The 115531-nt window shown below is 38.6% G+C and overlaps 1 protein-coding gene across 1 annotated transcript; it reads left to right on the top strand.

Moving 5' to 3' along the window:
- Positions 1-67659: 67659 nt before the first annotated feature.
- Positions 67660-113595, top strand: LOC139115995 (RNA-binding protein 24-like). Its single transcript, XM_070678479.1, has 4 exons — positions 67660-68009; positions 68440-68563; positions 69190-69250; positions 109605-113595. The coding sequence occupies exons 1-4, from the start codon at positions 67830-67832 to the stop codon at positions 109888-109890; spliced, it is 651 nt and encodes a 216-aa protein (XP_070534580.1). The 5' UTR covers positions 67660-67829; the 3' UTR covers positions 109891-113595.
- The last annotated feature ends 1936 nt before the right edge of the window (positions 113596-115531 follow it).

The following is a 115531-nucleotide window of genomic DNA, read 5'->3' as shown; positions in this document are numbered from 1 at the left end:
AATTTCAATACAAAGGCTAATTTGATCAACTGTTTTTAAAGAGGCATGTCCGCAACACAGCATTAATGACGCCATTGGGTTTGATCAGAATTTTGATGGCGGACTTGTCCAAGCATGAAGCCAGTTTCCTTTATCGACTTCCAATGACATCAAATTAAATCACCAGTGTTTTAGTGATCCACCGTTTTCAATGCCCAGTGAGAAATTTTCCAGTGTGTTGAGTCTTTAAAGACAGTTTAAGAGTGCGTCAACTGTCTCTGTCTGTTGCAAAGCTATAAAACTTGTGAGATTTTAGTCAGATGAAGCAGAAATTTGGGATGATCATGAAGTTTACAAATGTTTTTTTTTTCTGGATCGGGTCAGACATGATGGTATTTGGGGATTTTATCAATAGCTGTGAATTGTTAAGGTGTTAGGAATGAAATAAATATGCCACAGCATGTGAGTAGTCCATTGTTTTCTGTCTGCAAAGTGTGAATTGAATGGGCCGGGGGTTAACGGGTCACACGTCGCTTGACGTTTACAGTCGTGGCCTGCAGAACTGCCTTGCTGAACTCTGGCAGCCAGTCTATGTATCAATTGTCGGTGGGTACAAAGATTCTAGTCCGCTTTTTTGGCCGCCCTTGGTAACACCCCCAGCATCGCCAGCTCATATAGTTTGAAGTTTTATAAGGCTTTCCTGTGTTTGTGTCTGATGCTCTTCTGAGGTTTACTCCTGAATTATGTGCCCAGCTGATTTTTTGTCAAAAGATGGACTATTGTAATTTCCTCATGGGTTGTTTGTTGGTTGAAAGAGCACACTTTCTCTTCTATTGTTCAATTAACTTGAAATATAACTTTAACTTGGCTCATGGCATGTGATATCTGATAGTAATTTGACAACAAATATGCCTTGACTAGGTGATGGTATATGAGAAAGTCTGATTGGCTGATGATGTACAAATGTGATTAGGTGACAGAATATCTGATTGGCTGATGGTATAGAGCATCTTATAGGATAACAGAATATGGTGTCTGATTGGATGATAGATGCTGAAATATATTTACATTCCGATGAATGCAAGCCAGGAGATTTAAATATTAAGGTTTCCTGTCAAAGCTTATATCAAATTATTTTCAGGTTGTCTATCATCTCATCTTTAAACCAGTCGCAGTAAACTTTTAGCCACAATCTCAAATAATTGTGAAATTACAATATTTACAGAATTTAGAGTCTATAAGTAATACTGAAAAGTTGCCATTCAATAGAACTGTTTCAAGTGAGAGAACATGTATGTATTACTCATAAGTAACAAAACAGGATACTGTTAGCTTCGGTGGATATTATATCTTACTCTAGGTGATAGGTCCATTTTCAAAAAAATGATAACTGACTTTCTCTGAGAGTTAATTTTCTGTTAGCTTATTTTGTTTCATTCATAATGCTGGTCAAAGCAATTCAAATATAAACTGTACAGTCAAACTACAGCAGACAGCATTACTTCATGTAATATTCATTTGGCCATAAATTTACAAGACATTGTCATGAAATAACGAATCCTCCAGTTTTTGAGATTTCTGTGCTACTGCCTGAGCCTTTGTATAATTTTTCTTGTCCCCAATATCTGTAATTATATTGTTTCAGTAATAATTTGACAATTTTTTATGAATATTAGCTCATTTTCTTCAAAAATTTAAAATTCTCAAAGTATCGACTAAAAATTCACTGTCTGCTCTATAGAAGGGTCTACATTAAAATATGTAACCCTTGTGTAATTTTTAGTTTTGGGATTTTTTTTGAGGATATTTTTTTAGCAGGGGGTGGAGGGGTGGTGGGTGTTCGGTACAGGCTGATGTAAGTTCAGTTATAATGTCTGTGACACAATGCTGACCTCATGTACAAGAAAAATCTAAAAACCATACCATAAGATTTTTCTTTCAGACAATTTGCAGTTACAGTACACTAAGGTAAAGCTATACAGGCAAGCAGGTATGGTCAGAGTACTAATGATGTTTGAAGTTCAACCCCTTTATCATATCAGATCTTAGCTACATCTGGACTGATAACAGCCGGCTGCCCATTAACAGAGAGAGAGAAAAAAAAACAACAACACTCAATCTATTGAGTGGCTGAGCTCAGAACTGCAAAACGCCAAACTGACCCCGTGACCTCTAGGTGTCCCTGTGTACAGAATTCCAACCTTGTCACTTGGAAGCCATTCTGTGGAACTCAAGTGCAGTCGTAAAAAGCCATGATGGGGGAAATTTAAAGTAAATAATTCACATTTAAAGAGAAGCTTCAGTTTATTATGGACCATTAGCATTGATCAGATCAAAACTTCAACAAAATGTGATACAAATTTGATAAAATGTTGACGATTACAGTAGATAGTACGGGCAACGTCTTTTAATGGGTCTGTTTGAGAAAGGTTACTCGTGGTAACGGTGGCTCCATATTGATATTTTGGTATCAGAGGTTTGTGGCACCAAGTGTTGCGAGCAGCACTGTGTTTGTACTCTATTGTATTCTGCAAAGATACTGATCACTTCAGAACATAGATGTAAATAGTAGCCAACTCCTGACCTATACTCCCAGTATCCTTTATCAAATTTGAAATTTCACCCATAGTCGCTCGGTGTCAAATTTACTCGGTGTTCTGTTGAATTTTTAGTCATTGTCATCAGAAAGTAATTTTTTTTTAATCCAGTTTATATGAGGTTTACGAGGTTTGCAGTCAGCTTACAAATATGAGGTTTGCAGTCAGCTTACAAAAATTGCAGTCAGCTCATACAGCTTCAGAGAGTAGAGTATGAGAACACAACTTGGAAGGAAACAAATATAAAAAAAACATGGCACCCACTAGTCCATTTTTTTACTCCTGGAAATATTTTACAGTGTGAATGCACACACAGCTTCCTTCCTTGTCTGATGCAACGACGTCAACCATAAATCTGTCAGAATCTGTGAGCATAATTTCCTGGAATTGCCGACAAAATACACAAAATATTGTAAGTCAGAATTAATACCTCCACTATGAAATGAATTTGCAATATCAAGATGCTCTGATTGTCATTGAACTTCAATATCCTACCAACCTGCATATTTGATTGTGGCAGGAACTCACCTCAACTTTAATATTTTCTCACCTGCTCTTTGCCGCTATAATTTGAAATTTTGACACAACTGTATGAGTACATGACCTCTCATTATGCATTGATAGCCTCCCCAGTTTATGTCCATGAACACCTGTGCTAGCTGAAAGTCAGTCTGGTTCATCACTGATACCAGCAAATTCTATCTGCAAAGTTGCAAAAATCATATAAATGTCATGAAATTGGTGCAGAAGTTATCGAAAGAAATTTGATAATTGACTAAAAAAGACTTCATAAATGTTGTAAGTTTGAAGTCACACAAGTGATAAACTCCAGTCAAAACCCAAATAAATTCAAGGCGTCTTAAAACTTGTAGGGAAAGAATTCCTTGTAACAGTCATGTCACAATGTTGTTGATGAAACAACTCCTTGCCTATGAAACTATGCTTACCTTTGATATTGTAAGGATTAGAAATATTGCCTGACCCTGTGAACAGTATCTTTTTTATTCACCTTCAGTTACCTTTGAATATTACATTAAAATCTACCAGAATTTCTCAATATTAATTTTTTTCATTTGAAAATTGTTTATGTATTTATGATGAGAAATGTTTTGTGATGCAAAATTGAATTTCATTTGATACAACTACAAGTAGAAAACATACAACTGGGTTGTTAAAGCTGTTATACTCCTAGCCATCACAGACTTGGAACAGAGTTTCCGATTATCTTGCAGTAGAAAGCTGAGAACTGTCCATGACTGATTGCCATCAATGTCACTCCATAGACAAATTATACACACGCAAACAAAAATTCTTTTACTTATGAATAAAATACTGGCCTGAATGCACAGGAAATGTAGAGCTATTTCAGATAGGAACATCGCCGACCAATAAGTCAACTTCTGAAGGACATGAGTCGCCCATTATGGGGACTTTAATTTCCTGTGCATACATACAATGATGAAATATTAATGTGGTAGAGCAGGTGTTCTGTGTATTCCGTGATACAGTTCTGATTTCCACAAACCAACAAGGAACTAGTACAGGCACTGAGCATAAATGGCAGAGTAGCAGACGTGTTGGCTTGGCTCTCAGTAAAATTCTATAATACCTGTCACTTCTAATGCCTTCCCATTTTATGTTCTGTCTGTGATATGTCAAGTTTCTTGTATACTCACAAAATTCTGTGGAAATGCCAAGCATTTGATTCGTCCACACAGCCTGTAAATGTCTGACGTTATTGTTGACAACTAAATTTTATTCAGCACTAGAATTCACTTGTCAACAATAACATTGCATATATTGTACAAACGATGTGTCATTTGTTTCAAAATCAACAAGAGCGCTAATCCACAATTTGATATACCCTTTCAAATCCACCAAGTATTTTTCATGCCAGTATTTTACTAAAATTCATAGAAAAAGCAAACAACATCAAATAAATCTGATAGCATGCTAGTAGGGATTTTACATGAAATTGATAGACAGCTACAATAATAATAAATTATATATCAAAAGAAAGCTCTCTTCAAGACCAATTGATTGCATTTTGTTTGATGAAAATCGGTTCAGTACATGCAGAGATATGTCCTGTTGAATTTGAAAAAACTTTCTCCTGTTTAGAAATTATGCCATGGTAGACACCTGTAGTTATCATAACCACCAGGTGACCCCATTTTGAACATTGTTTGAGGAAACTAGAATTGCAATTTCTTGTGCTTTTTGCAATAACTCAAGCATTTCTTATTGAAAATTGATGAAATTTTTTGTGGATATTGCTGACGAAATGTTCAAATCGTTTTTAATTTTTATAAGTGAAAAAGGTTATTTAGAATGCTGTTTACAAGGTAAACAAAAAAACAATACCTGTAAAAAATCAAATGATACCTGTGACATCGATCGCTGTATGCATTATGTATCGTGAACATCTACAGAAATATGATAATCATATTCCATCATATTTACTTTGCATATGTGAAAAAAGTTTAGATTTATATTTACAAGGTAAACAAATAAACAACAATACCTGTAAACAATCAAATGATACCTGTGACATTTTAGAACTTGATTTAAATTTAACAAAGTATTTTTTTAGAATTTTTTTAATTTGAACTTCGAATTTTTTTTTTAAATTTTTTGTGTGATTACAACTTTTATTAAATGATTATGAAATATGTCTGATTAATGTCGATTTTAAGTTAAACCAAAGAACTTTTCCAAAAAGTCAAAAAAACTTCGTTCTCAACCCTTTGTCAATGCCGTAAAACAGCAACACGCATTTATAGAATGAACAACTGCATTAAACTGGATGCAAAGTTAAGCTGCCCCGGAAATAACATAGACCCTCGAACATGTCGAAGTCAGCGGTCCGAAATACAAACCAGTATAATACAACTTTTTCAAAGTCCGGGACACCATCAATGAGGAAAGAACAAATTAATAATCTATGGCCTTGTTCTTCAGAGAGAACCAAAATAGTCCCCTTCTCGGGAACTAAAGATAGAAACTAAAATTTCAGTATAGTATCGGCAAAGTGTGGTGCTCGTGCGTATGCCTACACTGCAGTGCAGTGCTGGCTTGACAACTTCTCACTCAGTGTCTATCGAAAAATATCACCCGGAAGTCAAACTACTTCGAACAAGATAACGTTTGAAAGGGTAAAGTATATTTCTCTAGTTCCTTGCGTTAGATAAGAAATCAGACAAATCTAGCTGCAAAATCATGAACGTCGGAACTCAGCTTAGACCTCCTGACACAGAACATGCGGCGAAGCGCCGATTACTTGTATGTGATTCCTGGAGTGCCCGGATGTAAAGTTGGGGTGAAACCATACTCGCTAAAAAGGGCCTTAAGCATCATTTTTCGCATCGTCAGACTCGTAATTATTGCAGAATTACAATTAATATTTATCATAAAATTAATTTTGGGGCCGAACGTTTAAGGAAATCAAGATTTTCTTTCAAAAAAACACAAACGAAACACAAAGTTTGATCACAGATTGAGTTTTTCTCGGCCGATTTTAACGTTTGCCCCCTCAAAATGAAGCCCATGATCTCTACTTTCGTACCAACCAAAAAAAATAGTGATGCGATCAGAATAAGTCATGCGGAGAGCCTATCAAAGAGGTATATGTTCGATCTCCTTCGCGGGACATTCGAGGTCACGGCACAACGCTCATAATGGACGCCAAAATCGCCGGTACGCGTGAGTTTGTAGTCGTGCTGCTTTGCCATTTATCGTAGTACAAAAGTGAAAATTTCCAAAAATGAAGTTAAAATAATAATCTTCAACACTACAGTTTCATTTTCTCTGATTATTTGGTCTATTTAAGAATTAACGCGAAAGTTCGGACTAGACCTGCATCGAACGCGTGCGTTCAACACAATTGTCACGTGACCTAAAATCCCTAATGCTAGATATAACTATAGACTGCTGTTTAGGGTCTATGATATAACTCGGTCTATTTGATAGCATTATATGGGTATACACCATAACTGACCTAATTCTCAGTGAGAATTCATTGTTTAAGTTTAGTAACACAGATACACAGAAACAACTCTTCCATATAAGTTAATCCCTTCTGTGAATAGTTGACTTTCTCTTCTAAAATTTTCATAATCAAATTTTGGTATAATTTCGCTGTAGTCTGCAGAAAAGATGTACTCCTTTATCTGTTCTATTCCATGGAAAAGTTTGACTTCTTTAGAAGGAAATGGCATGATAAAGGTGTAGGGGTTGTCTTGCAGTGCATAGAGGTTAGAATTCAATTCACAGATCTACAGTACACTACAATAATTGCTCTGGTATGTCAATAGAAACCCTAGTAACTGATCAGGACACCCTAATACAGCATTTATACTGACTTAATAACTACCCTTACATGTCTGATACAGGTATGCGTTGTGCTTCCCTGTGATGTTTTGACAACAATTGTTATAAAAAGTGCCTTCATGGTTGAAAAAATCATCGAAAATTCCTAATTCTGTAAGGTTAATGTTCAACAACCGTTGCAGATTTTACTATAACTTTGTAATTTTTCATTGGCATGCTTATTGCAATAAACAGATCCCTATATATCTTCACTCCTGTTTCATTGATCATTACTAATTATTTGTTATTCATGGCAGTAGCTTAATTAATTCAAGCTCTTTAGAGAATTTGATAATTAAGACCACACATTCTTGAAGTGTGTTGTTTACTCGGTGAGGTTTTGTTCATTGTTTTAGGTAAAGAGTCCAAATGTGTGCTAATTAGTTCATGCTGGGACTACCACAGTGTCAGCAGGGGGGCGGGGGTGTCAACACTACTTGCTATAGCTATGGTAGGTTCTTTCTTTATCAACTCCAGCCATTGTATTAGTTGTTTATGGCCCCCTCAATGTAATTTGCTTGCAGTGAAAATGACTTCACTGTTTCAGGCAGTTGGAGTCAAATGAAGAAAAAAAAGCTAGTTCATCTTGTGGATTGACTTCAGGCAAAGCCGATGTAATCCTGGCTGTCAGGCACACCTTTAACGACACGCTCTCTCACCGTCACTCAATAGTCACCCAACACGGCGGTATAAACACTCAATTAAACTGTCTTAATTTAGACCAAGCATTTACCCTCGGGGTAGGACAGTCGGAGAGACTGAGGAAGAGCTCAGTGTTGTAGATCAGCTGTTCAAAGACACTGCCATCATTCACTCTGGGTGTGTTGACGTCACTGCTAATTGACAAAAGCCATTGACTTAGCCTAAACTGTAAGAATATACATGCATGATCACAACATCACGTAATCAACAACTGTGAGTCCACCACTCCCCAGAATAGTACTGATTCTGTGCACCCAAGCCTATGATAATATGCATATATTCAGTAATATAATTCTAATGAACTGAGAATTCACAGAAAATGTTCACTCCATGAATTTTTTCCAGACAGAGTCCCTTGAATTCAAATTGTTCAAGACAGCTGGTGTGCGTTTTACCACTTTGGCTGGTTCTTTACAGTGGAGAGATGGAGGCAGGTTTATTTACACTGCCACAACTCTAGATCACTTGTTTGCTGGTGGCAAAAGTGATTTTCAAGAGCAATGCAATATCACAAGGAGATTTTTCTGTTTTTACCAAATTCTGCCAATGATTCAAAAATGCTGAGTAAAGCAAACAGACACACTATCTTGAGAGAAACCTACTAATTTACAAAATTCTCATCATTTTCATGATAACATTCTGAATACATCCATATATCCCGACAGAAATTTCAATGTGCTTCCTGAACATAAACAGTTTTATAGTTCCTGTTCATTCAGGGTTTTATCCATGACAACTGAAAACATCAACTCATACCTTTCTGATGAACTCCATACAATTCAGTGACGATACATATCCTATGTTTTTCAAATAAACAGGAAAAACAATAAGGGACTGCAGCTGCAATCTTTGGTGATAGTTGCATTATTTTGATTCAAAAACAATTCTCCCACTCTTGATTCTACAACACAGACCAATGAATTTTTGTCCCTTTTACCTGTGAAATTCAGTTGTCAACAATAAAATTGCACACACACAGACACACAGGCTTGATGCGAAAGTTGAAGAGGATCGGTAATTTTGTGATTACTTTGGGAGTAGAACAAGAAACCCAACTATACAAAGGGAAAACACATCAAAACTTTCAGCAGTGGAGCCTTTAGTATAAACAAAAAATATATATAAACAACATGATTTAGATGCAATGACTGGTATTTTGGTATTTATATATATATATATATATATATATATATATATATATATATATATAATATATATATATATATATATATATATATATATATATATATATATATAAGATAGATAGATAGATAGATAGATAGATAGATAGATAGATAGATAGATAGATAGATAGATAGATAGATAGATAGATAGATATAGATAGATAGATAGATAGATAGATAGATATAGATAGATAGATATATATAGATATATATGCACACACACAAATATCATATTGATACCACACAAGATATAGGCTTCCATGTCAGGATTGAGAATAACACTGTTGAAATTGTACAGAAAATTAAACATCTTGCTGCTCAGCCTGCTGTATGTGTGCAGGAAACTTTTAGTCTCTTCAATCATCTCCAGTCAGTAATTTAGCACTACTATTGTGTGTTATATCCAAACAGTCAAACGAGTCGGTTGTCTTTATCTATAATGTTATCTACAAAACTTGTGTTTTATATATATATATATATATATATATATATATATATATATATATGGCTTCCATGTCAGGATTGAGAATAACACTGTTGAAATTGTACAGAAAATTAAACATCTTGCTGCTCAGCCTGCTGTATGTGAAACTTTTAGTCTCTTCAATCAACTCAGTAATTTAGCACTACTATTGTGTGTTATATCCAAACAGTCAAACGAGTCGGTTGTCTTTATCTATAATGTTATCTACAAAACTTGTGTTGATATATATATATATATAATATATATATATATATATATATATATATATATATATATATAATATATATATATATATATATATATATATATATATATATATATAATATATATATATATATATATATATATATATATATATATATATATATATAGGCTTCCATGTCAGGATTGAGAATAACACTGTTGAAATTGTACAGAAAATTAAACATCTTGCTGCTCAGCCTGCTGTATGTGTGCAGGAAACTTTTAGTCTCTTCAATCAACTCAGTAATTTAACACTACTATTGTGTGTTATATCCAAACAGTCAAACGAGTCGGTTGTCTTATCTATAATGTTATCTACAAAATTTGTGTGTTTGATATAGATATATATATATATATATATATATATATAAATATATATATATATATATATATATATATATATATATATACATATATACATGTATATATATATATATATATATATATATTATATATATATACGTGTATAATATATCAGTTTTGTAGACAAGTTTTATATATATATATGTGTATAATATATCAACAGTTTTGTAGACAAGTTTTGTATATATATATATATATATATATATATATATATATATATATATATATATATATATATATATATATATATATATATATATATATATATGAACACACATGCGCACACTGCTACGCACACATACAAACTCTGTATTAAGAAGTTGAACATAAGTTGTTTATCATATTTGGTATTTGGACAAGAAACTATTTTATACACAGAATGAAACTACTGGAAGGTAAATTGAAAAGTACAGCTAATTGAGTGTGAATTTGGAGCACTGAGACGTTGAAGTTTCATATGAGCACAGTCCTGATAAGTAGATAGGCTGTACTGTGTTGAAAGGAATTCTCTTTCTGTGGCCGTTGATGCATTTTCACCATACTAAAGAGAACCCCCTCCGCAATTGACGGGAATTCAAGTGAAATTCAGAGTGAATAGAACAAACTGGACGAAAATAACACTGTCTGGCAAGTATTGTCCCCATCCCTGAGTGTACTGTTATGCTCTCAGTCACTGTATAGCACATTCAAAAGTTCCACTTTATATAGAAAGGTAGACAAGTTAAGTTTCTCTCTTTCCCTCTCTGGCTAACTTTTCAGTGATAAAACTGTGAAACGTGTTCATTGAGGCTAACATTGATGAGGTGGATGGAATCCATATGATTAGGTGATTAACCTCTTCCTTCAAAAACTACTCAGAAGTAACTTTTACATGAGAAGGCCAACCTCCTTTTAATTTGCCATACAAAAATCTTTGACTTTTCTTCTGATAGCCTTAGAGGGGGTCTTTTACCCCCTTGTTTTATTTTGCTTTTTTTCTTGTCTTGTTTGTGGTCCATTCTCAGAAGCATGGCCTTGAATAACACTTTGATTTCATGGGGTTCTCTATCGGTGTATTTGTATCATGGAACAAATTTCAGTGTTTTGTGGGACTGTGTGGTAAAAGCTGGAGCACAGTCTGCTCTGGAAAGTTGCAGAAAATTGATTTGTATGGCATTGTGTCTGGATTCCGGATCTTACTCAAGCGTAAACGGAAAATGAAGCAGTACATTTGCGCAGTCAGGTGTGTATGTTTTGCTTTTCTAGCCAATTCTAATTACTACTTCATCACGAACCGACTCTTTCTTTTTATTTCTATAAACTTCCATTCCTCTCGTATAAAGCACATAAACTTTCAAGATTTTGCACATTGCGCTGACTGACCCAATGTGAAATACTTCACAAAAATATTTCTGTTTTGAAAAACTTGAAAGTTTTCTCTAGTCTGTGCAGATTTTATACATTTTAAAGGAAAGAATAGAATTACTGACATTTGAAGTTTGTTTTGTTGTTGTAGAGGACATCACTGAGATTTTGTTTACTGATATTGACGGGGCACTACTCTGCATCAACAACTCTATAGAAAAAGTGTCAACGGCTAAGGCTGTAATAATAATTGAAAACAGTCCCTCCCATGACTTTTTTTAATTGAGCAATCAAGTCTTGCAAATTAGTACAAGTGTAATAGTTGTGATATCTCAGCTCAGAAAGAGGCCTGTACAGCGATTACCAACTTTTCAATGAAATTTTTTGACCCACTTTGAGTTTGTAATTCTGTATATACACTGATATTATCAGAACTCTTTTTAATATTTATGTGTCTGCCAAGAAGTATGCCAATATTTTCATTCTTGTGCGAATAATGACAGTATGTATTAGTAAAGATGAGAATTGATTTCTCCAAGATCAAACTGACCTCCCCCGAATCCCTTTAAACAAGTCCACAATAACCATTGATAACAATGGTATTGGACCAAACCATGGTGGTGAAAGGGTTAATTAATCTATCATGAGGTACATGGAAGAATATTACAGCGTTTATCTCCACTTTGACTTTCTAAGTTGAAGTTAATGTAAAACACACGGTGAATTTACTCCTGTATTGAATAGATGCTGGGTATGTGTAAACTTTCAGGGTTTGAGGAACTCCGACTTTTTGACTTGGACATGCACGTTTGCAGTCCTGGTGATATTAATAGACTTCTAATCCAGAAATCGTATGTCAGAAGTAGATTAAGAAAATAGATTTTTTCTCCTTTGGTTCCTGGTACTGTTTCTTTTGTACTCCGTGAATTAGCAAGGTTGTTTGAACGAGGCATGTGTTCCAAAAAAAAAGTGTGTTTGTTTGCTTTTGTATTTAATTCTTTTCTCTGGCGTACTTATGCAATATGCCACCATGTGGGGGCCTGGCAGAATTAACTCCTCAAACACAGGTGGGTCAATGTCCTTCTTGTGTCTATACACTTGCCGCAAATCGATAATGACTCTCGGCCATAGGAAGTGATTATATCTCAGGCATACAATGTGGGAAATAAAATTTTCTTTAAAAAGAAAAATTAAAAAAATAAAAGGGAAGAAATCCTGGCATTCCATGAATAAATTAATCATTTTGTAATAATCAAATGTGCATATGACTGAAATTTTGGAAACAACTGATAATTGTTTCATTTTCCTTATTTTTGATAGCGTGATGTTTCTGTCTGACCATTGTGCTGCAGGGCATCACTGCACTGGGCTTCCAGAATCTTAGCTGCTGTAACTGGTGATAAACCAGTAGGTCCATGTGTGAGTTTAATGGGTAATTCACGAATGTTTTCCCCCTGACTTCACACCATGTTTGAACATTTTAGTGCAAGGGGTGTGAACACACGGCAGACATCTGCATGCCCATTACCAAGAATGGGACTTTGTCGAAAATAATTAAGAGTAGAATTGAGTAAACCGTCTCATAAACTTCATTCAAATTACATAGCAGCAGGAAATCCCGCGGGTTGTTCTTATTGTAAAACACAAAATCAAATCTCTGAAATTTTACAATTTTAGGGGTAATTATTTTGGGGAGAAATTAATAGAAAGATTGACAGAATGAAAATTTAAGAAATCATCTTTTCAAGGTGTAAGGCTGTGATCAAAATATGGTATTTATGCAAAATGCGATAGTTGAACAGAGAATGCATGATCAAAACACTGAACCTTTAGCATGTTGGACATGATAGAGAGCAGCCAATTTTTGCCATTAAGCTTTGTTTGAACAAGCCCCTGTAATTAAATTACATTAGCAAATTTAGAACAGCGGGCAGTGAAGTTGATGTATTTACATTTTGAAACAGACAGGAATTAGTACAACATGGACTGCCTATGGTTTCAGTAATTATACAAGCTGTTTATTGATATTCCAGTTCCTCCACAACAACAAGACACTATATATCACAGCCCATGGCCACTATTAGTGTACATGTGTGTACCAACATATGGCCATTAAATAGCCCGCTCTCTCCTCTGTTGTGTAATACTCAAATAAACTATTATTGTTTTGCCAAATGGTCCCCCTTGACGATATTTATTTTCTTAAAAATTAACCCCAAGAGATAGTCTATTAGGAACAGAGAGTATGCTGGTTTTGTTTATTTCCCAGAGTGCATTGACATTTCATTTCATTGAATATACTGTGTTAGTGCCAGTGATCATGATTGCAGCTTGCTGTTTATACATTGGGGATGTTTTAAAAATTTACCTGAAATTGCTGAAAGTTTACTGATAATTGCAATTATCCAGCTTGTTAGAGTGTTTACATAAAAAATGGAAAATCCCTGATCGCACCTTAGATTAATGAATTTATGTATCATTTATAATTTCTTCAATTTGTTTCTCCTTATTTTGGAGGGGCTGTTGCATATATATCGCAGCATATTTTGCTCAAAAGCACTTTTTTGCAAAGATTCATTCAATTTTTGGTAATGTTTTAACTCAAGATTAAAATATTGGTTCTGTAGAGTAACTTCACCTTTTAGCATGACTAGTAGACATAAGTTGGGTGAGCAAGAAATGTAAATTTATGCTACTTACCCAATTTCCCGGCTTCTTTTTTCTCCCTTGATCAACATTTCAAAAAAAAACTTAAATTCCACTCTGGTTTAGTCAGATTTTGTAAAATTTTCACATTTCACTCTGTGAATACTATACAATAAAACAATTTTGTTTGGTAATAACGTTCTCATATTTGAGGAAAGAGCCATTTCAATTTTGGTTGTCATTATTTTAATCACTTCTTTCAATCCCCGCTATTAAAGAATGAGGATATAAAACACAAAATAAAATAATATTTCAGCATAAACTCTTCTTTCAAATGAGATATTAAATTTCATAAAGTAGTATCAATATTTTACTTAAATTTTATTTTATTATTTTTTACCCCAAATATTTACCCCTTCATCTTTCAAATAAGTTATTGCTCTCATAGTAAATGTTAAACTCCCGGCTTTTTGAAAATATGTAGCATAAGGGTATTTTTCATGCCATCATCTTTGGTGAGAAAATTTGCTTTGAAAAACAGGTATGTTTGGCTAAGTGCAACACTGAAGTAACTTCTGCTGTATTTGCTGTGGATTATGCAATCCCAGAGTTTATACTTTGTGACTTTTTATCAGGTCAGGGTTGTGGATGATTTAGATAGTAAGCATTCATGACTTTTTTATTACTTTCTCACAGTGGCTGATCTCAGTAAGAGCAAGTGTCTGTATGATGTCATTTATGATGTCATAATAGATGATGTCATCAGCCACCAATGACATCATAGTTTGCCCTCTAAGGTCCATCTATTACTGTCAACAATGTTTTAAAATTTTATTATGAACTCAGACACAGTCGTTGCCATCAATTTATTCAAATCTGTGTAAAAACTGACTCTGAGTACATGTAAATAATAATTTCATCTTTAAAGAGAGTCAATTTTGATATAATCCTGTTTATCTAAAGCGAAGTGAGAACACAAGATGTAGAAATGGAAGTGGAGGGTATAATTAATGATCCACTTCTGGACAAATTCTGTGGGAACAGGACTTCTGCCGCACCAACAGTAAACTTGATCAGTAATACGGTATTATGAGCTCACCCACTGAAGAAAGATAACACTGAGGAAAGGAATTCTAATCTATGGCAGTCTGTTCTCACCAGATTAATGCAATGAAGTGATCAGAATCTCATTAAGGAAACAAAATACTTCATGTACTTACCATAATCTCCACATGACCTAATTATTGTAAAAACACAAACACCCATTGTAAAATGAGAAATTTTTATTGCTTCATGAGGCTTGTGTTGACAATGTTGCTCTGAGTATTCTGAATATACAAAAAATGAACAACTGTAGATAAGTATGGTAAATTTTTAGACTTTTGTGTCTGAAATACAATGTTTGACTTGAAGGCAGCTGTCACATTTCTCATTCATTGAAGTTATTCCGACATTCTCACTGATGAGGAGGCGGGCCCACTTGTAATTACGACCACCCTATTGTCTTAATCAGATTTGCTGATTAATCCAGATCACAACAGTGATCGCCTCATCTGAATGAAGTCATCTTTTCCCTGTCCCTGGTTGTCTTCTGGATTGCATTGTGTGTGATTGTGTGCGGCAACTTTGAAAAAAAAAAAAGGCTTTAATTCTAAACAGCCGTGGGGCATTCTGTGGCTTTTTTGGGGCCAACAGAAAACTCCCTCAGTGCATTGGCAAAATTCAATGCCTTCAGGGCTGCTTTGAAGGTCTTAATATGTCCAAACACCGTTGGCTTTCCCTGAGGGTAAAAGTGCATTGCTGGGGTATATATTTCCTATAAGTCTTTGCTTCCCCTCTATCATCATGTTTAAATGGTTTAACCTGATCCTTTTCCATATGTATGACAGACTTGGACAACTTAAAAAGAGAGGGGTGGAGTGGAATAGCACCAGACAGATAATCAACATTTTTATTTGAATAGATTTCACAAAGGCAGAAAGATGCCTACAGGAATTTTTGACCAATTCAGTTCATGGTGTGCGACTCAACTCTGTCAAGAAAAGAAGAGAATGTTTAAATAAGCAAATCAGAATCCTTTTAGTCCAGAAGTACAGAAGATAATAAGCATAGACCAAAATTGGAACACATGTGGCAAATCCACAGGGATAGAAGATGTTCACTATAAATCTCTTTTTTTTTGTGTGAATAATACTGCCTACATTTTTGTCCACTGAGTTAACCCTTTGAGCGCCAAAGTCAATTTTTGTTGCCTTTATAAAATATAGCCCAGTCAAGTTTTCTCAGATTTTTGCCAGATTTTTGATAAAAAATTGTAGCCAATGAAATCTGATGTCAGTTCAGTCCAAAGTTATCAAAATAATTACAGAAAAATTCAGAAAAAGTGGTAAAAAGTTGCACAAAAATTTTGGTGGGAAAAATTACAGCACTCAAAGGGTTAAGTTGCTTTCTAAATCTCTTGACAATTTTAAAACAAGGTAAAGCATGCTAAAAGTTACTAAGAAAAGGGTTAATCGTCAAATATTTACTTTGAGTTTATGGAATTTATGCCAGAGAGGTTGTTTATATTTGCTCAAATGTTAGAGTGACAAAAAAATAAATAAAACGCTATCAGGACTGGAAGTAATTCATTGGATGTGAGAGATTAGAAGAGGCTTGTTGGGACATGATAAGTGGATTAATACATCACTCCAGCTTTGTTTTCTCAGATTGGTTTTGTTTGATTAGATTTGATGTGACATAAGTAACTTGATCTGCAACTATCCAGCTTGTTCCAATAGATAAATTGATTAGCATAAGGTGCAGGGTGAACTCATCGGACGCAGCGCAAAGAGTTGTACTGAGTAAGTGATGAGCTGAAGTTTGTGCTTCATCACGTGTTGTTGGTTAATATCAGGCATTGACACGTCCTTGTGTGCTGAAAGTACAGTCTATTGTATGCTTAAAGCACCCTTGGTTCATCATCTACATATACTTCACAGATCAGCTTCATCTGAGATCCAGACCACCTGTATCGACTCAGCTCCCAACCAGGCCCCATTCACAAACATCCTCAGCATTTCAACATCCAATTTTCACCAGTCGGTCAGTTCAACAGTAGAACCCCCCTCCCCTTTCCAACACAACCACTGTTGACATTGGACATGGTCACCGAAATGACCTGTGTTGCACCCCATGCCACACCGCATTGTTTTTTTCCTCCATTTTGACCACTGCCAATGCAACAACCTTCCATCTTGATTGTGTATATCTTTTCTTGACCAGAAGCCCCCCCCCCACACACACAAAAGAATTTCACATCAGCCACTCTATAAGCTCAAACAGCACTGTAATCCAGCAACCTTATTTATGTTCTGCTGTTCCCCAATCAGCTTAATTTCGCCAATTCTAAACCTATATACCTTTACTTGTCTTAATTCCCTGAGGTCAGCTGTTAGCGTGGTCAACATCTCCCAGTGTACTTATACCTCCCTGCATACTTGAATTGTATCAAAGAATCCATTTCTTTCTGTCTGACTTCTAATCTTCCTTTTTTTTCAGTTTTTCTCATTAAAATATTCATGTTGCACCTGAAGTTGTACGATGGAAAGACAAAATTCGTATGTACATCACAAAGAAAAATTAAAATTCTAATTATGCACATGCAGACATGCATCAGAACCACCTGTTAATTTGCGCAATTTAGAACCACATGCAATTTTCTCTTCACTTTAATGTGTTTGCTCACACCCACTACAGTACACTAGCTTTAATCAGGACAGTACGTTGCATTAATTATTGCTCCTGATGTGACAAAATGTAATAATGCCCTGTGGCCCATCCCTGCCCCTAGGGTACGTCTCTTGTTCATCAATCCTGTCCCCGTGCTAATAGGTCCAAAAGTCAGTCCTGGACATAATGAATTGTGGGTAAACAATGATCAGGCCGAGTTTGTTCAGTGTGTTTTACCGGTATAACCATATTGTCGGCGCGATAAATGTTTCATTGAGAAGGCGTCTTGCATGCCTCAGAGTGCCTTAACAACTTATACAAAATTTACTAAGCTCATTGTGGCCGCAGTAATACCTTGCCGAGCTCTTTTCAGAAACTGGTCAATGCAAAGCTCTAGATTGTGTAACAACGGTAGCTTTTTTGTGACCGCTTTCTCTCCAGACTAAATAATCAACTCTAATCTTTCCAAATTATTTTTGCACCTCTATGAGATCAGTTTCTTGCTTTTTTCTTTTAGTATAGCTCCCATCGTCAGACCACGGAGAGAAGGGAGTGTTCTCACAGTTTAACGGGTAACAAGTACATGTGAAAGAGTCAGCTGATGCTTCATTGTTTTACAGGGCAAAGAAACCCCATTGAAGTCTACTGGTGTGGAAGATACTCAAAGCATCTTTGAGACTCAACTCAACACCCACCCCTTTCATGTCCTAAGCTGATTACATTGATTATCCCCTGAGTGAAAAAGATTATCACTCATTGTTTTTAGGGTCTTTTTTTTCACTCACTCTCTCTTTTCTCCGATTCATCATTTCTAAACCCTAACCTCTGGCAAAGGAAACATATTCAACTATTAGCTTTGCCCTTAAAGAATTCTGGGTCATATGAATAGCGTGATTAATTCATGACCTTTACAGACTCTCCTTAAGCAATTTGTAGATAAGTCTTCCTTGTTTGGGTCAAGTCTGAACAAAAGTAAACCTAGTAAATAAAGTTTACGTCTGGAAGCCAAATTTTGATCTTGATTTTTTCACGTTCAGCATGGTCATACAGAGTTTGGCCTATGTATTTCATGTCATAAGCTAACACCTATGTGCCCCCACAACTTGCATAAATGTATGAAAGTCAGAGTTCAGTTGTCAGTGAGGAAATTCTACAAATTTGTTTTGCATCTGCCCTGTAAGTGTACCACTAGTAGTGTGTGACATTTTCTTGTTTCAAAGAGAACAGTCTTTTAATGAGTGATATTGTGCATCAGTTTAGCTTTAAAGGCAAAGTGAAACCAACACTGACCAGAAAGCTGACCTCCTGATATGCGCAATATTTACCGACAATTTGCATTTGAGAATGTCCCTGTCATTCGGAACACGTTTCAAGGAGATGCCCGGATCCGCGCACATCCAACGGTTGAATCCGTGGCTGCTGCATGCATGGCTTATCCTAATTAGGGTGGAATTCCCTTAATTGGTGCAGCCAGGCATAATGAGATGGTAGAGTGACATCTATTTGTTGTTGTACAACAACAGATAGATGTAAATGATGGCATACACACACAGAGCTTTTTTTGTGAAGTGGTGTGTGTGTGTATGCATTGAATAGACACAGTTGTTGTAAAGAAGGTGATTATCACTGTTTTTGTTTTTGTTTATTGTAATAAACATTTATTGTACATTTAAGTGCATACTTTGTTTTGTCTTTTAGTTTTCACTTCATTGTGTTTTAGAGAGCTTTCAATTCAAGTTTGTTGTATAATCTGTGAATATTTCAAATTACAAAATTCAAATCATATGCATGGATTTGACTGATGTGAACAGATCTGCCATAAACTGTCATATTCAAACCAAAGCTAATTGTTCTCAGTGTTAATAATATATGTTATTTTACGTGTGGGAGTTTATGTGCTGAATGGATTGAGTTTTTGTTGTCTGCGTAATCTGACAGTTAGGTTTGCTTGCGTACTATACATGGTCAAGATAATTAAAACAAATAAGATTAGATACATGTGTTTCGTTTTGACTCCATGCAGCAAGTTATAGCTACAATCGGTCTCCCACAAGTTCTGAAACTCGGTGCTTGTCATACGTAGCAAATTTAAGAGAGTTAAAATCTACAATGGCCAACAAGTGAATGGCATTAATCCAATACTGGCAAACAAACATTTCAGTAAATGGTTTTATTGTGTTTGGTTTTAGCAAGGTACCCGCACGTAAAACCTCAGTCACTCTTTTGTCAAAATGTGGAGAGTTTCTGGGTGTTTATTTTTGCGCTGTTTGCCGATAAGCTATTGGACAAGTGTGGGCGTGACTGGAGTGGATATTTATTTTTTCACAGGTGTAGTAGTGGTTTATACCACAGTAAGTGGCAATGGTGCAATCACGCGTCCTGACGTCTGCTTGCCACCATGTAATTGCAACTCTGTCTCAGTGACCTGCTCAACACTTTACCCATACTGCGAAACTCAATTCAAACAGGTGTCAGAAAGTCTGTCTCCAGATACAAACAATGACTGACGCCAAATATTTGAAAACAGCTTGTAAATTTTCAGGAAAAATGATGAATTCAAATTTTGGATTTAATATATTGGCTTTTAGAGCACCTGTCACATATTTCTCAATCAAAAATATACGTACAGAGCTATTCTTTGACACATAATTACGACGACACTCCTGTTTATGTAGCCCTGTATTCTACATGCAACTACACTTATTTCCAACGGTTTCAACATAATTGAAGATTTCACACAGCGTTTGTTATTTCAAAGCTTTCCATTCTGATCATGAGGGACAATTTTGTGAGATGAAAAAAAACCAAGAAAATAGTAAAAAATTTGAATTCTACCCAATAGCCAAGAATTACTTTATTTCAGTTGACAGTTAATTGGGGTAATTATATTCTCAGATTCAAGCATTCCCAGCGGAAGGGAAAAAAGCTACGGATCAAACACAAATGAGAAACCTTTGCTATTACAGAGGTAATGGATAATGTGAAAATGCAAACACTTGTGTGGTAAGCTAGAGTGCTGTGAAACAACGTCTACGTTATGCCAGTAAAGACGGGAAATGCATTACCGTAAATTTGACATGTTCCATGTCAGTTATTTTCTCAGCGTTTTGAAAGAAGCTTTCACAGTCCACTCTGTTTAAACATTCACCATTGTTTTATTTAGTTTTAAGAACTAATGACTTCTATTTTATTGCTATTCTTTCCTCTAGACCCACTTTATCGACTTTATGTCTTCTGCGATGATTATCTCATTAATATTAATGAGCTGATAATTTATTCATTATGTAAATGAAACAGGAGTTGTAGATCCCCCTTAACAAGACCAGGTACCAGGGGTCATTTGTATCATGAGAGCCGTGGATGGAAAAGTTTTGTGCCTTTTAACTCAGTGAATTTGCATCAAACTGAGATTTTGAATGTAGAAAGTCTCTCATGTCATTGGTTGTTGTATAGAAAAGGGTTTGTTGGCAGTGTTTTTATAACACTTTTGTGACCAATCTACATGCAGTGGCATGCCTCAGAATATCTAATCAGGATAATTATACCGTTCTCACATCTGGTACAAACCTGTTTTTTTAATTAATTTTGCATACAAATTTATCAATGGGAAGCAACTTTGCAAGATTGCTGCCCATCAGCTACTATATTCCCCTTTATATTTGTTCTCAAAGGACAGACTTCATGTCGCTAGACTGCATAATGAGTGAATGTGTCTGTATTTGTGTGTGCAATATTTTGTTCCAAGCTTTAGAGATGCATATACGAGATTAGGTTGGCTGGTTTCATTGACTAACTAAACTCTTCACACATTCCATCTTGTGAGAAACGACACTGTATAAGGCCACAGTCCCTCCATCATTGACTGTGATAAGGCAGACTTTAATAATTGTCTAGCGTACACAAAAGAATCTTGGTTCTCAAGCTTACATGAAAAACCTGAAGTGTGCTCTCTATGATAAGACTGGCCTTGCCATTTGGAATTTTGAAGTTTTGATTTTTCATGTTGGAGTCATTCAGAGTGCTTGAAGCAACTTTTCTCATTCATACAATAGTTGTTTCTGGAATTTTTGATGCATTTTACTGGAGTACAGTTGCTTTTTTCTACTTTGACAATCATGTCGAAATGTCCAGTGTGCAAGTCATCAGTACACAGCCTATACATGTGTTAAATCAAATGTTTTTATCAAGAGCTGAATTCTGGTCTGCAATAGTCAATATATTAGGTTTGAAAGATAGATGTTGTTGATAAAATTCAGGGCAAAAAAGAAGAAAACATTTTTTCTGAACAAAATGATGAAAAAAGCCGACAAAAGATACAGCTTTTATCCCCTTTAATCTTGCCATGAGGGACAACCTCTATCTACAGTACTACATGAAGTCCAGAAATTTCCTAAATTTTATGATAAAACCACCTGCCAAATTGCACTGTTTGCAGAATGACCCTTTTTCAGGAAATACATTTCACTGTGTCAGAACTACAAATGAGTTCTTACATCCCAGGTCCGCGCATTCTCCTTTTCCCGACATGTATTATAGATAACATTGACATTGAAATGGACACGGTTGTAGATTTCATGCTGTTCTCTGGGTCTCATTTTCATGCGAACTAGGAATGAAAAATTCAAAAGCTCAACAGTCACTCAGGATATTATAACCGTTGCGTGCCCTTTTCATGGTTCCACCTGTCCTCCCAAAATCCCCCCAAAAATACACCCCGGTCATTAGTCCTTAATAATTAATAAAATTGATCGGTGTAGCTATTTTTCATTGCGGTCCATGGGGTGTAGTAATTTCTCTGTAAGCCGTCACATAACGTTACCAGACCAAAGAAATCAATTATTTCAGGGGTTAACAAGGTAAAAAACGTAAACCAAAGTCATGAAAAATGTGTTTTGTTTTGCCCTCTAAACTTTTCTTTTATACCCGCATACCGTCATGCAGTCAAAGTGATTTTTAATCCCTAATCATGGCGCACTTTATTAAAAGGCATTTAAATGATATTAAATGTTTTTATCGCTGGGGACCAGACCTCATCACCGAGCCATACACAAAAACGGGCACTGCCCCTCACCACTGGGACAAAAGACTCTATATTTAGTGAGCTAATGTTATCAATGTAAGACAAAAACCTGCTTTGTCGGGTAGCCCTCAATTCTTTTTTAAAAAATGGCCCACTTAAAGTGCAGCTTGCGTAAATATTTTATGGGATTGGAATCAGGCCCCCTAGCTGAAATTAATGCCAGACAAATGGTAATAAATGACTTTGATGAAGAAATGCTTGAAACAGAAAGATTAAAGTATACAAACCATTTTGCACCAAATGTTATTCTTAAAAATCTTTTTATCACTATATTCAGACTGGAACAGGTTTAGACATAAATACCTTATTTTAAATTTGAACAGTGTTAAAATTGTAGGTAACGCTTTCATTCCAAGGGATATCTAAAACAATCCTAACATCCATAATAACACTGGGCCACATCTCCCAATGGTAGAAATCAGTGCTTGTCTGAGGGTGCCGTTAAATAAATAAATATAAACATACCTCTAAGATGTTATTAAATTGTACTACAGCGTAAAATGGACCCAGTGTTTTCCAGTCTTGCCAGATATCTTTTCATGTGTGGAAGGAGTGTGTGACTTTCTGAAGAGAAGTAGCCATTTTTAATCATTTTATCAGTAATGCTGTAATTTTTCCTACCAAAATTTTAGAACAACATTTCACCTATTTTCACAATTTTTTTCTGCATTTTTTGATAATTTTGGACCACATTGACATCACTTTTCATGGGCTACAGTTTTTGATCAAAATTTTGGGAAAATCTGACAAAAATTGTTTGGATCTGAAAAAAATGGCTGGGTAATAATATTTCATAAAGTAAACATTGACTGTGGCATTCAAAGGGTTTATTAAATTTACTTTGTAAGATCTGTGTAAATACAAAAAACTGCAAATTTGAATTCAATACGGTGCATTTGCCGTAAACTTTTCCCATCTTTGCTGTACATTCTACAACTTGGTATATGTAAAGCAATTATGATTGGTGAATATAAAATAAAGCAGAGCATGCACCCATGCTTTGTTTTAATATTTTGAAAGTTAATATTCATTTTTGTCCATAAGTTACAGTGAGAAATGCAATATGTTGAGGCAATTTTGGCTTTTCTCAAATTAAAATAATAGCAATGTTGCAGTAGCTTGCATGGCAATTCAGAGGAACTTTGGACAAGTGGTTGATATTTTTACACATTTCTGAATTTGGACCTCAGAAGACAAATCATGGAAAGTCTAAATGCGAACCCTGTCACCCCATTTGCATCTAAAATGGATTCAACTGTACCACTGAAAACAATAGGAATTTACCAATTATTGATACTGAAGGGGTGTTCTGATGGGGGATTCACTCATTCTTAGCTGTAGAGCATTCTGATACTTGGACCCCCCAGGCTAAAATCTGTAGTATTGACTCACGAAACACACATCTCATTTGGACCATTGCAAGTCATACAGAGTGAAAGAAATGAAATCAAGTGTTTGATTAAGTCGTTGAGATGCCAGACAAAAAAAAATAACAGTAGAGATTTATCGCAGTCACCTGCGTAGCCTCCATTGGTCCAGCACTTTCTTTTTTTAGAGCACAAGACATAGTATTCAGACTATATGCCACCTATGTGACGTGCACAAACACTCCTCCAAATATCTGCTGAAAAAACTCAAGTGTTGGTCCATGCTTTGTGTAATGTGCTTACCCATCACAAGAAGTAGTCCTCATCGAAGAAGATTGTTGCAAACTCAAAGAATCCAGGGTTTTTTTATGCTGACAGTAATGTTAGGCTATTCTTGAAGATGAAACACCAAAAGGTGAAGTTTGGAGTAGGCCATTCAGATCAAAATAACCAAATTCTTTATTTAACAACCTGGGTGGTTGTTGAACCCTTGTAAAAACTCTCAGTGAAACTGTTGCTTATTTGAGATTGCACTCATTAAGTCCCTGTAGACAAATCCCACAGTCACTTGTCTGTTCAAATAGTAAGTGAACAGTGTTTCACACCATTTTGTACAAGCAGAATTGAAGAAGAACAGAAAAGTTGGTGTTTGGGGATGGAAAGTTTTAGTTTGCGTTTTATTCATTATTACAAATTATCACATACTGTGTATATAAAATTCTTACTTTCAATGGGTTAAACAACACTGATTGTTATAATATCATAGCCTAATCCCTAGATGAAGTATTTTTGCCTTCGGAAATTTTTAAGTGTTGACGAAGGCCGAAAGCAAAGTATTGGGTCAAGTCTAATAAAACCATTGCTGTAACCAAAGTTTGACAGAACACCCCACGTGTACCAGCTATTGTCAGTGTTTTACCATAGCTGCTTTTAATGCTTCTACAGTTTAGTTTTCAGTATATTGAAAATATAACAAATGTCATCCTATCTCAAAACCATTTCCTAACATTCTTCAAGATCACAGTCAGTCATTGGACCAACCGTGCATTTTAACATTGACACAGTTAATGACCTTACTGATCAAAATTTGAAGACAATAGGGCAAGCATTTGAGGACATTTAATTTTTCCCAATGGCCTGTGTCATTGACTTTGGTCAAGACTCCTTTAGTGTAGACAGAAAGAAACAGGTAGTTTGTTGTCAATGTGCACATAGTTTGGTAGTTAGTTAACACTCTCAAGGGAATTCCCCACATTTGAACTTTTTCTTGGATATGATAATGGAATAATCACAACAAAAATATTTTGGCACTGTATAAATCCCGCTTTATTCTTCTTTCACGGACTTCTTTCTTCTGTAAGAGCACAAATCGCTGCCGGTATCTGTAACAGTATATCCATGGATTTGACTCGCAGTAGCGTGTATTGCCAGCAACAAAACTTCCACAGGAATTTATTGCACCTTGTTGAATTGTCAATTTGTCAGAAAATTGCAAAGTAAACACGGCACGAGAGAAATGTAAACTAGTAGTGTTTTGAAAATTCATATTAATTCTTTGTGAAAACGTCCGAGTCTTTACAAACACCACACACCATACTTTTTGTGTTAAAAATATTGTAAGCAAGATATTGTTGAAATAAGAGAAGATTAGTAATCTTTTGTGAAGACATTTAAGTCACTTTATTTCCCCTGAAAAGAGTTGTGCAACATTGTGTTTCATCAGCTTTTTGTCGCGGCGATTGTCCGTCATATATTGCATTTTGTACCATTATTGTTTTATTTTTTCAGCCTCCCCTTGTAGCTTTTGCCGGCTGATTATCATAATCCAATGACCCAATTGTCATAGAAACATCAAATTTAATTAAAAGTGATTCTTAAAACTTTAATCGCTAACAGTAGGCTGTTCGGCGGTGTGTGACTGTAACACTTGTCCACAAAGGGGAGGCTACGGTTTCCTGACGGACAATTGAACCGGCATTGTTACGTTGCTGTTATGCGAAGGATACTGCGCCAACACGTCAATAAAATCAACTTCATAAAAAAGTAATAAAGAGTCCATTGTTTTTTTGTACTTGGAGTGGGTTTTTAGTGGATCAAGAGACAATCGAACAACACACTGGAAATATGCTGACTTGACAATGCATAGCTCTGGTTTTTAATGTGCAACATGTTGCAACAGTACATGAATGGTGTGTGTGTGACAATGCACTACTGTACAGATAGTTTGTTACAATGTAACTAGTAATATACGCCTTTTACATCCAACGTTGCAGCCTGTCCTTTTACAGCTCCAAGCTAGTCAGCTGTGAAAGCTTGGAATGCAAAAGAAAGTTGCACTTTAAAAATGCAGAAATTATTGACAAACTTCAGAACTGCTCAAGTCCCCCCAGAGTAACCAACAAAAACTGAACAAATTCAATTCTTGGATTTCTGTTCTGGTGACATCATTGATCTGTTGGCATTTTGCAGCACCAAAGACAAACAAAATCTGCTTCAGTATAACATAAGCAGGTACTTTCAACTGACTCTCACTGCATGTCTTTTTTCTAAATCCTTTCTTTGTATTTTTTTCCTGAAGCCTTTCTGTGATCTATCTATGTTTTTAAGTTTTCTTTGATTACATCAAAGTTGAAAATTATTTATAATATATTGAGTGAATGTAGCAATGGAATATATGTACTGCATATAGTTTTCCCTGGAAATGACTTTCTGGAAAAGTTAATCATCTCCCATTACTCTGCAGTCACCATGCCAGCCAGTTCTCCTCCCAGTTTTTTTCCGGCTTCAACCTTGCATTATCAGGTGTGTTGATTCATCGGATAATACCACCATCGGAATAAATGACGGAATTAATGATCCGGTACTGACGGCTGTGATTAATGGGGAGCAGCTAATGTAGCAGAAATGACAAGATCACAAAACACACAAAGTATATTGTGATGGTCTCAATCAACGCGCAAAGCCTGCAAATTTTTTTGCTCAATCATCAACATGTGTGAATGTAGCAGGCATGGTATGTAAATATGAATTTTGTTGACAGCGGATAAGTTTCAGAAGGATAAAAAAACTGAGATTTCATGGCAATCAAGACCCAATCACTGGTAAAATAATCCACAGGGGACTCAGTCTCTGATGTTTTCTTGCTCTGCAATTGTCCTGGCAATGTTATTTCAAACACAGAGTATGTGCTGTCCTGGCTTTCAATTTTGCATTTTATGTTTTATCTATCGCTGAAGTTCAAACAAACAGACATCTCCACCTTTCAGCTATGTTGTCATTTACTGTGTATTTGTAAACGAACAACAAACAACAAAGGAAACTTCAGAGACTGAGCTCCCTGTGGTGTGCCACGTATGAAGTGAAATTCTTCTTCAAGCTGAGAGAGATTCAGGTGCAGGTTCTGGCCTCAGAAACTGAAGTGTTTGGAATGATTTTGAAATATCACAGTGGCCAGGCATCACAGGGAGAAAAAAAAACATGGATAAAAAAATTAGGTTGGAATTTACGAGGGTGTAAAACCGGTGATAAACTCGCGAGTCAATGTGATCAAAAAAGTTGTAATGACTTGCTAAGCTTTGGATGACTGGCTTGGAGTTAATTGCCTGTGTAATAAGGACGCTGGATCACAATGGCTGCTGTATTGACAAATATTTGGGTGAAACTCAGTAATGGAATGCGACATTAAGGGGGAGTGTGTGCTTCTTGGTCAGCAACTGTATATAGGTGTTCATTAAAGGTGGATATTTGCTCAGGACAGGTGGGCAATGTTTGTTTAGAAGTAACAAAGTCACTGCGCTCCACTAGCTCTCTGGCCGTCTCTGACAATATATTAAGCTTTAAATACAACTTCCAAAGAAAACAGAAAAGCCAGACAAATGAGCTACGTGTATGCTGGCACGACACAACTGCAGTAATTGCCACAAAAAATATAATAATACCTTGACACACAGACATGAACTCAAGGTCAGTTTAACCTCTAGGATCCTAGAATTGACAATGACAGTCTAGCCTGGACCTGCCTTGAACCTGACCTTTGGATTTGGTAACTAAGAAAACCCACACGTTGACTCTTGATTGAAATGTCAATGACTTTCTCAGGTCATCGGAGAATCAGCGGTATATAAACATTTTTTCACACCGATACCTTACTCGGATTTCAACCAGTCTTTCTACCTGATAGAAATGGTGTGGTGCTGAATTAAAAGGAAGAACTTTAATAACAAAAGTCTCATGTAGTGTTGGACACAACCATTTAAAGTATGTTTTTATACTGGAACTCATAACCGAGAAAAAATAAGTGTGTTTCTAGTAACCTGATCTACTCCACTCTTTGCACCTTACCTTTAAACTGTTTTATATTTTCACAAAGAACTTGTTGTTTTTAGTACTCGTATGTTTCTGTTGTCTTTATCTCACAGTGAGCAAAGAGATAAAAAGTTTTGAAAGTTCCTGAGCAAAAATACTCTTGAGTTTTTTTGAGCCATTGTTACAGAAAATACACATAGATTTTTACTTTGGTAAAAAGATGGTAAAATACTACAACATGGTAAAATCAATCAGAGAACTAAACTTGACATTCAACTTATTTCTGGCTTTTTAAACTTGGTATATACAATCAAAACATAAATATTTTTTTGAAACTCTAGCACAGATCAATTGTGCTTTACAGTGAATAAAAGGTTTGCAACATTGAACTTGGAACAATGCACTTTTGTGAAATTTGAACTTGAAATCAAACATGAACTTGTAGATGGAGAGTTTTACTTGCATGAACGTGTATATGCTGTATGCGTCCTTCACCTTGAAGAAAAACATTTTTTGAAACTAAAAACTCTCTTTGAAACGCCGGTATTGAATGCCTTGTAAAAAATGCAGGCATGATTGGCAGTATCTGAAAACTGATAAAACTCTTGACTTTTCGACTTTGAAACCTTGGATTCACTCACTAGTGAGTAGAGTAGTTTCAATCAATATGTGACAAAATCATCTCACAGAGAAAACTTGACAGGAAGAAGACTCTACGGTGAACAACAGTGTGTTGTACGTGACTCGAAAGTTGAACAAGATTAAGGTTTTTCAACTACAGTTTGATGTACAAATTAATTAGCATTATGGAAGAGAGGGAATCAAAACCAGAAAATTCATGCCAGACTTGCATTCTCACAATTAAACCATTTCAGCCCTGAAGTTTGTCAACATACCCAAAGTTGACTTCTTTCATGCGACATTTCCTGACAAAGAGCAAAAGTGGTTAAGAATGCTGGTCCAACACTGAGTTGTGGTACGATACAACGCAATGCTAGAGGGTATCTTTGTATTGATTCACCACTAAAGGCACCCTTAGGCAAGTGTTGATTTCAACCATGAGGGAAGGTATGGACCAGTCTTACCAAGGCTTGCCAAAAAGTTAGTCTTGACTGTAACTTACTGATGGAAGTTCCTTCAAGTGCTTGTGTAAGTTTACCATCGATTAAAAGATTGCATCTATCACACAGTAAATATTCTATCAACTTGAAAACATTTCCATTGCAAGAGTGAGGTTTGGCAATGTGCAGTAGTAATTTTGCATTCCACTAAAACTCAATTCTATTACAATATTAGAATTGCATTGCATTTTTTGAATTCGACTTTTTATGTACATTTTGTATACTTTTCCATTGGCCAATATAAGTTTCCAAAATGTTTCATTAAAGGTACGAAAATTTGATGAGAAAACATTTGCCTGTAATTTTTTAAGATGTCTAGATCAAAACAATCAAATTTTTATGACAAATCTCATTACTTTCTGGCCCAGATTCTTTAGGAGAAAACCAGACAGAACAGTACGGTGACTTGGCATAGCCAGTACAGAAATGCCACGCTCTTTCTCCAGCTATTTTAAATGTAAAATGTTCTCCTGTTACAAAAAAAAATGACAGCCCTGGGGAGTGATTTGTGCCGTGTAATTCAAATTTCATACAACTGCATTTCTTTGCTTGTTTGTTTTTTTGCGGCACATTCGTTTTGTGAATCGACTCATTGCGGTGGTGAGAAGTTTTGACCAAAAGATGTGCCTCATTGGGTTTTAAATACCAAAGTAGCCAGTTAAAAATGGTCCAGTCAAGCATGAGTGCTTATCTTTATACTGAGTTGAAAAAGCATTGGATAACTCAACACACCGGCTTAGTCTGCCTTTAGATTTCTTTCTATACCTGCCGTAGAGACCCAACACCCTCCCCCTCCCTCTTGCAGTCCTTTTTTTCCCTGTTTTTTGTCTCTTTCTAATTCAGTTTGTGTCCCTCTGTGAAATGACATTTAGTTTGTTGTCTCAATCCACACACTTTCTCATTCATTTCACAGATCTTCATTCAAGTTCTTGCAATTGTATCATATTGTTGTGTGAATACAGCAACTCTATATTTAGTTTCTCATTCATTACATCTCACTTTGAAACTTTCTTTTTCTTTTTCTTTTTTTTCTATCTGTCTTTTCTGTAAAACCTGCATTACCGTGTCTGTCTAGCTGTCTGTCTGAGACAATTGCTACACTGATCTTTGTTTCTCACTACAATTGATGTAACATTCTGTCTGTTCCAGTCTATACGGCTAACTTAGGGAGCGTTCATTTTTTACGGCCTGGGGGGGGGGCCGGCAAAATCTTGTCGCCGGTGTTCAAAAAAATATAGACCCCCCCTGCATTTTTTGTGAAAAAAAGATGACCCCCCCTTTGTCAGACGAAAAAAATTGATGACCCCCCCCTGAAAAATAACCAAAACCCATATGTCAAATTTACCCGCATGGTATGGATTTGAACTCCGGTACGCGGCGCACTTTATTCGATGCCAGTGCACAAGCTTCTCAGCCACATCCACTGAAACGTCTGTTAATTAGGACGACCGTACGGCAATTTTTAACTTCATTTCCATAGACAACTCATGTCCATGGACATTGTATAAAGTAAACTTTATTGGAGTGGTTCGCCAAAGGCAGCCCTCCGGTTAAGAGGGTCATGGGCCATTACGTAAAGTCAACTTTATTCTAGTGGGCCACCAAAGGTGGCATGCCGGTAAAGAGGGTCGATCATGGCTATTGCATAAAGTAGACTTTACTGGACAGGGCCGCTGAAGGCGCGCGGCCATTACCATTATTCAGTGCGTGATCCCAGGGGTCCCTCAAAAATGTTTCTAATACAAGCCGCGGCTTCAATTCAGAATTTTACGGTAAGATTGCCGTGGGGTATTACATAAAGTCAATTTATTGTAGTGGGCCGCCGAAGGCGGCCCGCCGGTAAAGAGGGTCGATCATGGCCATGGCATAAAGTGAACTTTATTGTTGGTATTATGTTTTTGGAAATGTGGTGACCCCCCCTTTCCTACCAGTGAAAAAGCGATGACCCCCCCCTTTGCGGATTCCAAAATTATAGTGACCCCCCCCTGGATTTTGCCGCCCCCCCCCCCCCCCCCCCCCCCCCCCCGGCCGTAAAAACTGAACGGTACCTTATACTGTGAATGTTGCTGCGTCATCACTTTTGGCACTTTCTATCTCTTTAGTGAAGTCAGCACATCTTCTCTCTGTGTATTTCGCACCATATCTGTGTCCCTGTCTCTCACCACATCTTTCTCATTACTTCACAGATCATCTGGAAAACGTTAATCAAAACATTTTCTGGGAATTTGCAGGTTATGTTTCTTGAAAACCTTGCAGAAAATAAATGACTGTGACTTGACCATGTTGGCATCACCAGTCAAGAATGCAGCTGGTCATTTTGTGGCCACTTAAATCTTAAAAAACTACTATGAAATGACCTGAGCTACATTCTAGACCAATGCCAGTGACGCCCTACCAACAGCCGTTGAACAATCCTGTGTGTGAGAGCTCGGCGTGCCTGCATATTTGTCCCTCAGTGCAGTATCTCAGTTCTATATCAACACATCTCTGTATAGTGTAACGTTTTCAAGTAACACTCACAAACACAGTCTCATGTTTACCAACAGGGTCCAGTGTTGAACTTCTGCCTTCTCGCCGTGTTTACTCAAGCTGCTGACCGAGCCTATGCAAACCCCCACCTGCACCCGACCCCCCTGGGAGATTTACCCGATAAAATTTCAGTCCAGTAGAGGATATCACCTCTGAATCAATGAGCATTCAATACAGGGTTTTGTTTTCTGTCCAGACACCTTCACCGTGTGCAGATGTTGTGATAGTCTTCAATGATTCTGAAAACATCCCACTGTTTGTTGTTTTATTCCCCCTTTTTGTCACTGTTATAACACTACAAAATCTCAAGTCTAGACTATCAAATGCTGGCATCATTTGCCATTTCATGGCACCCACTCAACCATTTTCTTCTAATGAATGCTTCAAATGAATGAAGTTATCCAGCAAGATGTAACAATGTTGTGTTCATTTGCATGTCAGAACTCAAACCAGACATTTTGGGGAAGAAAACGATTATCATTTACAACTTTTCTGATGAACTCCAGGGTTTTTTCATCATTCTCTCTTCAATTCTTAATCTTCTCATTTAATCTAAACTTTCTTCTTCATCTTTTAACCTTTGTATGAGATTTTTTCTGTCTCGACCTAAACCAGATTTATTCATGTTTTTCTTTCCTTTTTATTTCAGAGCTATTGTTTGTTAGTCCATTAGGTATACCGACCGGTTCTTGCATGTCTGCGTACCACGGCAGGCAGGCACAACGCAAACACCAAACAGACGGTGGCTTCATGCAAACATTCAGACAGACTAGAAGAACAAAAAAATCCAGTGATTATCTTGAAAATCTCGGCACGGTTGGCAGTGTTACTTTTTATCCCCCCACTTCAGTCGGCTACTACTCATATTTGTTAATTGTTTATAAGTCTAGCCACCCACAGTTATCCATCAATATTGTGTTTAATTTCATAACAATTCACATGGTATTATGCGGTGGTCGGGAAAAGGGGAAAAAAATCCTGACGCTGATGCTAGCGATAAAGATTTTAAGCACATACTAGCTATGTCTAGAGACGGCTCCATCAGACAATGGGTTCGCTCTCTCAAGGTCAAACACTCAGTGCAGGATTATACTCGCCTCGCCAATTGTTTTCTGACGGTTTGTTGTTTGTATACTCCAGGTGGTGATATTCTAGACTCATTGCAGCATGACTTGACAGAAACCTGATGACGTTCTCTTCTGAGTGATACACCAAGCTGGCTCCGAGGTTTCTTACACAACCTGAAAAAGTGTTCATGTGTTTTTTGCAGAGCCATGAATGTTCAACAACAGAGTTCTTATAGAAAGAGGGATTTCAACACGGCAGTGAACAGCATGCTTCAGTAACAATCTGGTCTGCAAAAAACTCCCCTCTCCAGATTTCTGATTGTCACCACTGCAACACTCTCATTACTATGTCATTTTATGACTCAAATTCCCTGAAACACACATCTGAAAATTCAAATTACGTGATGTCAGTGTCCATATTTCACAGAAATGATGTGCTCTGTTATATTCTTTTTCTATTGCTCTTTCACAGTGACAAACTTTGCAAGAAGTAAAGAAGTTCTGAAAGCTTTAACCCTTTCACCCTCATTTGTCTGTGTGTAGTTTCACCCACTCTATTGAGAACAGCAAGTGATGTGCCAAAGCTTGGTGCATGTGCCTCAGGGCAGATATTCAGACTCTCAAACTTTTACAATTCTTTTCTGATCCACCACTTGTGGAGGTTCATTTTAAAGCTCTTGGTGTAAGAATACTTCTCAAAGTTTCAATTTTTCAAAAATCGAAAGATTTATTTTTCTCCATAGAGCTAACACAGGGATGGTGGCAATTTTGAATTTCAAATATCAGTAAATCTTGGGTAATTTTTTTCTCTAGTACAAAAATTTGCCCGGTGACCCCCTATTTTTATTCTTGATTTTGAAAGAGAATGGTTGAAATATTCCTTGAGGAAAGTTTGAGCAAAAGTTTAAGCCTTTCACTTTCAAGGCACATACTACCTCAGCCCTTTTAGCATCACATGCAGTCAATTTCTGTCACCTTTATAAAAATTTAACCCGTCAATTTTTTTCAGATTTTTAACGAAATTTTCATAAAAACTGGAGCCAAAAAAATGTGATGTCCATTTTGTCCAAAATTATCAAAAGACTCACAGAAAAATTCATAAAAATTGGTAAAATGTTGCACTAAAATTTAGGTGGGAAAATATACAGCACTCAAAGGGATAAATTCAACACAACATTACTTTCCTTTCTCATCAGACAAAGCACTGAGAAACCAAAGACAAACTTTTCATATCTATTCTTTGGATGTGCAATCCAATAGGTGGTTTTTGTATACAAAGAATGACAAATGCTATGAAACATTAAACATTTTTAATGAATTTAAGCAACACTTTTTCCAGGTGCCATATACTTGTATACGATTATTCTGATCCCATTTTCTCATATTGGAAGTTGTCAATATTATGATATGTAAATGATTTCAATTTTCAACATAATTAAGAAATAGTGTTAATTGTGGTATTAAAGTGTATCAGTGTATTATCACCCTTTTGACACAAATGGAAACATAGATTAGTACAAGTTAATGGGAAAGTGACATGAATATTTATTCGTTATTAATTATTTACATACTAATTTTACCAATTTGTTTGCACTGCATTTGCACTTTGTCATATTTTGATAAGCAGAATCATTTATAGTTTCAAATGCAAACAAAAATTGAGAGGTAAAAGTTGTAATAATATGGATAAGCCCTAATTTCCCACCACATGACATTTGTTCAGAATGCATACAATTGACATAACTTCCAACACAAATATTACCTTTTGTCTGCTAAGTTATCAGTTTTTTTAACGGTTTCTTTACGGCCAGACATTGCCACAGTTAGTAATTATTTCTTTTGACATTTTCTCTATAATATTTTTTGCACTTTCTCGCCTTTCTTGTTCTACTCGCTGAAGCATGGTGAGATACTCAGTATTCAGCTTGTCAACTCAACATGTTCATGTGTAGACTAGCATTTAAATTGTTGACAAGTGAATTTTAGTCCAGACAGACAAAAAAACAAATACAAACAACAGCAGGGCATTTTTCATGATTGACGCTGTGTTGACAATCAAATATTGTCTGTTTTAACATACGTGAGGTGAGGATCCTGCAATTGACATACAAAGCAAAAATTGTAAAAAAAACGAAAGTTACAGCTACTGACCCTAGGATTTCATAAAACTGGTGCGAATAGTAATATGACATTTTGGAGCAAATATTTACATGTAACTGACAACCAAAGACAATCAATGATCAATGCATGGTTAAGTGCTTATCTGACATTCTATAAATTTGCACAGAAAAATATTTAAAATGGAAATTGCAATCCCTCAGATTAAATGCTACTCGAACGACTCAACATCCACAAAATTCAAATGAAACACATTCTGATGAATATTTACAGTGACCAAGAATCGATTTTCACAAAAAGATGTGTTTCATCAGACACTGACGATGTATCAAAAGCTATTTGTTTGTCTTTTCATCGTACTAATCTCCGCCACTGGTCCTCACTCGAGTCAACATCCTCCAAACTGTCTGGCTGTCTCCTGAAATGCCCGCGCCGGGGCAAAACCCACCCGCACGCAGACTTCACTAAAACTGTCAATATGTGAAATGCCATTGCAGGCTTATCTTGTTTTTCTGTCGCCGCAGTAACCGCAGTGACTGATGGCTACCAATGGTGTTTATTGTGCCGGCAAAACTGTCACATATCAACAATTAACTTCACACACTTAGAATTTCAACTCCTATCAATCACGGCCACTTGAATTAATTTTTTGTTTACCAGCATCAAATTTTTTTCCTTCACACAATTTTATCCATGAATAAATATATAGCTTACCTAAGCGACTGAAGTCATTTGATATTATGTGATTTTTGATGTTCATGTAAAAAATAAAAACTATTAACTCACGATTGCAAAGAAAATTTGCATTTATCCTTACAAGCATCCTGCAATGATTTGATTAAATACAACTAATTATCATTGATAGCAGATGGTGACAAATTTCAATATGCAAATTTGCAAAATGTTGTCAACCACATCGTCCTGTGTGCATAAAAAGATGTCATCCAGGCGTTGAGAAAGCATTGCTTTGGCTGTACCAGACAGTTTTACATGTAACTTTGAATTTTGAAGACCTCCTTCTGGCAGAAATTAGGTACATGCAAAATACTTGTTGTTAGCTCAGTGAAAACCATCGTTAACTTGGATTATAATTTCTAAATTGGTGTCCAGTGTCTGTCAAATTTAGCTTCTTTCGCTTTCCAAAACTTTAAAAGGTCAGAGTTGTTCCAATGGATTAATATTTCATATACAAAATTAATTGATAATAGTTCTTTAAAATATATTATTTCCTTGTTCCAAAGTTTCAACACTGATTCTGAGGCCTGGGTAGGGCTTGTTTTCTCTCCAGAAGGCTGAACAGAAACAAAGACTGGAATACGCATGGCCATAGGCACACCCTTTTGAAGGCGACCTCTATAAATATAGGATTCCCACAAGCAGGTCAGACGAACGTTGAAGCCAAATTCGGCCATGTTACCTGTGTCACAAGTGACTGATGAATGACACTGTGGGGTTTTTTTTTCAAACGCTGACAAAACAAGTCAGTGCACTTTGAAGAGCAATACACGATCATAGATAGACACTTGAAAAAATATGTGAAGGACTTGTCAGAGCAGCTGCACGTTTTGGAGTTTGAGCAACATGGAACCTGAAGATGCGTTACCAATTTCAGACAGAGTGTCTGTGACTTGCTGAAAAATTTGGATGATCTGTCCTTAAATACTACCTACCATTTATTATATTTGTGCATTGGTCAAAAAAAAAAACAATGTTGTTATCAATAAAACAAAGAACAACAACCAAACAAGTTAACTTTTCAACAAATTCTAAATGTTTTATCTTATTTTTTTAATTATAAAATCCTGACTGATCTGGCAGGTAACCCTAGCAACTGTGGAGATCGTGTATCTTCTTTCTCCATATTTAATCCCCGGGAGAGCTTTTTTGGATCAAATGTCAAAATTAATATAAACAGCAAGAGCACAAAAACAACATCTCAGATTAAAAGTTATGGGTGGGTTTATCAGTGGACTAGTGCATAGGGTATTTATCATCGGTATTTACCCAATTATTTTGGCGGTCAAAGTTGCCATCTCTTTCATAGACAAGGGAAAATGTATTGAGTTCAATCGTTTGGAGTAAATATGCAGTTTTATAGATATTCCAGTAAAGTTATGTTTAATAAAACAAGGATTTAAAGATCCCTCGCATCCCTACATTCCCCTACAGAGTTCAACCACTCTCATTGAAAACAACTTATTTGTTCAAACTTTGGGTGGTGAGCAGTTAATGATGGCAGAGGCATTCGCAACAAAGTGGTCCGTTGCATTCTGGGAAGGCCGGCTCCCCCTCTCTGGATACAGGTGCAGCTGAAAGAATGCGTCACCATGGCTGCACACTTGACGTCGCCGTGTACTGAGAGGTGGCTTATCCGAGCTCCCCGAAGTTCAATGGTATCTATGAATCGAGCAAATCCAGGTGTGACGGTTGCTGATGGCTGGGTCATTTCTGAACAGACTGACTGTCGGCTTGCTTGTCATAGGTCAGTGTACTGTCGGATTAACGATGGACAGGGTTCGCGCAGCGCGTCGCCTGCATTTGGCAGTTGACTTTGTCGGGCAGTGCACTTGCAAGATGTCACGAAGGAGGGGCAGGGCTCTGAGGAACTAGGACGACACGAAGAAAAGTAGAACGCAAGTGTTCAGAGGGGAAAAGAAAATTGGATGAGAAGGGATCATGTTCAGAATTGAGGGGAAGGGCAGGGCATGGATGCACAAAAATATTTTTGCACATCCATGGGGGGGGGGACTATGAGGCGAGGAGGTAGGCTGGCCTTGAACTGACGAGTTACAACGGGGTGGGGGGGTATATGGTGTGTAACATACAACCGTGAGCGGAAATATTTAAGATTTCGGACAACGACCAGGTCGAGACTGAAATACAATCAATATTCTGCCGAACACTTTGATAAAGTGATGTGATTAAACATGAGTGGCCAGACGTTCTAAATCCCACCCTGCCACTCATTTGGTGGCTGTCCAAAATTACACATGATGTCGCCGAAAAGAAAGGTTGCGTTGTTTCAGTGTTGTTTGTACTGTGTCAAGTTGACTTCCATTATCAAAATGACAAATCGTGTATATTTTGAAATAATCAATCCATCTAAGACGATGAAGCTGTTGTTGGGGGACTTTGGGTTCGTACAGTTTGAGGTTCCGCCTCGGAATGGAGGATCCATGACCCTAGGTGTTACGGAAAGAGTTCATCTGAGACTGGATAAATGCGATTATGATCAGACCCTAAAGGCAGATCGGGAACGGTCAATTACGTCAGCGTCCGCAGTACTTTGACACAATAACTGTGTAGAAAATACAAGCACACGGTGAGAAAATATTCCTATCATACAACCCTTAAAATCTTACTTGTTTTTGGAGAGGTTTCAAAGATGTTGGTTATTTGAATTGGCCTTTGACCCCGGAGAAAGATAGATCATACTGGTACCATGTGGAGTTAGTGTCAGAGGTGAGCATGGCGAAGGCCCTCATGAGGGGTTGTAGGTTTTAGGGGCTTTTGTTGATATTGTGTAATATAGGTATCACCAAGGATTTATAACCGTGCAGGTGTTATGGCGAAGATGGTTTCCATGGGGACCGAGCTCCCTGACCAATGCCTGTATGCCGATGCGATGTGAAGTGTTGTGTTGGTGTTCGTATGTGCGTGCCTGTGCTAGCGGTGTTTATTTCCTTATGTTTTGTCGTGCCGATTCAGATTTTCCGGGGACTATCTAGCTTGTTCTCGACGCTCAACCGAGTTTCTGTATAGGGTGACGACTTCCCAGAGCCCCATCACACAGTGTGGTGTGGTCCAATTTCTCATCCTTATGAATGTAAAAGTTTTCAATGATATTGCGATTAAAGTACTTTAGAATAATTTGAAATCAGCGAAATTGTCTTATGGTGTGTTTTGATTTGTGTGCTATGTGTTTGCGGCTTTAACAATTGACATGTTGGAACTATATTCTCTGAAATCAAGAAGGTAGCAAGTTGTTCTTTAAAACTGTGTGGTCCATCAACCACCTGTTGATTCAGTCCACGCTAAAAGCGCGCCAAACAAAATAGCCTTCTGCAACGCGCTTTTAAACATGTGTCCGCCTACAACACCCTCTCTGCCCTCTGGTTCCCGACCCCAAAAAAGTGACTTTTTCAAACAAAAGAGGAGGAAAATTGCAAAACCAATGTTTGCCTAAACGTTTGAAAAAGCTGCTATGCATCGCGTGCGCTGGACGGATAATTCAGAAAACTTCCCCGAAGAAATAATCCTTGTTTGTTTGTTTTGAGTCCGGCTGGCTCGAAAAAAACGCGAGTTCGTCTAAAGAGCGATCACTCTTGTGAAATGGGGTAGCCAAATATTTTCAGTTTGAGAGATTTTCTCCCTCAAGCCGAAAACAATCCATTTAAACTTCTTGTTTTTTTGCTTTGACGATGGACAATAGAAGGCGTGGGATGAAAGAAAGAAGAACGAGAATCTGATATTAGGCTCGGAGAGAAGTGAATGTCAGGGGATTGAAAAAAAACGCTGCAGTGCTTTCAGTGGTTGCCGCGGGGTGGGTTTTCAGTTCTGGCGTACCTCAGTCAAAGCAGTGTTAGGTGGTAAAAGTAGATATCGGTTACTCAAGGCCTTTAATGAGAATCGCAAAGAACAACATGGTAAATTAATCACGCGTGACCGCTGACATTGACCCTGAAATGAGCGACCGGGAGGTCGATTATTTGCGCACATTGCCAAAACAATGTACGATGGAGCCTTAATTGGAAGCTTTCGAAACAATATCGGTGTAATTACGCATGCTGGAATGATTGCGATGTCGATGTTAGTGCGGATGTTGCAACATCTACAATGATGGAGTGATGGTGTCGGTGTTTTCAGTTGTATCCAGTGATTGCTCGCATCAAATCGAGACAGGCTCGCAAACGTTTAAGCCCCTAATGATGTCGGCATCGGCACCTAATGTCGCCGAGTCTCGGCTTAATTACCCCCTTGCTTGCGGTGTCTGACACGGTTCTTCCATTGACTAAGGTGCTCCCACGAGAGCAGTGCGCAAGGCGGCTTGTCTTTCAACCTCGCGTCGCGAGACTCGTTGCGCTCGTCGGTTACGATCGCCCTTTGTACGTTCAAATGGGTACAAGTTGTTTGTGAGCTACCCCTGGGACAACGCGAATTCCTCAACTTCGCTTTTCGCATGACGGTGTCGATGCCGTTTGCATGAAATACGAAGTATGACTTTTTTCTATATTTTACGCCGAACAAATACTTTGTCCAAATTGTAGGGTTTCTCTCTCGATTTATCGTCTATAAACCCGTGTGTCATAATGCGTTTTTCATAATTTTTTGTTCTGTTTGTGACATACAGTTTATTTTTCTAATCCCTAAAACGTCAAAATACCCAGTCAACACAGATATTTGCATGGATGTAAGTAATAAACAAAGTTATTGTTAACAACTATAAACTTTAGTCCCGACTTGAATTCATTTGTCGATAAGAACATAGCATAATGTACACGCTGTTGTGTTCAAAGGGCGGTATTTTGTATTTGAACGTATTGAAAGAACATGGTTTCGTTTCTAGATCAAAATTGATGAAAATATTATCAAAAGTTGATGCTGTTGTCCCTTCACGCAAATCTCTATCTCTCGTGAATGCGTCACTGATGAAGTTGGCCACCGTACAAGTGTTCAGACTCAGAGGTGCAGGCATTGTTATTCCTATCTGTCAATACTTGACTTCTCATAAACTTAAGACGTTTCGCAAAACCGGGTCATTTCCCTTCTCTGAAAACTTTGGTTTATTTTTTCCTGTAGACTTTTCAAGTGTAGACGGAACACGTTCAGAACATTGAGTGCCCCCCCCCCCCGATTATTTAGCAATCTTATCACTGCGACACTGTCCTTACTTCATCTGATACCAAACAGTTGAACTGCAATCAATCGCTCTACACTTTTTTCTGTAATGAAAACATGTGCATCATGACATTTATAGCTGTATAATTTCAGTGCATTCAGCAAATTGCTATTTAGACTGATCATTAAAATTGTAAACAAAATCGGATCCTGTACTGTTTTAAAAGAATTTTTCTCTGCGGCCGTACAACTCAGAACTGGTCTCCTCGCGGTAATGAGTTGCCCTCGCGGGTCCACGTCTCCGAAAAAAGTACGCGTGAAAGGCGGGCGTACCTACACACGACCAGTCCGACCTAGGTCTTCGGGTCTTGTATTATGCGGACAGGTTACGGAGATTTGATAGCGTGTAGTACCCCCAGTGGTCGACTTAAGTTTCCGCTGGTAAACCGAGTCGCTCTTAAACACTTATCGCGGTGTTTAATATGTCATTGTTTACGTAGTGTAGCATGTCCGTGTGATTTTTCAATGCCTTCGGAGGCTCGAAAACTTTCATTCTCCGAATTTCCGATTGTCGGCAGCTCGCAAGTGCGAACTTCCAGATGTTAGCATATCATTTCAATCCAAAACTGTTGTTATTGGGGAATTGCTTGCCGTGATTTAATACTTGTTGAAATTCAGCTGCGCGAAAATCTGCACTTTTTTCGAGTTTGGCGATTAGCTACAGGGCTTTCCAACCCATTGAGTGCGGTCATAGTCGGTTTGCAAATTAGCTCGTACAGTCCGTGCGACACATGGACAATAAAAGTTTTGGCAAGAACGCATTCATAGTGAGGCATGGAGGAGAGGGACTGATCGAATATGCCCTACACACAATCAGAAACGACTGTCACAGCAATCATCGCCTTCCCACTTCAGTTCTCTTACACTTTCCAAATATTCAATTTCCCGTACCTTTCCTTTTTTGTTTTGTTTATTAAACATTGAAATGATTACTGTGTGGTCACTTGTTACATAGTTGAGTGGCCACATCGCGTCGCGTCTTTGGTGGCCAGGGTTGGCACTCAACAGACATCGCTGTTTAAAGTGTGGCTTTATTATAATCCATAACGTACCAAGTCCCCATAAAATTCATAACTTTCCATGATCGTTTTTGCTCGGTCGATTTTTGGGATACTGCCACACAGAGGCTACAATTTGTCGAACAAATTTTCCCTGGGTCTTCTCCGTATGTCTGTACATCTGTGGCGTTTTCAATTGCCTTCGTTGTTCGTCGGAATGGTCTTCGCCCCAAGCCCGTGAGCGAAGGTATTCGACATCGAGCGTCGTGACCATTCTTTGGCAGCCGGGTACAAAGATCAACGCGGCAATCCCCGGCGCAATTTTTCATCACGAAAAGGCAAGAAATCGTTTAATTTTGAACGCAAAGCCGGAAATTTCAAATAGTTTATCGGTTGAGCCTGTCGGCGATTCATGCTAGGGATTACGATAGTACCCGCAAACGGCTTTCTATGGCAGCGATGATTTGTGCCAAATATGTTACATTGTCAGGAGTGTCAGAATTCCCGCCGAGACGTTCGGCTGCTATCCCAACAAAACTGTTTACTTCGCCGAGCGAGGTGATGATGATTTAAAAAAAGGGGGGGGGGGGGGTAAGACGACCCGTTAACAGGTGGTATTTGATGGTTTGTGTATGTGTACGGGGTTGATCCGATTACACCGTCTGTTTTGGCAAGGCGCACTCCGTCTGAGACCGCAACAAAAGCGTGTCGTCGGATCGGTTGAAATGAATCCTACTCTGAAAAGCACTTGTCAAGCAGCTACACGACGGCCTAATGCATTTAAGGGATTAATTGAGGCAATCTTGCAGAGTTTGGCCCACTCAAGTTCAAAGGTCAAAATTGTCAACTATGCGGAATACTGTTGGTAGTATACATTTAAACAACAAGATTCCCCTAGTGTTGTTAAACATGCTGCCCCTAGCTCGTGTCTTGTTTCTTCGTCAACGAAACTGGATGGTTGCCCGAAAACAGGGGCTCCACGCGTCTTTGCGATTGTTGTCCATCCATTGACTGATGTCTATCATGCTCTTAGAGCCCTTTCTACCCAAAGAATCCGCAAGTTTTTTGTTTTGAATTTCACTGTGAGTTTACCGGTAAATTGGCTGATAGGGTTACACAGTAAATTACTTTGATACCAATTAATAGACATCAGTATTACATGCTTAAACCCTAGTTCCCGAGCATATACATTGATTCTTTTTGTTGAGTGTCTCGTATGGTGTCTATGAGTATATGTGGATGTTTATTACAATATATATCATTGCAGTTGCGAATATGGTTGTAAATGTCTATGGTCATTATATACATACAAATATATATATATATATATATATATATATATATATATATATATATATATTCTCTCTCTCTCTCTCTCTCTCTCTCTCTCTCTCTCTCTCTCTCTCTCTCTCCTCTCTCTCTCTCTCTCTCTCTCTCTCTCTCTCTCTCTCTCTCTCTCTCTGGTACAACCAAAAAGGCCATGGTTTGTAATAGAAAAGGGACTAAAGACAAATTGCTAATCAGAAGTACAGTTCTACCATGGTATCTCTGAACGATGGGCACAATGGCACAATGGGCGGCGGCAGAGAGTTGCGATGTTCATTTCAGTTAATGATTGACATTCACGTGTCTACTTCGATGATCTCTTGAAAGACGCAGTGAAGATCGGAGAGAACTAAGAAATCGTCCTCTTAAAAAGTTGGTTTATTAGAGCCATTTAAGTGTTTGTAGCAAGGCCAGTGATGAGGCGATTCACTGCGTACTTGTCTTTGTCCCTTCCCTGGGGAGAAAGCCCTATTGTTTTAAGCCTTTCAAGGTCGCTGGTGACAAGGTCTTTGTCACAGCGGAACGATCGCTCTATGTGGCATGAAGAATCCCGTAGAAAAGATCCAAACCTAGAGTGCGTCAAGCAAGTCCTGTTTACACCACTAAAGGTTCCTGCGATCGAGGAGCCTAAACCGTGGATAAGCGTGAACGCGGTCACCATGGCTACAACGCCGACGCTCGAGAATGTCGTTTATAATCTCGTTTCCCTCGTGTACACGATTGGGCGACAAAGGACAATTATCGTGCAACCATTACTGCCGTTGTCATTGATGGCTTCACACTTAACTTTCTGGCAATATACACCTTCAGTGGGGTCCAACTGTTACTGCAGTACCCCTGAGCTATGGCTTTAAGGCTGGAGGGTGGCTAGCCATCTGTCGCAACGCCTTATGGGCAATGTGTTGGAACTTGCAGAAAGCAATTAAGCTCAGCCTCAGAAATTAAAACAAAGGAAGAGTGACCGCTCGACCACCAACAGACATGCTACTGCGTGTTTTGGTGCCTATACCATAGTTATACCCTCCTCCAATATCTTCAACGACCCCCCCCCCTTCCTCCTCTCACTTATGTTGTTGTTTATTCCTCTTGCCCATACCTTGCCGTGCTCCAAAGTGTTCGCACCCATTCATCTAACCCGTTGATGGGTTTCCTCCTACCGACATGACGGTGTTCGGTAGCCTTTGATATTTGATAAAACCCACTGATTCTGCTTTAAGGTAGAATTCGCCTCGGGGACAGACATTCGGACTCTCAAACTTGTTCAATGCTTTTCTGATCTACCAGTTATGGGGGTTCATTTTAAAGCTCTTGGTGTAAGAAACCTTTTCACCGGCTTAGTTTTTAGAAAATCGAAAATTTTACTTTTTCTCCATAGAGTTAACACAGGGATGGTGGCGATTTTGAACTTCAAATATCGGTAAATCTTGAGTAATTTCTGTAGTACCCGATTTTTATTCTTGATTTTGAAAGAGAATGATTGAACTATTCCTTGAGGAAAGTTTGAGCAAAAGTTTAAGTCTTTCACTTTCGAGGCGCATACTACCTTAAACAACTGGAAAATACGCGTCCCCGTGCCGGCGTTCGATTCCTAAACACCCAACCCAGCTGACATTTTGGATTAGCTGGTAAAAAACTGTTACTGGGCCGGAACAAGAGCTATTGATAATGAAATGTTTTGTTCAAGAAAGCAAGTAGACCATCTTTTTTCCTGATTTCTTCTTCCTACAGTGTATTAAAGTACAAAATGTTTGCCTAGTCAACATAACGCATCGCACACAACATGTTATGTCACTGTTGAAAAAGGTCCGGGTGAAAATTCAGTAGTGAACAATGACATTAGACATCAGGCCAAATAAAAATGTATGAGTGTTTTGAGGTAACCCGACCAACTCTAGTCAAACCCGCCGACCCTAGACATGGTCTTCTCCTTTTCAAAAAAATCGAGTAAATTTATAAATTTTATCGATTTTTTTGGGTCTCAGCAAACAAAAGAAAACAAAAAAAATCCTCCGACCTACATATCCTAATTCCAGGACACATGTTACCAGAAAAACACATTGTTAAAAACATGGCCTTTCACAGATGCTGGCTGTATTGGCATGCTGAACACCAGGGCTTCCAATATGAATTTTGAGATAGAAAACTGTTTTGCAAACAGAACAGTCAGGTGGGAATTAATAACAAATTACGCCTAATTAAGGTTTTATTGTAACGTCATGTGGATTTGTTCATATTGGTCACATGGCGTTCAAAACCGGTCAGATCCTCATCTGCCGTCACGTGAACGTCCAACTCACAACTACGTGTCTTTTCAAGTCAATAAAGACAGTCTCGGTTGTGTAACAAACATTAACGTCAGAAACAATGCCCTAATAAACGTTGAAAAAGTCTATACCGGGTTTATCAACCTGGCCAAAGCATCGCCTGCATTGTCTCTTAAGTAACTCATTGTGCCGCGCAAAATAGAGCGGTTGATAATAAAACGGAGCGATTCCGTGGAATAATGTTCTAGAGAGGTTTTAGAGACCGATGAATTGGTGTTGCTTTGTCTAGAGGTACTATCCGTACTTAAATGTTACAACGTGACAATTTTATGCAAGATGGCTTCTCTGCGCGGAAAGGTGGTTTCTGAATAGCCAGTGTGAGCTTCCTAAAAGGCAGTGGGGTCAACTTAATGTGTGTATCGCGATAAACAGTTTCCACGATTCTGCGCTAAAATAATGCGTTTTAACAACATAGCTGAACCCCCGTGGTTATGCCCCCCCCCTCCCTTCGGTCGGACGTCAGAGCTAGGTTCAAACGTCAGGAGATGCGTTTGATATCCGTAACCGCACTCCATGGTTGCAAAGAGCGACTGATGACGGTGCGAAAAACACGTTAGTGTATCTTTTGCACAAACCATCATGGCACGAAATTTTCGAACGCGCTGATCGGTATCATAGTGTAAAATGTCATAGCGATATTAATTTCGCATCTTTTTTCCCTTCCCATTCCATAATAAAAGCTGAGATAAAATGTACACATGATAATGTCAATATAGACTACAGAATTGTTTCAAAATCGCTTTTCCCGGTTTAATAAGCATAGATTTATCATCTATTCTCTGGTCGTAATGATTTCTCTCTGACCATACTACATCTACATGGAGCTATGACTTTCCCGGAGTATTCAACTTCTGCCTTGTTAATAATTGGAGAGTATCGTACCTGCATCACTATGGAATAATTTACTTAAAGTTATCGATTCTTATTTACCAACTGAGCGATATCTGTATTGGACATACGGTGTTTGGAAATTCGTGTTCTCTCTCCAATTTATGATGAAAAATTCATTTTTTTTGGTGCAAAGTTGGTCTCATTTTCGATCACATCATCAACAATGTACTTTTTCTAACGAATGGATTATATAAGTAACAGTTTCGGTCCTTTTGACGGAATTGCGATAACATCACATAATGTTGTCGGGTCAGAAGCGGGATTGGAAGGTCCAAAACGACGTAGTTGATCTATATGAATTTGTAAACGAAAAAACCCAGCTTTGATCCACTACAGGTTGTGTGAATTTGAAGGTAAACATTTTGCCCCTGTGACATGAATATTAACGAACAGTCGTCCTGTCTGTGAAACAGGTACCTGTCGGTTCGGTTTTAAGCAGTCGCTTTGCTCTGCCAATAACCTCGCACGTTAAACTATGGTATTGTTCGAATTTGAGACGCCTTGCTGGCATTAAAGCTAACTCAATGGTAATGTCTTTTAATTAGCACCGTATGTCCTTTGATCGGAGGGGCTTGAGCGTGGTCAAATCGCGCACAAAGACCCCGCGGTCATTGAACTCCATGTTTGCATCCGTGATGAAGCTGAGACATCAGATGAGATGTACTGAGTGTCATCCTAACTTACAAGTGAATAGACCAAGTTAATACAAGGAGAAAAATAAAACTTTTTTGTTGAGTATAGTGTCGATGTTTTTAAGAGTGTATAAGCCTATACTTGTCATCCCTATATTTCTGGGCAGCAAGAATTACCAGTAAGTTTTACGAGACGCTACCGAGGCAAGCTCCACGGTCACTTCGGCGCACTTTTAATATGTTTTACGTTGAATTAAATCTCAGTTTCGTGGCCTTCTTGATCACACCCGACGAAAAGTAAAACGCGCGAGACTCTTGCTCATATAAATTTAGCTTACGGGTTGACATCCGCGATCCGTCTTATTGATGCCATATGGATGTGCCTGTTTGTTTGTCTGCCTGTCTGTTTATCGGTGCGTCTGTTGGCATAATTTACCAGGGGTGGAAAAAAACAGTCGAAATAGAATTGGCGCCCATATGCAAATAACGAGACAACTTGAGGTTTCGGTAGATTCTTTGCAGTGCCATTTTTGAGGGAACTTTCCATCATACACAAAGTGTGAGAGCGTGTGAAATTAAACAACTTCATTAGATATTGAACAAACTTTTGATTTGACAATGTGCGAATTCAAAATAGATTAACGTGGTGAAAGAATTTAATCACAGTTTGATACACAGAACGTTTAGGCTGAGATTTAATCTGATGGCGTATAAGCTTATATCTATCTGGAATAATAAGAGTATAGATGAAACGAGAAGTGATCCATTCATTTGATCGACGATCTAACCTTGAATAAACGAATGGAAAATTTTCTAGAGTTGCTCTTTTACATCGTTAAGAATGCCAATATCCAATGCAGTTCGAGTTTACCCATACACTTTTTGAACGCGCCTCGGGGACAGAAATTCGGGCTTTCAAATTTTATCAATTCTCTGCTGATCTGCTACTTGTGGGGGCTCATTTTAAAGCTCTTGATGAAAGAAAAGTTTCCACTCTGTTAGTTTTTCGAAAGTCTAAAATTTTATTTATTCTCCATAGAGTTAACACAGGGATGGCGGCCATTTTGAATTTCAAATATCGTTAGGTAATTTTTCTCTCTAGTACCAAATTTTATATGGTAACCCCGATTTTTATTCTTGCTTTATGTAAGAGAATAGTCGAAAGTTTCAAGGGAAGTTTGAGCAAAGTTTAAGTCTTTCACTTTGGAGACGCATACTACCTTAATACAGGAATGCATGTGAGCATATATACTGGCGCTCAAGTGGATGCAGTCAAACGCTTATTGGATAGGTCGTCATAATTAAGCCCCAATCCTCATATTGGATTCTAATATCATCAAGTATAATACACATATGTGTTGATAATAACTTCACATAGGTGTGCAGAGAGAGAGTGTGTGGGGGACAAAAGCATGCCGTGTATGCAGTGAAACGGAGGTCATGTGAAGATAACTACGGAGAAGCCCTCATCGTTTTCCGTACCGATGATATCCTTGTCACCGTTCCGTAAAGTTAGATATCTCATGGATGCCCCTCCTTCGCTGCACAAAACTTATCCCCCCCCCCCCCCTGTTTAAGATCTGGTGGGCGTTTGCTTTGCCCCAAGTTCCGTGCTAGGCCGGGGCACTATCGAAGGCATTAAGAGTGAATTTACTACCCTTTCCGGCAAAACGTACGCTCGTCAAAGCGCTGACACAGGTTGTAAAATGTGCGAATCAATTCAGTTCTCCTTTATTTGGCTGACGAGGTTGTTGGGATTTATGTTCTTACGTATCTTCTCAACCGTTGGAGTTTGTGAGAGATGTTTAACTCTGAACAATGCAACTTGCGTCATGCAAAGTTTAGAGGCATAGAAAGTTGCTCTTTGTCATCACTGAACGGCCCATTGCACCGTCCCCTAAATTCCCAGCCAGTGATAGCGACATGAGAACTTCTCTTTGTACAGTTAAACTCTTTTGCGCGCGTGGTTTATTTCACTCTTCGACGTGTAGGGTACAGCCTATTTTTGTTGATTTTTGTCTTTCTTTCTCGGCTTGCGATCCAAAAACACGGAACAATCGACGAGATATCAAAAGCTCACATGGGATGAGAACAAGAGAGATGTGTTTGCTTGGAAAGTCTTTGCGAAGAGTTTGTATTAAAATAAAAGTCGTTTCATAAAGTGGGGGCGACTTGCTTGACTTCTACCGGGGGATCATCGAAATTAAGGCACTGCTGGTTGAAATCTGCCCACCGTGACAATGAAAATCGAATGTACGCTCTTTCACTTTGACATTTCTCTCTTCACATGATCGCTCTCTTGTCATTTAGCAGCTCGTCTTGGCATGCAGTCAAGACGAAAACATACAGGTGTGCGTCATCGGTTTATGATCTCGTCTACAATACCGTGAAATATAGCCAAATTACATAGCCCTAAAGCACCCAACTGACGAAGATGGCCCAAACGAATCAAGTATCGGCATGTTCTAGGAATACATAAACTGTTAAAATGAGCAGGGATCTCCAAAGATATACATCCGCATTCCAAGATAAACTCGGCAATTGATGTTTTCTGAAACAAGACACCAAGAATACAAATAACAAAACGTATCATGGAAATTTTCCCAAACGCCTTGGGTCAACTGTATAGTAATGTACGATTTTGCCATGCATGGGTTTCAAAAGCATATATTGTCGCACTTGTTTTTATAGTCATGCATGGTTTTATCAACGCCATTTTCTGATAACAAAATAGGGTGATAAATTAAGGAAAGCAGCCAATTGAATACAATGGAAAGTTGGATGCAGTGAAGTTTTGGTACAACTTTGCCCTAGCTAAACAATACTGATTTCAAATGCGTTTCCCGAGCACCTGGCCAAATATCGTATTGGTTTTGTATAGTTTATACCATGTCTCGTTTGCAACTCTTCTAAATTCCGAGCGAATTCTCTGTCCCCATCGGGAAAAGTGTCTCATTCTACCGTTTAAGTGTCTGGCGAGGAGATCTATTCTGTCGTTTGTATTTTTCACCCAGATTCCCGCTGCGCACTTCGTTTTAATACGCAAGTAGCCTGCGGGGAAATAGAACAACGCTTTGAGCTGAATGTCTGCCCTGACCAGGGTTACAGTATTTGCCCCAGTAGCCCCAGTCATGGGTCTGTTTGAGTCACCTTTTCCTGTTGTTAAAACAGCCCAACGTTTTCTCTGATTGTCCTTGTCATTGTGTGCTGGATTCCACACACGAATAAAACAAAATAAGAAGGCGGGAAGAAAACGTGCCTGGTCGATGAACTGCGCGAAAACGCTGCAGCGGCAACCCAGATTCTTCAGAGAAAAAAGTGCGCCACGTCTAAATCATTGTTTGTCTGTCAGAAGGCGTCTTCGGTTCGATAAACTCATCTAGCCTTGGGGCATTCATGCCTTGCCGGCGACCCAACCCATCATTTCTAATGTATAACACACGATCAGCCCGATCAACCTCGATTGACTCCACTTCAAGCTCAAGCTAGCGCATCAGAGCCAGTCGACTCAATGAAGTTCGCATTTATGTCAGGTGCTTTACTCGACTTGTTTATCAGAGTGCGTGCTACACCACCGCCTCTTCCTGTTTTTCCCCCCGAAAAGCCTACATAAATAGGTAATGAACCCATCCTTGGCGAGCAAGAACGAACAAACTTTCAGAAAGACAGCAGGTGCATCCATTGAAACGCTCACAAAACACCGTCCACGGGCATGTGCCGACACGACCTTTTTTACGGCTGGCTGATCGAGCATGCTGGATCACACGTACGAAGAAAGGTATCACATACCTTTTATTTTGAAAACTGCTCTTTTATAAGAAAGGAAGGACAAAATTGAAGACGTGCGCACCAAGGTTGACATTTTAATGAACTCAAATTGCTCACCAAAGAAGATAATCGCTGGGAAAGAGGCAGTTGTAACATGATAGACTTGCCCTGTTTAGGGTACGGTGTCTGGTCGTTTCTTGACGTCGCTGAAAATTCCGCCTCCGGGTGTAGGCAGAGGTACTACTACTCTCCTCTGCTAATTGTGGAGCAATAAAGGGATTGTTTAAAAGAAACAAACAGTCCATGTATTTTGCCATCACTTGCCCCTTGTCAAATGGCGATACTTTTGGACTGCCCTGTAGTGTTTGCTTCCATTGTAATGAAGCTGCTCGACCCACCCTCAACACACACCCTGAGAAAGAAACGCGTTCGGTATAGGCGGTGTTCCATCTCATTGAACATCGCACATGTCATGACAAAAACTCCCATCGTCCCTGCTTCGCTGTCGTGACAGTATATTCAGCCCACTGCACTCGAGGTGTGGTTGGCCACCCAGTCAAGAAGAAACCGCTGAAGTCTCTCAACGAGGGAGGAGGAGTCCCATCCGTCGAGCTGATCAGCTTCGCCTTTACAATATCGATAAAACAACTCAAATCAAGGCAACAGAGAGCGACATGCGTCGGTAGACGTTTACTAGATAACCAAGAAAGGAAGTGCAATGCATATGCTACAGTTGCCTTATCTCTCTTTGATCAATAGTTTATCAAGCTTGATCAAAGCATAGACCCTGGAAAAACTAGGGTCTATGATCAAAGCTACACTAATATTATATCACTTTGGTTTAAAACGATTAATAATGTCCATTAAGTCTAATTAAAGTTCTCATCAATATCTAGCCAATGCATTTCGCCCATTGGAAACATCCAAACATCAAAATACTACACCTGGCTAGGCAACAATTTGTACTTCTTGACATACAAAACCTAATAGCAAAAGTCCATTCAACTTGCGAACTACAAATTATGTGTCATGGCGCTGCCCAATGTCTGAAAAGGGCATCCACACCTTTGTATGATCAATATCAGCAAGTTTCGTAAACTCTACAGTGTATTTATGAGATGCAAACGATTGTGCAAAGGTCGATTATGCAAATTGGTCAAATTATGCACGCCGACCCTATCCATATTACTTCCATGTATGACACTCATGAAAATCATTTGGCGTGCCTTTTTTGCTCCATATTCGGCTCATCACATTTTGGGGGATATACCACTCACACAACAAAAGGGCAGATATTTGTCAAATGTGCTTATTAATTAGTATGGTACCATAAGTACAACCGCCAGCTACCTGATACTTCTATCGTTACTTTGAAAAACAAAACAAACCATACTTCTACTGGATTTCAATGATTTTTGAACAGCGCATAATGGGAAAGGCTGTTTCCTGAAATCTATAATTTTGAAATTAACACAGACCAACCACACCCGCCAAAAAACTAAGCACATCCGGATCTTTGTGTGAATACACTGTACACCGATTTTTTATAGAACAGGGGTGCTGTTCAGCGAGAAAACTTTTGTCGTGGCCACAAACACATAGACATTGCACAAAAAACCGCACGTACCGTACCGGCATGACAGACTCAAGACATCGGCCAACTTATATATCACATGAAGTCCAAAGCAATAAACGTGTTTAGTTCTTCTCAGGGTGTTAAATTTTGAGGATGGGTGTGCTGTCGTTTAACTTTAAAAAAACGCTCTTGAAACTAGAACCCTCCTTTTAAATAAGCGTCCTTGGTAGACTCGCCGAAATGCAGTTTCAAATTGGTTTCGTTACGTATAAGTCAGTAGGTTATCGTGTGATACCCGCATCGTGCCTCGGACCTTCCTGGCATTAACAACCAATTAGACAATTCCCCTTTGGTCTAGTGCTGCACACATAACCTGTACCTCCGGTCTCTCTTTGAAAAGTTCTCGACTGAAAAAAAACGCCGCATCGCCGATGTTTCCGACCACCTGTTGATTCTCGAGGCCACATTGTGGCGTGGTGTCCGATAGCCGAGTACAGACCAGTCTTCTTTCTACTTGTGACCTCTCAGAAAATTGGTGAAGCACTTTGAGGAATCATAGTGGTCAAATGCTTTTTTGAAAAGATGTTTATTAAGGTAAAGCGCCTCGGGGACAGATAGTCGGACTCAAATTTCTACGATTCTTTTCTGATCTACCACTTGTGGGGACTCATGTTAAAGCTCTTGGAGAAAGAAAAACTTTCACTGTCTTGGTTTTTTGAAAATCTAAAATTTAATGTTTTCCCCATAGAGTTAACAGGGCAATGGCGACCATTTAGCATTTCAAATATCGCGAAATGTTAGGTAATTTGTTTCGCTAGTTCCAAACTCTGCACGGTGACCCCTGAATCTTATGGTTGTTTTGGTAAGAGAATGGTTGAAAGTTTGATTCAGGAAAGTTTGAGCAAAAGTTTAAGTCTTTCACTTTCGAGGCGCATACTACCATAAGGTATACCGCTTGAAAATTTTATCAATTCTCTTCTGATTTACCGCTCATGGGGGCTCATTTTAAAGCTCTTGATGAAAGAAAAGTTTTAACCGTCTTAGTTTTTCGAAAATAAAAAAAAAATTATTTTTCCCTATAGAGTTAACACAGGAATTGCGGCCATTTTGAATGTTAAATATCGGGAAAATTTAGGTAATTTGTCTCTCTAGTACCAAAGTTTGGGCGTTGACCCCTGATTTTTAATCTTGCTTTGGTAAGAGAATGGTCGAAAGTTTCATTGAGGAAAGTTTGAGCAAAAGTTTAAATCTTTCATTTTCGAGGCGCATGTTACCTTAACCTGGCCAAGTTTCTGTATCACACGACAATTTTTCAATAGTGAAAATTCCAAACAATAAGCTTAGCAAGTACGATTACTGTTTTGTGAGTTAGCAATTGCTCAACTTAAGGAGAAGGCTAAATAAAATATTTCGGACACGTCGAGTAAAAGACTGCATAACAAATGGTTTCTATCCCCTGTGACCTCCCTTTAACCGCATGTTTGCCTCTACTGATACATAGATAACACTAATTTCTGCGATAAAGGAAAGGTGCGTTTTTATGTGTCTAATTGCGCCATGCAACACGATGAAGAACGAGGCAAAGTTCCCAGAGTCTCACGGGTCACGAGACATATTGAAATGTTGCCAGTAATTCCGCGGTGATGACGTCATGAGAATCTGACCACCGAACGTATGCCTTCTATTCCAAAAAAATCAAATTGCGCCAAAGAAATGCATGTGACCCAATATCCTTTCTTTATTCGATGTTGTCTGATTCGACAAGCTCCAGTGAATAACCTTCGGTTTTCATAACTTTGAAATCTTCTTGGTTTGCCAAAATTATGCCATGTATCTGTTTCTCTCTCCCTTTTGATCTATCTAGTAGCCCTATCTGACTCCCTGTGTCTATCTGTCTCTGTCTCTGTCTCTCTCTCTCTCTCTCTCTGTCTCTCTGTGTCTCTGTCTCTATCTGTCTGTCTGTCTGTCTGTCTGTCTGTCTGTCTGTCTGTCTGTCTGTCTGTCTGTCTCTCTCTCTCTCTCTCTCTCTCTCTCTCTCTCTCTCTCTCTCTCTCTCTCTCTCTCTCTCTCTCTCTCTCTCTCTCTCTCTCTCTCTCTCTCTCTCTCTCTCTCTCTCTCTCTCTCTCTCTCTCTCTCTCTCTCTCTCTCCAGTCTTCAAGTACCGAATTCCCCAATCAAAGTGACTACTCTGTATGTCACCAATCAGCTCCAGTGCGATACAAAGTGAATCGTCATTCCAGCACGTGGATCTCAGGTGCTTTCATAATCACCCTCTTCAATGACAGCCTCCATTAGATAAGTGCGTGAGAGAAATTGCAGAATCAGAAAGAAACAATCATATCGTATATTCGTCGAATTGAACTTAAATGCCCTTGACATGTGGATTTGCATCACTTCACCGGATAATCGTCGGCATGGGAACAGGAAGATACTGTGCTATCGATATCATATCGATGGTATCATTATCTCGGCCGTGACTGTGTCGTCCTCCATCGTATGTACACATTGTCACCTTATGCCCCTTTGATGTCATTTTTCTGTTTCCATCCTCCCCTGAAAAGCTTGTTTGCCAGGTGGCAAATTTAAAGAAGCTCGTTGTCCTATGCTGTATAGGCAGTGCGTGAACCCACACGAGTTGGGGAACAATTGGGTGAAAGAGGAGTCTGATACAGGGTCGGTGTTTGTTGTTGGCATTAGAGCAGCGATATATTACAAAACAAACATGTTTGATTATTACCCGACACTGGAGTAACTTTCGACACCTCGCAACAGATATCGATTGTTGGGCGAATTCTAAAAAAACCAACGCCAGGTTCTCCGGACATTCGTCAAATATTTGCAATCGTTGTGCGGCATGGTGGAATCGCAGTGGTCGAAAAATGTTCTGGAAATGTTCAGAGTGCTGTAGTGTACATTTGCACTTAAGGTAGTATGCGCCTCGAAAGTGAAAAACTTTCGCTCAAATTTCCTGAATGAAACTTTTCAGCCATACTCTTATAAAATCTACGATAAAAATCGGTATCACCAATTTTTGGAACTAGAGAAACAATTTACCCCCCAAATTTTGTGATATTTGAAATTCAAAATGGCCACCATCCGTGTGTTAGCTCTGTGGGAAAAACAATTAAATTTTGATTTTCGAAATAGTAAGGCAGTGATTATTTTTCCCAAAGACCTTTAAACTGAGCCCTCACAAGCGGTACATCAGAAAAGAGTTAGAGAAATTTGAGAGTCCGAATATCTGTCCCCGAAGCGTGTAGTACCTCAAAATCTCGCAAGTTGGCAATGTAGACTGTGAAAGGTTCCGTCCCAACCACTCGTTTGAGGGTTGGCTTTTTAATCCAAACTTGCAGCAATAGTCAGTGACTTCTCCAAAGCCTTTAAGTCGCCTGATTTACCGAACTTAATATGCTTGTTTTAATATTTGGTCTTTGAATATGACAATCTGGTAAGGAGGACGCTGAAGTAGCTTTCATTGTTAGGGGAAACCCAGGAGGGAAAAGCCCGAGTAAATGAGATCAAGCGCCTTTTCCTGTCGCTCTCCAACCGACGCCAGACAAATAACACAAATTAATGTATTTCCATTTATAGATTATGACGCTAATTCGCCGAGTCCCCCCGAATGGCCAATAATGACGTCATAATGGTTCAGCCGCGCGCTGACGTTGCGCTAAGAGTCGATTCTACATGCATCGGCGGTCTCTACGGCTGTGCGCACCGCTTTCGGATAATACAGAGATTTCGAGTTGCCTAAGTAACAAGGAATCCCATTCGAGTAGTTAAGTCAGGTATTGTCCGCCATGACGATTAATAAAAGGGAGGAAAATCGCTCAATGTCGGATGGAAATTTCTTGCAGCTGTTCATATTGTCCACAAAATCGGCCCACTAGCATCCCCTCTCCTAAGTTCGAAATCTTTCAAACAAAATTATATAATCCACGTGTGAACCGACAAATCTTGTTTCGGGATACCCGCCAACTTCAAAGATCATGTCCTTTGGTCACGAATGTCGATAACTGCTACTTTCACACCCCTCCTTGACGGTTCCGCCTTATCTCTAGCTCACGTGTTTTTCACTTTCAATAGATGATTTCTGTGTCTGCCTTCTTCATATATTGATATGAACACGAACGACGACGACAAGTAACGTCTTAAACTGGCTAAATCACAGACCTTCGGGTTCTGAAAACATTTTCGACTGTATGGGGGATTTTTATACGACTTTTTGCGAGCGATCAACTAACATAAGCGACCTGCTTCTTAGACGGGATTTTGCTGGACGTGACATGTGTCTGGCAATACCTTTGTTCTAGGGGTGCAATAACTGCCCCCGCCGCGACAATCCCGTCTGGAGGTGATGTCCTGGCTCATGGCTAGTTTTAGACGGTAGTCAATGCTTCAAATAAGCCGCCAAGTCGTTGCCGAGCGGATCAGTCATGGTTCCAGGGTTTCCACACTTGTCGCCACAAAAATCATCGCAGTTGCCCATTTTCTTTGACCTGCCGAATGGATGACTTAAATATCTCTTTTCGCAGGAGGCGGATTATAGGCGGTGGTGCTGATAGCCGATTGAGTATGCGATAACGCGAAATATTAAACCCCCATTTCAAAGATCATTTTAAAAAATTCATCCGCAATATACCTGTCTCTTCCACACTTAAAATAATGCGAGCATGGCGATGATTTTCCTTTACATGGAAATGTCATTTGTGGCTTTTCGGATTAACGACGTCACCTTCCAAATGCCCCTTCCCGCGACCTTAAAGATCATGTATGAATCCAAAAACATATAGATTAAACGCCTTGCATTGCGCTTAAAAAGTAAAACCTATTCTTTCGAGGACAATGACAAAGCACCCACTGGCTGACTTCACTTAAAAAACAGAGTATGCCGAAGAAAAATCTTCTGAAGGCCACTCTCAGTTGTACACGTTCAGCGTGACTATTGAACTCTTTGCGATTAGCACCTCCCCCCCCCCCAAAAAAAAAGATGAAATATTTTGATTATATTGAAAGTTGCCGACATTCAAATTGTACAATACATATAAGAAAGCACTTACGGCCATAAGACCATCGGTGGCCCTGGATTAGCACATGTATTTAACTTTTAACACGGGGCCGATTTAGCTTCCTTCGCCATGAGATTCAGCTGAAAATTTGTTTCATGCATGCTCACTTCTGGACGGTTTGTTACCATCCGGAGTAGGCCTAACTGTCAGATCTATGCAATAACCCTACTTTCCTCCCTTTTTGCTCGTCTTTCATCTATACCATCCTATTACATACAATGTTATGCTATGCTATGGCATGCTATGTATGTATGTATGTATGTATGTATGTATGTATGTATGTATGTATGTATGTATGTATGTATGTATGTATGTATGTATGCATCCCTATGTCACTCATTTGTAATTGTCCCTATGGGAATGACATTTTCCTACTTTCATCAAACTAGTACAAGATCTCAAATCACGATTGGATGTTTGATCAACAATCAGTTCCATTCTACAGTCAATCATTTGTAAAAATGCTTTGAGTAAATAAGGATACATTTTAACCAGACATGCCAGGTACTGCCTCTGGACTGACATTTCCCTGTGGGAAATGTTGCGGCTAGACAGTGAAGTTGTGAAGTTACGTAAACATGCATTTGCAAATATCTTGATAATTGTATGAATCGACCTGTCCAAGGCAGTTATCCTTCGGCATCGATCTCACCAGATGACCATCTCGCCTTGAACCGCGTAGTTGGCTTTGCATACTCGGTGTTGAAATTGGGGGTGGGGGGAGGGGTTAAATTAATTCAGACGCACACTTGGACAAGTTGCCAACAGTTTCTTGGTAAACTATAAAAGCAGTGTGAAATCTCTTACAGTTGAGAAATGTGTACAATTGATTAAAATGTGTGTAAAGACCGACAGGGTGTACCACCTTAACGAGGAAAGCCGTCTCTCATGGTAAAAACCGCAATCTCTGATGACCCATAAATATATACCATATTCGATCCAAACATGGATGTCTCACCAAACACTAAACCCATCCCTTTGCCCGTATCGCTGAATCAAACAACGCCTGTTCCCTGAAATAATGTATCAGTAACCCTCCCCCCCCCCGACATTTCAGGAAAACAGCGACTTTTATACGTGAATGACTTCCCATCGTTTCGCCCATGTTCCTTGTAACTGTATAGCCAGCTTCTAATATCAGTGGAAAGACTTTCAATTACTCAATGAGCGTTCACTTGGAGATACATTAAATCGGACCCTGAGAGCAAAGCTCAGTTCTAATTGCCAACTTTTTTTTGACAAAAAAATATATTACGAAATTGAGATCGCAGACTCTGCAAGGTTCACTGGGTAATTCTTTCTGCTGGGCTGAAAATACAACCAATTATGCTCAGAATCGTTTACAGTGCGCGAGTCGTCCGTTCATATTGAGTGCGTTCAGATATTTCTTCCCATAGCTTTATGAGCAAGCCCGGTAGACAGTTCCCAATTAAAGGATAATATATGGTCCTATTTAGCCATATGCATTAGCCTAATGGAAGGGTTATTTTTTGCAATTTCCATTTTCTCAGAGAAAGTAGTCGATCACCAGCTGTTATAGCTCGACATTACACTACAACTTGCAACTTGGCCGGCTCGTGGTTTATCCAGTGTCATTTTTATGCATTCTCTTGACTTTTTTCTTTGTTTTGTTCTAGTATCGCTGTCCCTGCAATCACGGACCGTAGTTGTATCTTTTTTTTTGTATGTTACCGTGATTTTCACAAACCAAACATTGTGAGTTCAGGCGCTTGAAACATCAGTTAAACTGCATGCCTGTTGTTTGAGTTTTACAAAGCTAGAATGCAATGTGAATCGGTGTAACATGAGAATGAATTTACATATTCGCAGCAAATACTCAAGCGGTGTTCAAAAACATACAGTCGTTTCAACACGGAGTAGCGTCCTTTGAGTGTACAGAAACATTGATGAAATGAACAAAAATGTGAAGATATCATTCATAAAAGAAAGGAAAAAATACTGCGAAAAACCTTCCGCCTTGTTCATGTCGATTTCTTAGCACAACACGAAACCAGAGTAACTGTTTTGTTTCATCATGTAAAGCGTAGAGTGAAAAAAAAAAATAGAGTTCGGTTCTGACTGTAGTGTTATTGCGATGATCCGGCGCGAATGACACAAATGCAACAGAATGACGTCACTGAGGGAGAAATAGGGAAGAATTTAAACTTGGCTGGTGAAGGGCTATGAATGTGTCCTTGTAGTTATTTTGCTGTTTTACACAATCACCCTGAATATGTCGGCGGAGAATGGAACCATTTGTTCTCGATTTTGTTTTAAGGTGTACACCGTTGGGACAGCTGGAAATTATCGATGCGTCGTTGCGTGCAAATAGTTTGAAACACGGTCAATATTTGCCCGCCAAATTTCACATGCCCTACAAGAAGTCGCCTAACGTTTTATCAATTCCCAGTCGTGAGCCAGGACTGCACAGCGGCATTCGCCTCATGGTAAGTATGCGTCAACTTCACCGACAAAGCGACAGTGATTGAAATCATTCGACCCGTTTTCTCTCACAGCCAGGTTCATATAAATGTGGGTCGAACAATGACTTAGGCACATGACCCAGAAAAGATGTCAAGAGTTAGCGAGACAATTCTGAAGGACGGTCTGAATAAACTAATATGAGATTTGCCACTTTGATTTATTATTCATTATCTCTCATGTCTGTCTAATGACGACTGGTGTTGTGATGGGAGTTCAACATTGAGTTCAAAGAAACCGTCAGCTCGAGAGTTTTGTTACTGTTTGTAAGACGGGCGGTAAATCTGCCAGTTTTTATCAAACTCTGTGCTCGGTGTTGTATTCGCAATATTTCATTAGTCGGACGACATGAAGCCATGATTGATAAGCTAAATCCCGCTCGGCGATGAAAAACTGCCAGCCACGCAAAATAACACCAGAATTGTTCACGTTTCTGGGACGACCGTGGTTGTTTTGAACTGAATTGAAACCACAGGATTACTGCACGTCCGAAGTGGGGTGACGTTTACAGGTAACAAAGGTCCAAAATGCGGTGTTGAAAATTATGAGATACGTACGTAACTCCAACACAAGAGCCACAGATTGTTTGTCATTTTTATTTTTTTTTGACATATTCCACGACAAACTTTTACTGAAAATATTAACTCTTTGATCTGTGTAAGCATCCTCGGTGCGAATATCTGTTTTTTATTTGAATTGTCAATTAAATATCGCTCGCTCTTATCGAAACAGCTATATAATAACCATTGACTGTACGCCATCGCTGACGGCACAATAGTCTGCCATAGTTACACGTCACGAGATCGCACGAGAAAGTGCGTGACTCGAGTGCACTCTGACGCCTAAGGGCCGAAGGACGTGTTAATTTGATCGATTAAATGTAATAAGTTTGGAAATAAATAACCACAATTAATATTTCGATGTGGATGATAAATTTCTTAACCGAGTCAGGGGTTTAGACAAGTATTTTATTGCATTGCTGGAACTTTCAAGTGTCAATTGATAAGACGATATCACAGAGGGGGGAATATGTTTCTTGCCCCCTCCGCCCCTCCTCTTGTGACCGACCTTCTATTTGCAATCTGTAAATTATCGGCAAAATTATGTCAACGACGTTATCATATATTTGAATTAACACTAAGAAATCACTTAAAAGTACAAGACCCTCCTTCGACTAAGGTCACTGGAAATTTGTTTCTGGCACGGGACGATACGCACTCTTGACCGTCAACTTCCAAAATTACATCGACAGAATGTATCGACGGAGTTAAACATTTTTCGACAGACACTACACAAAAACAGGCAGTTGCTGCCACTGTAAACCCCGCCAAATCCGGGTTTTGGGTTCACCAAAATTAGGGTGCACCTTGCCAAGGCCTTCACACCTCTCGTCGATGAGGTGATGAATCATCGACTGTTGCGGCTCAGACGCCCGACAAGATAACCTCAAGTCCGAACCTTTTGATTTATTCTCGCGCCTTTGTTGGTTTGTTTAATCATAACACCTATTCAGTCGATAATTATTTACCTTCAAGTGGTCGGCGCTGTAAACTATATCGCCTTAATCCGATCATAATTACATCAAAATACTGGCACTATATACAATGCTGACCAACACCTTGCCGCCTCATTCCGGCCTCATTTTATATCCAATTCATATACCTGAACTTGGGACTCTGTCGACGAACCATGCTTCTCTTTTAGCTCGAGGCAAAGACACCCTCATTTCTATTGTTAGCGCTTTTATGGGGGTGTTTGATTTGAACAGCTCTATCTGTCGAATAGTTGATAACCTCGCGCCAAAACTGCTCGATACCGAAGCCAATCAGATCTCAAGAACACTCAAGTCGCTGCATTCCAAGCACGCAAAACAAATGTAACAAACATGACAAAAATGCCATCCCTATGACAACGGTGTCTTGCACGTCCTAGCTGCAGTACATTCATTTATCGATAACGTGGCGTTTATCGATCATTGCCGTATATATATACTCTACTTTACTTTAATGAAATCCAGGTTAATAAACAGAAGTCGTAAGGTCTCCTGGTATCTGTATTTCCATCATCGTTTATACAACAGAGTAGTCTTGACACGATAAGAGAAGATCCAATCTGTAGCTTCTGATTCATGAATATTGGATCCTCGAAGAGTAATGAGAGACAACCTGAAATTAATTTACCAAGGATAGAAATTGAATGAACTCGAAATTTTATGTCCAATGATGCAGACTCTCTCTCTCTCTCTCTTCTCTCTCTCTCTCTCTCTCTCTTCTCTCTCTCTGGCGGAATCTTTCATTGTATTAATGATATGATTTGACATATTGGCACCTTTTTTGACTTATCGATCACCGAACACGGCAGACTAGCGACCGAGATTCGTGGAAGACTTTTTGAGCATTTTGCCTTTTCGATGAGCTGTCTCTGCGGATACTTTTTCGTTGCACGCTGTAGAAAAAAAATGAACTAAAATATGTCCGGCGCCAAATTTCCCTTTCGAAAAAAACTTCGATGGGTGAGCTCATTAGAGGAACTACAGGATTGCTCAAACAGACATGGGAATACATAAATACCCGGATGTGCAGATTTGACGTCGCATGAACTGTGCAATTTACTTAGTCTAGACAAATGATACATTTTTTTTATTCGTCGCTCGCTTTCCTGCGATATATAACGATTTCACACAATGGAATCTTCTTAACGTGTCCTACAACTTCTGTTATATTGTATTGCTGTCCTTTCCATTGCGCCACAAAACCTACCGATAAATTATGTTTGGCGAGGCCATTTGTTATGAAGGCTGCCCAAGATTCACTGTTTAATGGGACGCAGTACTCTGATTTCGCAATAACATTATATATATATCGTAAATTCGTGTTCTCTTCTCTCCAGGTGGTGCATCCCGTTGAGCCGCTTCCCGCAGTCCCTGGAAAGTAAAAGTAGGTCATTTAGGTCACGTGGGAAGACAGTGAATGCGACGCGTAGGTCATGTCGGTCATCTGCGCTAGAGGTGTCCGGTAGCGGTTTGGCTGTCGGCTAAATAGGCAAGAGTAAACATGTCATATTTCAAGTGCACTTTGAAAAGTAATGAAGATGATCGATTTTTCGGCCCTCATTTACCTCAATTCCCTCCCTCCCATTTGTGCTGTGTGTGGGTGACCGTGATGATACAGCAGAGTTCAGCCAGCCAGCGTGTCCAATTCAATGGTCCAGCTCATTCTTCAGCGCCACTTCTTTTGCTCGTACGTCTGCATGCAAAGCTTTTCGTCAAACCACAAACCAGTGCTCCCTTTAAAAGAACACTGTCATATTCTCTCTCTCTCTCTCTCTCTCTCTCTCTCTCTCTCTCTCTCTCTCTCTCTCTCTCTCTCACACACACACACACACACAATGTTACAAAGAAATATCAACAGCGTTTAATTCTGAATTTTTTACTGAGACCCCACAACTCTGCGATGCCGAGAAAAAAACACCTGTCCTGTTTGCCTGCATAGAAGCCCCTATGGCAAACCTTTGCTGTGGCAATGCCTATACTACTAGTAGGTATTTGTGCCAATCAAGAGTATAGAATATCAAGCTATACGCACTTACGAGATATCCTACACCAACGAGACTTTATTTTGCAAACAATTGAAAGAGTTACACATCTTTTTCACGTTTTATTCCTTTACCTTTCAACGTCAGACTTTGGTCCAATCCTATTGTATTTCGATAGGGTGGTCCTGCCTATAAACAGGTAAATGGGGAGGCAAGGGTTAAGATTTCACAGGTGAAGGTCGAAACGACCTGTGAAACAATAACCTCACCGCCATGAATTTTCAGCCGTGACCTACTGCTGACCATTAAATTTGATGATGAATGTCTGCATGTCTATCATCTGTGACCAGCTTTGGTTGGATGTCGAGATATCTGAGGTGATTCGTTGCACAACGTGCCTTAATTTTGGGTTTATGTTGCGGTTCTGACTGAAATACTGGCGGAAAACTGACTTGTATGCCATTCCGAGCTGTGCTTGAGCGCTCGTCACAGTGAAATGAGCCTTTCAAGTTCAGTGTACGATGTGCCGTCGTGCCCCTGATGACAAATTCTAGAATATCGGCCGATTTAAGAAAACGATGACCGTCGGTACGAAATAGGACCATGCGTGTACAAAGGCCGGTTATTGGTACCGTATCGGGGTCCATAACATTTAATCCAAACTCGTGACTTGATTTAATCGTACCCACTCAACGCCGTACCTGCTAAGGACACCGGTCTTTTCAGATTGCTATTTGAATGCAAAGATTGTTTAACCAATAAATTGAAAAACCATTATTCATCTTTAAGTTTTTTTCGCGTTTATCTTACCAGTAGTCGATATTGTTCCACATCGACTATTGATGATAAGCTTATATCATAATATATTATTAACTTTAAACGATTATTTTAAGTTTTGCAAATGCATGAGTTGAAATTTGAAAGAGAACGATTATTCGGGATGGCGCATTTTTGGTAAATTTAGACGACTGAAAAAGTACAGTAAGAGACTCATATTATGAAAAGAGGGAAAATATGCTATACACTTTGGCTGAACGTATATAGTGCGCACTTGCTTGACCAAACCCCGTGTTACTTTGACAATTACAGAAATTTCCGAATGCAAGTCGATTTGGATTGAACCAGGCAATGGGGCAAGTTTCACACACAACGGCGATATGCCTAGATAACGCCCTGGGTATAGGTAGAAGTCTTCGCAATGTGATAAAATCCCTGCAGCTTTAAACTTTACACCAGATTTTAATAATCCTTGCTGTCTCGAATGAGACCATTCCACTGAGCACACGGTGTCACTGTGTTATGAGTCAACTTGACCCTACCGACTGATATGAAAGGATAGACGAAATGTAGAGATGCATGAGCAGAGGGTACTTTTTTCTGTTGAAAGGTTAGAGAGAGAGAGAGAGAGAGAGAGAGAGAGAGAGAGAGAGAGAGAGAGAGAGGGAGAGAGAGAGAGAGAGAGATGGTGGTGCGCTGATCGACTGCGGCTACTCAACCGGCGACGCGTAGATTCCCTGACAAACTCGATATGGTGTGGCCACAGTATGTCCCCAACGTCTGGGGATTTTTCAATCTTAAGCAAACGTTAGGAAACGGAAAGAAACACAAATCGAAAGGGCAAGCTATAGCTGGGATGTAATTACGATGGATTTGAGTCCCGGTAACAGCTGTATGAAGTTTTACCATAACTCTTGAAGCGAGGTGGCGGTCCCACATGGCGAGCGGGACACGCTTTTTATTCACGTGGCGTGCTAATGCGCCCACTGAGGCGATCGTTATGTCAACATTAGACGAGTCATCCACTTCCAAGCCCGAGGTCAACTCTGGGTCAAAGCTACTGTAAATCAATTTGTGCCACAAACAGAAGTTTGGAGGTTTCGATTTGGGCGGAAACCTGGCGCAAACTCCTGTCTCGCGAGCCGGATGTTCCTAACCAGCAGTTTTCACTAAATGCCCAAACACATAAAGTGTTTACAGATTGCACAACAATCTGCGCGTTGAAATTGTTTGGATATCGCACGCACTCATTAGCTATTTCTCAAACATAACGGTTCCTCGGGAAAAAATCAAATTTCCTTACAAGCTGTGTATCGACTTCTTGTAAAGCCTGTCAATTTGTTTAGAATAAGTATCAATCCCCTGATTAGAGATAAGTGTAAGTACGTTTAGTCGGACTGAGCGCCGCTCTGTATCAAAGTAGCTGGCCCATGCATGAAAAACCGAATGCCCATACCATGACTATAAGAAATAGTTTTAAATACTGAAAATTCTTCAATATTGTGACCGGCCACGGGCCCTCGTCAATAATAACACTTCAGTCTTCATGATATGTGGTACAAAACTCGGATTAACACTCTAGACACAAGTGTTGCTAAAGCCACTCACTCTGGGCCATCGGTGGCCCTTTTCCTACTGAACACGCGTGCCTAAGATGTAAATTGTGTGTGCGTTCCTTGATAAAAATGTGTCAGTCTAGGGAAATTTGCACCTACATGAAACCAATAAAAGTCTTCTGTTTGCTTAAATGCTGCAATTACCCACAAACTTAATGTGTGAAAGATCACCTAATTGTCACGATTTTCAAGATACATCGCAGTCCTGTGATTTATATATATCGGCACAACTACCATGGTGGTTCATTTTTTTACCAGCGAAAATCCTTCAGCTCCTCGCCCGATGAACAAAGTCCTCGTATAACTCGATAATTATGTGAAATCTTGCTTCTTTCGGGTTTTGAAAATGAGAGATATACATTTTGTTGAGTGACAACACTAGATCATGTGTAAACATTTCTAATGTTAAGTTGAATGGTAACTGTGATTGCATCAATACATTGCAAAATTCTGTTGAAGTTCAGACTTGTGTATTAACGTAACAGTGCACACGGCAAGCAGTAGGCCAAAGACTCTGTGCCACAGACAAGCTCGACTGGGCCCGTGTTCATATTCGTGCGTGTGGTTTCTATCACTCTCCATCACACTATAGAATCTCTAGCCCTGTCCCCAACACATACAAAAGCGGCAGTGGACAAATATCAGTCCTGATGTATATGAGCGGAGCTTTTTCTGAATTACATGTAGTAGTAGCCAGTATAAGTGTGACGCATTATACTCTGTCCGCGTAAAGAACGCGAGAACCTAAGGCCAGTTAACGATACACCGCACTATAAATTCAGTGAACACGTGCGGCATGTACTGGTGCTTTGCATTGACAAATGTTATCGAAAATGTGAGCGATTATTCCCGAAAACTTTATCGGTGATTCAATTCGCAGTTGTTCCTGAATGTCCGCTCATGTATCAGGGGGGTTTGTCAAGTCCGTAAAATGACCAAAGTTTCGGACAACGGAACTTTAATGAACTGTAAATGAAATGGTTGGTGCAACGTTTGGCCTGCTAGTATTGTGCGTTGCAAGGATTTCCACCTTTGCTCCCTTACAATATGCATATAGAAGCATTCTCACTGAATATGTAGTTTGTGTATGATCTTTATCAGGACTCCGCCTGATTTTCAATTTTAAACTTTGGAGACCATTGAATTGTTGTGACAACGGCTAGGCTTTCTCCCGGGGCAAAGTGTCCATTGATTGGCCTTACTCAAACAATGACATCACTCCTCCATTCAGTTCGCTACTTGCGAGGTGCATTGACCGTCTCACGTGGGGTATTAAGGAGAGCGTTCACATTACACGATCTTCGTACCAAAATCATTAATACTACACTGAGTTCTCATCATTTCCAAAATTTAAAACGAGTAAACGTTGATGATATAGTTTTCACTGAACTTACGCAAAAATGCCTAGATTTGGTTCATAATTATAGAGTTATTATTCTTTAGCTTTTCGTGAGCCCTGCATGCCGATACCGTCCAGGTCGATAATATGCATAGTATAAATAATTCATGAGGGGCGGTGCTTCGCGTGTGAGTGACCATCGACTTGCCGGTACGAGCCGCTGTATTTTATTTAGTTCAGTCAGTCGATCTGTAGCATACACACACGCACGTTTAGGAAACACCGTACTCAAGAGCCGACCGACCGTCCACGCCGGAGAGCGGATAATGTGCCTTATGTTTTTGAGATAGTGACAAAAGAAGGAATAATTTACTCTAATTACCGCGGTGAAAATGTCGACGATACAGCCAACACAGCAAAAAGACACCACTTTCACGAAGCTATTCGTTGGCGGCCTACCCTACCACACGACCGATAAGTCGTTACGGGAGTACTTCGAGACATTCGGAGAAATTGAAGAAGCGGTGGTCATTACTGACCGGCAGACCGGCAAGAGTCGTGGATATGGCTTCGTAAGTGTAAATTTTTACCTTGGTGTCTTTCAGTTTGTTCAGCGCGCTGCGCCCGATCAGCTGGGTGAACGGGCAGAGCCTTTAGAATTCGAAAATAAAAACAATTGTCCGGCGAGCTGCCCTGTGTTTCTTCAACCGGCATACGTATACTCGCACATGATGCTCGTTTGAAGTTGAGCAACTCACAGACCCTTGTGGAAAGAAATCGGTTAGGACTGTTGTTCGCTGCCTGTAATACCGCATATACCGTATGCTCATGATGGCGATCTGCAGAATAAGACTGATCTGGCGATCGATCACCGTAATGGACATGACGCGCGGTTAGGGTAATTATCGAATGAGTGTAAATTCGCCATGTTTACATAATAATTTCTCGTGCTCGTGCGATATGGCGAGGAAGGTCCCACCATTCGATTTCCTTGTTTTGCAGGTGACTATGGCAGACAGAGCCGCAGCCGAGAGAGCGTGCAAAGACCCAAACCCTATCATCGACGGAAGAAAGGCGAACGTAAATTTAGCATTTATCGGCGCAAAACCAAGGGGTATTCCGCATGGTAAGAGAAACGCTCCGTGGTTATCTGTAATCTTTAAACGAGCGGTATACTTTTTCTATTTCTGTACTGCTGTTATCGGCGTCGATAAGGGCCCGACAGCCTCCAACTCTGTACTGAGTGACATTCGGTCCAAACGTGACCGCGGGCAAAAACGTATTAAATATGCCCCACGAGTGCTACACAACAAATTACTCCCACATCAGACCGGGTTGGGTTGCCCTCTGTGAACAGCGCCAGTGAAGTGCGTGTTCACGCAAACTCGGTCGCCATACGCAAGTTCTATTGAGCGCAAGTACAGACACGGTGTGTAACAAGAGACAGTGTAGATGGCGTGCAAAGGGTAAAATTTGACAACAACGGAAGAGCTACCCAAGTGACCGGTAGCACTCCGAAACCCCGATATCCAAAATACGCAACAAGGGGGAGACATAGATATCTGGTATCTTTGATCCTTAATTTTGCAAGGGAAAAATTTCGAGGAGAAAATTTGCATGGTTTCGTGTGTAACATAGCTGAGATAACAATAATGAGCGCAATCTGCGCCAGACACCGTATACAGCTTTGACGTTTGTGTGTAAAGTAAACTGAGATACCCGTACACAATATCTGTGCGTTGTTTTTTTCAGGATTTGCTTTTGCCACTCGGCCAGGACAAATTCACCCGGCTTTTATCCAAGGACAGTACGGGTAAGATGTTTATGTAGTGCCTCGTTACATTTTTTTTCCTTTTAACGTTTAAAAGAATGTAACAGTAGTCCCTTGAGTTGCATGCACGAGTGGGTGTGATCGTGAGTTGATCGAGAGGGACGCATCCTAACACTGGACACCCCATACCGCTGATTACATCCCCTCATCTTCGTTGTAAAAGCGTCTTCTATCGTGATTGTCCGAAATTAAAGTTACAAAAAAAGAAACACTTTTAATGAATTAAAAAAAATAATATTGAAGTTTGTTTGTGCGTGCATGTGCACGGTGGACGGCCAGCGAACTTTTAAAAAACAACTTCCTTGCCGTTTGTTCGTTTGCTTTGTCATGTTCAACAAACGACGATGACATGGCTTCTTTCTCTCTCACCCCGAAGCTGAAGAGGAGTGTGACGTCACGCTAAGAGAGAAAGGGCGACACCTTCAGTTAATAAATCTGCATCTTTAGGTTACCACGGCAACCGAAGTGAAAAAAAGGTTGATATCTATTCGCATATGTAAATTTTTGGCTTGGTGTTTTTTTACACAGCTTATCTCACCTATTTCCTTGCATATATTTATTCACAGCTGCCTTTGAAGTGTTCTTCTTATTCTTGATCTTTAATTTTTTTCCTTCGGGTGTAAAGGCGTTCATGAGCTTTGCTTTTTTTCTGTAATTGCTTTGTGTGCGTGTCTTAAGAAAGTTTCGGTCGGTTAGACAACGACTTTACAGAACAAGTTTGACTTTGTGCCGCGCCAAATATACAGAACAGTTGCGTTTTGTGTGCGTTTGGCGACGCGGATTTGGGGGGCTTTTCATAAACCTAACACGAGAAACGTGATGTTCGGCTAATATCAGAGAGTTTAGACTAATATTAGATGCAACTGTTCTAACGAGGTTTAACCTGTGAATGGGCGGCATTTTGATGTTGCCTTTTCCGATCAACGACGATGTTGGAAACAGAAACGCGTCCGTGGCCAACTGAAATTGTAACTATATAAGCTAGACTTTCAACCCCCGCCGTACTAATCCATACACTAATGCTCCCAGAAAGAAACATATATAGGCTTCCTGGCAAAGCAATTGTTCCACCAGGCCTTCGTGTATACAAAACTATTCACTGGTTCCCGCTGCAGAAATTACACATATGAATAATTAAAGAAGGCTGGAAGATAAAACATCTGCCTTAGTTGTTAATGTCAGTGAGGTATTATGTCATTAGGTCGGGGTTTACAGAGAATTAACATGACAATTCGGTCGTATTTCTTTAGATTATTACCTGACAGCCTGGTCGGTCAATAAAAAATAATCGAAATGTTTTACCTGTTCTGAAATCATTTTGTTTGGCGCCGCGAGCCCTTAACTTAGTCGTTCCTTTTAAATATGTGAACTGGTCTGTAGCCGCGAAGATTTTGCCAAGATGGCTAGGTTTTCCATTTCCGAATTTTCATGAGAGACACGGGAACAAATTATACAACCGAAAGTGGTCGATAATCCCCCGTATTTCAGCACGGTGTTTGACCCACCGTAAGAAATGACATAGAGAGCCACGCTTTTATTGTCCAAATTTAGAGACACAACTTTTAGATTTTAGACTGATTAGCGAGTGTGACGAAGACATATTGTCTTGAAGGGCCATCGGCTTGAACTGAGAAAGGGCATAAAGAGTTTCTTGGGAGAACGAGTGTTATGGTGATGTGACAGGGGTTGTAAACTTTTATTCGCGTTTTATTACTCAGCGAGCTTTTCTCGACAGACGTAACGATTATTACCAGCAAAACAGAAAGACGACTGTAGAGGAAGGACATTGAAGAGTGTCAGCCCATAATGTGCTCAATTTTCTTCACACTTTGCTCCAGGAAACTCAGCTTACGAGCTCCTACTTCGACGTCAAGACAATTGAAGCTGTTGCTTCAAGTTAACGTTTTAGGCTTAGGCCTAATAGGTCCCACTGCACTACAGGACCACCTATAGTCAATTTTTTAATATTCTTGAATTCACAGTTTCGTGCAGTTATTCCACGGAAATATTTGTCACCATGGCAGGTCAGAAAGTGTGTTTTTCGTTTTCGACTGTGCCTCAGGTAGTTTAGATGTTAGGTGGTTCCAGTTTTCAGGAAAATCCATCTCTGTGTCCTCTGAGGCGCTGTCCAAAGTGAGCGGCTGTGGAAGTGAAAGTTTTCCACAGGTATGCATAAATTATGCAAATTACCCAGGAAGTAGTTAGGTCGACCTCGCCGTTGGTAAGTTAAATTGTTCAGAGATGCATTTTGTCAGATATTTTCAAATTAATACTCATATATCTGATTATTTTTGGATGATTAGTATAGCTGATTGGTCTAGCAAACTTACTAATCATTCAATTGGACTACATTTGGTTGAGTTAGTCCGAACAGAATATATCTTTCGATATGATGTGTGCGATACGAAGTTGTAGGTCAAAGTTGGGAGCTTGAAATGTGTTAAGTTGAGAAAGGGATGTCGTCGTTTTGACTTTGTAGCCATAGCGTGAGATTCGCAGAGTGATTCAAAATTATGGATTATGTTTCCTCCTTGCAATTTTAAAACCGAACTGGTAGGTTCTGCATATTTCTTATGTCAAAACAGCTGAAACAGCGGTCAAGTGCAGGGTCTCCAGCCACCAGGAGAAAGAGCGACCAATCATTGACAGAGGACTTGCCGTGGCGATGTAAGGAGTTCTAACTTTCAAACAAGTTGTAAAGATATTAAGTATTTATTGTATGGTGTAGTATAGGGAATTTCAATGGAGTTTGAGCTGCGACCCAGTTTGTTTTAGTTGTGTCGGCTAAAGGAACGAACGCTTGTCATATGTTCCTGTAACCGTTGTTACAGAGTACTGAGTACGCGGTGCTAGTACACAGACGTCGGTATGTTGTATGTCAGTACCGTGAAATTTATGTAAATCCAATTGTCTTGGTCGTACCTACCCGTGCCCAATTTAGAAAACATGATTTAATACCTAGCTGAGTACGATTTGTAGACGAAATAACAACAAATTCCGCAGGTGTTAGTCGGCACATCTCAATGATCTTTGCGTTTTATGACTGGACTGGACGAAGTTCCTCGAAATGGCACCGGATTGCAAAGATTGAAATGCAAACACCCGGTCACACCTAAATGTCTGGCACATTTTGCGCGAATTGCGCTGTCCGGACTTGCTCAGGCCCTGATTCCGATCGCACATCGTTACAACAAGGCCCTTCCTTCCCTTATCGGGACCGTGGTGCAACATCAGCAGCCGGTTTCCCGGTGACTTGAGAATAAACAAATTAACTGTAAATTCTGTCAAAGCACCTTTGGTGTGATTTGTCATTGAGTAGCATCACCAATGTCAGGTTCAAAAGTAGTCCACCAACGGGCTGTGATTCCAGCATGATTCAATGTTTTATTCTCAATTATCGTGAACTTTGATTTAAGTAGGGCATGGTTTCTTTGATTGACGAGGTTGAATATGTCTAGTTTTAGCTCGCTGATTAAAAAAGCGCTATGGTTTCGGCATGAGTTGTTTTTCTTGGGTAAAAGCTAATAAGGTTTCTCTTACACTAGAGTTGAAGTGATAACAGTGAGTCAATATTATTAGAGCACATACTTGTTTCTGTGTCGGTTGCTTGCAGTCCCAGCAGCTTACCCAACATTTGTGTGCCCTTTGGGTAAATTTTGACATGTAGGGATCTGTGGTGACGTAAGGAAATTTGAACCTTCAATTCATGCTGGACACCCCTGATACACTCATTATTCATAGTTTGTGTGAGACGCACTGCGCTCAAAAGGTAAGGGAGCAAAGGTAATGGACAGGCAGTAGCATTTTCATCCAACAATGCCAGCTAATTAACTTTAGTAAGGTACATGGGTCCCAGACCCCAACCTGCATCTGTACACGGTTGAGAGTGATTGTGATCTAAAGCTGTAGCTGTGGAGGTAGTTTCTAGATTGGGTCGGCATATTTCCTATGCCTCCCATAATCCTAACCCCTTGTTCAAAAACTGGATACAATATTGCAGTTTCTTTAGTCCTACTACATCAAGCACTACTTTGATGTCTCTATGTGCTTACCACCACACTGCACAACTACAAAGGCTCCCGCAGATGAATACTTTCACAGAGAATATACCAATATGATTCTAATTTTAGCAGATTAAGATGTTGCTTGATGTATAGTAAAAGTAATATTGGCTCTCTCACAATTACTGCTGACTTTCCAACATCCTTGTGTGTGGACCTGAGCCTGTCTGTGAGGTTGGTCCATTCTGTACATGGCTTTGATCAAGATTTTCCAGTGACGTGATCATTCAATTCAAACAAAAATATCCCAGATTCAGTGCAGTGTGTAAAGAGCATGGCCATCTTTTACTATCAAGAGAAAATATGCGTGTTTGAGCTGCCGAGGTACAAATCTTTATGAAGTATTGAAAGTAGAATATCTTGTGCTGCTGGATCTGTCCTCAACAAAATTGGTTTGGAACGTACACATTATTTCCACAGAGCTGTGCTTGTATGTGAATGCTCAAGCAGAGATTGATGTACACTTATGTTCGGCAGGCTTCATGTGTCTCACCTCACAATAGCGTTGTATGATTGTTCTGATGACTATGTGTGATGTCATCATGACAGAGAAAGACAGTTCCTTCACCTTGCTGGAATCAGCTGATCTTCCCATAGGGTACAGAGACCCCATTATAGGCATGTTATGCAAAGGTTTTTATTTCCCCAAAAGTGCCGTTTCAAAAAAACTTTGATTTCATTCGCTGTCGAACAATAGCATGAAACAGTCTCATGCTTCCCACAATGCTCTGTACACTGCACTCAACAATGTCCTCAGCTTGTACAAATCAATAGGTTGTGTACCCCCTAGCTTGCTTAATTTGTGTGCCGTAGTGTAACTTTGCAAACAGGGGCAAAATAAATGTAGCAATGGTGTTGCGTGGGAGAAACGATTCATCTGTAATGTTCCTTTTATCCTTCTGGTACTGAGTGACTAATGATTCTCTCTGCATTGGATTGTTTTTTCCAAATGGCTGGAGAAAAGGAGACAGAAAAAAATGTATGAGTAGAATAGACTGCTAAATGTGATATCAAGTAAGGAAAAAAGTTGCTTGGTTTTACCATGGACAGTAGATTGTTTGAATTTACAATATTGTTCCTGGATGTACTCATTGGACTTCAATGTTTTAGTTTAACACATCCCAGTAGAAATTTTTGTTTTTTTAAAGTAAAAAGAAAAAAGCATCCTGTGTTATTGTATGGTAGATTTCCAAGGATTGTACTTGTACATGTGTAGGTATTGTTGGGGCTTGTTCAAACAGTTTTCCAGTGTTCGGATCACGCTTTTGTTTAAGCACATTCATCATATTGTTATTATGATTTGATAAATGTATCCATCCACATACTGATGAGAAAGGCACTTAAAAAAAACTGATATCTGGGTATTTTATTAATTTTAATTGTAATTTAATAACATGATGTATAGCATTATGGGCCTTCAAAAAATGAATTATTGATACTGTATCAAGGAAAACACTGAATTTGTTTTTCTCATCTCATAATTAGAAATAGTACGGTTGTCGAATTTCTTTTTATTTATACATATTGCAATTATATCTAATTTGCTAATCTAAGTAATCTACTAGGGCTGTGACAATCTTGTGTTTTGATATTCAAAATTAAGCAGTAAATATTATGATTTTTAGCATAAACCCTCCCAAAGACGGCACACAAACATTGATGATATTGTTCTGCAGAAAGTATTTGATGACTCCGTTACTTTGCAAGTAGATTTTATTACCACAGAAATTGTGGTTTCCAAGGCAGCATATTTTGCCGAAAACATTTAACAAATTATAATCATCACCACTGTGTTATTTATCCATTGTTCTAGTTCTTGACTGTTTTACATCGCTAGGGTCTTACCCCTGACAATGAAACTAGCTCTCTTTGGTAGATATTGTGACTAGAAAATGTCAGAATTGCATTTTCAACTCAAAACTGAATGAACTGTTGTGAACAGATATACTGAAGTGAGAAGAATACATTTGTATTTACCCATGTTTAAATTTTCATGCAGTGCATGTTAGGTGACATTTACCATTTACAAATTATATGATCCAATATATGATGAATACCAGGAAAGTACATGGTAGATCTTTCATCAGTCGTATTAGGACAGACCAAAATTTCTTCAGCATTTGGTAGTTTAAGCATATATCTGAAAATAAAGCTGTTTTTTGTTCACCTTGTTACATATATGGAGAAATTTGAAATGTATTCCATTTTATCACGACTCCAACAATTATCAAATACACTGAAATTGTGTCAATAATTAGGTACATGATGACAGCATATAGACTTTTAATTGACTAACCTTGGAAACAAGCAGCAGACAGGAACAGAAAATAAATTGAAGCTCAGTGAAGTGGAGAACTTAAATGTCAGGCCAAATCTTCACGTACACATGTACTGCTTCTACTATCACGAAAAAATACTGGGAAGTGTGGTCAAATTGAAAAGTTATTTCCTTGTGTGTTATCATGTGTGTCATGTTTATGTGATACTACAGTCCTTCTGAAGTTCATATCCGCCTTACCATTTCCCAGTGCAGATAACCATCATAGGGCCATGAGAGTTTGGTTGTGGTGAGGTTTATAGCACTCTTTGACAATATTGCACTTAACACTTGCGGGTGTAGGGCAGATTTCAACCCAGCATCAGGATAACTATCAAATATGAATGAGAAAGGGGATCTTCATTTTGTAAATGAGAAATAAACAGGAAAGTTATTTTTGCTTCAGAAAATGAAACTAAAACAAACTTCCTAATTTTTAAACATTTGTAAGGTGGTTATAACGACTGACTCTGTACAATTATGCATTGATATACAGCTATGGTGATAACCACTTTGATATTTTGACCCTAAAGTTTCTACATTAACAATTCTGCCCACTGGGTGATTTACGCACTGTTTATTATTGTTTGCCTCTACTCTTCCTCTTATCTCAGTGAAGCACAGCAGCCAGCAACTTGGATCGAAATGTTGCTTCCATCAGCGTGTCACTTTGAATGCTGAACATGTGCTTGTGTTTTATCAGATGGTTATTGACTATTCTGTCATTTTCAAGAACAGACCGGTAGCAACCGAGCACTCCCGCAGCGAGTCCCGTGACCGCACCAAATGTTGAAAGCTGTGTGCAATTTGACACAGATGTGTTCACAAAGTCCGACAGTGAAACTTATTTACGCAGAGAATCTCAAATCCTGTGTATTACACGCTCTATTTCCTCTAGCCATTACCTGTGAGACAGACCAATAATAATTTCAATTTGTCCCCATTTCCTTTTTAGTGCATGTAGCCCTACCCTGTTTGATAATGAAACTCAAGCTATTAATGCATAGGCAGGGGGATGAATGAGTTCAGCTTGGAAATCCTGTGTAATTTCTTTGATTTATCTGTTGATCGAAATTCGCATGTTCATTACAGTCAAGGATGACCAACGAATAATTGCAATCAAGTATTCATGAATATCACCAAAATCAGTGGTCGTGCACATTAAAGGCTGTAATTTTTCTGACAGTTTCATTTTAGATAAACTTGTTATCAGTCCTAAACATGCTGCAGGTTCTAAAAAAGGAAAGGCCTGTGCTTGTTCATATGTGAGAATTGTTATCCCAGATCTCCTCAATGGCAATTAATTCTTTGAGACCTTGCCAGAAACTTGGCTGTTTCTAGCCCTTGTCAGTGGCGATTGTTGTTGAGACCTCGCCAGAAACCAGGCTGTTTCTACCCTGAAAGACCTGAAGCAGCCGGTATCAATAGGTACATCCAATACAGCTAGTTGACACATGCAATTCATGAACAGCTGTCAGAGTAATGAAGTGGAAATGGTGACCATGCAGTTAATTACTCCAGTGTGAGCAAGGAAGAGACTATTCCCTATTATCTCATCATTAGCAAATGAACTGAATCCCCATGCAACAAAACCTCACTGCTCAACCAGATTTCAGTCCTACAACTCCTGTGTTTTCAGCTGTTCAATGAGGACTGCTGAAACCAGCACCACTAGGTGGTCAATCCCCTCTCGGTTCTTCTCGGGCAAGCTGGCCAGTTTATGTATGGCCAGAATGTTTGTATGGTTAACCTAGGAACTATAACTCAATTACTTCAGTGCCATCATGTTCATTAATTTTGAATTTTGCCCGTCAAAGTGACAGGTGTAGAGGTATAAATAGACTGTGACGTGAATAGCGGTGATTACATGCAATGATTTGTTTAGATATTTGCTGGTAGGGTTTCGTGCCTTCAAAGGCAAACCAAGTTACACAATCATAGTAGGTTGAAGAATTTTTTGTCCCATGCAAATAAACAGGGTTATAACAACTATCAGAATGTAGCGCTAGCTGTTCATGGTGGGCTTCACAAATTAAACCAGTTGTGATTGTGTGCTTTGTTACTAAATATAGACGGTACGTGTTACATGTACCACATTGATTGCTGTCGACAAAAGGGAAAAATTTTGTAATTTGCTGTTGCAGCACATAGCGTCACCTTGTCAATTGATTTTTGTGGTTTTATCGTGATATTGGTGGCAAGGAAGTACAGTTTCTGTGAAACTTGCACATGCTTTCTCTGAGTGTCCTGATACTTTTGGATAAATGTTTGTTTTTGCATATTGAAGAAATATTTGCCTGTTATTTTTACCAAGTACCATCAGTCTGTAATGATTTTTTGATTGAAAAATTTGGTCTTTCGATCAGCCTGACAGACCATAGAACATGTGACCCATGCAACCCCACCCAAGTCAAACATCAGAGCTGAGAATACACTCAAAAACAAGGCTCTTGTAACATAATAAAGCCACCATATACCAATAAATCTCTGCAAATTAATGCACATTACCGCCTCCTCAAGTTTACAGCAGAAAGTATCCTGTTTTGATTCAATAATTCCAACAATAGTTAAAAGTTATAAGACCACTGTGGCCAGTTAGATATACAGAAGTTTCAATTATGAACGTAAATATTCAGTGGTACGTGTTGCCCGTCATGATTTTTCAAAAATGCCCTTTTGAATTTACTTTGAAAATGAAAAATAGTTTCTTTGTTATGCTAAAGCCATAACAACATGCAGTGTGTGTGACACTTTTATTGCTAAGCAATAGTCAAGCAGTAAACTTAGCTAAATTATGTATTTTAACTTAATGACTGCAACAGAAGAGCGTCCCCCCACTTTTGTCCCCTACAACTTGACCCTGTAGCTCGACTATGGCACACTGTCGTTCCAAATCCATTGCAGTCCTGCAACTGATAAATTTTACTTTTTACCTGTACTGACTATTTTGAATGAGGTTTTGCAAAATTTCTCAGAGCATAAACATGAATAGCAACGAAAGACAAAATATATTATTTTTTTATAGTACCGCTGAGAGAACTTGCGTTACACAGTGTGCTTAGATTAATTGTGAAATAGGTGAAACGAGGGCAGGAGCTTGATGCCATGTTGAAATATAAACTCATTAGTACTCCTAGAAATATTTGTAATAAGACAGAAACCCAATAGGGGTCAGCCTTCCTGTATGAAATAGATAGCGCTTGCTACTGTGCAGATATGTTTGAAAACAGATCCCACAGAGGCAAGTGGTTCTGCCCTATGGTTTCTGCTGTGTACATGCAGCCCAACAGTCCGTTCTTGATTAAAATAGCAACTGATCATCCAAGTGACAAAGAAAAAAAATATTTCACAGCGGTTTACCCAGCCCGAACAATAACGTCAGTGTTAGATTTCAAAATTGCTGTAGTTTTAATAACAGGGATTACACAAGCCACTAATCTCAATTTTTACATGACTTTTTTTTTCGGTCAGATCTTGCACAAGATTAATAAAAATCATAATACCGTACAGCTGGATGCTGTATCCAAGTACAAAGGAACTGATTTGGATTTAATTGTTTTGGTCAGGTAGATTGACGTGTTTAAAGTAGGAAGGATGGGGACAGTAACAAAGTTAAAGGGTGAGTCCTGCCACATTTTGAGACTTTTTCGTTTGACTTTGGGCGTATACTCTAGTTCTGGTTGTCAATGAAATTGGTATTAATAAAACAAACATTTACACACAAACTGAAGCTTATTTGAGCGGTTTTTAGACGGTTGTATTATGTTATTTCGACGAAAACACGGGAAAAGTTGCACTTTTCGATTTCCATCATGGCGACATTTTCCGGAGCTTGCCGAGCTCGCCCCGTTTTGGCGTAAGTAGCTGTGACGTCACTAATAGAATGGGTGATGGTGACTTCGTGCATTGACTATGGAGATAGTGATAATTTCATGAGTGAAAGCAGTGCAACTGAGAATATCATCGTCACAGAAGATATGACAAAGCTGTTCAGAATTTACAGGCCTGCAAATTTTAACAGTCAGAACCTTAACTTAAACGAGAACAAGAGCGGAACTCTTGTTGACCGTCGCGTCAGTGACAAGCCCACCGTGACCACAGTCAAACACACCAGTGCACTACGTACACAACAACTGCAAGCTAACAAAATATAAATATAAGTCTGGAGTTGCCATCCCACCTTATTATTACTTCTCAACACAAATTGCCTCGTTCAAAATCTGTATATAAAAATTTGAATTACACCATGACGCTTGTAGATAAATGTAGTAGAGACAAGTTGAAAATTGTCTACCGTTCATACACACATCTTTCCTATCAACAGCTGGAAGTGGAACAGGCTGAGGGTCATGTTAGCATAAACACCAAAGGTAGTATTCTCGCCGCAAAATCTTCAGTTTGGCGTTATAAACCTCACATGAACATTGGCACTTTTAAAAATATGTGACCGTAAAGACATGTCTAGCCAAATTCTCGGAAGAGATACATTAAAATTGACATGATGTAAATATCGGGCACACTGGCACCCGAGGCCGGGCGGCTCAGCCGGCCATTTCTGTGACGGAGCATCCGTTTTTAGGGTCTATGGACGGAGTGATCAGCTTCCGCAGTTTTTTTTCTTGATTAAGTGTCAGCGATATAAAGCACAGTGTTCATGGTTTCATGACTGCGAAATTCTCAAAGAAGCTAAAATATTTTAGGGGAGACTTAGTCGAGCAGAAGGGAACAGATGACGACAACGCGACTGCTTCGTCAACAGTATAAACTTCTTTGCTACACCATAGACTCTCGAGGGTCTATGGCTACACGTTGTGTCACTGTTACTGGCAGCGCCGTGTTGTATTATACACAACCTATCGTTCAGTCTCGCAAAGAGTCAGTCAATCACTACGTAAACTTTTTAGGAATATAAAATTAGATATCTCCAACGTTACTAATTATAGAGTCACACATGCATGAGATCTAGTACTTGTATTCATTTATTTATTTACAGTCACTTTCGTAAAGCATCTGAATCGGCGATCAGTCTTGGGGATGTAAACACGGCCATACTTCTCCGCGGCCCCCGCATCCTTGACATGTTTTGGGCAACCTGTCGCAGTCTTGCTGCTGTTCTCGCACTTGTCCACAGTGATGATGATACACGCAAAGCTTTCTGGTGACAATGGTCGTACTGGTACGGCATTGCGATTACATAATCGATGTAGTAACTCCAGGAATTAAAGTCTATCTTACCGTACATCTGGCTTCCGAACCGTGTTTATTCTAAGTCACGGCACTCGAAAATGTGCACCGCAGAAAACGCTTGTCTGAATGCCTCTTTTCCGACCCTTTCTTGTAATTTTGTCAAATGCGGCTAATACATCATCCTAAAATGCAATAAACTGACAATGGCTGCAGTTACTTCAGCCACCAAAGGCGTAACTTCTCACCATGTTGAAGCCACAGCGGTAAGCTGGTAAGCATTCGCTATGGCCGAGGTGAACACACTCACTCGTACATTCTATTAGTTACGTCATTTCCGGTGGCAATGCCCGCGAATTCCGAAACGACCCGAATGGCAGCTAACTTCAAAGTCGCACAACATATTGCATTTTAATAATATTTAACCACGTCGTTTCATTGGGGTGATGCATTTATTTGATAAAGTAGGGGTGGCAAAATCATATAGCATGGCTCATTTTAAGCAAAATTAACTTTGAATTTATGCGGGACATACACTTTAAGACGACAACAATGCACAGGCAGTGAGAATTTCAATGAATGAGAATCAAGCTTTAACATATTCACGTCTTTAATCTACAGGCTTTGTGAAGGTAATACTTGAATCATCATCTTTGCCATCTATTCATCTCGCTTAATTTAGTTCAAGGTATTAACGACAGAGACGTAAATAAAGGCACATGGTCGTGTTGGATCATTACATTATTCCAGCTCGGTCAAGTTTTTGTGCAATCAAGTAATGAGTCCGTGTGAAGGGCACAAACTGATTGTAATTGACGATTAAGCTGATACGGGTGAAAAGTTTGGTGATCTTGAATACAGGCACCTTTTTTTCAGTAGCTATTTAGGAGATTTCAATGTGTAACTTGTGATAGCATGCGGGGAATTAATTTGATTTGAGGCATTCAGTGGTGAGGAATACAGTGTATGCCCTTGCACCTCTCTATGTACAGCCAAAATACCATGGCTGTTCAAAGATTGGACTCTGTGTGGCCCCCTGCCCAGTCAACAAACACACACTGGCTGTACTTGGGCACACAGTCCATGTAGCCGACAATGAGATGCAAATGATATGCGGTTAAGGTCCCCTCGACTAACTTTCAGCTGGTTGCTCACTTTCTACTATTTTTATAGTATTTTATACAAAGGCACAGACTTATTCTACCTTCAACTTAAAACTGATAGTGATTTTGTAGCTCATTCTTTACTATTTTTCATAGTTTTTGGTAGCCGGTAACAGACACTTCGTGTTCGTGTCGGCTACATGGACGATCTGCCCGAATGTACTTGGCTTCCAAAATAGACTCCTCATGTCAAGGTGATTATCATCTCGGCGTGTCTGCTGCTTTGCATTTAAGGTCCATCTAGCCTCCAGTCATGTTTAACTTTAAACCTCTCCAGGTTGAGTAGATTATAAATTATTTTGTTGCATTATGTTCCCCACTCAATTGTTGCCTGTGGTCCACTTGCCATTCTGGCCTTTGACCTCCTTGCCTCTCACCAGCTTCCATGGTGCTACTGGCTTACTTCGACCACCACATGGTTTAGTATACCTGTCCGCAGCTTGCTTCTACAACACATCTGTTGACAGTCCATCTGCAAGGCACTGTGCTCTGTTTCTGCCCCAATCAGATTTGTTCAACATTTTCACCAAGCTGTAGGTGTGCTAAGCCCTCTGACCGCTATTCTTTGGTTCAACCCCATCATTTTCAGCTGTCAAGTTGGATCAGTCAACTGCTAACAGATGGGTAAAATAGTGAACAAATAATTTAACCCTTAATCCCAGACATTGAGCCCTTCTATAATTATTTTTAATTATTTTATAAGTGTATATACCATCAGCATCATGTCTTCCTAATAAAACCGTATCAGGCATTGCTCCATATCAGACTTCTTGCTCGCAGATATATCTGATATAAAATAACATTTTACTGGCTGAACGGACAGTTTGACCAAAGAAACCTAACTTAGTTGACTGTTTTCTCAAATAACACTAGCAGTACATAGGCTACGCTTCTGGCAGGGACTTAAAAGGACAATGAGAAAAAAGGTATCAATATGTTTGTACCTGCAGGAAGTTTTACAAGAGACTGTACTTGACCAGATATCTACATGGCAGTGATGGTTAAACTAATAGCACCCAGTGATGTCAATGGTTTGCTAATTGGAGTTAATGAGCGCATATTGCCAAGGGTTCAGTTGATTCCACTAGACAAAGCTGGCAACCGGTTCACATGTAAATGAGGGAAAGACTTTCAGCAATTGGTTACCCCCAATTGACAGTAATGTTGGTGTTCAGTGGGAAATTAACACCCTTGTGCTGCTTTGTTGCATCAACAGAGGCAAGCTCAAGTCTCTGTAATTACAGTGTCCATACCAGGATCTGAGAATTCTCTAAATGACATCATGAGAACAGTTGTTTTGGATTTTGTTGTGCTTTGGAAGATTACAGGAATTAAAGGTGCCAAGATAAATGATGCTATCGTGTCGTCCACAGTTGTTCCTTTCCTTCATAGATATGTGGTTTTATACTGTCAAAATAACAGGTGTAAAGATTCTGCCTCTGTGTATATAGATCAAAGTCCAAAAAGCACCATTGAACTAAGGATTGAAAGATTCAGAAGTTTTTTATCATTTGTTAATGTTGTTTCAGGATTTGTATGAGCAGGAGCGGAGTACTCCATCCCAAGGGCATGCTTTCTGGTGCAGAAAGGTTATAACATGTCATTAGGTTAGAGGTTGGGCAAACCTGTGTCTCAATTAATGTAATGTTTCTTCAGTACAAAACCACAGCATGTTTCTTTGTGTCTCTAGTCAAGGGTGTCGTCATTTTGATGTAAAACCAGTTTTAGTCATCATTCTTTTGTCACAAAGGGGGAAAAATGAATTTTCTTGGCTTTCTTGTGTCACGTTCGGCGTGTAGATATGATTGTACATTGGGCTCGGTATTTCGGATCCCATAGTTGACTTGTCTGTCTCATTTGTAGATGGTTGATTTGATAATACTACAAACTAATTCGGTTAAAAAAAATCCGCCAGGAATGATTTTCAGGCCATCATCACTCTGGGGTAAAGTTGAAACAGGTCTGTAGCAGATAACTGGAAAGATTACATGTGAATCAGTGTGCACACAGGACAGTTTGCTAATGAGAATCAGAATTAAAATGTAACATTCATAGGCTCATCACCCTTCATGATAAAGTGTAATCTTGTCGGGCCAACATGTCAAGGGTGGTTTCATGTCTCATGCCGAAGTTAACATGTGGCCATGCAATAATTTTCTGATGACCAACCCCTGAGCTTTACTTTTGTTGCATCGTACTCCGTATGGTTTGTTAAAAGTATTTATATTACCTGTTTTGAAGAGCCATGGTTGGTTCCTGTTACAAACTTGATCTGTAATACATGGGTGTGGGGAGGGGAGCAACCTAGTTTTCAAGTCTGGCGCAAAAGAATTTACAGGCGTGTGTGTGGTGCTACTGAAAGGCTGTAAGACATGTCACACATACATTACTGAATCTAATTGATGTGATCGGATATAATCCCCTAATCCTGTAAGTCCCGCCACCAGTGCGTTTATAACTGACAGTTGTGCAGTTCTGTCATGGCCACAGACGATGACAAGAAGCAGGTCTCGGTAGCATCAATGACAGTTCTTGTCGGTTTAACGTGTTGCTTGAAAAAAAGATTGTCAGGCCCCAGTGCTCGGCTAAATGCAGGAGTGGACATAATGCTGAGACTGACGTAGGATGTTTGCGACATGGAAACTTTTGTGGGAAGTTAATTTGGTGTGAAAAGAAACCCGTATTCAAAGGATTCCACTTGAAGTTCAATGTTTGAAAACTTTGCCCTATGACATCGTTACCTTTCATTACTTTTCTATACCTAGACATGTCTGTCCAATTGAAGATCTAAGTTTGGTGGCTCGGAAATGATTAGTTCCTGGATGTTTTAAAATCTCTCTCATGTCCAGTACTGGGATAGGAAGTTGTACTGGCTTACATATATCATTATTAGTGATATCATGGTGCCAGGAATTCTCCCTGGGATAGGGAAACCTCTTTTAAATTTGCTCAAGCAGCTATTAAGATAGTAGAGGTAGTTTCGGCATTCTTGTTTGCCCTGTGAAAAAATGGGCTCCACCCATTCTGTTGTGGGTGATTACGAATTTGTTAAAAATTCCACTGGAGCATGGCGTATGCATTGCTCTGATGTGTTCTGAAGATTAAACCCATTATGGTCTGAATTCTTTCTCTTCTATTGGGATAAATGTTTTAGTTTGAGTCGAACACTTTTATGTAGTTGGCTACACCATAAGTAGGGATGAGTGGTTTGTGTATATGTATGAAGTAACACTTGACTTAACATATTTCCCAGACCTTCAAAATCATGCAATCGATTATTACACCGTCATTTCAATTTCTTAATTGACGACAGCTGATATTCTCAAAGAAATTTGGTCAGATACTTGCTTAGAAAGAGCTAGTTAGGTAAGATTCCCAAGATACTCCCTTTGCTTTAAACATGCACTTTGTGCAAGTATTAAGTCTGAAGTACAACTGTGATTTGCAGTCGATGTTTGATGAAAATATCATGCCCCAACCTGAATCACTTTATTTGTAATGTTTCAACCTGAAAACAATTTGAAAATCAGGTGAGAGAAGGAATGTATGAACTTCTGTAACTGTCCGTAGGTGCCTTTCTCTCCCCTCTGTATAAATATTTAGCTGGATTATTTTGCATGTCAAATCAGTCCAGTAGGCTTTGATAGCTTAAATTTGCTCTAAGCATGCCTAAACCTGATGCGGTATGAACCAGCTGTAGGTAAATGGGGAGCTTAACCCTTTCACCCCCAGTTCCCTGTGTACAGGTCCAACTTGACCATAGAAAACAATGGATTTGGGAAAAACCATAGTGGTGAAAGGGTTAAAAACAGCCAAAGTGAGGATTTTCACTTGCAAAGCATAAAGGACAAAATTTCATGGTATGGACGTTTTATGAAGCAGTTGCTCTTTATTTGATCCTTGCACCTGTTCTTTTTGGAAAGAATGTAAAGAATAGTAAAGGATGCCCTTGAAATGAAACAAGTTTAAGTGAGATAAACTGTTAAGACAATAATTGTGAGTGTCTGGTCATTTTCTGTTTGCTGATTTGTCAAAAGATGGTGAGACATTGTTTCATGGAAAGTGTGAAAAATGCTACCGTCTGTAAAAAAATGCCCTCTCATTTGAAAAAGTTGTTATAATTTCAAAGTGTATTGTACAAATCATATTGGGATGGCTTGAAGTCTGATTTCGATAATGTACTGATGTTTTTTTGGCGATTTCATGCATAAATAGCGTTCATATTGATTTACTCTTGAGTAATATCAATACACTGAACGACAATGTAACATTGTGTTTAACAGTAAAGGGGTTACCCCAGGGTGTGTTCATTTTTTCCAACAGAGGAAGACGCAGACAAAAACCTGGTGAATTCTTCCAATTCCACCTTTGAATTGTCTGATTTTCATAAGAAACCATTCTTACATAATATCAATATAAACTGCATGGTTGGGGGACTTGAGGATTGCTTTTGCTTTCCTTATTTACCATGACCAGCCCTTGCTTGCGTTTGTTGTTTATTCAAGCCATTCCGGTAGTTTGCACAGCTCAGTGTGTGTACACAGCATACATGTATGTGGCGCTTGAAAACCTGTAAAATTGAAGGATCAATGGATAGATTGGAAAAATTTTACAATGGATAGGAAAGAAAATTATAGATTTCTCTGTAATGATACTGCGTTAGTGATGAATATTTTACTTGGGATGTAAGAATTGTGTAAATGTTAAAGTGTTAAGGGATCAAAATTCCTCTAAATGTCTTTTTGTATCATTCAATGATTGCACAGAATTTAATCAGTTCTGTAGATTGGTATTTGTAATTTCATCCTTTGTCTCCAGAGGATTGATGTTTGGGTGAACTTTCCTGGTAGGTGTGTCTATACTGAAGCTCTCATATGCAATATGCCATTATGAGAATATGACAGCAACAATTGCCAGCATGATGACAACATGATAGTCCAATTGAAGTCTCTGTGCAGCAGTCGCAGTATTATATATGTATGATAATACTTGAGGGTAGTGAAATTGGATGTTTTCATTGAACTTGTTCTATGAAAAATACTATAAATAATAAACGCTCACTTTTCCCAATCACTATATTAATAAAGCCCTGCTGTTTTGATGTGGAAAATATGACTAGAAATACTGATGAGTTGTTCCATAGTGGTACTTCATACATCTCTGCCTCTTCAGTGTTGTCTCTGTGTCTTTAGGAATAGATTATTCTGCATATGTTATGAATATGTAATTATGCAAATCATCATGAGTTCAAGCCAAGTAATGATGAAAACAGACAGTTGCATTGCAATAGAGAAAGGCTCCTTTCATATTCACGAAGTGTGACAGGAAAATTGTAATCAGTAATCATAAAATGAATGCATTTCTAAATATTAGAGGAGATGCACTCATAAATAATTGCTTCTAAAGAACAAATGTGACCGAATTTTGAGCTGATCGCTGCTCTGGCCTATACTTAGTAAGGCAAATGCCAATCCAGGCGGGCATAGTGTTACAGGCTCAGTGTTTTACTTGTCCTCCGGGGGTGCTCTTCGGATGTTGGCAAAAAAATGTGTGCACCAGTCCGTCAGCTCGCCAATAATTAGCTGAGGAATTGGAGCGAGCGACTGGCACATGTGACATGCAGTCGTTGACTCCACGGCCTTTTAGTCAGAGGGTGTCACACACACATCCATCAAGTGCAATCCACCCTATGAAAACAAGTTTCAATTTTTTGCTACAGCTGTTTTATTTCAGTCTCCTGAAAGGGAAGATGATTCTCACATACATGCTGAGATAGGAGAGGAAAATATACCGTAAATTTTATTTATAGATGAAGCTTGACTATAAAGGGGCTAGCTTTTTCATCAGTGTGAAAAATTATCTGTAAAGAGGACAGTGGATGCCCTTAAATAAAAAATGGATATCTTCCTTCAATTATTAGCTTACCTTTCAAAAATAGCATATACTGATTGCGATATACTATCGTACTATTTGTGTAAGGGACATATCATGAAGGTCAGCGTGGAAGAGTATCAGTATGGAATAGCGATAAAGAAAGCGGTAACCTTTGACCCCAAACATTACCTTCATGTCAGAATACCTCTGTATAGCTTCCATTGATTTTCTTTTTTATTTAGGTCTCACGTTAAAAATGGAAGTGTTTCCGTCTGATTTTGTTCCGAGCAAAGAATAGTGAAAAAATGGTGTTATCGCTGTAAAGCATCCTGCTTTCAAGATTTTCATAAATAGTTCAGTTTCAAATATATAAAGCTACTTGTACGGATGCATGGTATACATGTAGGAAGGGTAATGCTCACAGCAGTACAACTTCCATCGGTAATGTACAAAAACATCAAAGCAGAGAAAAGGTTGGATGATGCACAGACATTTGCATGAAATATTCTGCAAAAATAATTGTAAAGGGAAGGAACATTGGAGGCGGCGGCATTTTTTACAAGGAATCTGACAATGCCGTGGGTCAGGGAAGTTGTCCATGCTCTAGTGGAGGTCTGATATTAATGTGTAATAGCAATGCAAATACCATCACATCATATTACAAGAAGACAAATTCTCATTAATGATAACTGTTTCAATTTCATTATTCTGCATTGTGTCTGCAATGTGACAACTCACAGTAAATAGGTACAACATATTTCATATTTCATGAATTTTAATATGTTTTCTTTATGAAAACTAAGTAAATTTGTATTGTGCAGAATGAGTGTCCGAATGATAGGGATGATCAGAAAAGTTAATGATGAAAATGCTTGATACAAAAACATTGAGAAGGTAAAGAAGTTTTCCTATATCTCACTGGCATGGTAGTTTATACATCGAGTAATTCAGATCTTTTTTTCACAGTATTTCCCATAGCTTGGGAATTTATTATTTTGTAATGATACTGTATAATGATCAAGCACATCACAATCTCTGGAAAGATAAATGTTCAAAAGTCATAAAATAAATTGAAATTAGATAAAAAGTTCAAAAATCTAGACATTTTGGATGTTTCAGAACTTCATCACCTTATTAGTGAGGTCAAGGGTCATAGAGCTCTGGTGAATGAGACTGGCACCTATGATTTATTAAGCTCAAGTGAACAAGTCCTCAATTGCTGGAATTTTAGATTAAATATTAACCCTCTTCCCAGCTTTAACTGCCTTTACTCAGTACCACCTTTTCTCAGTACAGCTGTGAAGTGTCCATTAGGTTGTTGTTTTAGACTGTCTAAAATTAGCAAAATTTTCTATCACAATTCAACATTGCCTGTTTCTGGATGTAGAAAATTCTGTGTTGCTAACTTTTACCCCAGGTGATAGTGTTGAAACTAAAGTATAAGTTGTTCATTTTACTTTTTTAAATTTCATTTCCTTGTTGTGCCTTAAAGTAGTCCGTTTTACCTTTGTAACAGTGGTGTTAGTTAATTAATTGAAATATCACCGGAAAGATCGATAGGCGTACAGACATCCGGACCTGGTCAAAATTGATTTATCTGTGGGTTTACATTGTCTATGTACAGAGGAGTTGACTTTTGTGTCAGGGGTCATTGCCGTAATGGCCCAAACAATATTGACACACATTAACAGAAAGCCTCATGGACGCACCTCTTGTTTCAACACCCCCGGTTAATTTTTAGATTCTCGTGATCCACCTCTTTGCTGACCATCAACTCGGATGGCAAGACTGATTAGGATCACAGTTTCCTACATGTGATCGCAGAGAAGCATTTGATGAAGCAATACGACAAGAAATTTTTCTCATCAATAATTTGAATTGTAAAAGCTTATGCCAATAACAATTTTCATAGAGTAATTATTCCTCAAGGTTTTCAACAAGTAATTTCAGATCTTCTAAAATCTTATTATCAATCATAGCATATAAATAAAAAAAGTATAAATGCTATGAATTATCTTGCATGCTCAGGGGCTTATAAAGACAATTTTTCTATTTGAGTTTATTCTCACCGTTAGAAATCAACTCCCTTTGCTCAAACGTACTTCATAAATAAGTACAACTAAGGTAATTGCATTTCTGTTGAATGTGTTCATATCTCTCAATAATTTCATTACGCCCACAATGCACCATCCTCTATGATAGCCTCTTCTCCATCAAAATTGTGTTTATATTCTTTAATTTTGCATGAAGCACCCACAGGTAATATGCTCTAAAAATGCGAGTAGCTTCATGTCATATATTGTACTTGTATATTCATGTGTGTATGTATATATGTATACATATATATATATATATATATATATATATATATATATATATATATATATATATATATATATATATATATATATATATATATATATATATATATATATATATATATATATATATATATATATATATATATATATAATATATATAGATAGATGGATAGATATTCACATTTACAAGTATGTATCATATTATCCGTTTGAAAAAACATGATCAGCAGAGGAGTTTCTTTTTCTAAATTGTTTAATTTATGCTGTTATTGAAATTACATTAGAGCATTTCCCAAGGGATGGATGCCGGAACAAATAGCCGTAATTACGGAGATGGCTTGTGATCATGAGTGTCATCACACACTCATGTGTAAAATGAGTTTTCAATAGTGTGTCAAAATACATTGCTTATTTGGGGATGCTCTTTAAGAGAAGTTACAAGCTGTTTGTCTTGTGACTTGCAATTGTGACCACAACCTTTAATCAGTCACTTTTAGTTCAGTCTTTCTGTGTTATAGGTGGGATTATTTGGACTGATGAACTGGAAATAGGGGGTAGAAGGTGTTAATGTTCTAGGGGCATGTCTATACAAGCCCGCGAGGTGTGATGTTTTATCAGCTTTCAAACCAGCCATACCTTTCTTTTAGAGTAGGGTCAGGTATGCAGCCTACGTCACTAGTAGTATTGAAAAAGACCACTGTACCATGTTTGTGTGTCCAACGCATGTAGGGACACTTTTCGTCCTAGTTTTCCCCAATCCCTGCCGTGTTCTGCACTGAGCACACTTGCTTTAATGAGCAATTAAAACATATCTCTTTGCATGTGAATGGTTGTAGCAAGGTACAAGGGTCACTGATAGATCTTTGCAGGCCTGTCTGTACACAGTTTAGAAATGCTTCCTGCATTTGTCAGATAGCCTAGCTCTAAGTCTTACTCCTAAACCATTTATAATCGCTTTGTACTTTTACAGCCATGCATTCACACAGTAAATTACCCACTGTCTTGAATTGCTACAGACACCTTGAAAATAATCCTTTCCTTTTTGAAGTGTCTGTGCTGATGTAACTATGCCAGTGGTCGTATAAAATGCTACTTTACCCAGTAATTAGGGATGAAGTATTAGTTTTTGAGATCCATAAAACCAGCAATGGTAGCCTTTGAAAGAGCCACTTTTCTAATATTTACCGCAAATGTGAACTGATGTCATTAAATAACACCAGGCCATAAACTTTGGACAACTCTTCCAAACTTCAGTGCACCACTTAATTAAACATGAAACTTCAATGCTCAACAACCATGCCTCCCATCCCTGCAATACATCTCTATCTAGCCTTGCAGCATGTTTTAAAAAAAAACTGCTATTAAAATTCCTTCACACTGCTGTGCAAGCTCTAAGGAGAATCTCGCTCTGATAAACTTTTTTTTTTCCAGCCCAGGATTAGTTCAGGGCCATCCTGCAGATTGTAAAGTGTGTTTCATGCTATTGTTGTTGTTGCACAACATCTTCAACATGGTAAACACTTTCATTTCCATGCCGCCGAACAAAACTGCACACGTGTATTTGCGACAAGCAAACAATGGGACATGGTAGCTCATAGAACTTTTACATTCAGTTGTCCACTCCCTGTTGTCTCTGAATTGCATGTCACAGAACACAAAACTTGATTGGTTGTCATCTGGGTACTTGAAAGAGATCCATGCATGATGCTCTGACACTTTTTATTGGACTGAACGTTTCTTTTACGTCAGATCCCAGTGACAAGGGTGAAACTCAAATTGGTTAAGTTTGAAAAATTATTATTTTCACATTAAGTCCAGTCTCAGCTGAGATTTTTTAAATCAATGCATTGGATGTCGACACATCCCTGCTATGCCTCTGACTTGAAGGCTTGTGGAAATGAAAGACAAGGAAGGCTGTGTCAACAATTTGATGGTCATAAAATTTGATTAGTTATATAAAGCTGTGAACTAACCACCCTCTCAGACTATCTCAGTACAATGACCACAGAAAGTGTGTCATTCACAGTGTACATAGCCTCATTCTACCTCCCTGGATGACTTGGTTTCTGTGAGACGAGCAGGCTTTATTCACTGCTACTGGTACTTCAATACATATGGTATTTTTTCTGCCATGATTTGTCACTTTTTTTACGTCATCATTCTCTTGGGATTTGATGTCGGGGTCTCATCTTTATTCAATTCACATACTGAGGCACGTCGAGAGGACAGATGATCCGGCATGGAGAGGACAGATGATCCGGTCCTACGCATAGCCTAGGTTATACTGATAGCATCGGCCTGACAAAATAGCCCCGGCTTGCTTTTCTGATTTATCAGAAAACAATATCAAAGGGTAATTGGGGGTTTTATCTCAGTGCCAGTCCATGATTGTTATCTAGATGGCTTTGTTGTGATCAGCAGGCTTGACCCTAAGCAACCCAACCCAACCGGTCTGCCCTTGGCACCCTCTCCAGTGACAGCAGGAGTACATAACATCCTCAATGAACAACTGACCGACACAGACCTTGACAATTATGGTTGTGAATCAGCAACCGTCACCGCCAAGTGACCTGCACCTGGCGTTACAGCTCAAAATAGTTTTTTACAACTGGCCGCATTGCTCAGTGCCCCCATAAAATTATAATTCATGCACCAGAAGAAATGGTTTCAACTCATGAAGTTCAACAGGCAAGCATACATGTCTGTCAGGAGGCTAGAAATTCCATGGCAGAGAAAGTACATCCCCCCACAGCATTCATATCACAATCTATATTTACACAAGCCCATTCAATTTGTGAATGTCACTTTTCACAAAAGCGACATGTATTTCAGAAATTTTATTTGCTATTTTCCAGCTTCTGCTAGCAATACACAGACTCTGTTGAAAAACTTGCCTTAATTTACGACCGAGAGTAAAATTACGACCACATTGTGTGAATGGCACAAATATAGCAAATAGCATCTGAATGCCTTTTTACCAGTTTCTTAAGTCAGCAGTCGATAAATTCATGAAATGCTGAACAAGAGAGAGTGAATGTTTAGCTCGAAGGCATGTTTCAGCAGATTTCAAGAGTTGTCAATAGTTAAGTAGGGTATGCATACGCATATTCTTGTTGATAATTTATTCAATTGACAAGCAGTCTGGTCTGGTTTTTCCTATGCTCTCGCTTAATCAATATGTAGCCTTATAATTTCAAATCATAAAATTATATAAAGTCACAAGCTTTGTTGGCCTGTTGTGACTGAAAATTTACCAACATGAAGGTAATAGCATGAGGGAGGCTGTTGTGTGAAAATTTGGTAACTTCTGGGAAAACTAATAAGTGCATGTATATCAGGCGATACCATGGCTCCTTGTCTTTGAGGTACAAGTACACATCTAATCTTTTTAAAACTGTGCTAACTTGACAGCGGGAGTTACACTTGGAGCTTGTCAGGTGATTTAAGCTTTCAAAGAAGAAATAAATTTGAGTTAAACAGACAGAAAAGAGCTGTTTGACCCTCTGCCTGTCAATGCCTTGATGCTGATTATGTGAATGAATGTGGTGTTGATTTGATATTTTAAGTGTGATCAGTTTGAGGGGGTGGTCCTGCTGTGAAATACGACGGGTAGATTTCAATTTATTTGTGAGGGAAGCTTTTTTGCCTTGGGCTGTGGCATTGTACTTTTGCTGTAGAGAACTTGAGAATATGACCAGAAATTTCCAGTAAATGTGACTGAAGTTCTGTATCAGTTGATTGTTGACCAGTACACTTTATGAAGGAAATTATTATGACAGTACCATATTGAAAGCTTCATCTCTGTATGTACTAGCAATAGACATCATAGTCTAGCCATATTCCCTCAGGTAGTACAGGCTTTTTTGTATCCAAAACCAGATGGGAGAGATATGTAATTTTCATAATCAATGAGCTAAGCAACACAAAACATAAAAACCATGCTCCTTGCGATTCGCAAACTGTAAAAAGAGATGGCTTTTCAAAGGATATTAAACCACTTTCAATATATATGGCTATGTAAGTCAGAGGGTAGGGGGGAGTATAATGCACTCTATTATTTGGGCTGCTGTGTGTACAGCCTATATTGTCAAAGCAAAGAAAAACGGTCTGAAAACCTCAGCGTGGAGGACGCTGGTTGGCAAGTATGGAGATCCATGGTTGGAGAATTCTGTGAAGTTTCAATGTATACCACTGCTGTGTTTGATACTGTCATTGAAGCATGACTTATGGGCTAGTATGCTGTGAAGGCCCAAATAATAGCCTCCACTCTTATTCAAATAAATCACTCTCAGTTTATGATGTAATTCGAGAATGGTCGTGGACGATTGACCAAGTGTGAAGTTAGTAGCATGTGACTTTTAAGCCAGGAACTAAAACCAGTGATTACCTTGTTACTCCAATGGCCCCTGCACAATTGGTCCTTATTTGTTATGAAGGACGATATTGATGACAAATAATTTTGGTAGATGTTAGAGACCATATTCAGGGCAACAAAGATACTAATAGGGAGTTATTAGGGTTTTGTAAACATGTGCTGCTGTAAAAACAAGCTTTTTGATGTGGGTATATAGTGTACCACCTACTGACTGAATTAGGGTTGGGCTGCACTGTACCATGTAGAGGCCAGGCTGTGACCTGTCCTGGAGGTGAGGATTTTCCAAGATATTTCCTGTGTGAAAGATGTTATGAAATGTGTGTTTTAGTAGCCAGGCAGCTAATTCCTTGAGAATAGACTGGTGTAAAAGTGACAATTATATACATGCTATAGTTATGATGTATTTGATATTTTTGTAGTAACAATTCACAGTCTATTCAATTTTCAACTGTTTTAAGCATGGTCTGTAAAGTAACATAAATTTGATAAGGAATAAATAGCTCCAGAGTTTTGAAAGCTAACTTTGGACCTGATAAATAACTTCAAGGTATTTGTCGATTCTGTGTGTGTGAAATTGTATTCAGCCAAGTGGCAGTTGTAGGCTACTTAGTGAAAACATTGATAAGGGTGAAATGTGCCCAAGAATAGCCACTCCAGCAAAATCCTCATAAATGAAGTAACAAGTTCATTATATATGGCATCTTTGACAGCTTCTAAAAATAATGTGGGTGATTACTGCCATAAATTGTTGTCAGGGGAGAAACAAACTGTAGCCACAGGGGTGGTAACTGTGCTTATTTACAGTATGTAAAGATCATTGTCTGAGATAAGCCAGTAATCAAGACTACTGTTATATGTAAATTGTCCAAAATCAAGTAAATCTTTAAATTTTATCTTCAATACTCATTTTAATCATAATTTTGATTTTGATTTAGACTCTAAGGCTGGAGTTGTTCGTGAAAGGAAGAAATGTTCACAAGTTAATTTTACTCTAAAGCTGAGAAATCAATGCATTTCTACTTCATAATGTTCCAGTCATCAGGAGTTTTCTGATTCTGTACGACAGGGGTGTGCAACTCTCACTGACATCAAGTGACCTTTCCAATTTATCAATTCTGCCGTTGGCTGAAGGAGGTTAGAAACTCTCCTCACATGTGTCTTACAGGACTTCTCCTTTCTATGTCAGCAGCAATCAACTGTCCCAGCGTACCACAAGTTGGCACAGTAATGATGGTCTCATGACACAACTCCTCCCAGTGCCATCTGTGTACTCACGCATAACAGTTCTGGTGACCTCATAATGACAGCTTCTCATAAACTTGAATATATGGTATAATTTTTGCCTTTCCTTAATGGAAGGCGTGATTCTGATAACCTTAACAGTATGATTAATTAGGAATTTTTATTTCCCTGGCCATGATCAGTCATTTTGAATATGATCTTCTCACAGCCCGTACCTGCGATAGTACCTAACCTCTCAGCGTCATACTAGTTACAAATCCTGAGAGCAACATATACCTTGTGCCGATTGAAGTAATAGCAAACGAATCATGATTCAGCTTTGTGGAAACTTAAGCAATGAGCCAGTTACATGTACCCACACACTCAATCATCTGTCCACAACAAGAACATGGCTCTACGATCTATGCTTATTATGATATAACTTAAAATAGACGGACCAATGTACACTTGTTTATGAGACCTGCTCCAGCCTAGCACACAGCCTTGTCTTTGAATGCAGACGTCCTTTGCTGACAGCCCATTGTATCATCTAGTGCTCTCTTGTCCCCCAGTTCCACACATTTATTGCCCAATATTTTATACTGGGACCGAAACAATCCATGAAATATTGTCTGGTGCGTGTGTATGTGTCTGTGTGCTGTATCTTGGCAGTTACCCAAAACGTTTTCTCAATAGCCAACCTACGTCAGGAGACTATACCCCAAGTGGCTGCCTCTATTTAACTAGGACACTTCTCAAAAAAGAGTTAAAAATCTTTTATAAAAAAGGGGGTTGCAAAGTATTGAAGGCGTAATCAAGCAACCGCAGGAATTGCTATGAGTGGTAAAGCCTGTAATCTTCAAGGTCTTCAATTGTTGTTTGTACTATCTGTGGTTGTATTGACACAAAGTCTGGCAGAGTGGACATATCTAGGGCTGATAGACAAGACCCATACATGTACCGAATTGAGGGAAAACTCACAGAAGAATTTACAGGCCATAGCAAACTAGATGCTTGGGGATATGACTTGAGTGGGTTTTTCAGCCGCAATCGGGGAGGGCTTTTAAACCTCAGTTATGTGAACAAACCTTGTGGCAGATAACAGACGCGAGATAATGCCGCGCAAGTGTGATTGAAGTGCTGTCTGGCCCGGTACTGTCTGAACTTTGCGAAATGTTTCGGGGGTCATTGCAAATGATCTATGGTGATGTGAGTCGACGGATTCTGTCATGCGGAAATTTCAACTCCCAGCTTTCACCGATTCTCATGACAACACCTTGCTTTCAGCTGAAACATCTCATTCAGTGGTTGTGTGTATCACTGAACTGTTCTCAAAGACTGTATGTACACGTTGGGTACAATTGTCCCAGACAAATGAAAGGCTGTACATAAGTAAGGGTGCCATTGATAAGATATCTATGGAGTTAGAAACAGTGAAATCAAAAGAAATGATTACAGGATGAGATCATATCCCACAATATACGTGTGTCAACAGAAGAATGTCTCAACAACACAGGGCTTAAGATAACTCTGTACAGTCCTGTCTTGTGGGGTCTCCAAGTTCAAATTTATGAAACCAATCCAAAATGTTTACAAATGTTTCCAAACACATTGTATCTGTGAAATCTAAAGCAGGCTTTGAGAAAAGGCAGTGGGCAAGTGATCACTCAGATGCCCTGAAATAAATGTTTTCCAAAGTGTTTATTTTTTCCGATAATGTGTTTGTGATCTTAGAGTACCATGGTTGACTTTGGGTAGCTTTCTTGCAGGATTGGTTTGTTTTAACTGTTAATCTAAATCTGTGTGTGTCCAATCAAACTCATCTGATAGGCAGCATCTTGAATCCTTCATTATAACAGCAGTCCAGCCTCCTCCCAAAATACTCTATCTTTGTGTGCTGTTCAGAAAATTCGTACCATGACAGCTGATTCTGTTTTATAGCGGTGTCTGCTGATCATATGACAACTTGCTTGATACTTTTTTTATTGCCTATACATAAATAAATTTATCACAATTCCTGGAAGTTAGTGCTGGCTATCCTTAATGAAAGGTGGTAGCCTTTTATGGAGGTTTAGCATTGTGGATTAGACTGATTGCAAACATAGATATGTTGATAGTGATCATGTGTCTTTTTTTGAAGCTGACACAGTACAACTTTCAGGGTGTGATTTGTATCTGTGACGTCAGACTTTGATAAGATTTTTAGATGGCTAGAGGAAGGTGAGAGAGAGAGAGAGAGAGAGAGAGAGAGAGAGAGAGAGAGAGAGAGAATATCGTGCCAAACAGATTAGCACTGCAGGGACCGTCAGACTCAAGGACAGACCATAGTCCACTGTCCCTCAATTATGATTGAAGGACTGAGGATAGACCAAGACAGACAGTGGGGAATGGAAAACGAAAGGGGAGGGGAAGGGATTTGTTAATGGGAAAGAGTCAATATAAGCCACTGCCTATTCTCACTTCATTGTAGATGGCTACAGGGCATAAGAATGGATTTAACTCCTCTATGAAAGTGCGCATGCTGGGTAGAGCAGGGCATTGTGACACTGTTTTGTGATTCTGCTCAGGCAATTGTAATTGTGTGTCGTTTCCCCAGGGATATCTCTGGATATATCCTTTTCTAATTAGTACAGTAAACTACAAACTACCATTAAAGCAGTACAAATGGTACAGGCTGTCTCCCATTTTCCGAGCACGTGTACTCACTGTACGGGTAAAACCCAGCTTATGGATCCATGCATTTCCAGAGTGTATACACATTAACCGCAGACGCAAATATTTGAGGTAAAGCACAGGAAATTTCAATAGCCAACACTGGTGTATTGACATATCTGCCATTCAGCTTTCTATACCACTTTCCCCAGACAGCTCTATCTGATCTGTCCTTATCAGCAGTTTTCCGAGAGATTGCCAAAATCAGCCGATCTCTGTAATTTTACCTTAAATTTGATAGATCCAATTTCTTGCGGCAACACATCACATGCGTATAACCTGTGCACCTATTGGTTCCCTATTGTGTAGCCTTATCTCACCTGTGAAAATTCAAGGGGTTGTATATACATATGGGGATGTGGATGATGACATTGTTAAAACGATTGAAAAGTTTTGCCTAATAGTTTAAGCCACCATTCACGGCCCTCTCCTCTCTTGAGGGCCCTACGCCAACGTAGACATTAAAAGAAATGAGGCAACAAAGCATCATGGGACAGAAGCAGGTAGACAAGTCATTGTTTCAGCAGACGTCACCATGTGGTGCCATTGAATTTGATGGAGTTGTGATTCAAGGACAGCAGAGAGGTGGAGGAGCAACAATTTTTTGCCCAAAGCTTGTTCCCTCTTGTCTCTCCTCGAGTCCTACAGTAGTTACCGCCCAATAATTGACATGCATCCATCATTGGTGTATGTCGCAGACGTTAAGTGGCCCCTCCAAGAGTCGTTTCTGGATATTAAGCATTAGAAGGGCAGTCACTCAAGGGGTGATCAAAATCAGAAGGACTTTGGCTTCAGCAGAGCTGATCTGATTTGTTTTTAGCTTCAAAAAAATTTCAACCAACCGGGGTGAAGGATGATTGAAGCTATCAAAAACAGTAGCAAACATTCACAGGTAGAAGGAATCTCATAAATTAATCTGTGAAGGTGTGTGGACTTTTTTGTGCAGAATATCAGATATGCTGAAAAGGCACCTTATTGCACATCAAAAGTAGGCCTTTCCTGTCACTTAAGACATTGTCAACAAATACATGTACCATGCACAAAGCACAACGCTTCTCAGCACTGATTCATTTCTCAGAATGGAACTTGTTCAGATAATGTAATAACCTTTGACCTTTAGGATTCTTCTGTGCATATTAACTCAAAACTATTTTGTATTTATGTGAAATTTCATGCAATATTCATCATCAGTATTTCGCCCCCCCCCCCAAGAAAACGAAAATAATTTCGTCACAGTTAAATTAATCCTGTATAGATAACATTTTTTTCAGTATCTCTAATGTTTTGTGGCTTTGATAATTACCAATGGTGATTGATTTGTACAACACTGATAGTAGTTAAGGAGTGTTGATAAAATGTTTTTGAGCACTACTTCCTCGAACAGCATGTGTGTGTATCAAGTTTTCACGCATTCCCAGCCACACAGACAATCTCCCTATACTTTCAAACAGTCTTTTGTCTTGGAAACCGTGACTCATCCTGCCAAATTTGAAGTGATACTGCCCAATTTGGCGACATCTGTGATCTTCTTTCAAATGCCACAAACTGATTCTGCTTACGCAAGAACATAAATAGAACTTTATTGTTTGAAAGATTCCCCCAGATAAAAAGCTGTGATAACATCTATTTGGTCATTGTTTGAAACTATTTTTGGGAATATGCTTATCAAAGAGCCAAAAATCACCTGTGCAATGATAAATTTCAAATAAAAAATGAGTGTACACCTGCATTTATCGTTTAAGTGGGTCAACAGTTGTTGATGTTTTGATCACTTGTTCTGGCAAATTGTTGTACAAACTTTTATTCTCCATTGTCCAAGGATCTTGTCAAAAAGCTCTTTTTCAAGTGCATGTTTCCTGGCAGTTTCCTTTGGTAGTTTCATTTTGTATCATTATTTGGGATTATTTCGTCAGCTCTGCATCATTCATGTGGGCATGGGACCAATATGTTGATATACATTCTGATAAGAAATTTGTCGGTAGCTTTGTTTTGAGAAAACATATTACGACCATTCGTGATTGGAAAATAGCCAGATCAACAACTTCTGCGATCGTAAGTAGAACAGTATTTTTGTAATACATTGTCCAAACTCGCCCACACAAAATCAAACCTGTCTGGCTGGCTGTATACACACAACAGCAAAGAAATGATTTCTAAAAGGATATTGTTGGCCACCTGAGATAAAAAGATCAACAAACATATACTCCCCCTGTCACCCTATTGAAAGTGCAGTGTTGTTGGTTTGTACATGACTGTGAGGTATGAGTTTTGGTAACACGTTCAATTACATACAGTGTTTATTTGTCAAAAACAAAGTCTGCCAGACCACATAACCTTTGACCCTCTTACCTTATAAAATTGTGATTGCATGTCACTGAAATTGTCACCTTGTCAGCGGTCTGCCCCGGTTTGATCAAATAAGGTGGTCACAGTCTAAACTAATAGCACCATTGTGAGAAAGGCAAGCCTGTTAGAGAACTTGGCAATCTAATCAAGTTGGCAACTAACAAAAAACAGATGAATGTCTTTGTAAATGAAGATATCAGCCAATAAATATATCTCTTGTGTCTAAGCTGGCAATGGATAATCCTACTTTGAATGAATTACAATGATTCCTATCTTGTGTTCTGAAGGAGTAGCGTGTCTCTGACGTCAAATGTTTATTCCTTTTATAGAAGCATTGTGGGTCCAAATCGGTATAAGTCACATTTTTGTTCTATGTCAGATTGTCGCAGGGATTGAACAATTGTCAGCTGCTGTAACACCCCCTTCCCCTCCTCCCCCCCCCCAAAAAAAAAGTGCATGTCCCAAATCAGGAGACTGAAAATCCCCAAGTTTTGCTGTTGTAAGGACTGATTAGAGTCATTGCTACCGCAAAGTTTGGGTTATTAAAGATCATAATCACTCACTCTATATTTATCTCTTGAGCTTTGGTGATTAAATTCAACAAGGAAAAGCAATACTAGAGATTAAGGGGATGCCTGTGTGTTCTGGTGAAATTGCCCCTATCTCACCATGCATACACAGGTATGGTATTGGCACATGGCAGACTGTTCTCTGTTCTGTGTAAAGAAACTATGGTGTGTATTTATGTGCTAGCTGTCTCTCTGTCTGCTTACTGTTCCTAAGATTTGAACGTCTAGGTTTCATGCAGTGACGTCTGATTGATGCAGTGCGGGTGCATGGGAGGTGGTATGTGTTTGTGTGTGTACATGAATGGCAAGTGGTTGAAAAGGGGTGGAGTCCCTGTCACAGCATGGCACAATGATTGTGTCGAAGATGTCTTGATCCATCCATTGTGAAGTGTCTCTTCAGCAGACACACTCCACAAGGCAGGTCAGCGTTAATCCCTGGGTTTTATAACCAAGCACGACTTCCAAATCTAGATGATACTGAACTTGTAGAGCTGAAAAATTGTTCATTTATAAGAGTTTTTGCAACATAACACTGAGATATAGAGTCCATTATATTTCCTTTGTGGCATGTCTCCACCCAAACATATTGGAAATCATTTCAAAAGACAGGCATCTCACTTTAATCCCTTGATTTCTTCTCTAGACATGACTCCCAAGTTCTTTGATATTGACCTTGTGACATTGATAAAATGGTAATTAAACAATAAATTCGGAAAGAAGGCACAAATCGTAGAGACTCATATACGCAACAGGGACTCTCATTCTTGCGGCAAGTGAATGGATGCTCAAATCTACAGAGACGTCAGTTTATTCACTCAAGGCCACTCTAAAAAGGATAGCTTACTCATTTGAACGGCCTTTTTGTCTGCCTTTTAAGTGCGTATAAGTAGACCCCTCTCAACGTATGTTCATCGTTGTCATGTCTCTTTGTCTGTACATAGGCCCTTGAGGAAAAGGAGAAAAGCATAGAGCACAGGGCAGGCCCAAAACTCGGATGTTAGGTAGCACCTGGGTCAGGTGATTTGTGATTTCATATGGCAATCATAGTACCCAATTGGCTTCAGAAGTAAGACTGCAATATCTGCATTATATACAATGTATATGTTGAAGATTAAAAGTGCTTGACGAAGTGAAGCACTTGATGAGATGAAAAATATTAATATTTTGTGATAAACCTCAGCAGATTTCAACAAACTGTAATTTAAAAGCATTTTCTTGTTTTTTTCGAGGATCCAAGCTCTTTTTGCAAAGTGGCCATTATAACATCAGTCACTACTTTCATAAATTACCAAATTGGATTTGATCAAGTTCAGAATGATTGTGAAAACTAAATGTGATTTTAGCAAAAAACTGATAAGCTGTAAAGCACAGAAAATGAGTCTCTGTAGGTTTGGCCTGGAAGTAATCATTAGAATAACAGAGACCGCAACTATTTGTTAGAGAGTAACCTCGCACAGGAATGATTTGTGCTCAGTTTAATGGTTTGCAGTTGCTCGGCTACATTACTCATATGTTGCCATTAATTGCACTGTAAGCTAGTTTTTAATGCATGGACATAAGCAGTGCCTTACACCTGCTACTCCCCGTAGCTGACGTCCCAATATCAGTAATGCTTGCTATTTCCACCATCTATGGATGTGGAGATGGATGGTACGGGATCTGCCCTCTATGTCTGTCGTACGTGTCATCTTCTCAAGTTCGACTCCAGAGTGTCTTGTTTAGAGGGTAGATGAATACATATAATCTGTGTCGCTCTCAACAAATTTTGCACTTCAGCTGCAGAGCGGAGTTCTTTGATAACAATTACTAAATATTAATTCTCAGATAAATAATTGGTCAAAATGCTGTAAATTTATTGAAAATTTATTCATTGAAAAGTAGTGAAAAGTTTGGACTGGAAACCGGCAAAAACTGTCCTTGAAGGGACACAGACAGGGACAGACGTACATGTACATGTAATATAATGATGGCATTGACATTACTGTTTGTGGTCTGTACTTGCTCATGTTACATTGGTTCTAGCCACAGTACTATTAATGTATAATGGATGGACTTTTTGCCCTATAACATTGTTTGAAGTATCTTTTTCAAAGGCAAATGATATTCTGGAGAAAGACATTAAAATACATAGCTGTAGTTTGAAGGCAAACAACATACATGTACATACAAAGCAGTGCTTTTAAGGACTTTCACTTTCAGGGTATTCTTTCTGAGACTGACACTATTTTCCTAGATAATATCTGCATGGCTGAAGCAAGGTCAAGGTCATTTCATACTCACACAGTTTATACAATGAAGTACATTCCTCTGCCTCGTGAGTGTGTATCATAATTGTTAAACTGCTATACACGTTTATCTTCGAAGTTACTGGGATCTGTACATCCACTGGGACATTTGGCTTTTCATGACTGAATTCTTGCATCTTTTGCGGGCGTGTTACAGTGTATGTTACTAGGAAGATAGTGCTTAAGTTACATTAATTGGAATAGACATACATGTATTTTGAACTGTCAGGATGCCACAATAGCGGAATATCTGTGAATGTCACATGACTTTGTCACTGAGAGCCAGGGCAAACACACCATGTGCATTTGTATGGAGATTTTTATGCTTGTAGTTGGTTTTATTTTTGTCATGCCCAGATTACATTCGCGTATAACAGTTCACCTTAATTTTAGCACATGTGCGTATTTTCTTCAGAATAAACCAAGACCCGTATCACCACTACAGGGGAGTATGCAAAACCCACACTACGCCACTTTAAAAATACCAGGATAGGTTTCTTGTTTCCTTGAGCATAGGTCTACTTGTCTGGCTACAGTTCATTGATTTATATGAGGTACTATGCCAGCCCTGCCTGGTCAGTAAGACTCATTTACTACCACCAGGTTGTGACTCATGATCTATACCACAGTTGCATGTAAGTTGCAAAACAGTATCTTAAATCAGACTGCTTTCTGTTATCCTTCAATTAGTTTTTCCTCAAGCATAGACACTCACTATAATTGGAGGAAGGGTTCTGATGACATTTCCGCATATAACGAGAGGAGACTCTAGAGCTTGAATTTCTGTCATGTTATCCGTGATGAGATGCAGAGTTCAGCTGCAGTGTCAGTACTAATGTCATTCGCATTTCATCTGCCAGTGAAGTTGGAATTTCTGCACAAGTTCAGGTTAAATGTCAATCTTAATAGATGGTGTGAATTTCATCTCAGAAGTTGCCCTCCATGCATGTTTGTGAAACCTTTCTCGTGAATTTCAGTCCAAGTTTAGTCGACGAGTGCGTGGTAAAAACTCAAACAGCTCATTAATCCATTACAGTTGCCTTTTAAAATCCCAGTAGAAATTCCTGGTATGCATCGCCTTAAATCCAACTTTTCCAACGGTCACAATCAGGTTTGGACCACAGCACAGTGATGACAAGTTTAATTCCCAGCTTATAACCATAAAAAGTTATTGTTTTTGTCAGTCATGGGAATTGACCTCAAATATAGTGTAGAACATCATTTGATACGGTGGAATGGATTTCAATATTGCTGCTTCTGGTCTCATTGCGATGAAAAAGAACCAACAAGAAGGACTTAATTGAATGAAACATGGATCAAGTTACGGACATTGTGATTCTAATCGCTGACTCATCTTCTAAAGCTGTTACTTATGGTAACTGCAACACACAAAATAGTACACCGGAAAACAAACAGAAAGTGCGGTCAACTACCCTGGTAAAACATTTTCAGCCATTTAACTGCTGATTTAGCCATGATAACAAAAACATCACAAGATGCGTATAATCTCTGTGTGATTTGACCGCTTGCCACTTAAAATGCATTACTTATGGTATGCTTGTCCTAAGAAGATACACCTGGCCTTTATCAGGAAATGTAATTTGTCATCGTATTTTGCAATTTGAATGTAATCCATTACATCTTCAGAGGCAGACAGTCTGATCCATCGGAATTCAATGCCTGTTTCAGCCCATCTTTTGTTAGAAAAGTTCAGTTCGTGAGCACCTGCTTTGAGATTTTACCCTCAACAAAACAGAATGAAACTGACAAGGACAGTCGTAATAGGCGAGTCATGTAAATTGTCAATTATAAAGTAATTGTAAAATTGTTCATCAGGCGTGCCGCAATAACAGCCTTATATGAATCAAGATTGCAATGCGTGAATTTCAATTGTGAATTAATCCTCCTTTATTCTGTGGTTCCATGATTTATCGCACGCATTATAAACGAGTTTAGAACATGTTAACATTTGAAATGGGTGTAATTTTCCCATCTCAATTTATTTCAGCCGTTCTGCCATGTATGCGCATCTGACTAATAATGACAAATGCCAGACGTGTGTTCATTGTAAATACATTCTTGTGGCTGAGCGGAAAACTGCCATTGTCAGAAGTCAGATCAGTGACGCACAATTAATGAGCACAAGTTTATACTTTTTCAAACAAACAATAAGTAAATCCTGCATGACCTCTGACAGTTTCTTGTCCTGAGGTGTCAAAGAGACCCAGAAGAGATTATGTTGTGTCTGTTAGAGAAACTGAACACCCTGCTTTGTGTAGAAGTTTGCTTCAAACTAAAGCTTACAGGGAAATAGCTGTATGACTTTTGATAACACTTTATTTCCTTCTTTGCCTAAAAGACAAAGTATAGGCCTTAATTGCCAACATGCATCTCGTACAATATGCAACGTTATTTATTGACAAATAAACGAATTCCAAATCGAGGCGACATGTATACAAAGCAGTCATCAACAATACACGTATCTTTGGACATTATCACCTACAGGCAGTGCTGACAAGCTGAACATTGCTTTTCATGCATTCAGTCGTGGAACAAGAATATATATTGCAGAGACAGAGCAAAAATAATGTTATAGCATGCAGCTTTTATGTCTATTCCAATATACTGGTGGCTTAACTTTTTCAATCTTTGTTCCTTGCCATATTATAATTATAATCCTGCAGTCATGATAAGTCAAGACATTTTTGTCCACAAGAAAAGCTACATGCAATTAGGGTTGCTAAGCAGGCGCAACTATCTCTTCCATGTATGAGATCTGCCCATGTCCAAATTGAGACTACTATTTGAAAGTGATATTCCTTGACCACAGTGTAAGAGGTGAAGAGGTCTAGGCATCTACGTTTAATCATTAAAAATGAACACTTTGGAAGTGTAATGTACGTTTAATGTTTCTAATGTCACCCAGCATTGATGAATTATAGATAGCTCAGAGTCATTTTTCTGTCAGACATCCTGGGACATCCATCTTGCATTTGTCAGACATAAATGTACAGCAATATTTCTGATGGAAACGGAAATGAAAATGACTGATATTGAATTGATGTATGTATACGTACCATGGCATTAATATGTCCGCGTAAACAAGAGGCTTATTTTATAGGTTAATAGTGGCATTGTGTTGTGTTGCAAATGAAAAATACATAACAATTACACAAATTACAAATTATTTATAATGAAATGGATCCTCCGGATGTACATGGTCATTAGTACATAAATTTATGGTTGTTATTAAAAATATCACCAAATATTATTTCTCTGAAATTTGTCATATTGCAACATTTAAACTCTTTGAAAAGAGAGTCTGTGTTTTTGTACATACATGTAGTACTGTTCTCCTTGTGGAAATCATTGAACTGTGTGCAAATATGCCCTCTTTTGTACTTTGCAATGGTTTAATGCATTAATTCACGCAGCTACACTTCAGCTACCATGAACAAAAGAACATTTAATTCAGTGGTATTCCAAGGAAACCGGCATGTTTGACATCTTGATCAATCATATTACTACTGCTGTATGTGTATTTCATTTACTCACCAAAACTGTTGTTCTCAACAATCATAATGCATTCATGTACTGCACGCTTGGAAGAAGTAATATGGCCAAAGTGTATCATTGAGACTTATATTTTTCAGTGCTCAAATACTGCCATATGTGAGACATCTGAGACACTGTTCATAGTTAGTGACATGTACCATGGTAATATTCAAAAAGAAAAATATACTGGGAGTGACTCATTCTTGTATGTGGTTGTAATCCCCTCCATGGAGCAATGGCATATGGTGTCTTGCTTATACCAGTGCATGTATATTTACTGTACAGCTGTCTTGGTCATTACAATAGCAGAAAAAATTCACTGGTGCATGAAAATCTTTTTCAACTCATGTTGCAATTCACCATATTGTACTGTCATAGACCCTGGACACCCTGGAGCATCTTACTCCCAAGTTCGTGTATTCAGTTTCATATTTTATTTGTTACATTACCCATATAGGACATGAACATGTTGATCCTGGCTTTGCCAGGGAGTTTATGTTAAACAAATCCTTTACACTTTCTGCTTGATCTGGAGTGGCTTTCTAGGATTATCCACTCATTTCAAATTTTGCTATTAATTTGAGGAAAGCTGAGTACATGGTGTCCCTATGGCAGTGTTTACTTCACATTGCAGCCATCAGTAGACTTTGAAACAAGTGTGATATCATAATAAATCATTTCTACAGTGAATTTGATATTGATTCTCTCTACCATACCATGGTCCATCCACACAATCCTTAATATTTCAATCCAAACACCCTGAACATGTTGCAACCAGCTGGAGTTAAAAATCACAGGGCTGACAGAAAATTTGAGTAATACCAATGAGAAGGGTAGAACCTCTTAAATTAGATTGCGTCTGTACAGATATTGGGCTATAAGTCTTGCTGTATGAAAAATTCAATGTTGCAGACGTTTATATTGAGGGATAAAATCCCATATTCAGACAATACATTGGGAAAAACAGGCATACAAATCAAAAGCCTGTACAGTACTATCTCCACCTTCGCAGGCCAGGAGTTCAAAAGAGTGTGTCAGTGCTTGTATCATACTCCTTTATCAGTGTCAGTAATTTAATTTAAATGTGCTGTGTCCACAGGGTCTCTTCCTAACCATCAGTCAGTCAGAATTCAGTAGACAGGACATGTACTTATCTGTATTCCTGAATGCATGGAGCTTGCTTCTGCATACCAAAACATATCTTTGACCCACCGAATCCGAGTTAATGTTACTCACGGGGTATGATGATATCCATCTGACCAATGTACCGAAAACACATACTTCGACCCATTTTACATTCCGATCTGTGTGACTTACAACATACTGTATGTTCTCAGACATGCAACACTTTCAGTTTGTTTCAAACATATCACACACAACAGTACTGCTTGTCAGTCATTGTGTTTGTTCATTGCTCATGATGATGAAATTTTACCAAAAATTTCCAACCCGCCTACATGTAGAGATATTGTCAGTTTTGAATATATTAATAGACGCTATCGTTTTTAATCTTGACATCAGTGCTTTTTGACCTGTAGGATGTGTTTTAGTAGAGGGCGCTGTTGGAATAATGAAGTCAATGCATATGAAAATTTTTACTGAATTTCAGAATTATAGAAAAGAAGGAAATTATATGGTAGATTTAAGAGAGTGTGGCAAAATAAAAATGACAATATTTTATAAGATACTGGTGGCAAGAAAAATGGCTGTAAGAGCCATAACCTTGACATTGTCAACGTTGTCCTCAGTTGCATCTGATTATATGCACTCACATGTGTGCTAAATGTTTTGCATGCTTTTTGTAATTGACAATTTTATTTAATTGTTAAAAAGGAATTGTCTAGTTTTTAGTCTGTCTTTTTTTTAACTCTTCAAATCCATCGGTTTGGGGTGTGCGTGGTTGTGCGTGTTGTGTGTAATGTTTGTTCATCGTAGAAGTAAATTTATGATAACTTATAAAGATTGACATTTGTTATCAGTAATATTTTCAGCCCATGTGTTTTGTTTAGACAGTTAAAAAGCTTGATGTGAACATTCTTCTCTTCGAATTCTCATCCCAAAATGGCCGACTTTGATCTCTGTGTGATCATTTCTGCATAAGACACCCATTTAAATATGCGAGAAAAAGATCTGCTAGACAATCAAGTCCTGTGATTTTTGAAAAGCTATAGCTTCATTTGAGCAAAGAAGTGCCATGGATCACAACAGTACAAAAGTTGGCCATTATAATGATCATATTAAGGATCTTGTATACTTTTATATAATTAATTTAATATTTTGTTCTGACAGCGTTAGCACTTTGCTGGTTGACTTTGAAAACTCACCAGTGTTGTATCTCTTTCCTTTCTTGCAGACTACAGCCACAGTACATATATCCATCGGCTTACGTCAGTCCAACCCAGCAGGTTGTAGTGCCCCCGCACACGCCACCAGCCACGCCACAGGCCTACATTGACTATTCGGCGTATGCCCAGTACCCAAATGGATCTACTTACGAGGCATCGTACCCTTACGCCCATGGTTACGTCGCGCCAGCCGGTTACAGCTATGCAGTCCAGCAGCCACTGACAACAGCCACAACAGCAGGGCACTTTCCACAGTTCCAACAGACGCAGCAGATACAAGAACGAATGCAGTAATGATGACCACGGCAACCGTGTTCTTTGATGACTTGATTTGCAAGCCAGCTTATGCTCTGCAGATCAAAAAAGAGAAAAATTGTATTTACAAGTTCACAGGAGAAACGCCCAATTTTATCCAAGCATTTTATTAAGTATCAGAAAAAGGTAAACCCAAGCTCACAAGCAAGCAAGCAAATAAAATACACTATGCAAGAATCTGTATATATAATTAAGAAATTTTCCAGTGTACACCGAGGTCTGAACTGCTGGTAAATTAAGACTTTTTGTTTGTTATTTTTATGAGGTCAAAGTTGGAGAGATACACAACTATTCTTGTACATAAAAAGGGGCTGCAATAGATTTTGTACGTGAAAAGCGAAGCAAAAAAAATGTACTGCTGCAAAGAAATAAAGATCTTCAAACTGAAAAGATATTTTGTTATACCTTTCAAGTCGGTTTATGAGAATCTCTACCACCACACGTGGATGCCTCCACAACCATCAATACAGCCCACTACTTAGCTGAAAATGTAGCACTTGCCTCAGTTTCTCCTGTGACCTTTCACCTCCTATTCTATTTTGAGCGGTCATTCATTTTCAGACATGGATGTACCATTTTAAGGGATTACATAGGGGTGAGAGGCTAGTGTACGATGAGCAAGCAGCCAGATGTCTTGAAACAAATGGGGTAAAATGTTACTTTTACTGGAGCGGGAGTATTATATTTTGATACTTCGTCTCATAAGAGAACTAAATTAAAAAATTATTCTATAATTCAAGAGCTCATTCTCTTAGACATTGACATTTCAATGTATACTTAAAAAGGTGCATAATATAAAAAAAGTTAAAAATACAAAAAAAATATCAGTACCTAAGACTTTCACAAATTTGAAAGTAAAAAAAAAGCTATGGACAGCCATTTTAAGTAGCCAGTAGGGAGAACAATTTTAGCATAACTACAACAAAAGTGGATATAGATATTACCATCATTGAAATGTTACCATCCCGTCCATTACGACTAGAGAAATTAAAAAATTCCTCGGAGAACTTTAGTTTATCTATTGAAATACAGCAAAACCCAAAGCTTACTGAGCATTAAATAATGAATGAAAAAAAATTACACTTACAGTACATATTATAAACAATAATAGTATGGGAAACTTATTCTCCAATCAGGTTAATATACTGAGATTTGTAAATTTAATAATGGCAGGTTATCTTGAAAAAAGAAAAGCATTACATACATTTTACAGCATGCTATATTGAATTAGTAATTTTTACCTCACTGCCAACTGACCAGGGATTGTTTAGTGGGCAACTTGTTTGTTCTGTAAAGAGCAAAAGTAAGTTTGAATTACTTCCTTCTGCCAGAACTGAAAGCACATGTGAAACAATGTAGCCAGCGAGCTATTTCATTCATTGTGTTAGAAAAGTCTTGCAGAAGTAACAATATGTGAAACCCTTTGTGATGGCACCGTTACTATAAATAGTAACCAATGCGATCATTCATTGGGTGATTTTACATGTATCATTGGGTGGGATTTAAAACATATGCAAAGTTGTATCCAGACCGTAACATCACTGGTAAGTTGGCTCTGAGGTTGGATAGAATAAAGTTATTTTCTAGTCTCAACACTGAGAAAAAATATACAGCACATTTCATTCTCTTTTAAATTAGCTGGAATATGAGAAGATATAGGAAAAAAGTTCAAGAAGTAGCCTTCTCAACAGGTACATATTGTAGAATTTCACAGGATAGATTGATTATACATACTGTAAACTCTATTATTCTTGGTTATATGATCAATTGGATAGGATATTATGAACTTTTTAAGAAAAATGTGTAAAACCAAAGAAATGCCTATAGAGGGAGTCTTATAACTAAGAGTAGCTTTCTTTAGAATGTTATGTTTCTGTCAGCTACTCGTCTCCTATGAGTAAACAATTTCTGGATGGTCACATTAACATGGAACCATTGTAAAGTAAAACTGAATCTTGGTCGTTTCCAACTTTTTTTGATATTATCAATTAAATGTAATTGCAACAGGATAAACTTATTAATTTTGAAAAGTTGCAAAAATTGAGAGACTTTTATGCATGTGTAGATTTTATTACAAGATATGATTATTTCACCATTTAAGCAGAGCTGTCTGCAATTCTGTAAAAGGGATATCTTTCATCTTCATTTTCCGTTTGCTGTACAGCAGACGTAACTTTATAAAGTCGTAATTATCTTTAATTCTCTACCTCTCACAGAAAATCAGTTGGTAATTGAATTTATTATCCCAGTAATAAAAGAAAATTAGTGCTCGTTCACCAGCCATTGTCTTTCCACATCTACTTATGCCTTTTTGTCTGACACTACTCCAATTTAGCGTCTTTCGTCTCTCTCTTCTTTATTTTTTTCAATGCACGTTTGGAAGCTCAGATTCATACAGCTTTCATGTGAAGAGAGAAAAAAAAACATTAATTATAATATGCACTCCAACTGCATGAAGTCATAATCCGTCCATGAGAAAGAAGTTATCACTTAATAACACAACAATACTGTATATTTTAAGGGATGGTCTATAAACATTGATATTTTATTTCAAAACTGTTGGACATTTGCATATCTATACACAAATCTTCAGATGTACAGTACCCTCTACAAAGGCACTTTTCTTGCACTGCTAAACAGAAGAGTTAATATGCAAGGAATCGATGCAACAATTTACATACAATTTATGCTGCATGAAATTCTTTGCAACAATTGAGTTTGATATTGGACCAACTGTCACCCTAAGTTAGTCATATTGTATTTTATGCTGAAAAGATAGATAAAGGAACAGCAGTGCACAATTATGTACTATTGTGAAGTTTTTCCATAAAAGGCCGATTTACAAAAGAAATACACTTGAAGCGGAGCTATGCTCTGCGTCTGCATATTCAAATGTGTGCTATCTGTTAGTTGCCCTAGAGTTCTGCAAATTGGAATGGAGTGGGTTGTAGTTGCGCAGTGGTGTGGCCAGCTTTCAAGGAGAATAACAGGCTGGTCTTCAGAGCCATAGAGACGGGATTAAGCATATTGTGTGATGTTTCTGATTATTCAGAGTAATTTTTACAGCAGTGCTTGAAAAGTGCCTTCAGTGTTTGTGTCTGTATAAGTGTCATCTGTATGACCCTCACGACAAAAGACATTCTAAGTACTGTACTAAGGTTTTACTTGCCTGCTGACGTCAAACACTTGGGTATATTGTACTTTACTTGGTGCTCTTGTATTTTATCATGTGACCATCACTTCTGGGACGCATTATATCATTCAGTGGTTGTACTTCAAAACATGGAAACAAATTGTTGGTTTGAAAGAGCTGGACTAGTTGTTTTTGCAAAAAGGCATTAGCCTGAGGGAGTCACTTTAGTAATGAAGAGTAGGCTAGGGAGTCTCATGTAGATTGGTAACATTGTCACAATTCTATTCCAGAGCTTAGGTCCTAGGAAATAAAGTATTAAAACTTTAAGGACTATCCCTGAAGGAATACATTATATTATTACTAATTAATTATTATTATTATTAATTATAATTATATTGTAGAAGTACTATTGTCTAGTTTTATACTGTATCAAGTCATAGTCATGTACAATATCATTAACGACTTCATCGCTACAATTATGCAAATTACCTTCAAACCTTGTACTTACCATAATTTAAGGCAATAAAGATACAGGTAAAATTTCCAAAATACATTGTGCTTTGTTGTTGTATGATGTCAATGTACGGTTTTTTTTATGTGGACATGAATTGTATGGATGGCTCGATAACAAATGTTGGAGAAAGTATAATTGTAGGTAATTTTTTGTTTGACCGCCAAACAAAATGGTAGAAATTCCATATATTTCTGAAGAATATTAATGCCCCAATTTTGTTGAAATTACCTGTACACAGAAAGGGTACTGTTGAAAAGCCATTGGTACAATAGCAGAAACAGTAGCTATTGAAATGTTTGCTTACAGTAAGACCTTCATAATCTGACAATTGTGTAATTGCTTCACTGTAATGAAAATTTATGTCAACCTCCCATGAAGACTTAACATGGTGGATAACGAACCATTACATTATGAATTATTTGCTTACTCGAAATCATGTTGTTCCAGAAAATATCAAATTTCCTGGTACCCTCCACTATTTCTGATAGTGAATTAAGATACATTGAACATTTTCATGAGGTTTACATGACCTTTTATACATCCTAGTATTTGCATTGGTATGCGTCAACAAGCTTGATTGAACACTCTTTTAATGGTCAAATGCATTCAATGAATTGTGCTTCTCCAAATCATTTTAAAGAAAAAATTACATGTTTCTGGCAGCACAATGTCACATTTTTAATAAATGCCAAAATGCCCTAATGTAGGGTCATATATGGTCATTGATCATTGGTCACTGGTTCTGGCAGTTGCTCACTGATATTATAAGGGCATGTTTATAAATTGCAGTGGGTGTACCATATCGAGTGTGGACAATGTGAAATCGCAAATTGGATGATAAACATGGAACAGCAAATGTCCCTCTTAGCCTCGTGTGCCTTTATATCTTTGTGAACTTACGAGATAGAAACAAGACTCACTTCATCACAGTCGGCCTTAGTAACAAAATTAGAGTATATTCATACAGATGTGGCTGTGGAAATACTATCTGTAGATTGGAAGCTCTTTTGTTATGGCTTGTCTGAAACCAACAGGGAGCCCTAAATTTTGTGGTGTTGTCCACCATTTTGTTTGAATTTGTGCGCATACAAAACTAACACACCCCACTCATCTATTCTTGGTTTCACTCATTTGCTCAGTCATCACCGTCAAAATTTGTTTGAAGAAACAAACAAACAAACAAAAAGTACTGAATGTGTTTGTACATCGGCTGCTGAATAAAGCAAATACAGAGTTTAAAATTTTAGTTTACATAAGTCTCTTTTTTAATCGAACTTTAACAGTGTATGACTCAGCAGAAACTGAATAAGCAAAACCCAATTTGAGAAGGCATTTTAACCCTTACACCATGGTTTGGCCCGAACCCGCGGTTATCAATGGTGACTGTGGACCTGTTTACAAGATAACTATGTCGCAGATTTCCTGCGAATGAAATTAAACAAGGTATACCGCCGAAAGCATAGAATTTTTACAATTTTTTCAATCTCCTGAAATAGATGAATCAACATTTGAACCAAAATGTGTTTTTCTGCGACATTCTTTTTCAGAATTATGGCAGAGAGATCTTTCTTCCAAGTTTGCACGTTCCAAGGTCCGTCTTTGCTCTATTGTTATATTGCACCCATAGGGTCCCCTACCTCAAGAATGTCTTTGCTCTTTTTTATCGAAGTGAAGGCACCAGCTGAAGTATAAGTAGTTAATTTCGGTGGTATGACTTCATTTAAATCAATGAAGTGAAATCATTGAAATGTTTAAGTTTTTTTCAAGTCTCACGGGATTGCGCCAGAAACCTGTCTCATTTTCCACGGCCACTTGACATCTCTGCGTATATCCCTTCATTGTTAACCTCCTTGACAAATGGAGATTGAAGGGAATTATCCCGATGAGAGCAAAGATAACAATAAAATCACAAAGTATTCGCCAATGTCATTTCTGGAAATCTAATCCCGATTTGAAGAGTTACCAGCATTAAC

Source organism: Ptychodera flava, chromosome 17, assembly GCF_041260155.1.
Source record: "Ptychodera flava strain L36383 chromosome 17, AS_Pfla_20210202, whole genome shotgun sequence".
In the NCBI taxonomy this organism is placed as follows: Eukaryota; Metazoa; Hemichordata; class Enteropneusta; family Ptychoderidae; genus Ptychodera; species Ptychodera flava.
The sequence above is the reverse complement of the archived record's forward strand: the minus strand, read 5'-3'. Positions and strand labels throughout refer to the sequence as shown.

Excerpts from the sequence above, each read along its gene's own strand:
- LOC139115995 (XM_070678479.1), top strand. The coding sequence starts at position 67,830 with ATGTCGACGATACAGCCAACACAGCAAAAAGACACCACTTTCACGAAG. Across the intron at positions 68,010-68,439 it reads AGAGTCGTGGATATGGCTTC|GTGACTATGGCAGACAGAGC; the intron begins GTAAGTGTAAAT and ends CTTGTTTTGCAG. Across the intron at positions 68,564-69,189 it reads ACCAAGGGGTATTCCGCATG|GATTTGCTTTTGCCACTCGG; the intron begins GTAAGAGAAACG and ends TGTTTTTTTCAG.